General features: G+C 35.3%; 2 protein-coding genes across 5 annotated transcripts in view; one reads left to right on the top strand and one right to left on the bottom strand.

The window, feature by feature from the left end:
• The first annotated feature begins 52,432 nt into the window (after nt 1-52,432).
• LOC131947147 (uncharacterized) lies at nt 52,433-115,800 on the top strand. The gene is made up of 64 exons (XM_059308255.1): nt 52,433-52,524; nt 53,677-53,746; nt 54,127-54,153; nt 54,880-54,903; nt 56,995-57,558; nt 62,253-62,303; nt 62,593-62,771; nt 63,236-63,346; nt 63,697-63,837; nt 64,003-64,153; nt 64,483-64,533; nt 66,120-66,149; nt 66,846-67,023; nt 67,263-67,461; nt 67,908-68,088; nt 68,300-68,314; nt 70,591-70,626; nt 70,758-70,802; nt 71,275-71,835; nt 72,144-72,212; nt 73,070-73,630; nt 73,936-74,004; nt 75,376-75,936; nt 76,244-76,333; nt 77,438-77,998; nt 78,303-78,392; nt 80,172-80,732; nt 80,866-80,937; nt 83,247-83,807; nt 85,350-85,385; nt 86,096-86,656; nt 87,850-87,876; nt 88,125-88,691; nt 90,555-90,581; nt 90,833-90,862; nt 91,204-91,280; nt 91,407-91,680; nt 92,894-93,109; nt 93,544-93,567; nt 94,594-94,650; nt 96,803-97,006; nt 97,410-97,593; nt 97,719-97,885; nt 98,232-98,447; nt 99,404-99,466; nt 99,656-99,812; nt 100,610-100,773; nt 101,097-101,342; nt 101,622-101,735; nt 102,507-102,816; nt 104,577-104,824; nt 106,627-106,740; nt 107,282-107,513; nt 107,899-108,086; nt 108,294-108,431; nt 108,771-108,884; nt 109,471-109,664; nt 109,923-110,061; nt 110,468-110,698; nt 111,953-112,066; nt 112,930-113,226; nt 113,267-113,299; nt 113,738-113,934; nt 115,019-115,800. The coding sequence occupies exons 1-64, from the start codon at nt 52,513-52,515 to the stop codon at nt 115,091-115,093; spliced, it is 11,856 nt and encodes a 3,951-aa protein (XP_059164238.1). The 5' UTR covers nt 52,433-52,512; the 3' UTR covers nt 115,094-115,800.
• A 10,003-nt stretch (nt 115,801-125,803) lies between these two features.
• LOC131947154 (innexin unc-9) overlaps nt 125,804-135,000 on the bottom strand; it is a 187,132-nt gene continuing 177,935 nt past the window's right edge. For all 4 annotated transcript variants that reach the window (XM_059308263.1, XM_059308265.1, XM_059308267.1 and 1 more), the window contains 2 exons: nt 130,798-130,956; nt 125,804-127,953 (listed from right to left, as the gene is read on the bottom strand). In XM_059308263.1, the coding sequence (XP_059164246.1) occupies nt 126,888-127,953; nt 130,798-130,956 (1,225 nt within the window). In that variant the 3' untranslated portion in view covers nt 125,804-126,887. The remainder of the gene's footprint in view (nt 127,954-130,797; nt 130,957-135,000) is intronic.

Here is a 135,000-nt window from a genome sequence, read left to right as displayed (position 1 = left end):
ATTTAATTACAGCTAACATACAACTAACATTTAATTACAACTAACATACAACTAACATTTACCCACAACTAACATACAACTAACATTTAATTACAACAAACATACAACTAACATTAGATTACAACAAACATACAACTAACATTTAATTACAACTAACATACAACTAACATTTACCCACAACTAACATACAACTAACATTTAATTACAACAAACATACAACTAACATTAGATTACAACAAACATACAACTAACATTAGATTACAACTAACATACAACTAACATTTAATTACAAATAATATACAACTAACATTTAGTTACAACTAACATACAACTAACATTTACCCACAACTAACATACAACTAACATTTAATTACAACTAACATACAACTAACATTAGATTACAACAAACATACAACTAACATTTAATTACAACTAACATACAACTAACATTTAATTACAACTAACATACAACTAACATTTACCCACAACTAACATACAACTAACATTTAATTACAACAAACATACAACTAACATTAGATTACAACAAACATACAACTAACATTTAATTACAACTAACATACAACTAACATTTACCCACAACTAACATACAACTAACATTTAATTACAACAAACATACAACTAACATTAGATTACAACAAACATACAACTAACATTAGATTACAACTAACATACAACTAACATTTAATTACAAATAATATACAACTAACATTTAGTTACAACTAACATACAACTAACATTTACCCACAACTAACATACAACTAACATTTAATTACAACTAACATACAACTAACATTAGATTACAACAAACATACAACTAACATTTAATTACAACTAACATACAACTAACATTTACCCACAACTAACATACAACTAACATTTAATTACAACTAACATACAACTAACATTAGATTACAACAAACATACAACTAACATTTAATTACAACTAACATACAACTAACATTTAATTACAACTAACATACAACTAACATTTAATTACAACTAACATACAACTAACATACAACTAACATTTTATTACAACTAACATACAACTAACATTTAATTACAACTAACATACAACTAACATTTTATTACAACTAACATACAACTAAGATACAACTAACATTTTATTACATTTTATTACAACTAACATACAACTAACATTTACCTACAACTAACATTTAATTATAACTAACGTACAACTAACACTTACCCACAACTAACATTTAATTACAACTAACATTTAGTTACAACTAACATTTAGTTACAACTAACATACAACTAACATTTAGTTACAACTAACATACAACTAACATTTAATTACAACTAACATACCACTAACATTTAGTTACAACTAATAGTTACAACTAACATACAACTAACATTTAGTTACAACTAACATACAACTAACATTTAGTTACAACTAACATACAACTAACATTTAATTACAACTAACATACCACTAACATTTACCCACAACTAACATACAACTAGCATCCAATCACCACAAACGCCGTGTATCAAGTTCAACCAGTACACAAGGAACATTCTAGAAGACAATAATTTTAAAGCTAGCTAATTGGAACATCTTCCGAAATTTTTTGCCTTTACCTCTCGCCTGGAGTATCTATCTATCTATATATATATATAATTCTCTTCTGGGAGCCGTTAGAAAACAAGCTGCAAGCGCCTCCTTGCAGTCCCCTCTCTTTCTCTCTATCACTATCACTACCACCTCCACCCCACTCCCACATTGTCTGGTGAGCTGTGGTCACGCTGTTTACATTTTACAATAATAGAGACGGGTTTGGTGACGGCTATTAGGGGCAGATAATTTAGTTTGAAACGATTTTAAACTTAGAGGAGGTAACTAAGAGGAGTGTTTTTAAGCAAATATTTTCAGTGGCAGCATTGGTACTGTCGAATTCACAAATTATAAATTACTGAAAAGTAGAAAAGACAACAACTAAATAGCGGCGTACGATACGCAGCGGGTCGGCTCGTATTCTTTTAAAGCGATAAATATATCACCCCCCCCCCGACCCCTGTCCTAACCCCAACACCCTCCCCAAAAAATAATTCACTCCCTTCATAAAATAAACTGTAAATAGTGTACACATGCCAACTTATGGAATAAAAATTGCCAACTTTCAAATTACATACATTTTTTTTCATAAAAAACGTTTTAATATCAAGCTTTTATGTACTAATGCACTAAAAAGTAGAAAATAAATTATAGACTACTATTTAAATAACTATAAAGAAAAGCTTGGGTCACTTTAGTATCTATTGGATACCTTTACTAATGTAAAGGAAGACACCGATTGCGCGACGATTGAAACGTGATGACGCGCTATTGAACGTGATGACGCGTGTGGTGCGGTTCGATAGAAATGCCTACTAATTCGGTCCAAATTTGAATTGATTCATAAAAAATTAATTAGGCATCCAAGTTAAATTTAATTTCAGATTGCATTGTCTTCATGTCTTGACCCATGTGTCAACTGTGAACTTTATCAGTCTGACGACAGACTGACGACAGAGGAAGTGAGTTAAATAAAAGATCAAAGTGTAGTATCTGTTATGGATCTACATAAATCTTGGTCATTTGGTCGGCTAGCCCTTTTAGGGCTGGCTGCCGGGGTTGAGAAGTTGGTCATCGAGGCATCGAATGCAAAAGATCGTGTGGTGTTGCGCCCACGCATCCCTTGAATGCACAAAGCTCTCGAGAAGAGTCACCTAGTACTTGTACTATGGTGGCTTCACTGTACGAGTGGCTAATAATCAATTCTTTTCAGCTAGACGACGCCTACCTAGGAGCAATCTTAGGTAGGATGTTCCGTCACGACACCATTGAACCTATACTCAAAGCTCTATAGGAATCAATAAAAGAAACGATAAATTAAAAGAGAAAATTAAGAAGCAAAATTAAAATAGAAAATAAAGAAGCAAAAACATTGAAAATACTGAAAGGCAAGAAAAGACAAAAGGAAGGAAAGTAAAGACATTTTGAAAACAGGAAGAAACAAGAATAAAAACGGAAAAGCGGATTCAAGAAAAGAAACTGAAGTCCAAAGGCAAGAAAGTAAAGACATTTTGAAAATCAGGAAGAGACAAGAATCAATACGTGAAACTGATGTACATTGTATGCTAATTCATGTAACTTTCATGTAATAAAAAAAGATTGTAATAAAAGAAATCTATCTACACAGATTTTGCAAATATTAAAATGGTTAAAATATTTTAAAATTATGTATCCCAAAACCTTTCAACAAAAACAAAGTGTTTACCGTAAAATTTTTCTAAAGAAACAAACTCACATCTAATATAACACATCTATAGAAAAAAGGATTGAACTTACCAAAAAATTTAGATCTCAAACTGTACATTATACGTTCTAGTTTTCTGATCTGTTTTTATTTGTACAAGATATTCCTCTTTACCTGATGTTATTGATGTTATCTCCCCTCTACCAAATACTTGATGTTCAAATGTTAGATTAAAAATAATTTTTTTGGGTTGTTGACGTAGGGGATTTATGTATTTTTAAATTTAATTTTATCTCTGATATCTAATAGTGTGCTTTGACCAAAAATGTAACCGTTTGAAAATGTAAAAGAAATTTAGTCTTAGTATCGGATAAAAAATGAGGTAATTTTTATTTTTCGTTTCGTAACGGTGATTCAAAAACTAAAGTGTGAATCTATTTAAGGCGAACTCTAGAGGTTAGTTGGTGCAAAGTCGGTTATTTGTTGGGAGTCATAGACTGTGGGAGTCAGAAGCTGCAGACAGTTGGAGTCGGAAGCTGGAGACTGTGGGAGTCGGAAGCTGGAGACTGTGGTAGTCGGAAGCTGGAGACTGTGTGAGTGGGAGTCAGAAGCTGGAGACTGTAGGAGTGGGAGTCGAAAGCTGGAGACTGTGGGAGTCGAAAGCTGGAGACTGTGGGAGTCGGAAGCTGGAGACTGTGGGAGTCAGAAGCTGGAGACTGTGGGAGTCGGAAGCTGGAGACTGAAGAAGTAGGAGTCAGAAGCTGGAGACTGTAGGAGTCGGAAGCTGGAGACTGGGAGTCAGAAGCTGGAGACTGTGGGAGTCAGAAGCTGGAGACTGAAGAAGTAGGAGTCAGAAGCTGGAGACTGTAGGAGTCGGAAGCTGGAGACTGGGAGTCAGAAGCTGGAGACTGTGGGAGTCGGAAGCTGGAGACTGTGGGAGTCGGAAGCTGGAGACTGTGGGAGTCAGAAGCTGGAGACTGAAGAAATAGGAGTCGGAAGCTGGAGACTGTGGGAGTCGAAAGCTGGAGACTGTGGGAGTCGGAAGCTGGAGACTGGGAGTCAGAAGCTGGAGACTGTGGGAGTCAGAAGCTGGAGACTGTAGGAGTCGGAAGCTGGAGACTGTAGGAGTCGGAAGCTGGAGACTGGGAGTCAGAAGCTGGAGACTGTGGGAGTCAGAAGCTGGAGACTGTAGGAGTCGAAAGCTGGAGACTGAAGGAGTGGGAGTCGAAAGCTGGAGACTGTGGGAGTCAGAAGCTGGAGACTGAAGGAGTGGGAGTCGAAAGCTGGAGACTGTGGGAGTCGGAAGCTGGAGACTGTAGGAGTCGGAAGCTGGAGACTGTGGGAGTAGGAATCGGAAGCTGGAGACTGTCGGAGTTAGAGTCGGGAGCTGGAGATCGATGGAGTGGGAGTCGGAAGCTGGAGTGTGGGAGTCAGAAGCTGGAGACCGACGAATTGGGAGTCGGAAGCTGGAGACTGTGCTATTTTACACTCTATTTGTTTATACAAATAAAATTAAAGTACAAATTAAGGTAATTAAGGCTTTGAATAACATAGCATATCTAATAATATAACTTCAAGTGCGATAATAGGAGAAAAGTAAAAACAAGTTAATTAAAAAAGTCTAGTGACATTTGTGCGCAATTTCCTTATGTTATCTAAAAATAGCTCTGACGTATAATGCTGGGGTGCGTTCAAGCTAGAAGAACAATTGGTTTGTAGGTGTTTATGTAATTTTAAAATTTGTGACCGAACGAGAGAATATTTTTGAAAACTTTCTTAGGCAATATTGTTCTAAATTATGACAGGAATCGATTGGTACATGTTTCAAGTCGCTAAGTGGTCTGGTTGCCGAGATATGGGCCAAAAACTGCTTTTTTTCGAGATTTTTTGGCTTTTCTGGGAAATCCATGAAAGAAACCCGGAATTTTTATGGCCTATGTTCATCCTCGTAACTTGCTTAACATAATTGCTTTTGGAACTAGTCATCGATATTGCTTCGTTGAGGAGGAGATACGACTTAAAGCTGCGGACACACATTCATCCATCCATCCATCCATCCATCCAGAAATGACGGGTTAATAAACGCAATTCTCCAGAATGGAAATTGCGCTAAAAAAATTAAAACTACAACACAAAAACATTTTACTAAGAGCATGAAATTTTCCACCCACTCTAGAGAACAGTCAGCACGTATAGCAGGTGACGTAGTCAACGTTCTTAATGGGCTCTGAGAAGTTCAAGGACGGAAATCAAAATGCAAATTTGCGTTACTGCCAATGTCAAGGTCAGTGGAATATTTGTGACCGCATGTTTTGTAAGGTGATTCAGAAATAGAAGTGCTTGCACTTATAGTCGTGTTCTAGTAGGGGTTTATTTACTCGCTCGCGTGAGTGTGGAGTGGAACAGGAATCGTCCAGTCCTCGCCGTATTTGATGCACAGCAGCGCCCCCCCCCCCTCCATTTACACCTAGTCTAAGTGCCCTTCAACTTCCATGAATACACTGGCAGTATGCTTCTCTATGTACACATAATAAAATTACCTCACCTCCAGACTTTTTTCTCCGGGGGGGGGGGGGGGCACTTGAAGTTGTCGGGAGGGGGGGGGGGGACTAAAATTTCCGGGGGAGCGGACACGTATATAAAAGTATATATTTTCTATGTAAATTCCATTCCGTCCCCCAAAGATATAGATGCCCGGAAGAAACACTGTCAATAAATAGACAATCAATGTTCCCTTCCCCTACATGTATAAATTATTGTTCTGACCAACCCTCATATTTACCATATCAATGTTCTATCATGGGCACGCCGGCCAGCTCTCCGTTTTTCCTCAACAATTTACATTTACAGGCTGTTCTTTAAGTTTGAGCATAAACTGACCCTAACAAGCTCCTAACCTTGTCATATGATGTATAAGTCAAAGAACGGCCATATGGTTTGCTACGTAATCTACTGCCATATGATGTATAGATCAAAGAACGGCCGTATGGTTTGCTACATAATTTACTGCCATATGATGTATAGATCAAAGAACGGCCGTATGGTTTGCTACATAATTTACTGCCATATGATGTATAGATCAAAGAACGGCCATATGGTTTGCTACATAATCTACTGCCATATGATGTATAGGTAAAAAAAAAACACCCTTTGAATTGCTACATAATGAACCAAAAAGCTGTTGTTTACGTTCACTCCCACCATCACCCACACTTATGTGTACTTTTTCCAGCACTTTTAACACACATTCTTCCTGTTTATTCAGTTTGTGTTCTATCCTTCCCAAGTGTTTTAAATATCGCAACAACTATTTCAATATTTATGCCAATATCTTCCATTTAAACTTACACATTTGGCGTACATGTGGAGGGGGATTGTTGTTCTGCGTGAAGTAAAACTGTATATCTAAGTTCCACCATCATCCCTCTTTACAGACACGTAATATGCGTAACCCATGACAACAGATACTACGGTTAGCCTATGCTCCAGTGGTTATCACCCTTGTTTTTACCACTCTCTAGTATGTAAAGGCGAACATATTGCAGCGCTTAAAAAAACCCAATGAGTTAATTAAAATACCTAACCGTAGTCACTCCACACACCAACTCCACACCCCGTGTTGTCCAGTTTGGCGGTTCTCAAATAGACAGAAGCGACTCTTAACTAACTGGCTAGGGATAATCAATAAATGACGTCACGCTTTTTTGGACGATTTTTACCTTCCCCCCCCCCCTCCGTCACACGTCGTCACAAAAAGCCAGCCCCCCCCCCCCCCTTAAAATGACGTCACATCTCAGTCTACAACCCCCCTCAAAATTGCAGTTGAATTTTTTTTAAACATCAATATTTTTCTAAAATCTTGTCTGAACTCTGTCAAAATAGAGTATTTTAATCAATTCCTATTACAATTTATTAAAACAGTTTTCTAAAACGTGAAATAACGGCTAAAATTCGTTTTCTAACATTGCTTTTTTATAATGCAAAAGTGTGTCGTCGCACCATCTGAACCCCCCCCCCCCCATCACACACCGTCACAAAATTACGGACCCCCCTCCCCCCTACGAGTGTGACGTTATTTATGGACGACCCCCTAGAAATATTTTAGTTATGAGCATTCAATTTTTATGTTTAAAATTTCCTTTAGTTTTCTATTATGTACGTTACCAGATAGATACACTTATTTGCAAATAATCTCATTCCATTTTATTTTTCGAAATACGGCGTTAATTTTTTTTTTTAATATTAAATTTAAACGCTTGTTAACAAATAGCGTTTAACCATTGTCATATTCATTCCGTACATCCCGTACATTTGTATTGTGTTAAAAGTAGATGTTACCATACGAGTAAAGCAGATACGTCGTTTGTAAAAATGTGTTTGACCATGTTAGAAATGAAGATAAATGTATAGATCTACTTGTATTTTTGAGTCTTTATTTAGGGTTAGATTGGTGGAATCTAAAAGGCTAGACACAACGACATACATTTTTAAAATTGGGTTTCCAGGAAAATTTGCAGCGCAATACGCCAGCAAAAATAAATTACAATTGATAAAAAAATGCACATGTGAATTTTGTGCACAAGGAAAATGGGTGCATTCTTCTCTGTCTGCAAATTTCTGATTGCGCTATTTTATGTGTGCGCAGACTTGTGTTTGCGCATTATTCAACTTTCGGTTGTACATTGTTTAGTGCGCATATTTCCGTTGCGCTTTTTTTTTCAAATGTTCAACAATTGAACAAACGTACGGAGATGAACATGTAGCAGCTCGATACAAAAGCAATGAGTTTTTTTACAGTACCAAATAATAGTCACTCCCCAACTTCGAACTCTACACTCTACACTCTCACCCCCCCACTCCACACTCCCTCCCCACTCTCACTTTACACTTCCACTATACACACACTACCTCTCCTCACTCCGCACTCCACTCCATACTCCAACCTTCCAAATTACCTTACACAACCTCAGTCCCCACTCCATACTCCACCCTTCCAAATTACCTTACACAATATCAGTCCCCACTCCATACTCCACCCTTCCAAATTACCTTACACAACCTCAGTCCCCACTCCATACTCCACCCTTCCAAATTACCTTACACAACCTCAGTCCCCACTCCATACTCCACCCTTCCAAATTACCTTACACAACCTCAGTCCCCACTCCATACTCCACCCTTCCAAATTACCTTACACAACCTCAGTCCCCACTCCATACTCCACCCTTCCAAATTACCTTACACAATATCAGTCCCCACTCCATACTCCACCCTTACAAATTACCTTACACAATCTCAGTCCCCACTCTACACTCTCATTTCCACTCTCAATCCACTTTCTACACTCTAAACTCCACACTCCACATCCCCACTTACACTCCGCACTCCCACTCCACGCATATTTCCGTTGCGCATTTTCTAATCGTCTTTCAAATATGCAACAAGTTAACAAATCAGATATTCAAAACGTGACAACATGAAACAGACTGAGAACCGCTGATAATTCAAACCGGCGAACCTTTTACTTCGCGGAGCTCCGTGTTTTACTTCGCGGAGCTCCGTGTTTTTCATTCTTGCTCAAATAAACATCCGATTATGACGCTACGACTCGAGAGTAAGAAGGAGTTTTTCCTTTTTTAAACTAACATTTGTGTTCGAGATTACTGAGCACTTCATCTAACGCAGGAAGGGGCTGGATGTTATTAACACACTGATGGGGAAAAAAATTAGCCAGGGAAGGAAAGTACTCGTAAGTTTTAGGTAGGAAGGTGGAGTACTCACCTAATGAACTAAAGGTGCGCGTGGGTTGTAAAATCTGTTTGCTCACACGTGCATCGTAGAACATAACGTGTACACAAATATTAGTGCTCATCCTGTTATGAAACTGGGTGTTGCAGGCAGCCACTACTAAAGATACAGCAGGAGAAGGGATTAAGTGGTGTGCACATGGTTGCTTTTAAAAATAAAACTTTAAAATTGAAACAAAACACACAAAAAAACGTTTCTATGTAGGATATTCCAGAACTTATAAATAAATATTTGACATATGCATACGCTTCGGGAGCAGAACATTACCCCGATTCCCCCCCCCCCCTTGTTAATTCCCCAGTGACATTGCCCCCTCCCCCCTATGTCAACTAAGGCTATGGCTATGGCTGTGGCTATGGCTGTGGCTGTGGCTGTGTCTATGGCTATGGCTTTAACGATGGCTATGGTTGTGACTGTGGCTGTGTCTAAGGCTACGCGTTCAATAGAATGAATAGTTTTACACCACCATTAAAAAGTATAACTTGTATTTTTGATGTAATGAAAACTGTCTCAGATGTGAAAACAGCTTATGTTAGATCCGATGAAACGTGTGTCAGATGTGAAGACAGCTTATGTTAGATCCGATGAAACGTGTGTCAGATGTGAAGACAGCTTATGTTAGATCCGATGAAACGTATATCAGATGTGAAGACAGCTTATGTTAGATCCGATGAAACGTGTGTCAGATGTGAAGACAGCTTATGTTAGATCCGATGAAAAATGTATCAGATGTGAAGACAGCTTATGTTGGATCCGATGAAGCGTGTGTCTGATGTGAAGACAGCTTATGTTAGATCCGATGAAACGTATATCAGATGTGAAGACAGCTTATGTTAGATCCGATGAAACGTATATCAGATGTGAAGACAGCTTATGTTAGATCCGATGAAACGTGTGTCAGATGTGAAGACAGCTTATGCTGGATCCGATGAAAAATGTATCAGATGTGAAGACAGCTTACCGTATAACATGACCACACAGATGACCCGATATAGACCTCAGCTGATAACGACGAGCTTTGATAACAAGAGTTATGGTTGTCTCGACTAATGACCCCATTAACGGCCGCAGGGTGACAGTAAACCCTAAAGCTACAAGAACGACTACTCTAAAGTTCTTGTAAAATAACAATCAGCAACCTTAAAATTTGTACATTGATGAACACTATACATTGGGTTGCTAAGCCAATACGTTGATGAACATTGTGAAATAAATTACTCTCTTTTTAATTGAACCATATAGCATTCATTTAGAATTTAGACCTAACTAATTTCTAGTCAATGTTTACCTTTCCCCCTCCCACCTACCAATTGTTATACATCGAATATAAATTACTCACTATAGTGATCATTAACTGCAATTTTTCATCACCCTCTGTTATATTTTGTATTACACGATCTAGGATTACATGGAGTTGGGGGGGGGGGGGTGGGTGGTAGTGTAGGTGTGGAGGTCTTGATAGAAGAGATATCTATCTAGATATTGAAATATAGCCTAGTTATTGGTCTAATGAGAATTAAGTAATTTTCATCATGAAAAAAATGTTAATGAACTAGTGCGAATTATTTAATTACCACGCTGTATGCATATAGTGTAAGCAATCAATTTGATTAATCAATTAGAACAAAAGCCAGTAAAGTATTTTCTTCATAGGAATAAACGTGGTTTCTTTTTAAAATGTTGGTTAACTTTATAATTGAAAAAAATAATGAACCAAACAACGATTTGACTATAAGCAGTGTTTCTTCCAGACTTTTTTCTCCGGGAGGGGGGGGGGGGCGGAGCCCCCTCGAAGAGATGCCTGGAAGAAACTCTGGACTATTAGCAGAGTTAATTATTTGAAAAAAAAAGATGTGCATAAATATGTATGGGACGTTACCTTTCTCAACCCCCCCCCCACTCTCCCACCCCCACTCTCCCCCCCCCCACTCTCCCTCCCCCACTCTCCCTCCCCCACTCTCCCACCCCCACTCTCCCTCCCCCACTCTCCCACCCCCACTCTCCCTCCCCCACTCTCCCTCCCCCACTCTCCCTCCCCCACTCTCCCTCCCCCACTCTCCCTCCCCCACTCTCCCACCCCCACTCTCCCACCCCCACTCTCCCTCCCCCACTCTCCCACCCCCACTCTCCCTCCCCCACTCTCCCTCCCCCACTCTCCCACCCCCACTCTCCCTCCCCCACTCTCCCTCCCCCACTCTCCCTCCCCCACTCTCCCACCCCCACTCTCCCTCCCCCACTCTCCCTCCCCCACTCTCCCACCCCCACTCTCCCTCCCCCACTCTCCCTCCCCCACTCTCCCTCCCCCACTCTCCCTCCCCCACTCTCCCTCCCCCACTCTCCCTCCCCCACTCTCCCACCCCCACTCTCCCACCCCCACTCTCCCTCCCCCACTCTCCCACCCCCACTCTCCCTCCCCCACTCTCCCTCCCCCACTCTCCCACCCCCACTCTCCCAACTCTCAAGCCACAAATTACCACAACAACAAACCCATCAACCTTCAACACGCGTGACGTCATTTAAGGATTCCCCCCCCCCCCCCACCTCCTGTTATTTAATATTCCGTAGTCTACAAGCCTCACCAAAGTACCGTTTTAAAAGATTTAGTTTAGTCGACCTTTTTACTGCACACGTAAGCAGAAGTAGTTTAAAAAGATCCGACTCTTTATAAAACATCTGGTTTATTGACTGGTTGACTGATTCTATCATAGGATATCTGCCGGTTAAACAACGGATGCTCTCCCCTTTAACAGCAAGAAATGTGGATGGTTGCCCTTGCTGCCTGTATTGCCGTAAGGTAGCTGATGTGGATGAAAGAGGGTCTAGGGGAGTGGTTGGGTGGTAGGGGGTTGTGGGGTGGGAGGCGGTGGATGGTGGGAAGGGGTGGGATGAGGTGAATGGGTAGAGGGGTTGTGGGGTGGGAAGGGGTGTGGTGAATGGGTAGAGGGGTTGTGGGGTGGGAAGGGGTGTGGTGAATGGGTAGAGGGGTTGTAGGGTTGGAATAAGGTGGATGGGTGAGGAGAGGTGGACTGGTGATATGCAGGTGGATGTTGGGAAGGAGGTACGGGTGTGGAGAGGTGGGGAGGGAGGGGTGGGGAGGGGTGAATGGGCAGAAGGGTTGTAGGGTGGAATAAGGTGGACGGGTGGGGAGGGCTGGACGGGTGGGTAGGGGTGGCAGATGAAAAGGCAAATAATTTTTGAAAACATCTCCATCCATGCCCGGCAGCAACCCCCCCCCCCCCCACCATCCCTACCCCCCCCCCCCCCCCCACCCCTGCTCAGCCAGGCGCGCACGTAGCACCGTGTGAGCACGAAATGACGGGTGCGCACGAACGAAAGTGACACTTGGTGCCGCGCATACACAAATAAAAAAAAAACATCCCACAGCGGAACGGGAAAATTTTCCTCCTAGACGTTCTTCTCTCTTGTGACTGTAAGCACGGTTAGACCGTGCCACGTTTAGAGGGTTAACGTTTAGATTAGGCTCAAGTCACGTGGACAGAGTTGTTTTTGTTCACGTTACGTGGTAGACTGAAGAGACATTGTGACTGTTTGTGTGTGTGACGGTGTGTTCGCTTGTCTGGTTTACTTGGGGAAATACGGTAAGAATTTCATTTGCTTGCTTCGAACTTTTCTCCTAACATTTCTGTATTTCTAATTATAAAATCTCTGTTTTGTTTATCTTTTTTAATCGATATAAAATTAGAACTGTTAAGTATACGAAACTATTTATTTCCATCTAACATTTTGAAAGTATTAATAACAATATTATAGTGATATTAAGTTTTAATTAAATTCCTTTATGATGAAAATGTAACAAACTAATATTAGTTTTATATTCAAAATAAAACATGCTATTCTAGATACTATCTTCTGAAATGTTAGAAAGGAGAAATTAATTTTTGTTTGTTCTATCTTCAAAATTAATACATATAATTTTGTTTATGTGACAAATTCTAAAATAACATACTGAAAACATCTATCTTGATTTTAAGCTCCCCATACGTTCTCATATTTTGGCGGATTTGCTAACGCAAACCTAGAATTGTAGAAGTCAAATTTGCTAACTCTGCAAATTACTGAAAATGTCGCTAAAAAAATAAAAAGATTTTTTTGCTTGTGGAAAAAAAAAACATCCTTAAAATAAAATGTAATAATTATTAACGCCTTATATATTCCTTCATCATCCAACTGCAAAAAAAAAACAAAAAAAACTTTGAATGGCTAACATATTAAAAAATCTAATTAGTACCGGCACAAGTATAAAATGTACTGGGGTACTTGGTTGAGCCGGCCGTCAAGAATGTTTGTAGTTTATTATTGCAACAACCGTTATCTCACTCCTAGTCGCCCCCGGCTCACTTATCTCATGGTATCCTCCACGTTAACAGTTTTATCTATTCCGTTGGCTACATCGTCATATGTATGTATCGGTTGGGCTGAAACAGCAGGGGGTGGGGATGGGATGCGAGGAGGGGGGATTCTGGGAGTGGGACATTGCGATAAGGTTTGGTTTAAATCTTGTATAAATTAGAGGGAAGATTGAGTTCATGTAAGGGATGTAAGAGAAGTGTTTATATGGGAAGATTAGTTCATGTAAGGGATGTAAGAGAAGTGTTTATATGGGAAGATTAGTTCATGTAAGGGATGTAAGAGAAGTGTTTATATGGGAAGATTTAGTTCATGTAAGAGAAGTGTTTATATGGGAAGATTTAGTTCATGTAAGGGATGTAAGAGAAGTGCTGCGCTGTTTATTTTTACAAGGTCTTACAAGCTTCAACACGAAATGGTCTAAAACAAGTAATTAAAAAAGTCTAGTGACAATTTTAGCGCAATTTCCTTGTGTTATCTAAAAATAGCTCTGTCGTAGCGTAAATCAAGAGCAGGGTTAGTAAAACCATTGGTTAGTTATTAAAACGTTTTTTATTAATTTTTTTTTCAGTATTTTACATGTTTTATTTACAATAGAGTAACATGACTAAAAACCATTGCGCGCCCAGCTACCGAACGTGACGTCGCAGCCATTGAACGTGATGGCGCAGCTATTGAACGTGATGACGCGTGTGGTGTGGTTGCATAAAATGCCTACTAATTCGGTCCAAATTTTAATTAATTCAAAAAACTTTTTGTGACCAAACGAAAGGATATTTTTGAAAACTTTCTTCGGCAATATTGTTCTAAATTATGGCAGAAATCGATTGGTACATGTTTCAAGTCGCTAAGTGGTCTGGTTGCCGAGATATGGGCCAAAAACTGCATTTTTTCGAGTTTTTTTGGCTTTTCCGGGAAATCCATGAAAGAAACCCGTAATTTTTATGGCCTATGTTCATCCTCGTAACTTGCTTAACATAATTGCTTTTGGAACTAGTCCTCGATATTGCTTCGTTGAGGAGGAGATACGACTTAAAGCTGCGGACACACATCCATCCATCCATTCATCCATCCATTCCCAGAAAAGACGAGTTAAGAAACGCAATTCTCCAGAATGGAAATTGCGCTAAAAACTAGAAAAGAAAAACACGACCACCCATTACTCAAAGACCAGCTGACTAGAGTAGGTGGGGTACTTGTTCAATTAAAATTTGATAGTTTCCATTTGAAAGTGTGTAGAGTGGAGTAGATGGATTATAATTCAAGACAGAGCTTTGGAATATTGTTGAGCACATCATACATTTAAACAAACGATATTACCAAATATATAAAATTTGAATTACAACCATAAACTTAAAAGGATTAACATAGTTAAACATAATTAATACGTCATGCTTTTCGCATTCTTTCAGACCGCTGCAATACACACAACTATCTCTATCTTTGGCTATGTTGATATACCGTTTTGCTAGTCACAATATGTTAAGAATTGTTTCACCTCTCAGACGACCCACAAGAATGAATAGGTATCCCTTGCTACAAACTCATACCACCAGACCCTGGCCATAAAGCACCTAGACATACGCCTGTTGCCACCACCCACTCTACTTTGGCTACAATTAAGATAGGGGGTCGGGATGGTACAGTCGTAGACTTCGTAGAAGTGCCTCCTAGGTAGTAGAATTGTAAAGTAAATGTAGAACGACTTTTTCTGAAAGTAAATTTACTAAGTTCAACTTAGTATATTTTAAATATTTTAAGCACCCACTATAAAAATACAATACAGTATATATATATATATATATATATATATATATATATATATATATACAAGGTTTTTTCTTATCATTAAGCCGAATACACCCGATGCTTAAAGTGTCACTATCAGCAGTTGTTACAAAAGACAATAGACATAATAATAAAGAATTTATTTTCTCTCAGTTTCAATGAGCATTTAGCTCTTGGAAAAAATAACTAATTGGGTAAAGTGTAATGTTTGATTCATGAAGAGTAGTGGGTGGTGTTGAAACAGCCACACTGTCTCTTTAATAGTAAAAATTCTAGGCCTATTGGAAATTTGGAATCTTATTTCTTAATTAATTAGTTAATTAAGTGGGCTATCACTAATGAAAATATATTTAAATTATTCAGTTTATTTTTGTTGCGGCACAAAAGATGCATGCGCTGTATGTGGTCTGACCTATTTAAATTACATTGTTTGTATACTTGTTTTGAGTTTATATTTTTATATACTCAATGCAACAATCCCGCTGGTTAGTTGAGGCCACGCTAGGTGTTTGTTCTTCAAAGGATGCTGAGGGTCAACTGAAAATATTGACCCATTAACTGTTTTTAACACCATAACTGCTTTATTGAATCTAGATCATTCTATATGTCAAGACAGTAATCTAGCTACTGGGTAGCCTGACTCGTAATCTAAATTAAATTATTTACTACATGGGAGGAGTTTTGATAAAACATAATAAATTTAGAACGGTTAAAAAAAAGACAATTGTTTTCGTTGATTCAAAATTTACTAACAAAGCTAATTTGTAGATTTATATTGAACACTGAGAAGGGGGTGGTACCGTTTCTTTAATATAAGTATATTTTTAAAGTAATTTACTAAGACAATAGACCGATTTCAAAATCTTATATTACTGATTATTACTGATAACACAGATATATATATATATATATATATATATATATATATATATAAATATATATATATATATATATACATATATATATAGGTATGTACATTATATATATATATATATATATATATATATATATATATATATATATATATATATATATATATATATATATATATATATATACATATACATTTATATACATATGTTTATTTATATATATGTATATATATATATATATATATATATATATATATATATATATATATATATATATATATATATATATATATATATATATATATATATACATATACATTTATATACATATGTTTATATATATATATATATATATATATATATATATATATATATATATATATATATATATATATATATATATATATATATATATATATACAGACAGACAGACAGTATATGGCACGTAGAGACAGACATGACAGAAACGTAAATATAACAGCAATGAAACGATTCTTACGACCCACATCTGTGTTGAGTTTACTCCATAGGTCTTGTTCTATTTTTATCCAGCGGTATGCAGTACTCACCTCGGTCGTGTGGTTTGTGTTGTTGTGTCTGGGAGTCCAGGAAATGGACCCCAGTGCGGGCAGGTGGAGGAGAATCCACCTTGGCCTTCGTGTTTGTTTACGTCAGGGGGGTGGGGGTGCTGGTCTGGGGGTGGTGGAGGAGTGTTGAAATGGGCGTGATGGGGGTCTATGTTGTAAAGCTGAAAAACAGACGAGTTACGAAATGCTTAATGTGGGTGCTAGATATTCTAAAAGAAACCGGACAAGATTTAGAAAAACGCTTGGTCTGCAACTCTAAAATCTAGTGTGGAGAGGTCATATAAAGTGGGCGACATGAAGTAGCGAACTCAGCATACACGCTAACCTCCTAGAGGTTTTTTTAAAGATGGTAATTTTTAGATTCTTTTCACACTCGTGAAAAGCTTAGTTGCGCGCTGTTTTTTTCTTCTTTACCGCAAAGTACCGGGAATTCCCATAACTTGTAGTGCAATGCGTCGCGTTGCTTGCGGTGTAAAAATGTAATGTTTCTTATAGTCGATTTTCTCGTGAAGCAAGGAAACTTTTTTTTCGGGGGTGGTGGGTGGATAAGTGTAAGGGAGGGTGTGTTTGGTGGTGGGTGGATGGGTGTATGGGAGGAGGTGTGTGGTGGTGGGTGGATGGGTATATGGAAGAGTAGTGGTGGATGGTGGATGTGTGTAAGGGAGGGGTGGTGGTGGGTGTGTGGGTGTTTGGGAGGGGGGTGTGGTGATGGTTGGAAGTGTGTACGGGAGTGGGTGATGGGTGGATGGTTGGATGGGTGTAAGGGAAGGTGATGGTGGGTGGATGAGTGTATGGGATGTGGGTGGATATGTATGGGTGGGAGTGGATGTGTATGAGTGGGGAGTGGTGGTGGGTGGATATGTATGGGTGGGGGTGGAGGAGGATGGATGCGTGTATGGGAGGGGGTGGTGGGTGGATGTGTATGGGAAGGGGTGATGTTTTGAAAAGAAACACACCATTGTAGTTGGAGGTTGTAATAGTAATTGAGTTAAAAACTCGACACAAATTTAGACGGTTGTCAAAAAGCTCTGTGAGAACTTGAACATTTGTTTAAGTTTTTAGTGTTGTAGAATTATTTTGTTTCACGTCTGCTAATATGATGCCATACCCCACTTGCTAACATAGTTGTTGGGGGATGAGGGTGGGGGTGGAAGGAGGGGTGGGGCGAAGTGGAATTGACATGTAACTAAGACCTGTAATTTATTTATAAATAAATAGTTAAATCTTTATTTTGTAAGAAATATAATCTTTTCCCGTTCGTGTCAGCAATCTAGTTCTCAACCGCTAGGCTAAGCCGTCCCGAAAAATCTCATTCTATCCTGTAAACAATTTTATTACAATAGGATTTGTCTCCAGGGAAAATTTCGAATTTCCGCTCCCTTTCTGTTTTTTAACGTGCACTTTAATGTGGCATCACGTCAACAACAACGTGATGAACAGCGGCCATGAGAGGGCAGAGATTATTCTCGCATCTTCTCGTGAAATCAGCGAACCGTGACGAGAAAGAAAAGTTACATCGCTGCTGAGGTCGACGCACTTAGAAAAAAACTTGAAAACACAAAGCGGCCCCGCCCTTTTTCCATAACGTCACTTGTCATGTCGGCTCTACAGATACATCATCCCCCCACCTCAATATATCATCCCCCCCCCCAACCCAATATATCATGTCTTATCCCCCTCCCAATGTATCATACCTTATCCACCACCCCAATATATCGTCCCTCATCCCCCCACCCAAATATATCATTCCTCATCCCCCCCAATATATTATCCCTTCTCCCCCCACCCTAATATATCATCCCTCATCCCCCACCCCAATATATCTAGTCTCATTCCCCCTTTCCCAATTTATCAGCCCAACCTTCCCCTCCCACATGTAACATCACTATCTACCCCCCCCCCCCCTTTCCCTTTCTGTGCTCGAACCAATTTAGCATTTCTAAATCTCCCACCTCATCTGGTATAATCTATTTTCTCGCTTATTAACGTGTTTGCACTATTTATTTATTTTTATAAAGACCAACATCTCCTTTTAGATAAACGCCCACTACCCACCCACCAAGACCCTGATTCATCATTTTCAATAGACATGTTCCCATCCGACACAACTTTCTGCGTGTATTTATTTAACTCTCGACATTTTTTCTGTTCTTATAAAGTCAACACCAGTTTACAGGCGAATGCCCTCACCCCCTACCACACCCTTCTCCCCCCCCTCCCATATCTTCTGCTCTAATCTCTACTAGAGCCACCAATTCCAGCTCCTTGAAAACAAGCCGTCACGTCACCGCGGACTGTTATGTCCGTGGCGGTGTTAAGATTCCACGCTCCACAGGCCCTGGGAATACCCGGTGGCCCAGTTTCTCAGCGACCCCTACAGGCTAATAGAGAAGAGAACCTGGAGCAGACGACGGAACTTGCCGAGACTTGCATAAGATGGGAGCTCTTTGGCGGGAGGAGAAGGAAATGTTAACTAATCTTTAGGGATACAAAGACGACTAAGTTAAAAAAAAAAGTTTCAAGTATAGCTAAGCTCTTATTTATTCTCAATCAGATTTTCTTTCAGAAAGGGGGGGGGGGGGGGGGACTTCTTAGACTTCGGGGCAGGGGGGGGGGCGCGGACACTGGCTGAAGTATTTATTTTGTATATAATTGTTTTAGTTATTTGGGGGGGGGGGTGGGGGGTGGGGGGTGGATGCAGTAGTTCACCCCCGAACAACAAAAGAAAGGTATACACAAAAAATATACTTCAACCAGTGTCTGCCCCGCCCCAAGTCCGGAACACTCGGAGAAAAAGGTTTGAAAGAAACAGTTCTCAATGCTAGAACTATTTTACTAGACTGGTTTACTACTCTTCTTAAGCTTTTGTCGCTATGTTTTTATGTGTGTTTACACTTTCTCGAGTCGTGTGAACCGTCTCCTAACATTAGCGATGTTTTAAGGTTTAAACACATTGTCATGGTTTAGCTAGCGTAGTGGAAAATGTTTTTTTTTCTGCGGTTTTAGAAATATTTCTGCTAAGTTTGCAGATTTTCTACAGCTTGCTTAATTAGCTTTGGTAGTTTTTTTTTTCAATTTTGTTTTTAATTTAAAAAAAAAAAGTTTGAGACGTGTCACATTCTTTCTCCATTTCGATGTAGATGTAGATTTCTTTTTAAAAATGCGGACATGCTAAATATAATTTGGAGTAGATGTGCTTTAAATGATGAGCTTTCTAAAAAAACCTTCATAAGCTTTAAGATCCGGGAGTAGTTCTTTTAAACGGTAAGCTTCTGGTAAAATCCAAAAGTTATTTATAAATGCTACAATTGCTGCCATTGTCTAGGCCTTGACCTTATTAGTCAACATATCCTTAAGCCTAATCATCCTAACGCTAACCCTAATCCCCACACAGCCGTAAACCAAAGCGCAACTATCACACCAACAATAAAACTGGAGTGAGAATTGTTTTTTACTTTGTTAAAAAAAAAAAATCAACAAAAAAAAATAACCCCCCCCCCCCCCAAAAAAAAAAAATCAACAAACAAACAAAAAACAAAACAACAAAAACAAGCAAGTTATTTGTTGTTTATTAACCCCATGTTCATATGAACCAGATTTGAATATATTATCAAATTAAATACAAAACATAAACCCTTATGGCTTTGATCGTCCTGATACAACATATCGAGTCAATGATCAGACAACTAACAGGGCATGCAAGTCTGCGTGGAATGGATTGAGAACGAAACAATTAATACATTATTAAGGGAAGTAATGGGTTACAGCAAATTTAACGCGTTGATTCAAGTATTTGATACAGAATTAAAACTAACGGCCTTTATTAGACGCATTTTGACGTAACCGGGTCTGCAGGCAAAAAACCTCAGCACATTTGGTTGATAAAGTTGCTCTACTTTAATGTATCAGTGTTGTTGTTATAGTAGCGAGCACTGAAGGGAGACAACTTCACGCCCATACAAAGATTTTATCGTTCCTTGTAACGAGGATCTTATCTCTTCGCAAAAAAAAAAAAAAAAAGTTTATTTTTCTTTCGCGTTAGGTCAACAAGCAGCCCGGCACCACCCACCTCACACCCACCCCTATATACCACCTCCCACCACACCCCTATGTTCCATCCACCTCCAAGACTCACCCCGCCCCGCCCTTCAAAAACGTAAAAACTATGCCATCAAGTTTGTGTTGTGAACAGTTTAAATCTCAACTACATAACCACCACCCTGCAGTCTTTACCCTATTTTCTTTTTTCTTATTTACAACCCCTAACCCTCAGCTCCACCCCCCCCCCCCCCCCCCCGTCAGCTTAGAATGGACGTAAAAAAATGTATCAAATAACTCATAAACTAGCAAGAGTATAAAAAAAAGTAGAATGTTTTACTACAAAATGTATTCCTTACAGCAGCGAGCTTTTTTCGGTCTCAATAAACTCCCTCTATCGGTGTTTTAAATATATGATCCTACTGGAAATATTGCTCTATGTCCCAATTTTAAATCAAATAAATGGAGATTTTTAAATTCAATATGGGTTTTCCCATCGTGGATATATTAGTGTGATCAAAAGTATTTTAATCATTTTTATACAAATAAGTTTATGATAAAGTAGTTTTTATAAAACTGCGTTTAAAAAAATGGATGTCAGCAGATAAACCTATCGAAACAGGTTTTGCCATATTTCTCAGTAGACAGACTTATAGACTATTGTTTATGACTTTCCTTCTAGATTATATTACAGGATTGGGATAAGGGGAGGGAGAGTGGGTGGTGTGAAATATTTAGTGATTAGATACAGAGATGTTATAGTGTACAAATAATTATTGTGGTCTTGGATATTCGTAATTCCTATTGGTCATATGGGAAATATCACAATTATATATGCGAATGTTCACATAGTACAGTGATTATATTAGCAGAAAGCTTATTCTTTTAATAATATAACGAATGAAACTAAATCTTGAACGAATTAATTGCCCCAGTCATTGGTTTGAGAACCACCAATCTGTGGACCATGACCAATGTGACAAGGTATATACGAGTGTCCGAACCAGTATAACTAGTCTACAGTGTCCCCAAGCCATCAGTTTTAGAACCACTGGTCAACAGGATACATAGATGGTTGTTACAGTATAACTAAAGAGTGTCCAAGGAATCAGTTTTAGAACCCCTGATGAACACGAAACAAGAACCTACGTAATATGAGAAGAACCTGACTGCATAGCGTAGATAACGTCCTAGCTACACTAACTACGTGTAGTTTTGTTATTTCGTTTGTTTGTGTGTGCGTGCATTTCTGCTTTTTATTTCATTCATTCAGGACACAAGACGTGGCTAAATCAACGAAAAAAAAAACATTAAAAAAATATAAAAATTATACTTTGTACACTGACAGCGAGTGCTTTATGAGCGTCAATTAAATCAGAACTAGGTCATGTTATTACTATGACCCCGGCAGGTCATTGTGACCCGAGAAACCAAGCCTGACATGGCTACATAAAAAACGAATAAGTTTTCCTTTGATAAAAAATAATCTAAAATTAACAAGGATTATAAAAATAAGATAATTTAGTTATAAATGAGAGGCGTTTAATTTATTTACGTAATAAAAATTATTAGAATCGGCACTACGGATAAAAATGAAGTGTTCTACACAGTGGCGTAGCGAGGTCGGGTGTCACCCGGTGCGGCACTTAATGGTGTCACCCCCCCACCCAGAGGCGTATAGCGACCCTTCCCAGGGACAAACTTTCAAATTTTCGATTCGCACCCCCCCCCCCCCAAACTTTCGATTTGCACACACCCCCCCCCCCCCTCAAGTTTTTCTCTATATATTTTGCTATTTTTTGCCTTGGTGTCACCCCCCTAAATGGAGTCACTCGGTGCGGTCCGCCCCCCCCCCCCTCGCTACGCCTCTGGTTCTACATAAAAATCCTTTTCGGAGTCTAAGTGTATCCTATTCTACTCTACTTATAAAAAAAAACAAATAAAATGTTGTAAAAACTCTGATGAACTTGCGTGTGGAAAAAAAATGATGACATTTGACAGATATTTGTCTGTCGACCTGTTTAGATGGTAGGTTTAATATTGCACCTGAGGCCATCACAAAACTTGAACAAGAAAACTTTTTGTTTTCCAAGCTACACAGCAGACAAAATCCCTTAATGTAGTTGTCCATTATGTGTGTAGTTAGTTCGCTTTTTGCGCGCTACATAAAGTTTGTATATTATAACGTAGGTCTCCCGGTGCGGTCCACCTACGCTAGACACTAGTCGCCCGTTTTGAGAGGAAGCAGAAAGGTATCTCTTGTTTGTGTTTTGCTTCAAATATACGAGATATGACCCTGGCCCCTGTTTGACGCACCCCCCCCGCCACCCCACGGGGTCTGTAGATGGTCTGAGTCACATGACCTTGGCATAGTTTATAACCGAGTGTATCATAAATAAGACAAAAACAAACTTTTCAACGACGTTTACCCAAGGTTAAAAGCGCCATGTTGGTGTTCATCTTTTTTTTTTTTGAAGTTTTTATGTTTTGTTTATTTAAAATAAATAGCTAAACACAGACTCAAATGTTGGTTGGTTTTAAACCCATTATGCTATTAATAAAACGAATTCACTGAGATATTTCTAAAACACTGGCTTAGCGTATTAAGACTTAATTTTTGGGTACTAGTATCGCAAACCAAACAGTAACCCTAATCGTAACCCGAAAATCTACGCCGACTCTATGCTGACCTTAACTCGCACTTAAGATACTATCGTATCTATAACCCTAAGCCTGAGACTACAGGTGATACTGGTAGTTTAAAAACACGAAACTCAAAAGCACAACCAACATTTACAGACGAATCAAATATTGTTTTATAAACTAAAACCCTTAAAACATCTAACAGATTTAAAGGTATTAATTTTTGTGGTTTGGATATGTAAAAGTTTAAAGAAACCAGACATTGAAGCAAAAACAATGAAAATTAAAATCAAACATTGAAGAAAAAATAATAAAGGTTAAGATTTTAAAACTTAATCCGGTTAATTCCCCAAGGGTATTTATTTGGCTTTTGAGCGTTTATATTGCAACATCTTGCAACTTGCTGGTAGCACTTGCACCTTGATGCCCAAGGCACAATCGTGCAATCAGCAATCATACAATGTATGGTGAGTATATCGACACTATTAAAATAAACATTTATTATTTATAGATAGGTCATGACATTTTGAACGAATCTTCCCGCATGACAAATGAAAAAAAAAACCCGCTAAAAACATTCGTGTGAGGTAGAATTCAATTTCCGCACCTAAAGATAGTGCGTAATTGCGCACGCAAATGTTTTAATACGGCTGAAGGGTGTATGTTTTGGCCTGGACTCCTGTCGAGGCTAGCTAAATACTGTGTTTATATACGCTCTTAAGGAAGTTTGTGTTGGACGATGGGTAGGGGGGATGGTGGGGGTTGGAGTTGGGTGGGGGCTGGAGGTGGGTGGGGGCTGGAGGTGGGTGGGGGCTGGAGGTGGGTGGGGGCTGGAGGTGGGTGGGGGCTGGAGGTGGGTGGGGGCTGGAGGTGGGTGGGGGCTGGAGGTGGGTGGGGGCTGGAGGTGGGTGGGGGCTGGAGTTGGGTGGGGGCTGGAGTTGTGTGGGGGCTGGAGTTGTGTGGGGGTTGGAGTTGTCTGGGGGGTGGAGTTGTGTGGGGGTTGGAGTTGGGTGGGGGGTGGAGTTGTGTGGGGGCTGGAGTTGTGTGGGGGCTAGAGTTGTGTGGGGGCTGGAGTTGTGTGGGGGCTGGAGTTGTGTGGGGGGTGGAGTTGTGTGGGGGCTAGAGTTGTGTGGGGGCTGGAGTTGGGTGGGGGCTGGAGTTGTGTGGGGGCTGGAGTTGTGTGGGGGGTGGAGTTGTGTGGGGGGTGGAGTTGTGTGGGGGGTGGAGTTGTGTGGGGGCTGGAGTTGTGTGGGGGCTGGAGTTGTGTGGGGGCTAGAGTTGTGTGGGGGCTGGAGTTGTGTGGGGGCTGGAGTTGTGTGGGGGCTGGAGTTGTGTGGGGGCTGGAGTTGTGTGGGGGCTGGAGTTGTGTGGGGGCTGGAGTTGTGTGGGGGCTGGAGTTGTGTGGGGGCTAGAGTTGTGTGGGGGCTGGAGTTGTGTGGGGGCTGGAGTTGGGTGGGGGCTGGAGTTGTGTGGGGGCTGGAGTTGTGTGGGGGCTGGAGTTGTGTGGGGGGTGGAGTTGTGTGGGGGGTGGAGTTGTGTGGGGGCTGGAGTTGGGTGGGGGCTGGAGTTGGGTGGGGGCTGGAGTTGTGTGGGGGCTGGAGTTGTGTGGGGGCTAGAGTTGTGTGGGGGTTGGAGTTGGGTGGGGGCTGGAGTTGTGTGGGGGCTGGAGTTGGGTGGGGGCTGGAGTTGGGTGGGGGCTGGAGTTGTGTGGGGGCTGGAGTTGTGTGGGGGGTGGAGTTGTGTGGGGGCTGGAGTTGGGTGGGGGCTGGAGTTGTGTGGGGGCTGGAGTTGTGTGGGGGGTGGAGTTGTGTGGGGGCTGGAGTTGGGTGGGGGCTGGAGTTGGGTGGGGGCTGGAGTTGTGTGGGGGCTGGAGTTGTGTGGGGGGTGGAGTTGTGTGGGGGCTGGAGTTGGGTGGGGGCTGGAGTTGGGTGGGGGCTGGAGTTGTGTGGGGGCTGGAGTTGTGTGGGGGTGGAGTTGTGTGGGGGCTGGAGTTGTGTGGGGGGTGGAGTTGTGTGGGGGCTGGAGTTGGGTGGGGGCTGGAGTTGTGTGGGGGCTGGAGTTGTGTGGGGGGTGGAGTTGTGTGGGGGCTGGAGTTGGGTGGGGGCTGGAGTTGGGTGGGGGCTGGAGTTGTGTGGGGGCTGGAGTTGTGTGGGGGGTGGAGTTGTGTGGGGGCTGGAGTTGGGTGGGGGCTGGAGTTGGGTGGGGGCTGGAGTTGTGTGGGGGCTGGAGTTGTGTGGGGGTGGAGTTGTGTGGGGGCTGGAGTTGGGTGGGGGCTGGAGTTGGGTGGGGGCTGGAGTTGTGTGGGGGCTGGAGTTGTGTGGGGGGTGGAGTTGTGTGGGGGCTGGAGTTGGAGGTGGTAGAATTTAAGGAAACAACGGACACATTACACAAGGGGTGACGTGGACCTGGTAATGGTTTGTTTAAAACAAATTTGTATCAGGTATTAAAGATAAGACAATCCCTTACCTTCAAAGATAGGCTGTGATATTTTTTCGTTAGGGCGATACAGATTTGTATCGCTTATTTTAATGGTATTGATGTTAAGATTAGTATTATGACAATGATTAACCATACACGTATTAGATTCGACCATTCAGGTATAATTTTAATAAGTCTATGACAAGATTAGGCCATACAGTTATAGTTTTAATAAGCCCTGTGACAAGATTAGACCAAACAGGTATAGTTTTTAATACATCATGTGACTAGATCACTCAGGTCTAGTTTTACCTGTTTTCACCTTGTTTACAAGCGACTGAGCTGTATATTTATGTTGACATGACCCCATATTGCTGGGAAAACCCGAACATACACAGATATACAACAAAAAAATATCTTGCGAAAAACGCAAATCTACACTTTCAACCTTTTACCTACATGAACTGAATATTTAGATGAACTACTCTTATTCATCTAAATGCGTCGAATATACGAAATTTATGTACATAATAAACCGTGATATTTTTTTACGTAACGACGAAAAACAACGGAATTGTTGGTTTTTCCAAGTAGGGCCTACTTTGATCTGAGTCCAATAAATACATGCCATTGACTTAATCTTTGAACTGTGGTCTTATTGTGTCTATTCCTCCCCGCGTATTTTTATCGATAAAAATACAAATCAAAGACACAATGAGGTGTATTTTTAACGCAAATGTGCCAACTGTATCGGAAAAAGCTGAAGGTGTATTCGGCCAGGTATGTTTGTTATGCTACCTGCCTTGTCTTGCTAACGTCTCCTATGTCAGGTCGACCTGACCTAGGTGGCGCTATTGTTGGCGGTTCCAGTTCCGGTATAATGCGTCTTATCGTTTCATCTGTCTTCAGAACAGTGGCGGTTTGACTAATGGGTAGGCTTGACAATTAGGTAGGGCCAATAGAGGAATAACTTGGAAATGTGAAAGATGGGTTATTTTAATAACATGCAAAACATACTTTAACCAAAAGGAGGTGGATATAATTATTTTGGTTAAAAGCTCACCATAAAATAAAATACATGACACGTGCTTTTCATAAGGGGGCATTTATTTATAAATAATCTTCAAGCTTATTTCCTCCACGTGTTTTAATCTAAATATGAATACATGATTGTGAAACATTATAATTACATGGTAATATGCGTTTAGACTAGCCATCTCACACTGTCCTCCTTTTTACCACTTGAAAAACCTTTCCACTCTAGATAAACATAAATTTCCAGAAAATTCTCCCGGATATGCATTGGGCACACGTGACGTTGAGAAATTTTAACCAATCCGTGAGCTTATCGTCTGCTTGTTGTGTTTACCCTATCGATGTTTATTACAGAGGTGTGTGAATCACCTGTTATTGTCTGAACAAATACAGATATCCAGGGTGGCAGATGTATGAAAAAGTAAATTCTCGGTGGTGAAATAATTAGAAGAAAAATTGTAGCTTTAGATTTGCCTGTCCTGTAAATTTGTGTGACGTCAGAACCTAAATAAATTTATTGTTTAATGGTGGGTTCATGGTATGTGTAGCTAGGTATTACAATGGTAATCTAACCCTAGATAACGTCATACAGTCTGTTCTGTAGCTCACCACGTGATAGCCTACATATTAGGCAGGACGGCGTCATATATAGTTTGATGCTTAACTGTCGGAGGTCAAATAGGTTGGATCTTAGACAGGTAGACGTCACCCAAGGTCTATGGCTCAGACCTCAGACTATTAGACGTCATACAGTTTTATCAAGCGTACAGGAAGTGGAGAGTTTTTTTGCTGAAGTTTTGAAGAGATGGGCGTGATTGAGCAGAAAAACGAGAGCCGGTCCAAGTTTCGAGGTGGATTAGAGAATCTTTGATGTCAAGTACACGTTTAAAGATTGAGCCAAAAGTTATTAATGTTAACAGAGTGATAAATGGTTCCAAAATCATTAAAAGCTAACGAGTTCGGACAATTAAATGAAAAACTTAAGAAGTTAAATTTATCTTTAGTTCGTTTACCTTTAAGCGAAACCCGTAAAATAAACATAAGTAATGAAGTTACGACTTGAGATTTTTGTCCGTCTTGCAGCTTATTATCCTATTCTCGGCAATCTTGGATATATGATGTTGGTGATATGCGTTTACATGTTTATGTTTATATGCCATAACTAGAGTGATGCTGATGTGTGTGTGTGTTGGGGTTGGGGGTGTTGCTGAAAGGGGTTGTCTACCAAAATGTTATTTTTTAATAATAAAACAAATATTAGTTGAGTCAGGAGTGTGTGTCTATGTAAAAAAGCGTGACGTCATTTATGACGTCTAATTATCTCTTATTCGGCTTCAGGTATCACCTTATCGTTTAATACCCCACCCTCCACCATCTCATCACCACCTGTATCCTGACTTTTTTGTTGAGTTTACGAGCAAGATAAGCCAACCAACTGATCTAAGTGAACCAACTGATCTAGGTCGGCCTAGTGAATGACGTAACAACAAGTAAATACATTTGTAAAACTAAACTTATGCACAACATGTGAACGAAATGTGAGTTCCGGTCTAAATTTTTTATATTCCCAACCACGTCACTGCACGTAACCCTACGCCAGGAAACTACCAGTATCGGCATGCTAATCTCGCTTCCATTACGGCGACGCCACGTCTTGCTGCTTCACATCGTGCACGTGAGTGTGCACTCAGTACTCATAAATCACAACAACAAAAATACAGTCGTAAACAAAGTACTAAATCTTACGCGCTGTGTGCCTGTCGTTAATTGTAGGCCTTCTGTGTCCGCACTTGTTTGTCTTCTTGTTTAGTGCACAAAGAAGATGAGGGTTAAAATATTACAAGTTTAGGGGGATTAGAATTTGTAAGTTTTTTCTGTGAAGGTGTACTAGCCAGATGTTGCAAGATGTTGGTAGCGTCATGATATGTGTGTTGAGAGTTATGATAGTTGGAAGCTGAGCTGTTGGAGCTTGAGCTAAGGTTAGGTTAGGGCTGTAGCTTGGGTTATGGTTAGGGCTAAAACTTGGGTTATAGTTAGGGCTAAAACTTGGGTTATAGTTAGGGCTAAAACTTGGGTTATAGTTAGGGCTAAAACTTGGGTTATAGTTAGGGCTATAAATTGGGTTATAGTTAGGGCTATAAATTGGGTTATAGTTAGGGCTATAAATTGGGTTATAGTTAGGGCTAAAACTTGGGTTATAGTTAGGGCTAAAACTTGGGTTATAGTTAGGACTACAATGGCTATTGTTAGGGCTACGACTTTGGTTTAGTTAGGGCTATAACTGGGGCTCTAATTAGGGCTACAACTTGGACAATAGTTAGGGGTAAATCTGAGGCTTTAGTTAAGGCTACAGATTGGGTAATAGTTAGGGCTACGATTAACTTGATGATAGAGATGGAGGATTAAGAACGTCTTTCACTCTGATTGTAAAGTAGCTTACTTTGTTAGCTGAATTTGTTAGCCTGTTCTAATTATTCGGCATTTTTGTTCTCTGAAAACATCTTTCTATTAAAAACCATCGCGTTTATACAGCAACTTTACATTTGTGTGATCAAGACAGTTGCGCGTCATCATACACAACAGCACAACATCATATTGCTGTCACAATTGCCAACTGTTTCTGAAAGATCGCTGGCTTATGAACGCCAAGCCAAAGATTTAGGGTTCAAATACTTCCAAGGTCGACGTCGTCTTCCCCGAACATCCTTGACTCCAAAATGTACGTGACTTTGGTTAAGAAAATGTACATGGAATCGGCATTATGCCAGAGGAAACAATGTTTGTTGATTCACATAAACAGCTGCACTCTGCTTCAACCACAGTACACACGGCTCCCAAAAATGGGCTCGGTGAAAGGGGGGGGGGTCTCTGTTATTGAAAAAAATTTTAATTGAAAATAAAATTCATAATTAATTATACATTATATTTTATTATTAATATGAGTGTTTATGTCGTTAATAACATAACCGATTACCCGAGTAAGTTTTGATTTACCTCGTGAGTAACAAAAAAAAAACATACACATCAACAAATGGCGCGGGCGTCTATAAATATTGATTAAAATCAGAAATTGTATACATACCAACAACCCGGAAGTATCGCTCTCAGAAATAATTAAAGTAAAAGAATTTGGAATATACTCGTCCGAGAAATAATGAAGCAAGCTGAAAAACTAATGATAGGTTTATGGGAATACCTGTGACGTCGTTTTCTGTTAATTTTCGTGTATCAAACAAGTAGTGTTAAATATCTTAATCTGCCGCATAACAAATACTAAAAGCAACATGGACATACATATTAACGGGATAACCAATACTATTTACATCCGCCCCCCACCCCACATCCTGCAAAATCCTGGAACTCCTGGGTTTTCCCAAGAGCTCTTAAAATATTTTTAATGTTGACAACTTTTAATCATCTAGGTTGTCTGGTTCTTTCTTGAAAATACAAATCTTATCTTCATCTTTGTATAGAGGAGAAGTTGGTTTAGAGAAGAATAAAAACCGTCCCCACTAATCAGGTATTAGCAGAGTGAGGTAACCAACTCACCACTAGTCAGGTATGAGCAGAGTGAGGTAACCGACTCACCACTAGTCAGGTATGAGCAGAGTGAGGTAACCGACTCACCACTAGTCAGGTATGAGCAGAGTGAGGTAACCGACTCACCACTAATCAGGTATGAGCAGAGTGAGGTAACCGACTCACCACTAGTCAGGTATGAGCAGAGTGGGGTAACCGACTCACCACTAGTCAGGTATGAGCAGAGTGAGGTAACCGACTCACCACTAGTCAGGTATGAGCAGAGTTGGTAACCGACTCACCACTAGTCAGGTATGAGCAGAGTGGGGTAACCGACTCACCACTAGTCAGGTATGAGCAGAGTGAGGTAACCGACTTGTAAACTTGGATAACATTTGTCATAACAATCAAACGCATCCCAGAGGAGAGCAGCAAAAGTTATTTGTGCCGACAGCCAGATAAACGTTACAATTTATTTTTTTACCTGCTTGCTCAGTGCTACCTTCACAATAATGGAAAGGTATTTCCAGGTGTGAGTCATGGTCACGTGGTAACGGGGTAATGAGTATGGGTATCTTTGACGGCAATAGAGAATGTTTAGCTGATAAATCAGTGATCAAGGTAACTTGTTCTATAGCAGGGGATCTCAAACTGATATGGGTCTCTTTGACGGCAATAGAGAATGTTTAGCTGATAAATCAGTGATCAAGGTAACTTATTCTATAGCAGGGGATCTCAAACTGATGAAATATTGGTCTTTTTGATGGCAGACGGAGAATGTTAAGTTGATAAATGCGTGATATAGGTAATTTGTTATATAGCGGGGGATCTCAAACTGATGAAATATTGGTCTCTTTGATGGCAGACGGAGAATGTTAAGTTGATAAATGAGTGATAAAGGTAATTTGTTCTATAGCAGGGGATCTCAAACCGATACAATATGGGTCTCTTTGACGCGATGGAAAATGTTCAGCTGATAAATGAGTGGTCAAGATAATTTGTTTTATAGCAATGTATCTCAATCCGATACAAAACAGGTTTCTTTTATGATGTTGGAGACGGTGGACTGAGTTATGGAACAACTTACCATAGAAATGGATCTCAGTCTGGTAAAATACGGGTCTCTCTGACGGCGATGGAATGGAATGGTGAAGTGAAGAATTAGTGACGAAGCTAACTTTTTCCATGGCAGGGGATCTCAAACTGATACAATATGAGTTTATTTGATGATGTTGGAGACGGTGGACAAAGTTATGAAACAACTTGCCAGTACAAATGGTGCAATAAGATTCTCTTTGATGATCAGGGAGAGGTAGCGCTGAGTGATAAAGCAACTTCTATAGCAAGGGATCTCAACCTGATTCAATAAAGATAACCTTGAAGGCGATGTGAGTGATGAGACTTTTTTTTTGAGAATTTTTCTTTAGGAAGCAATCTTAAACAGATTCAACTTTGATGGTGGGAGATAAAAAGCCATGGGCATGCTTTAGCAAAACATGCAGATTACGGATAATGAATTTGATCAATACAATTTTAAAAATATATTCCAACAGTCCTCGTGATTCTCATAGACTGATCTATTGGTTTAACGTCCTTGGGCTTACCCAGCTCTAATAGGTACCCGACTCGAGTCGGGAAAGTAAATGCAGATGGCTATAGAGCTGACGACACACTCGTTAAAATTCATCTACTTTAAAGAGAGTACTTTACATAATGAAGCTGAAGAAGCCGGAATGTTGTGGGCCCAACTTGGAGAAATCGCCTAAAAACACCCCTAGTTCTATGGAGTGGTATGGTTGCATTCCTTATGGTCCACAAGGGGTCCACACAGTGTTTCTTCCAGACATTTTTCTCCGGGGGGGGGGGGGGGCACTTGATAATTTCGGGGGGGGGGGGGGGCGGACACTAGTAAAAGTGTATGTTTACTATATAAATTCCATCTCGTTCAGGGGGCTGTAGACTTTCTTCGGGGGGGGGGGGGGGGGGGGTGAAGAGATGCCTGGAAGAAACTCTGGGTCTACAGGAATAATGATCATGACTTTATACAATCTCACTGAGTCCATTGGGGTCCGTGTGACACTGGATGGGACCCCCTGATCCATATCCGTGTTTATTTATTTATAATAAATAAAGCTATAAATTCCTAATCAGCCATAATCGCCAGGAACGTGATGAAACAGTGACGTTTACACAAAGAAATTTGAGAGAGAAATGCGAGCCTCGTGAAGGATGAAAACGTTTGGCATTATTCTTGTCCAAACACCTGTGGAAGATAAAGAAGAATTCTCTCCCCTGAGTCCCGCAGTGATGGCTATAGATAAGGCAATTGTGTTTTTTTGTGTGTTTGTATTAGCCGGTAAATACAGCTAATGACGTGTGATTTTTTCACATCAGGTAAAACAATTTTTTACCTGGTTGTTTGGTGATATTTCAGTCCGGGTGGATCGAGTGAACTCTTAACGTAGAAAGGCCAATAGAGACTTTTTTTTTAGATCTCGGAAATAAACTATGTCCTGGGAAAACAAATATGTGTTTTTAGATATCATCAGAAATAATAAGTAAAAGAAAAATTGCATGTATGTTTTAGTAATAAAGATTTAGTTTTTTTAAATTTTATTTTTATAGAATCCAAATATTCTGTAGTGAACACACTTTATATATGATAAATCGTGGTTTACATTTTGAATATTTGGTTTTTCTTGAGGCAAATCCTGGTGTCAAGAGGTCTAAATCTACACAATACTTCTATACAGTTATCTGCCCCTGTACATCTCTCATAAAAATAGCTGAACACTTTAAAATGAAAATTCTCGAACCTGATTTGAAAACCAGTTTCATTTCAGCTTTTTTACTTTACTTATAAAAAAAGAAAAGAAACTATGTGAAATGTTTAAAAAGTAATAATGCTACACGTGTATTTTAAGTGCTATAATCTTATATATCTAAAGCTTTCTTTCGCCTAAAGAGGTCAGTACAGTGAAACCATTGTTTTGTTATTGATAGATCTGAAATATGCATAGATAACTTAAACAATGCAGTCTGTGTTTGGTCGTGGAATGAAACCAATGACAAGGTGTTGGCCAAAATTTCTTTTTGGGGCAGGATGTACATTTATTTCTTGGCCAAATGTACAGGCTTGCATATATAGCTTGGCCGAACGTATAAACGTATAGCTTGGCCGAACGTATAAATGTATAGCTCGGCTGAATGTATAAATGTATAGCTTGGCCAAATGTATAAATGTATAGCTTGACCGAATGTATAAATGTATAGCTCAGACGAATGTATAAATGTATAACTGGGCCAAATGTATAAATGTATAGCTTGGCCAAATGTATAAATGTATAGCTCAGACGAATGTATAAATGTATAACTGGGCCAAATGTATAAATGTATAGCTTGACCGAATGTATAAATGTATAGCTCAGACGAATGTATAAATGTATAACTGGGCCAAATGTATAAATGTATAGCTTGACCGAATGTATAAATGTATAGCTCAGACGAATGTATAAATGTATAACTGGGCCAAATGTATAAATGTATAGCTTGACCGAATGTATAAATGTATAGCTTGTATAGCTGAATTCGGCTGAATGTATATATGTATAGCTCGGCTGAATGTATAAAGGCTCAAGGCACAAAAGGAATTTGTTTTTTATCTCAAGAAAAGTATTTTTTTATACAAGTTATGGCGACAAAAACAAAAACATAGACAAAATATAAACACAATTTGTGAATATCTGCGGTTGATAAAAAAGAATAACCATGATTACGCTAAAGGCTTCCGTCAAAAACAACAACAACATTTAGAAGCAAAAAGAGAAAAAAAAAAGTGTAAAACAGCTGTAAACCGAGTTAGATGAATTTCAATTGAAGGAAGAAAAAGAGAAGGGGTAGAGTTTTACAAGTTGAAACAAAACCTAGAAGTTGAGCTTGTTGGAAGCGATTGGGGACCCGCCCTGATAACGCCCATTATGTCTTAGATAAGTGTGGGAAATGGGAGGATACAAGCAGGATACAAGGATACATGGATAGAAGGATACCTCTTGTTGGCTGAGAAGTCTGTCGGTGGAGACCTATGCCACAGATGTGAGGTTTGGTTTTAAACCAACTGGACGGGGGAGGGCGAGGTTTGTTTAGTGCGGGGTCAGGTTCCAGGTGAACTGTTTGTGTTTGTTGGAATCTAGGTCATGACCTTGATTTGTTGGGAGAATTTCATCTGCTGGGAGGAGCAATATTTTTTTTTCATATCAGTGTGAAACTTAGTGATATGTTTAGATTTTATTAAATCCTAACCAAGAACTACTAGAGGTTGTACAACATGGGCACTAAGGGACATAATGGTCATGTATATGCCAATATGCAAACATAAGCACATATTGCCAGTTACTTATCGACAAGGATGATTGTAAGGATAAATTATATTTTATTTATACAAGCCTGCTCTTTCATAGGCCACCAGTATGGTAGATACTTATCTAGACTTGCTTGATTGAAGTCCCAGGCATATATTTCTATGTAAAGTTCACAACCTATTTACCTGCCTGATTTAAAGTCGGCCCAGGTGTGAAATATTTCCACAAAGTCATCTTTTTGTGTGTAGGTAAACACATTACATTAATTACAACAGTTTTCGTTGTACCAGAGTTGAAGGGTGATTTATTAAAGAATTTGTAAAACGTATATTGGGCGTTGAGTTTCTTCCAGGCATCTCTCCCCCCCCCCCCCTGGAGAAAGAAGTCTGGAAGAAACACTGGTTGAATCAGGTTGAATTCAAGATTTGATTAAACATGGTTAAGCTTGTGATTTAAAGCAACGTTACATTGTCGTGTATGTTGTGTTTAATGATAGTTGTAGAGTTAGACGTATATTAGATCGTATGCTACTATTAAGAATAGGTTTAAGTTGGAAGTAGATTAAATAAAGATATCAAGCGATATGTTATGTTTTGGTTTAGCGAACCTAGAAGTATCCCCATTGTATCAGGGTGTAACGTGGCAAGGGTGGGGTCAGGTTGGAGATTGACACCAAGATTACTTGACAAAAGGGGGGGGGGGGGTTGAGCCGGGTCTTTAAGGACTTGATAGCGATGTTTAACACTTGAGGAAACTATTGCTACGGTCACCGTTTTTTAAAGGCTCGTGTAACAGATGGTATCAGTGGTGGGGCTGATGGACTGTATTTGATAGGGCGGAGGTCGGATCTTCTAAGCTTCTGAGGCGTTTGTTGTCTAGTCAGTTGTTGGCGTTTGTTGTCTTGTATGTTGTTGGTGTTTGTTGTCTTGTCTGTTGTTGGCGTTTGTTGTCTTTTATGTTGCTGGTGTTTGTTGTCTTGTATGTTGTTGGTGTTTGTTGTCTTGTCTGTTGTTGGTTTTTGTTGTCTTATCTGTTATTGGCGTTTGTTGTCTTGTCAGTTGTTGGCGTTTGTTGTCTTGTCTGTTGTTGGTTTTTGTTGTCTTATCTGTTATTGGCGTTTGTTGTCTTGACAGTTGTTGGCGTTTGTTGTCTTGTATGTTGTTGGCGTTTGTTGTCTAGTCAGTTGTTGGCGTTTGTTGTCTTGTCTGTTGTTGGTTTTTGTTGTCTTATCTGTTATTGGCGTTTGTTGTCTTGACAGTTGTTGGCGTTTGTTGTCTTGTATGTTGTTGGTGTTTGTTGTCTTGTCTGTTGTTGGATTTTGTTGTCTTGTCAGTTGTTGGCGTTTGTTGTCTTGTCAGTTGTTTTGTTAGCGTTTGTTGTCTAGACGTTTGTTTCGTTAGCGTTTGTTATCTAGTCAGTTGTTGTCTTCTCGTTTGTTGTCCAGTCAATTTTTTGTTAGTGTTTGTTGTCTTGTCAGTTGTAAGCGTTTGTTGTCTTATGGACAAGGCTTGGTTGGGTCTCGCTAAGTGGTGACAGATGAAGCCCCTGGGAGGGGGCTGACACTCAGGCTAAGATTCCAATTCTCTCCTGTGATCTTCTCATGTAGCAAGTTGACTGACAGATGGGCGGGGCTAACAAACGGGAGATAAACAAAAAGAATGAGAAAAGACGTGAACTGTTTGTTAGCTTAAACGAACACGGAAGTTCTTATATAAATACCCGGAAATTCTTATACAAAAACACCAACTCATTTACCGACTTTTCTCTTTGAACACGATGAAAAACAATAAATGCCTTTAAATGGTCTTTGGTACTCTATGACGGAAAAGAACCAGATAACCTCTCATCAACAACCCCATGAGCTCAACGTAGTTTCTGTATTTTATAATTTAAAATTCAAACATTTTGAATCTATCTTACGACATGCAATACTTCTGCATTTTCGTTGTCATTAAAATGAAATACAAATTAATGAGTGTGTTATCTAATCTCCCGTCCATGAAAGCTATTTATATCACACCCCTATCTAGCATGGCTCCCGCATCGCCCCTATCCGAAATTTACTCGTTAATTTAGCCATTTAGAATGATTAAACAGGTAATATATAACCTGTAGACACGTAAGCTGGTAACAGGCTGTTTGAGCATATCCTGTCTCTACCTGCAACCTGCAGGTGTCAGGATCACGTGGTATTCCCGTGGGTGTTCGTAGCACGTGAGGCACCTGTTGATGGGGTGGGGGTCGGCAGGTGGTTTTTATGTAACGCCGGACTAATTAGCATCACGTGATCTGGTAGGATACACAGGCAGTGAGTACCTGTTGACTTAAGTCTGCTGGGGTAGATATAGAAGATCCGTCGTTAGGATACTGAAACCTACGTCATAGTGAATCTGTAAACATCAAGTCAGGGTGGGAGAGAGAGTGATAGTGAGATATTGTGAACAGTGTTTCTTCCAGGCATTTCTTCCGTGGGGCTCTCCCCGATGAGAGTCTTCCGCCCCCCCCCCCCCCCCCCCCGAAAGAAATGGAATTTATATAGAAAAAAATATTTTAACAGTGTCCGTCCGTCTTCCCCCCCCCCCCCCCCCCCCCACCGGAAAAAAAAGTCTGGAAGAAACACTGATTGTGATAGAATGAGATAGAGGGAGAGAGAATGAGATAGAGAATGACATGGGAGAGAGTGGAGGGGATGAAGAGAGTAGATTGGTGTTGATTAACATAGAGAATGAGATAGAGAGAGAATGAGATAGAGAGAGAATGAGATAGAGAGAATGAGATAGAGAGAGAATGAGATAGAGAGAATGAGATAGAGAGAGAATGAGATAGAGAATGATATGGGAGAGAAATGAGAGAAGGAAGAGGGGAGATTTGCGTTGATTAACTCATCACTATGCAGCAGCTTTGGCCGATCTGCAATCTCCCTATAATGAGCACTTGAATTAATTACAATTTTAAAAAAAAACTATATTTAATTTAACTCTACCAATTTGAAGAAGTTCGGTTTTGGTAGAGAAACTCTACTTCATCTGTACGTCACCATCTTCATTGAAAACCCGCACCATTAGAAAACCTTACTTTCTTTTTTTTTTAAATCAAATCAATATAAAAGTTTTTTGCTAAAATTTTAAAATTGTAGATTCTGGAACAGCCATTATCTTAGACGTAAGTACGGAATTAAAATTTGCGCAACCCCCACACCCACCCAACCCCCTCACCCCCTACCAGGTGGGCACGCCCCACACACTCAAAACATAAATACACACATTAGAAATGCCGTCAGTAAATACTCTGTTACATGATTTGTATTTAATTTCAATGGATCTGAGATTTGTGAAATATTCGGTGAGTGAGAAAGTAGGCATACAGACAGAGATAAAAACTATATATATATATATATATATATATATATATATATATATATATATATATATATATATATATATATATATATATAATTATAATGTTTTGTATGCTGGATGTCGCAACCCTGCATGTGCGGCGCTAGTTAAGTTGACCACTTGGTTCAAGAGCACGTAATTATCACTTGCTTGAGGGCGAGTGGTTTCCCTTGCAAGGCTGCCATTTATTTGAAGAGATTGCAAAATACGTAGCAACAGAAGTGACGTCAAGGAGTGGACTTATTTATAAATCACTCCAACTTCGTAAACAATAATAACATTGGCTGTTTAAATGCTAATTGTTTATTAGGCGTTGTCAGGGTTAATGACCTAGCTCCACTTTGAACTCTTAGAAAACTAAACTCCGTAACTTAACTTTTAACCCCCCAAACCTAATCATAACAGTGATAGTGGTTAAAAACTGTCTCGATTTATACTGTATTTTTCGTATACGAAACTAGAAGCATCATTTATGGTTAATGTTGTATTCTGAACACGAGGAGTAGTGTTAAAATATCGTAACAGAGATTCTAGAAGCATCGTTTAAAACTGTACTGGTAAGGAGAAAAATAAACTATTTATTAGGCTAGAAAGAGCTAAACAGCTGCAACTCATTAAACTGTTCTGATTGGTTGAAGCGCTATGAGTGGCTGAGAGCTCATGGGATTTTCCCGATTCGTTGCGCATACTTGGACTCGTCATTATTATTTTTTGTTGAAGAGGGAAAAGTCGGCCATGTTTTAATTCCCTCAGGAGTAAATACTGGGTGTTACCTAACCGTTTTTTTTTTGTCCATCTCTACGTCATCGTGTTTACCGAAAGTGTGTCATGAAAACAAACGGGCTGGAAGCTTCTAGAACACGTGCACTGTATTAAAAATAACTTACGTAAGCCATGTGGAAAACAGATCGTTTTATTTTGAGGGAATAGAAGTTTCTGTCAAAGGCGTATCGAGGGTATAGTAGAACGGGAGGGGGGCGGGAGGGGGGTGGGGGTCTCCAAGGGGGGGGGGGGGCTTCATATAGTGTAGAAAAGGGGGGGGGTCTACGTAGGTTGTGGAAGAAAGGGGGTGTCTTCATAGTGTAGAGGAAAGGGTGTGTGTGTTTACGTGTGGTGTGGTAGAAGTGGGGAGGGGACTTCATAGAGTGTAGAAAAAAGGGGGGGGGTCTACGTAGGGAGTGGTAGAAGGGTGAGGGGTTCGTAGAGTTGTACTTTTAAAATGTAAGAATTGGCTGGAAGGCTCATGTTGTAGGTTATTTTTTTCTTAATGCTGTCTATAATGGCATTGCTGACAACCTTTAAGACCGCCCCAGTTGGTTACAATAACGACTACTTACCTGAAAATAAGCCTTCGCAAATTTTGTTTTAAAATTATAATTAAAACATCCACCGTTCAACATAAAATAAATGTTCATTTAGCAAAGCTACCTTAGTTGACTGTATTTTACCTTCGATAGGCAAAGAATAGCATTTATATAGTTTAAGAAGAATTAGATTTTAGAGCATTTTAATTATTTGATAATACGAGATTAAACAATTAGGCTTAGGCAAGCGAAATACGTTTTAGGAAGTAAAAACAATGTTTTAAATATAATATTGTTTACCTTAAGCTTATGTTACATTAAAGCGAATAGTAAGACTGTCAAGTAGATTGCAAGGTTGTATAAAATACAATTAAATTAATTTAAATCTGTTATTGTTTCTTGTTCCTTTTTTTAAATGATTGCATTTTTAAATTTTGTAGACCTATAACCTGACAAAGTACTATGGACGAACCAGAAACTGTTGAGTTTTATTCATAAGTTCACCTTCTAAATAAGCCACGTAACCGATATTATAAATATAAAAAAACGTCACTAATAAAAAAAACGTACGCTATTATGATGTTAAAAGAAAACAACTGAACTTATTCTAGCGTTTCTCTCTCATCTTATTTCGATAGCTCTTTAAAAATGTATGCTATTTTCTAGATATTTCGTTATGGAACAGTAGTTTTTATTTAAATGGATTAAAACTGGAAATTGATTTCAAAGATCGCATCTCGAACACATGTATCTATTTTAGCAAACACCAAACAGTACTGCAAGTTCAGGTGTAAATGACATCATGACAACAAAGGAAGTCTACGATAGAATCGTCGTCTTTCCTTGTATCAGACTAACTGTGCGGATAGAACTATCCAGAGGCGTAGCGACCCTTCACGGCGCCCGGGGACAAACTTTTAATTTGGCACCCCCCCCCCCCCCTCGGGATCAACCTTTCAATTTTCGATTTGCACCATCCTCCTCTTAAACTTTCGATTTGCACCCCCCTCATATATTTATTATATATATAAAGCAAAAATACAGCTAAAATGAGATTTTAATTTGTTTTTCCAACCCATTATGGCGCCCCCTAAGGTCGGCGCCAGGGGACATGTGTACCCCCCTGTACCCCCTTCGCTACGCCTCTGGAATTATCTAATCTTTTGGAATCGCCACTCACTGTTTTTGTGATAAGGTCAATATCTATGAGTAACCAGCAGAATAGTCGGAATACTCGATTTTTAATAATATAACAAGGTTAACAAAAAACTTGACAAGGTTGACACATGAATGAAATACAGATGAAAACAAAGGGGCTGTTTGTTTTTGGAGTGTTGGTTAATTGCGTGACGCGGATATGTCGTGACGTCAGAGCGTATAAAAAACTTTTAAGAGGCGTCAACAAGGACGATATTGTGTGAGGCCCTGGGGTTTTACACTGAGACGGTTGTGTGGAAGGGGGGGGGATAGGAGCTAGAGTACACAATGTTTAATGAAATTAAAGCTAGTAGGCATGTGTCTAGTATTTGGGGTCAAATCGTCAGGGATCTAGAAATAGGGGGTCTATATCAGATTCTAGTTGCAGAGGTCTGGTATTCAGGGGTTAAATCGTCAGGGATCTAGAAATAGGGGGTCTATATCAGATTCTAGTTGTAGGGGTCTAGTAATCAGGGTTCTTGTAGTCATGGTTGTAATATCAGGGGTCTAATTGTCAGGAACGTAGTTATGATGTAGCTAGGTGCACTAGTAGAGTGGGGGGGGGGGGGGGGTCGTGAATTACCATTGGTATTGAATAACCGATGCCACCCCTTTCAATTACTGCGGTCAAGAACATAAACTCTGTTTCATCTGTCCAATGGATCTATAGGTTGAAAGAGGATTCTGTACTGACTAAACCCCACTAAAAGTGAACGTAATTAGGTTATTTGATAAAGGTTATTAAACACGTATCTAAACTGCTACTGTCATTCTCTTGATATAACCAGTTTCTGTGGGCAATGGGTATACCTAAATTTTATCAAAACATTCCTTTCACTGTGTCATTTGTGTGTACTTATTTTGTATGTATAGTTATATATATATATATATATATATATATATATATATATATATATATATATATATATATATATATATATATATAGCCACAATATAAACAAATTTTAGTAATGAATCCTGATCTTAAAATACAGAACATTAATTTGGTTAACATATTTGCGTCTTAATGTCACCGTGACCCTTATTGGCTTCCAAGTGGTTTTTTCAGTGTTTATGTAAATATAGTTTTAAATGATGTAATTGTAAAGTAACTGTAAGTTGCGTGGTTAAAAAATAGTTTTTAAAAAAGCTGAGAATTATATTTTTAAGAGGTGAAATTAAAAATGTTTTCTTTAACATCAGCTTAAGCATCTGCTAGTTCGCTTAACGCGACATGCACAAAAACTGCAGGTAGAAAGTATACAAACAGACAACGAAACAATTTAAAAATGAGCTTTTAATTGAGGCTTGCCGGCTCATGCATATCTCACCTCATGCCAAACACCAGCCTGGCTAATTAGGAGAGGGTAATTAAAAATAAGTCAGCTCGTTTTTATTCAACAGTCCTAATTTATTTTCAAAGCCAATTTTTTGTTTATTTTAAGGAAAAAGGCGGAGTATTTTCAAGCATTTTTTAAATTTTGTTTTTGCAGTTACCTGTAGCTTTTATAAACCTGACATTATTGAAGAATTCTGAGAGTAAAATCGGCTCATTAAATTTTTATGCTTTATTATAGCTTTTTAAAAGTTAAAGTACAAGTCGTTAACCAACTGGTATTTTTTTTTATCTAGAAAAAAAGTTTGAAAAAATAAACGTCGCAGCTTCCTTCCATGAGGCTAGAAAACAAAACACGGTGGGTAAAATGACAATAATACCACAAAAAATACACATATAATACTTGACAAACTCAGTGTAAATGTTGTAGATAAGATACAACTCAGTTCTGTAGTGCGATGCAATAGTTAAATTGAGTCAAGTAAACTCCAGTGTTTCCTCCAGACTTTTTTCTTCGGGGGGGGGGGGGGGGGGGGAGTGGGGGTGCTGATACCACTTCCCGAGAGGCGGACAACATTTTCCGGGGGGGGGGGGGGGGGGCGACACGACACTGGTAAAAGTATATGTTTTGTATATAAATTCCATTTCGTTCGGGTTGGGCGGTAGACTTTCTTCAGGGGGGGGGGCGACATATTTCTCCTCCAAAATAGGAGAGCATTTTTTAAAGTAATTGCTTGTTATCATGTCTAATTTGACTCATTTTTTTACCTGCGTAAGTTTTTACCTGATATGATCTAATCTTTACCTGTTGTATCTGCCTGTATCGTGTACCTGCCTGTATCGTGTACCTGTCTGTATCGCTTACCTGCCTGTATCGTGTACCTGTCTGTATCGCTTACCTGCCTGTATCGTGTACCTGCCTGTATCGTGTACCTGTCTGTATCGCTTACCTGCCTGTATCGTGTACCTGCCTGTATCGTGTACCTGCCTGTATCGTGTACCTGTCTGTATCGCTTACCTGCCTGTATCGTGTACCTGCCTGTATCGTTTACCTGCCTGTATCGTTTACCTGCCTGTATCGTGTACCTGCCTGTATCGTTTACCTGCCTGTCTCGCTGTGAGACGGTTCACGTTGATTGTTTTCAACAATTCTTTCAACGTTGGTTCATCACGGTCTGTCACTGACCTAGCGAGGTCTTTCGGGGCTGTTTGTTACAATGTCAGGTTGGGTTCAAGGGCGTACGCAGGGGGAAGGGGGAGGGATATCACCCCCCCCCCCCCCCACCACATTGTTCTATAAAGAGAGAACTGTGTACATTAATTTATTACAACTATGATTTTGTAGTATAAATTTGTGCAATTATGTAAGCACAATTCAAATTTTACATCATTGTGAAGAATGGCTGTGCCCATCCAGTTAAAATGAATGACTGGCATAGATTATATAATATGCAGTGTAGCTGCTCCGTGTCGTGAAGACGAATTATGTCTGATGACGATGTTTTACTAATTGAACCATTGTATTGAACCATTGAAACATTTTAAAAAAAAATCGAATTTATGGGAAATAATTCTGAATTTAAATTTCATTGATGAAGCCTTTATGTTTATGCAACCATGATCTTTTAGGTGAAAACTTAATTGAAACACCGACCTAAAAAAATATGCAGAAAATAAAAATAGTAGGAGTTTTAAGCTTAACCAAGGCGCATTACAGTTTATAAGGGAAAAAAAGTGGGGGGGGGGGGGGAGGTGGAGGAGGAGGGGGGGGGGGGTTATGAGCGGAGGTGAAGTGTTGATTTAAATATCAAATTCGGTTATTTATAGTTATGTCATAAATTTTTTTGCATCGTTGGTTCATGGAGTTAATTAATGCTGATTTTAAAAATCCCGAAGAGGCAGCTTGATATAGTAACACAAACAGACAGCTCACCCTGATGGGGAATTTTAAGTTCCACTTAACTTTTTAGTGAGTAACTATTTGCGTCATCAGTCTAGTTGAGTTTAACGTAACAGACAGACATTCTGTCATTAGCTAGTTTAAAGCGACAGACAGGCATTCTGAATCGGTAATTTGATACTAAATGTATTTCGCTGTGAATGGTTGAAACTGCCGAGTGACTTTAGATCGCACATATTTAACATTTAGAAATAAACTGATCTAGTAGAAGAGATAAGCTTAAGACCTCTAGATCACATGTTTGCAACATTTAAAGATAAACTAAAGTAACAGTAAGTTACGGGAAGAAAAATTCGATTTTAATGGCATTGTAGGATACAATTTATCAACAAGGCGTGGTACATATGCTGAGGCGTATGGTGCTATACAAATTGGCAATACATACAGAGCTAAACAGGTGAAACACAGAACATAAAACTATGCAACCCATGAAACAGATGGGACGCTGATTATCAGACAGGTAAGACAAATATTGAACACGGGAAAACGGAAACGGTCCAGACAGGTAAAAGGCTGATATCGGTGCCAGAGATATGGAACTGGCATCAAACAGGTAAAAAATACTCTCCAAATACAGTGAGGCGTAGTAAAAAAAAAGTAAAAATAAAATGAGGTGAAAAAACCCAAATACAGTTAAAAAAACACAAATAAAGTGAGGTGAAAAAACCTCCACACACACGGTGAGGTAAAAAAAACACCGTCACACAGTAAAATTGCCACCCACTCAGGTAGAAAAAACACCCCACATTCAGTGAAGTAAAAAGACACACCACATACAAGTGAGGTAAAAAGACCAACCCTCATCAGTGGCGTAGCGAGGTCGGGTGTCACCCGGTGCGGCACTTAATGGTGTCACCCCACAGAGGCGTAGCAACCCTTCCCGGGGACAAACTTTGAATTTTCGATTTGCACCCCCCCCCCCTCCCCTCAAACTTTCGATTCGAACCTCTTAAAAGACTATTTAACACTCGAATTAATCACTGAATTAAGTTGAATTATCATTTTTCTCTATATATCTTGCTATATTTTTGCCTTGGTGTCACCCCCCTAAATGGTGCCACCCGGTGCGGTCCTCACCCTGCACCCCCCCCCTATACAGTGAGGTAAAAAAACGTTCCCATACAGTGAGATAATAAACACCCCTACATTCAGTGAAGTAAAAAAACAACCGCCCCATATACAGTAAGATAAAAAAAAACCATCCCACATACAGTGAGGTAAAAAAGCACCCCATATACAGGAAGATAAAAAAAACCCATCCCACATACACTAAAGTAGAAAATACCCCACATACATTGAGATGAAAATTTTTTTTACACAAGCGGGTTTGGCTGTGCGCCGCGAAAATCACTTATCCGCTCCTTTTGTGTTAATTGTTGTGTATTAATTATCCGCTGTTTTTGGACCAATTAATTACTGTATTGGGTGGATAAGAAGATACACTACAGTTTTATATGATGGATTATGAGATTAACGATAGCTCCACCTGGTGGATTATTTGGTGCAGGGGTTCTTGGCAAAAGAGGCGAGGCGCTGTTTATCTCACCTTTGTGGTTGCATTGGGGATACTGTATAGATCTAGATGGTATGGCCCCACGAGCAGTTTCCTAATTAGCCAGCCTCTTTACACTATGGTGTGGGTGCGGGGAGGGAGTATATATATATATATATATATATATATATATATATATATATATAATATATATATATAATAACAGAGGTTATGGTAATTGAAGGTATGCAAGTAACTCGCGCCAATCTAAAAAAAAGTTGTTGACATAGCGATTACACTTTCGCTGATGTCTGGATTTTTGCATGCCAATAACAAAATACTTAGCGTTTTTTTTCCCTCTTTAGTTCTGCTGATTGCGCCTGCGCAATAAATAAATTTGGGGGCGAATGACTTGCAGTTTTATTTTAGACCATCTCTAGGGAGAGCCCTGCGAGCTTACTGACTGACCCGTGAGGGCGGGGGAGGGGGGGGGGGGGGCGGAGAGGGGGAGTAAGGAAAGTGGGAAATAAAACTCCTGAATGTAGTAAAAATTCTTTTAATAAGTTTTGACTGGGAAAGTTTACAGCTTTAATTCTTTTAATAAGTTTTGACTGGGAAAGTTTACAGTTTTTGACGTAGTAGAAAAAAAATGTGGTGTGGTAGAAAGATAGGAGTTGGGGGGGGGGGGGGAGAAGCTTGATTCAGACAAAATATTGAGTCGATGTTTTTCTTTCTGTTTATTTGTCTATTTAATTACCGCAATAAAAACTAGTTCAGTTGATAACGGCAACATTTATCTTAGCCTTATCTTAGCAAGGGATCAGGATTAAGGTTACGATTAGATTTACACCTTTGATTAGGGAGGGTGTCAACAACATGTTTGAGAGAAGAGCTGTTTCATAAAGATGAAACGAAAAAATATTTCTAATAGGATACAACGAATTGTATGAACTACATTAAACTAAACGATATATGCACATACCCCATGCACTTAAACCCGATAAACTTAACTATCCGCATATCTACATATATATATATATATATATATATATATATATATATATATATATATATATATATATATATATATATATATATATATATATATATATGTATATATATATATATATATATATATATATATATATATATATATATATATATATATATATATATATATATATATATATATATATGCACACACACGCATATATATTATGTGTCTGCGTGCCTATATATATATATATATATATATATATATATATATATATATAACATGTGTATGTAGTGATGGTATAAAATCACACATGTATAGCCTCACCTGTCTGTTCTATCTTGAAAGAAATTGTCATTAGCTTTTTTTCTATCCAAACATTTCCTAATTATGTCGTAGTATTTTAAGTGTTCTCCGGGCTATCAACATCAGAACTACACGTCAACGATAATTTAATTTAAATCCTAGCTGTGGTCTTCTTTACATTCTCTTTTTATCTTTGATGGTTTTTTAAAATATGTTAGCAACTGCAGAATGAAGTTTTTAAATTACTCATTTACCAGTGACGAAGCGACAAGGTAATTTTCTTTAACTGAATTTTTCATTTCAAAGTGAAAAACCTCAAGCTTATTTTCTTAAACATCTAAATAAACTAGCTTTTTTTATGTATTTCTTATATTTTAAATTACCTATTTTAAGTGCATGTACAGGCTTTTTCATTTAAGTAAGAAAATCAAGCACTTTGTTTCATATAATGTACTAATTTCAAAATGCACGAAGTCAAGTTTTTAAACGAGTTTAGTTTATTTTTAAAATACATGTAATCCCCCCATATCTTTCGAGGGGAGTTGTAGGCTGAGGTGTGACGTCATTTTACGGGGGGGGGGGGGGTATGGCTTTTTGTGACGATGTGTGACGGAGGGGAGAAGGTGAGGTAAAAATAGTCAAAAAGCTTAAAGTCATTTATGGATGGCCCCTCATTACAAAGACAGGCGTTTAACAATAAACAACTTTATAGTCTTTAAACTGTTGAGTAGTATAGAGGCGGATACACTTTTTAAACCATACAAGCCTATTGTTTCTTGGTATTCTTTCGTATGACGCTACATTTTGCAAACACATGCACCGTATCCTTGTGTGAGTAATTGTGTTAGGAGCAGAGGCATAGCGACCCTTCCAGGCGCCCGGGGACAAACTTTTCCATTTGCACCCCCCCCCCTCAAACTTTCGATTTACACCACCCTCAACCTTTCAATTTATCTTTCCAACCTATTTTGGCGCCCCCTAAGGTCGGCGCCCGGGGACATATGTCCCCCCCCCCCTCGCTACGCTACTGGTTAGGAGTTAGCCTCTAGGTATATGTTAGTGTTTATTTTTTTTTTCAAATGCCAGTAGATCAAAATACCAACAACCTTCAAGAGGTCCGCTACCAAAACACGTCTTGGGGAGGTGTACACGATTATGGTGTCTGCAGCAACAAATACGGGGTGGGGGGGGGGGGGAATCAAAAGGGGACCGAGTGTACGTGTGGTGGTTTGTGTGGGCCTATGGATCGCTAATGATACGCCACGCCCTGTCTGTTTATTGTTACACCCGCGGTGGGGTCTGTGATAATTGGGGTGGGGATGGGCGGCTGGTGGCTGGGTGCTGATCATGGCTTGAGGGGAGGGGGGGTGATGGCTGGGGGCCTATGATGACCCCGGGGGGCATTTAATGGCCTCGGTATCTATAATAGGGAATGTTTTGCAGTCTTTGTTTTGGAAACGATGTATCGCAATAGCGAGGCTACGAAAATTTCTAGTTCCCACACTATAATTTTAAACAAACTTTCTCACTCCTAAAATCACCCCACCCTCCGAGATTGATGTAAAGAAAAATATGACAACCTGTTTTTAAACCATGTTTGCTTAACTCAAAAACTAATAAATTAGCTATGTTTACAGGAATATGCGCAATTATACGTATATTAAATCAATTCTAAAAAAAAATGGAATTAATCATGTCTTAAAAATATACTTGTTAAATAATGTCCAGACCCAATGCCTTCGTCAGAATTAACACATACTCATATATATATGTGTGTGCTGATATGTAATGATGTCCACCTGGTTATAAAAAGCTTTAGTTTAGAATCTGTAGCCTCCAGCTTAATTAATTACCACTTAATCTGGGGCATCGTTAATTAATTTCACGTGAATGCAAACACCAGCCCCACCACCTGCCTATATGCAGCCATTAGCCTAGTTTCATGTCCCAGGTCTCCGTGACCCCCAGGCTTTGAACAAATACTTGAGTGACTTTGACCCACAGCTGCTTGAAGGGGAAGGGGGGGGGGATCACACCAAAACGGCGAGAATGGGATGTTACGCGCGCTAATTAATTAGCCAAAGTGGAGGCGGTGCCATCGGCGATGTCTCCTGATCGGTGAGAGACACTTGGGGCGCGTGCCGGTGCCAAAGTGAGGTTTTGATTGTGTTGAGGAATATTTATTTACATTTTTATCTCAGTGGCGTTGACGTGGAGGTGTTTGTGTTTGTGTGTGTGGGGGGGGGGGGGGGGTTAGAACCGCTCCCGATGACAAAATAAATGGGGTTATGGCTTGTGTTGAGGAATATTTATTTACATTTTTATCAGAGTAGTCAGTGGCGTTGACGTGGAGGTGGGGGGGGGGGGGGTAGAGCCGCCCCGATGACAAAATAAGTGGGGTTTTTTTGTTTTGAGGAATATTTATTTACATTTTGATCTCAGTAGTGAGTGGCGTTGACATGGAGTTAAAGGGGGGGGGGGGGGGGCTTGAATCATGTTGTATGACAAAATGGGGTTATGGCTTGTGGTGGTGGATATTTATTTACATTTTATCTCAGTAGTCAGTGGCGTTAACATGGTGTATTGGGGGGGGGGGGGGGGGGAGAGAAACCCTGCCTGCTCCACTGTCAAAACTTACAGCTTTCTTGATTTCTTGTGAATTCTTTTGTAGACTAGACTTTTCAAGTTTTACAATAAATTCCAACGTTTGCAATACAAGTATGTATAATAGTAAAAAAATAATATGAGTTTTTCTACATGGTGATCAAGGTGGTATGGGTCACTGTTAGGGTTAGAGTTCATGATTAGGGGATGGCTACGTGGACATAAATATAGAGAGATGCCCAAAACTGGGTCCGGTGGAGAGGTGTGGCCAATGTTTCTTTCAGACTTTAAGCACTTGATATTTTCGGGGGGGGGGGGGGGGTCGAACTAAATTTTTCGGAGGCGGGTGGGGGCGTAGGCCTACACTGGTAAAAGGATATATTTTGTATATAAATTATATTTCTTTCATGGGGGCGGTGTGGCTGCAACCCTTAGCTCCACAGAGACCACAGAGCGATAAAGAAGAAGAGCTAGGGTTGTAGTAATAGTTAGGGTCGGGGCTAACAACCATTCTGGCAACACGCATGCATAAGACTCTGCAGGATGACACAAGATTAGCATCAAATTATTGAACCGGTTCCTTGTTTAGAAAGAGATGGGGATTTCAAGACCAGATGTAGTAGAGTTTATCTTTTCATGACCGCGAGTATAAGCTAGAAATTTTGGATTAAGACAAGGCTAAGCTTTATTTTACGTTGTTCATAAAACAAGTGGATGGATCCGTTGGACGGATTCGATCCTCGAGGTCGTACTTCTGGAATGTAATCGTACGCACGGTTGCTTGACCACGCCGCCCAATATCAGATGGCTTAAAATAGTTTCCTAATTATCATGGACTTTTATAATAAGGTCAATGAGATATTACGATTTCGTTGTTTGAATTTTTTCTTCCAGGCCATCTGTTCTTTATCATTCAATGGGACACATGGCCATCTATTCGTGGCCATCCAGTGGGGCATATACGGCCATCTGTTCGTGGCCATCCAGTGGGGGATATACGGCCATCTGTTTGTAGCTCTACCTACTTGCAACTTAATGAGGGAGGGGGTGGAGTCGCAGCGCGTATCCGGTTTATGCCTGTACACTAGTATGAAAACATGCTTAAGTTAAGTAAAAGCTGTTGAAGTGCTCACCAACAAGTACACAAAAACAACAACAATGTGCTGTTGTTGTGTTTCACAACTCACCCATCATTGTGATGACGTATTGCCGTTTGTATACGTCACGAGACCAAATATATTTAGACAAATGGGAACATAAAAAAAGCATGATGTCAAAATGCGCAACCAATTAGAATGGTGTGGATGAAGATTGTAGGCCTAAGTGCTTTGTAAACCTGCGCGCAACTCGCGTGAAAAAATAAAAAAACACAACGCGGTTAATTAGCGGAATAAATAAGCAAAATAAATACTTGAGGAGAACTATGCTTTTGAAGTTATTAAACATTTTCTGTATTGGCCTATTGTGTACTTTACGAAATGAAGGTCAAGGTTTGTTTGATTTGAGAGCAGCGGTTCTTTATGTTTTTTACTTTTGGCATATGAAGATCTTTTGTTAACACAATCGTCTTTACCTGCACTCAGAATCGAGCGATTTACGCTTAAGATCTGGGTCGACTAAAAGCAGCTAGTAAAAGATGTAGTCGTACAACCCAAATCAGGCAGTTGATGTGAATAATGTCATTCTTTTCTTGTCCTATTTTTTACCCCCTGCAACTCTATCGTCACATTTACGCACATATACTTAGCCCCCTTCCGCCCCCCCCCCCCACCCACACACACATTAACCATACATTTATTTATTGAATATTGCGTTTAATAAAAAAAATTGGAATAAAAGAGGACATAATTATTCTAGCTATATTGATTACACAGTTATGCAGATTTAATCGTCTGTCACAGTCAATGTTAGCAAATCCATGTCGAAATTAGGTAGACCTTTATTGATCAGTCTGTTTTGACAATTTAAAATTTTTAAAATTTAAAATGCGAGAGAAAGTTTAAATTTAGTTTTAAATTTGAACTTCCGGTACGGTATACTTCCGGGTTGCAAAGCACGTGACTCATTTATTCTAAAATATTTCAGTTATTAACTGCAGACTTACATGTATTGATGAGACGCAATTTATTATAATTTAGTACTTGAACTTGGCGACAGTTTTAATGCGTTTGATGGCCTGATTAGTGTTCTCATTTTAAATAAATCAATATGAGGAAGTTTAAAACTTTAAAAAAACATTAACTGACGTCCACTTTTGGCTCAAATTTTTTTTCCAAATCACGTACAAAGCAGGAAGAGCGACAACGCTATATATTCATTTACTTTTTAAAGTATTGTGGTTATTGGGTGGTCACCTAACTAACATACACTGTAACAAAACATTTCGGAGATTTTATGTGAAGTCTAAATTCCATTTCAAATATAATAAGTGGAACAATTAAGTTAGGTTGCGGAACTGGAATTTGTAAGTTCTTCTTCTTTCTTCTTCTTAGTTCTTAATTCTAGAGTTGGAAGGGATTCCCTCTAATACAATTAAGTATTGTGTCAGCGTGTTATGAGCCATATAGACCGTTGACTCCGAGTTTAGCCAGCTTTTCTTTTTGGTTTTGCTTTCATAGCCTTTGTCCAACCAAGAACACACCACAATGCAGCAGTTGTTTGACTTTGGTATTTTCTCTCTAAGAAGAGTTGATGTCCCAAGATATCGAGTCTCATCTGCCCGAGGGTTCGAGGCTTTTCGGTTTAGCAACCATGAGCTTTACCGACTTGACCACGCCGAAAATATAACAAATCTACTGACAACATTTCCATGAACTTAAGATGTTAGGGTCTAATCTAGTTGTTGATTATATTTTATCAAACATTGCGTAAGCTTGTTTTTCGGGTCACACAAAGTATCTACTAAATATGTATGCAAAAATTAGGGCGAGGCCATGCATCCACTTACCAGAATAACATTTCACAATAGCCAGAACGTATGGAAAAATACATCCTAAATATAGAATACAATACCACCCAATCGGTTAACGCAGAATATAGTACAATGCTACAACGCTCATACCATGCTACGTCTAAATTTAGCCCACGGTCAAGATGGTGTTTCCGAATGACTGGTATAAATTGATGTTGCAAGCCGTGCATTTTCTCTTCACTTGGTGGTGGTTGTGTCTTTTGTTTCTTGGATTTATTTGATAAAGTCTATGATGAGCAAAGTAAGATTTATTTAAAGTAAAGTAAAGTAAAGTAAAGTAAAGTAAAGTAAAGTAAAGTAAAGTAAAGTAAAGTAAAGTAAAGTAAAGTAAAGTAAAGTAAAGTAAAGTAAAGTAAAGTAAAGTAAAGTAAAGTAAAGTAAAGTAAAGTAAAGTAAAGTAAAGTAAAGTAAAGTAAAGTAAAGTAAAGTAAAGTAAAGTAAAGTAAAGTAAAGTAAAGTAAAGTAAAGTAAAGTAAAGTAAAGTAAAGTAAAGTAAAGTAAAGTAAAGTAAAGTAAAGTAAAGTAAAGTAAAGTAAAGTAAAGTAAAGTAAAGTAAAGTAAAGTAAAGTAAAGTAAAGTAAAGCAAAGCAAAGTAAAGTAAAGTAAAGTAAAGTAAGTAAAGACACGTGTACATACTTGCGTATGCAGTGTTTGTTCCAATGACTCTAACATTATGTAAAGTCGCTGCACTTTTCCCTTATCTAGGTCAGGTGACCGTTTGATTTCGTAGCACTCCGTTAGTTTACTGTACATAGGCCTAATTAAGTTTCCGAAGGTATATTTAAAAAAAATTTCTATAATATGAAGATTAACTTTAGCAGGTAAAAAGTTCATCTTCCGTGAACTGGTATGGACTGACGTGGTATCGGTCTCGGTTACGGGTCGATGTTTTAGCTTATTAAAGATTTCTTCAAAAATGTGTTATTTGTTTGTGAATTAACAATTTTTTAAAGGGAAGTAATTTAAAATTGATGAGTAGCCTAACTTTTTGTCATTATTATTGAGGAGTCAGGTCTACAACATGTATTTTAAGCATTTTGATCACAATTATTTGGAAAATATTTAAATATATATTTTGTCTGTAATGTGAGAATAAAAGTAAAATCAAATTTGGTCTAATCTTTCACTTTTATTTGTAGCAAGTTCTCTATATTATATATTCCATTGTAAATTCATTTAGTATGATAATCATTTGAAACATGAGTGTTTTTATTATTCTCTCGTATTTTTGTATTTGTATCCTATATTTCAGTTCTCTAATATTTTGTTTTGTTTCCTATATTTCATTTCTCTAATATTTTGTTTTGTTTCCTATATTTCAGTTGTCTAATATTTTGTTTTGTTTCCTATAATTCAGTTTTTCTAATATTTTGTTTTGTTTCCTATATTTCAGACAAAAATGGACACAAGCGGCCTTTTAAGGGCAGCGCTTGTCCTAGTTTGTCTGCTCTCTATTGGCACAGGTAGGTTGAGAAAATAATTGAACATATTTTACTACAAATAATTTTTTTTTTTAGAAATTTTAAAATATTTCTTTACAATCGGTGGCGTTACTAGGTCCCCCCCCCCACCAACCCAACCCCATATCTCTATCATTTTTTAAAAATCGTAAATCGATAAATACATTGTTTTGACGGCAAATTTTATGATTAAGAAAAAAATGGTGTCATCTCCCCTCCCCCCTCTTAATGTTATCACCCGCTGCGGACCGTATCCCCCGCTACGGAACACAAACAATAAGTTCTAAATCACTTTGTGTTCTTATATTATTGTTTAATTACCAACGTAAAATAACGTAAAATACTAATTAATTTATAATTTATTGAAATTACTTTTTTTGCAGCTGAAGATCTTATGATGGACGAGGAATGTAAGTACCTTTACAAACATAATCACAAATAGGTCTAAATGTTTCCATTTTTTCATTATACCGGTTGGGAAAGTTCGATATTTCTTGCTGATATATAATCTCAAGTTAAATTGTCATTACCACCAGTGGCGTAGCGAGGTCGGGTGTCACCCGGTGCGGCACTTAATGGTGTCACCCCCCAGAGGCGTAGCGACCCTTCCCGGGGACAAACTTTCAAATTTTCGATTTGCATCCCCCCTCAAACTTTTGATTTGCACCCCCCCTCAAGTTTTTCTCTATACATTTTGCTATTTTGTGCCTTGGTGTCACCCCCCTAAATGGTGTCGCCCGGTGCGGTCCGCACCCCCCGCAACCCCCCCCCCCCCCCTCGCTACGCCTCTGATTACCACTCAACGTAGCGCAAAATGTCATTCTTAAATTCATATAAAACAACAAATAAAATTAAAAAATAAATAATTTAAAACACATTACAATGAGCCCAGAGTTTTTTTCAGGCATCTCTTCGGAGTGGGGGGTCCCCCCCCCCCCCCCCCTCGAAGAACGTCTATCGCCCCAACCCGAACAAAGTATAATTTATAAAGAAAATATACTTCTAACAGTTTCCCCAACCCCCTCGAAAATTTCAAGGGTCAGCTCCCCCCCCCCCCCCGGAGAAAAAAAGCCTGAAAGAAACACTAAACGAACATTATAACAATTGTTTACACGTGTTTTGTTTTAAACCCACAGCACAAATGATGGCTGATACACCAGGTTAGTCGATGTTTTTACTGTTGTATTTATTTCACCATAGCATCTAGGTTGTGGCCAAAACATCGACTTTTGTGTGAATGTGTGTGACTGTTGGTTATTACAAACATCTGCTTCTTTAATTAACTTGTTTGTGTAATTATATTTTTCTTCAAATAATTTAAAATCATAGGGTATATATAATTATATAAAGTCATAGAATTAAAACACCCCGTTGTATAAGTTTTTTTGTTTCATTGTTACTATAGAATAAATAGGTTTATAGCTTATTAAAACATGCTTCTAGAATAAGTTAGCCTAGACGTGCAAGCCTAACCAGCGAGGTAGGTGTTTAAAATTGTACAAATGAACAGGTAATGTATGCAAAGCCAGGGGTTAAAAACCTTATTTAATGACTTTAGATTCCTTCGCCGTGTGAGTGACGCTGAATGTTTCCAATTAGTTTTGTAAAACAACGTATCATTATTAGGCTGTATAGATTTACTTTCTTTTTAAAACACATTTCACAGTCACTATTTTTTACCTGATGCTTATAAAAGGGTCGTCCTTAAAAAAACGTGACTATTTTAGGATTTTCATCATCCCATAATCACACGCAATTGCAAAAACCAAAGAAAAAGTCCCTGGATAATAAAATGATGTTACGTTCTACTCCGCACAGCCAACTAAAAATAAACAGAATTCTTCCGAAAAGAGGATTTTTTTCGTCATTTTATTCTTAATTGTTACATATGGACCCCTTGCAAATGACGTCACTGATCAGTCGCTATGTAAACATCCGCCATTAGGGTGTACTAGATCTACGTTCAAAATGTTGATCTGCCACGTCACACTTTTTAAACACCCCCCCCCCCCATGTAGCACAATGTGGTAAATGTGAACTCTAACCCAGGTGAGTGCCTTCATATAAGGATGACCCCTCCCCCCCCTATTCCTAAGCCTACTGCAGCATTTATACATGCGGCTCTGGAATCCAATGGTTATGACCCCTGGTTTAAGCGATTGAGTGTTAAAAATCACTACCAAACTGGGTCGCCTGTTGACGTGAACTCTTTTGTGTTGTCGTTTAGTATTGGTCAAAACTGTTGTCACGTGTTTGTATTTGTCTCGTGCACAGTTGTTTCACTAGTGAATTAACATTATTGTCTTACTTTCCTAAGTCCTACCTTACATCTACTTAACCAATACGCGTTGTTTAGTTCGCGACAAGATAAAAGCATATTTCCTTCCTTATATTTTGATGATATTTTCATCCCAATGTTAGATTAGCTAGTGAATACAGACTTTGTAAATTTCACCATCTAGTAAGGCCAAGCAAAGGCAGAAATGACTGATAGAATTGCTATTGTCAGAAGCTGGTTTTTGTTTGTTTAAATATAGCCAAATAGTCTCAAAAAGAGCACCTGTTCGGTAAAGTTATTGTAAACATCTTTAGACCAGGTTTTCGTTTAAATTGGTTAGATGGTGAACAATTTACACAGTTATGTTCTGCTTATCTCCCCTTCCTCTGTATGATTGCCCTTTTATCTCCCTACCCCTAATCTTCCTTTAACTGAGTTAATGCTACGGTATGCGAGATGTAGGATTTAACATTGCCGGAGTGCCGTCATTGCAAAAAGATGTTTCGTTAGTGTAATCTTGAGTATGCACATAGTCTTTTCTAAGTAAAAAACGTATTTTAAAACATAGATCAATTAAAAAGTAAAAATAAAAACAACCCTGAAGCGGTTAGTTCTTTTAATGATTACAACTGTTTATTTTCCGTTGGAAAAAGATATTAAAGTAATATCCTATATGTTCAAGCTTTGATTTTTTTTGGTCTGTAACTGTATTTCGTTTATTTTGCCGAACATAAACGAATGTATATAAAAGCTAAGGTTCCCCTCCAATTTGTATAGCCTACATCTTTGTCCGAAGGTTTAAATTAATCTAAGAAATAACGGATCAGTTTTATCCTCTTACCGTAATCCTACATCTAGCATACGCCTAATACTGCACGTATTCTATCTAGACTATGTTTCCCTTTGTCATCCATAACTACATTAATAAAACAAGTCTTACCCCTTCCCCCACAACAATTAACCATATTTTCAGCCTCCAAGAGTCTAGACATCGCTTTTCTCTTTCATGCTTCGACCAACGTCAAACACAATAAGCACTTGCAGGCTTTTAAGAATTTCATGCGTGGTATAGTCGAAAAAATCGACTTCAGTTCTAAAAACGTCAGGGTCAGCGTCATAATGTATAGAATGAAGCCTAAAATCGTGTTCAATTTGGAGAAATTCAAGAAGAAGGAAGACATTTTGAAAGCTATAAATACTTTGAAAGTGAAAAAATTTAAAGCAGGGCATTTGATTAATGCGTTGAAAGACATAGGCGTGAAGGTTTTCAAGGAGAAAGAGAAGGCATCCGTACCGAAAACGGCCAGGGCGTTGGTTATTCTAACGGACGGGGACACTCCCGGGGATACTAAAAACATAGCGAAGCTGGCCAGGACGATGAAGGAGAAAGGGACGCAAATCTTCACCGTGGGGGTAGGCCTCGCGGACAATGCTAAGTTGCACACCGCAGCTAGTTCTAGGGAGGACACGTACAAGCCAGCAACGGCCGACGAGCTGGCAACGGTCGAGACAGAAGTGTACAAGAAGCTGGCAGCACGTAAGCCGTAGGCATGATGGCACCGTATTGCAGCAACCATTCACTATACCAATATGCATTTCATATGCACTTTGCTCGATTCAATAAGACGGAGTTTGAATCATTGAAAAAGACACTGTGTGCATATATATATATATATATATATATATATATATATATATATATATATATATATGTGTGTGTGTGTATAGAAAAATTATAAGCTGGCCGTATGAATGACTAAGCTAACATCTTTATAATCGCATGGTCTTGCCCCACACAGCATGAGAACAATTTTGATATTATTTTTTACTTTATATTTTCTAACTTTGGAAATCTTAATAAGCTTTTTTTAAAAAATTGTCTGAACACTGAACTAACAGCATCATAAAATAAAACTATTTCTCTGGTATTTTTTTTTTAAATTTCGTATTGATATAGCCTGCTGAAGGGAAAGATTGTATTTTGCATTTACGCATTACTTTGGCCTAATACAGTTAAATCACTAGTGGGAGCATAAAATTCCCTCCTATCCCACGCCCCAAATCATTACCCCCCTGGGTAATGACCCCTATCCCCCCCACTGCTAAATTATTATACATATGTACAACAAAATGCAACAAAATGAACACCATAAAATATACATTTCTAGTATGATAGTACAAGTAATATGGTAGGACATGAATAGTCTACTATTTTTGGACATGGGCAGTCTACTGTGGTAGGACATGGACAGTATACTGTGGTAGGACATGGACAGTCTACTGTGGTAGGACATGGACAGTCTACTATGGTAGGACATGGACAGTCTACTGTGGTAGGACATGGACAGTCTACTGTGGTAGGACATGGACAGTCTACTGTGGTAGGACATGGACAGTCTACTGTGGTAGGACATGGACAGTCTACTGTGGTAGGACATGGACAGTCTACTGTGGTAGGACATGGACAGTCTACTGTGGTAGGACATGGACAGTCTACTGTGGTAGGACATGGACAGTCTACTGTGGTAGGACATGACAAGTATATTGTGGTAGGACATAGACAGTCTACAGTGGTCGGACATGGACAGTCTACTGTGGTAGGACATGGACAGTCTACTATGGTAGGACATGGACAGTCTACTGTGGTAGGACATGGACAGTCTACTGTGGTAGGACATGACAAGTATATTGTGGTAGGACATAGACAGTCTACAGTGGTAGGACATGGACAGTCTACTGTGGTAGGACATGGACAGTCTACTGTGGTAGGACATGACAAGTCTACTGTGGTAGGACATGGACAGTCTACTGTGGTAGGACATGACAAGTATACTGTGGTAGGACATGGACAGTCTACTGTGGTAGGACATGGACAGTCTACTGTGGTAGGACATGGACAGTCTACTATGGTAGGACATGGACAGTCTACTGTGGTAGGACATGACAAGTCTACTGTGGTAGGACATGGACAGTCTACTATGATAGGACATGACAAGTATATTGTGGTAGGACATAGACAGCCTACTACTAGCCTAGTACCCCTTTGTTGGTCTAAATCAGGGGTCTCCAAACTTTTCAGTCCGAGGGCCGCATTAACTATCAATTTTCAGTTCGGGGGCCAGTTTCTTCCAGGCATGTCATTGGTTTTTCTGGGCAAAGTTCCTCAGCCATCACCAACAAACGTTTTTTCCGTGGACAAAAAGATCTCCGCGGGCCGGATGAGAGGACCTCGCGGGCCGCATCCGGCCCGCGGGCCGTAGTTTGGAGACCCCTGGTCTAAATTGAAAACAAAATAAGTAAATCTTACAAACTGTCTTTACTTAGATCTAGAGATAATTTATATTGAAATAATTTTATTTTTATAAACATAAAATAGCATCTATCTAGATCTATAGTCTCTATAGTTAGATCTAGATCTAAATTTAGATTTAGCCTATAGACTCTAGAATCTAGACTAGATCTATATTCTAGAATCTAGATCTACATTGTTAGGCCAATAACCCAGATAACTTTAATCGAAGCATAGCCTATCCTAATATATAAAAGCCCAATGTGCGCACATCTCTCTCTCTCTCTCTCTCTCTTTCTCTGTCCGCAAAAAATTTTCGCCGGACATCACGTCAGAATCGGCAGCGATATATCGAGAATTTTTTACGGACTTTTGTTGAAAATAATATGTTAGATGTTTTAAATGTATAACCACAATTTTATTTAAAGAAGAAAAAAAAAATTAAAGGCGTATTCGAATGTAGAGAAACAGTATTATTTATGCAACCGGAAAAGCATTAATATATGTGAAAAAGAACGCATAAAACTGTGACGTCACTATTGCTTATACATTAACTAATGACGTCATCTGCCGTGTTTAGAATGAAAAGAAATGAACTATTTCATTCAAATTTGATTTAGATCTACGTACACTATGAAATGTATACAATACAATTTTTCCGGCCTAAACTCATAAAATTTATTTTATGTATTTGGATTCTAGATCTAGACTAAATCTAAATCTACGCAATAACTAGATCTAGCTAGACGTAGACGGCCGCTAAGATCTAGATTTAGACTCTAACTTCTCTAAAATCAATTCCAAAAATAAATTTCTATATTAGGACTAAACTATTTCAAGACTTATTTATTTTATACAAAATCTTAGTTTGGAACTGGCTAATTTGGGATAAAAAATTAATTTGAAAGAATAGGCATATTCGCGTAAGTTAAGATTTTAAAATACGTGTTTCATTCACCGTATTTTATAAGGTGCCTAAATAGCGGAGATGTTAGTGTACATTAAACCACGCAGGTGGTGCGGGTTCAAGACACAGCAAGTCAACTTGGTTAATGTATTCTTTTTTATTATGCTCGGGCTAAACTTTAAAAAAAAATTCTTTGTCGGGTGTCCGATAGGGCACTTCCCGGCGCCGCAGGCGCTTCAAATTTGGCATGATCTTGCCTTGGTGCGACAGAACACGGGGGCCGGTTGGCCGAAAAGTCTACGATGTGGGGGTCAAAACTGACCTCGACTGACCGGTACCTTATATGAGCTATAAATCGAAAAAAAATGTCCACGGAGGAACCTCTTCATAACTCTTGAGGTCGTAGACCGACCTTCGGGCGAATTAATTAAGCATTCAAATTCTCAATGTTTTCGAAAGCCTAAGCGAAGCTGGGCAGCATGCCTAGTGTACAATATTCAATAAGAAAAACGTCAAAATAATTCATGAACATAATTTTATAGACTGTAAATCTAGAATCGAGGTCTAGATCTAGGCTAGATAGGTAAATCTAGATCTAACTAGATCTAGATCTAGCTACTTTATTTGATATCTAGAGTCTAGATTCTAGATCAAGCAGATTTGAAATGTCGCGTTTCGAAACTGGAGATAGCATATTTTGACTCGTTTCTTAAAGAGCTTTCATTTAGCCCCCTTCTCAAGAAAATCTCCGGTAGTTCTAGAGATCTATTCTAGATTCTAGATCTAGAATCTAGACTCTAGATATCTAGATCTAGTCTAAATCTAAAATTAAATTTAGTTGTTATAATAAACAGTCCAGATTTAGATCTAGATTCTCTCTAAATCTAGATGTAAAATCTAGATCTAGATTTAGATATAGAATCTACATTTAATATTTAATTTGGATGATTTGGAGAAAGGAAACGAATTTTACTTTTTTAGTTCTCATTTGTCAGTCGTCTGCTAGCCTAGCTAGACTCTAGTCTAGCCTACTACTCTAAGCCTACTAGATCTAGACTTAGATCTAGAATCTATTGATCTCTATAGATCTAGTTATAGATCTATTTAAACTTTAAACTAGATCTAGACTCTAGGTCTAGATTTAGTTTTCTACAGATCTAGATTAGATCTCTAGATTCTAGATCTAGCTAGATTTCTACAAGTCAGCAACGGCCGAGAGAAGTGTACAAGAAGACCAGCCCATTAAAAAAAAAAAAAACAACAACTTCTCACTGATTTAAGCCTACTCTATTGCAAGATCTAGAGTAGAGTATTCTAGAGATCTAAATCTAGATCTAGATTCTAGATCTAGTGAATTCTAGTGCTTTATTAAAATTAGAATATCATTAGGCCCTAATATTAAATTATTCGATGTTTTTGCTTTTTTTTTACTGCAAAAACATGTGAGTTTAATAATTATTAATTAATTTAATAGGCCTCATTTCTTGAAATATTATGTTTTCTCAATGATACAATAAAATTAGATCTAAGTAAAGATTAAGCACAGGTCAATTTAATGTGGTTCCTAGATCTATGCCTACTCTGCAATTTTGCTAAACATTTTATCTAATAGCAATAAACACACATATAATAATGGCTGATAGATCAATGTAGCTAAAAGCGTCAATTGTCTTAAGCACAAATCTACACTTTTTACATAAATTTAGCACTTGCATGAGTTTTTTTAATAAAATAACTTAAATATGAGAATTAAGAAATCAAATTCAACTGTTAGTTAAAGTTAAAGGCAAACCTTTGTTTTTCATAATTATAATGACTACATTAAACTGTTAAAGTAATCCAAGTCCATTTTAGGATAAATATAAATCTAGATCTAGATCTAATTTTAAATTAGTAATTTAAAAAATTGATTGCTGCTTCTAAACATTAAACATAGGTCTAGTAAATAAAAAATGGCAAAACAATCATATCTTTTTAATGAAAAACAATACAGTAAATGTGACTAACCTTACTGATTATATGCATTTATCTCCAGTACAATTAGCAGAAGCTAGGGATGAAAAAATTAACATGGTCCGTTCTGCTGGTATGTGGTGTTATATGTTGAATTTTTGTTTTTTGTTGTCTTTTGTATCAGCATTGATGGTCTAATTTGATGGTCTAATAATCAATCCAGTGCTTATTTTTCAGGAGTTTATGTTTAGAGTTAGGCTATGTACACAATGCAAATATTTTGGCTTGTAGAACTATAAATCTTCTTTAAAAGATTTTGAACTGTATTCAAAAGTATCATGCTTTTACGCCTGCTAAAACTGCTTTTTGTTTTGAAATCTTAAATGAAATTGAATCTTAATGATATATGTTTATAATTTCAGCCAGTGGACAGGCAGATATTGCCATTATCTATCATTTCTCCCCTAAGACAAAACCAGAGAGTATTACAAAATACTTTATACCATTTTTGAGCACCATAATAACTGAGGCTAGTGCAAAGATTATCAACGGGGATATCAGGCTTGCTATTGCTAATTATGCTAAAAGAACTCGCAATCAGGTATGTCAGTGGGGTTAAATTAAATAGTTAATTAACTGTTAAAAATAGTAATAAAGATATTTATCTTCTCCTGACACTTCAGCTATAGTATGGGCTGCTAACTACTGCTCAGAGTTCTCTGTCCTTGGCCATTCTCACCTAGTGTCTTTAAGACAGCTGCCTTTCTCTCTGCATTTAGGGTTCCATATTGAGTCTGCATGATTTTCTTGTCAAAAGTTTTGTCTATTCAACCCAATCTCTTAATTTCCTTAGCAGGTCCTGATCCAAAAATTGATATTACTTATGGCATTTGGACAGCACTAGGGAGAACTCTTCTCATTCAGTTGTTAATGGCTTTTTATATTTTCATCTTGGTCATCCTCCAGTTCTTTGTTACACAGAATTTGACATATTTCACAAATGAACACATTTTAATATACACATGTTTAAAAAGTTGCTGTCACAAATTTATTTTTTCTCAACAGTTGTTTACTTTGAATGAATTAAAGACAGCTGATGATATGATAAAGAAACTTAAAGGTATTACAGATAAACATAGATCTAAAGATGCTGATGGTGAGCTGGTGCTCAAAGATGTAAGTATTTTATTTAATAGCAAAAGTTAAAATTTTATAATTAGTACTAATAATTTTGCTGGATTGATGTGTCATTTGTTATAAGCTTGTTAGTATACCGCCTTTGTTCAACAATAATCTAATTTTTGTAATGACAGTTAACACAGCTTAATATATCTACAATATATTGCTTGGTAACAATAAATGATTTGTATAATCTGTAGTTTCTATTTTACCAAATATATTGCTTGATAACAATAAATGATTTGTATAATCTGTAGTTTCTATTTTACCAAATCACTGATACAATGTTGACAAAATTCCACTTCAATATGTGTAGGTTGTAACAGCTATAGTATTGTACTTTCTAGGTACCTGGTAAACTATTTGCTAAAGCAGTGGATCGAGCTGGGGTCCAGAATATCATTGTTATGATCACAGATGAAAAGCATACAGAGGATGAAAAGAAATTTTTTGCAGAAGCACAAAAATTGAAGTCTAGTGGCTATAAAGTAATGGACTATTTCCATATAATTCCAAATAAGTAAATTGAAAAAGCAGTTACATAAGTAGTTAAAATTGTAGTGGAGAAAGACAACCTTTGTTTGCCTAACTTAATTAGTCTTCATATTTCATTTAAAAAAAATGACACTCTATTTTGATTTCTAAATTTACAGCTAATCACAATCGGATTAGAAAATGCAAATGCTGCAGAACTTAGGAGTGTAGCAAGTGACCCAGCGGACAAATCTTCTATAATTTTGAAGTCTTATGCAGAAATTGCTAGTCCAAATGCTATTGAGAATATTAAAAATGCAATTGGAGTTTGTGAGTAAATTGCTTGAGCATAATTGCTATAATTCCTTTGGTTGAACAGTGGTGTTAAAAATGCAATATTATTGGCTCATATAGTATGTTGATGGATATCTGTGTAATATTAAAAAAAAAATTTCTAGGATTCTATTCTGCATGCTCTTTTATTGATAATTTTTCATTGGTAATTATCACAAAGGACAAATTAATGGATTTTGAAATTTACTTCAATTGAAAAACTAAACACATCTCAACTTAAGTAGGAGATTTTGGCTTGTAAGATATCATGGTGTACGGCAGAAACATTGCAGTATGATTTTTATTTTAGAATTTTCTGTCCTCAGTCAAAGGGGGTGCACCAGCAACTAAACCTCCTATGCCTACAAAGACAACAGGTTCTTATTAGCTATTTATATTCTACATTGCATTGCATCTTTTTCTAATACAAGTCAGATTTATTTTATGCATGTTAAAGTTTTTCAATAAACTCAATTTTTTCCCCTTATAATTCTATTAAAATCAATTAATTAGTAACATTTAATTCATGAAGAGTAAAAAAACTGATAATAACATTGATGAAAATTGCATGCTATTTATAACTCTGAGAGATGATGTGCATGATTAAGTTTCCCTGATACAAACACACTGTAGAAAAATATATATCAATTTTCACTTTTTAATTTTTATTTTGTCTTGTTTTGATTAAAATTAGGATACAGAGTGGATCTGCTGCAGATTATTTACTTTTCAACATTTAATAAAAATATTTGCTTTTTTTACCATTTTGCATTTGATTTAGCACAGCACAGTGAAATTAATTTTTTTTTCAGTTCCCCACAGCACTGCATGAAAACTGCATTCACTTTTAGGGTAAATTATTTTAGGCTTAGAATTTTAGAATATTGATGAAAGCAGAAGAACAAATTATTGTTTAGGAAATTGGTGGGGTGCTTTATTAAATATAAACAATATTTTACAGATACATTTGAAAATGTATGATAAATTATTTAATTACATAATTTTGACCTTCTGTGACAAAATGAGTTTTTTTTGCACTTAAGCTATTTTGAACAAGAGCCAAAAATAAAATATCAGAAAACATTTTAGAATATTGATTTTGGGATAATAATTGTTTATTTTTTTATGATGTAATTTCATGATGCTAAAAACAGTTGACTTAAAAGTATTTAAATTGTCTTTGAAAAGTAGCAGATAGTAAATTCAGCATTTCTCTGAATCAAATTTTGGATAAAAAAACATTTACTACCCAGATATTAAAAATTTGGTTCTTAATTGTTCTATGGCATTAAAATAATGCAGAGTTTAAATTGGTGTAAAACTGTCCGAAAACAAAGTCAGCCATTCATGCAAGTCAACTCTAACGTTACATGATTTACTGAATCAAGGGGAAATAATGTTTTTTAAAAAAAATTTGATTTTCTGCTTTCTAAATGCCAATTGCTTTGACTCATTTTAGTTATATTTTTTTTCAGCACATTTACTATAGTTTTCACTAGTTTTTATTTAGCAGCACAAATTTCTTGCATAGTTATTTTGCAATGTTTTAGGTCCACACAATTTATTATTGAAACAATCTAATATTGTTTGGGCCAGTTCAGGTATTGATTAAACTAGTTTCTTTAAGTTTGTTTCTGATATTTTTCAGAATTTGAACAATCAAAAGTTGAATATTATCAAAGACTTAATTTTTAAATAGATGCAATTAAAAACAAGTTTTTAAAATTATATAATAATACATTATATAAAGAATTTACACACAATTTCAATTTAATTTAATGCATAATAATAAAAAAAAAAATTATTAGTAATACAATACACAAAAAATGTATAATATACAAAATTTAACTATAATATAATAAGGTTGATTTTTGCGTAGAACTCGAGATTATAATAATGATATCTGAAATTTTTATGCTGCTTAATTGTATATTGGACTAATCTAGATAATGGTTGATTTCAGAAGTAGTTACTGGCAAGTTTGATCTAAGAGGTGAGTTGTTTATTGTTATAGTTTTTTTAATTATGGTGTTTTTGTTTTAAGAATTCAGTTTGAGCTGCTTGTTTTGTTTTTTTTTACAATAAGAGACTTATTATGTAGCCATCAAATCACTTTAAACAGTGGAACAATTTCATTGTTACTGACATGGGAAAAAACAATTTTTTTTTTCAATAACATCAAAAGTAACCTAATCACTGAAATATTTTTTTTTGAGACTATACATTTCTGTTTACACATTTAAAGTTGTAATGTGTCTTTAAGCTTCATGAAAATGTCTAATTTTACAACTTAAATTGGCCACTGAATCAATACCACATCTGTTTGAGTGCTTTACTCTTCTCATAAATTTAATTGTGCCTTTTGAAAAAGATTAATGTTTAAAAGCTTCAGGCTTTTCTATATTCTAATGGAAATTGCATTTTAATAACATTGCAAATAATTCTTAAAGTTTTTCAAACCCTCTTTGAATGTCCAAATGGTTTGATGCAATCAAACAACCAATGTCAGTATTGTTAATCTCTATCTGTAGTACTTGAACAAGCATTTGCTTGTTATTGTTAAAAATGTAGTAGCCCACCCTTTGAAACTTTGTGGTCCGTCGAAAAATAATGTAGTTAATGGTTAGACATACTAGTTTTATAAATTGCAATTTGAGAACCGTCTTATGGGCCTTCATTAATTTTTTAGGACAAAGTGCTGTTGATATTGTGTTCATCGTCCATTTTAATCCTCAACGAACTGACAATGAATTTAAACAGCTGATTGATTATATACAGTCAATGTTGAATACTGCTGATATTGATGGAGGAAAAGTTAGGGCATCTGTAATTTTGTCCCCAACTTACAAAGTTTATGATTTACAAGGGTATGTATAAAAATTATTGCTTAGCTTATAATTATGTTACATAAGTATAATGTCAAACTGTCTATTCATGCTCTTGCAGTATATGGTAAAAATACTTTATATAGGGTGTATATATTTGAAATAATAACTTCAACTTTAGTATTTGGACTTAGCTCTCTGACTTGAGCCTTTTTAGACCAAAAATAAACATTGTTCAATTGTGCTATATTTATAATTTATTGTTAAAAATATTTTTACAGGCGAACTTCTAATGAAGGTGCTGTTGAAGCTCTGGATGGCATTTCAAAGAATTTCATGAGAAGTCCAAGGTTTAATCTCATAGCTTCATTGAGATTGCTAGAAAGTGATATTTTAAAAGAAGAAAAAGGTGACAGGAAGAATGTTCCAAATGCTGTTGTCATCATTACTGATACAAACTCTCAGCAAAAGATGTCAGAAGTGAGTTATTTTATCTAATAATAGATTTATCGTTTTAAAATCGCTCCTTGTTTTAGAATTATGACATCAATTTTTAATTTAAATATTTCACTATTATTGAGATTATATTAATTATTCTTCTGTAATTGTTTACTATGCTATCCACTTTTTAAGTCTTGTTAAAACATAATTTTACCAAAAAAATATAAATGTTTATAATCAAATCTGTCCATGTAGTAAGATCTTTGTGTAGTTTTAAATTTTTGCCTATTTCATGTTAATAAACTTTTTTGAACTACTGCCAGGCTTTAAAATTCTATAGTTAGTTTGCAAATCTTTAAGACAAAATGTTTTTTTGAATCAATTTAAAAACAGTTGTTTCTTGTACAGCTTAGGTCTAATCATTGTTTAAAAGTTATTTTACATAATTTATTAATAGTGAAAAATAAAATAAAAATATTTTACAGATTGAAGCGTTGACAAAATCAATTGAAAGTAAGAATGGAGTTTTATATACAATTGGAATTGGTCTGGTTGATAAAAAAGAAATGGAAAGCGTGGCATCATCCACTGAAAATGTGTTTACCTTTTCTGATTATGGAGAGCTGGAACGATATGGAGCAATACTGAGAAAGCAAATAAGTGCATGTAGGTGATAATTTTTTTTTATAGACAAAACTATTATATTTTTGCAGATTGAACATAAATCAATTTATGGAAATTTAGATAAGGGCATATAATCAAGTTTCATAGTTTATGTTTGATTAATCAATTAATCACTTGTTTGATTATGTTTGATTAAAAAATTTTTTAAAAAACTTTGATAGTTTACAATATTTTTTCTTTTAAATTTCAACAGTGGACACAAGAAAACGTAAGCATAAATTATGTTAAATATAGTAGTTTTTTAGTTGTTTTTAATTTTTTTTAATATTAGTTCAATAGTCGGTGCATCTTTTAGGTACTTTTTAATCTGACAATAGAGGTAACTTTTTAATATATGATTATTCTAATAATTCTAATAATATTTAAAATTGTACCAGTTAGTTGTGTTATGTATGTTACATATTATTCAAACCTATATACATTTAATGCAAATGTCAATTTAATTTTAATTCTTTCCTTTGTTTAGATATATTTCTAATAATTCTAGTAATTAGATAGTTTAACTTAAAAGCTAACACTATTAATTCAAAAACATTAATTTATTTTAGCATCATTGCTTATTTTATTAATAAATTTATTTTGCAGGAATTTCTTTTAATTCATGTTTTAATACTTTATTTTATGCCATATTTTACAAATTTAAATTCTGGGAGTATTTATATTAAATAAGTCACCCTTTGTATTTGATATTTTAAAAAATTCTCATTTATTATCTAACTATATCTTATGTATTTATACCTATTTTGAGAAAAAAAAAATTACCTAGCTAAATGATTTACGATAGTTTTGTACATAGATCAACTCTGAATGTGTCTGATTCAAATTCCTAAAAGTTAAATTCAGAATTCTGTGGTTAGAGCGGTTATCAAAGTTATTTTTTGGTCTTTTTGGCTATAGTGGATAAAAATTGTAACAAAAATCCTCTTTTTGGAATATGCTTAAAACTATCAAATACAAATTGTGTGCATTATTTAATGTAAAATTGCCTCCGATGTAACAAGTTAATTTTATTTTGGGGCCCTGACATTTAGATAGTTTTTGATTAATCACCTCTTCTAATTAAGCTTGTCTGCATTATTTTATTCTAGGTCCAGAGGATCCTGTTGTTTTTATTTTATAATTTTCTTCTGTTGCTTTATTGAATAGATTTATTTTTTTCTTTTGATTTTTTGTATAGAAAAAACTTTAAAAAAAAAAATCTATCTGTACAGCTTTATTTAAACGTTTTACCTTTTGAAATGATTTTTTCTTCTTATTAATGCCAAAATCGACTAACATTGGAGAACAGACTTAGTTTTTTGCCATATACATTTTTTTGTTGTTCTTCAAATTATTCTTCATGACAAAATGAATAAGTTATAACCAAGTGAAAGTATCAGGGTAACTTTTAGTACTAACCAATTCATCAAGTGATGTCATCAAGAAACTAACCCAGTAACAGACTAAACACACCCAAGCCACCTGAAAAGGTATTTTCCTTTTGCATGTAATGCCAGCATGGTTTTGAATGATCATACAGATTTAAATTCCAAACACCTTCATTGCTACTAATATATTGACTATAAATTATAATTGGTGAGAGTTGTGTTCAAAACAATACAAGAAAGTGTTGTTTTATTTAGTTGTGTTCACTTCTCTATTTTACACACATCATTGATAAAGTAGCTTGGAAAAATGCACACATAAGCACTTTATAATGCACCTTAGATTTTCACATATTCCTGTTCTAGAAATATTTAAAAAATTAGTAGAAGTAATGCTCACATTTAACTTTTCTAATTCTATGCACTCAGAAATTATAGCACCAAATATATTTTCTAGGTGCTGCCAGTGATGCAAATAATACTTTAAAAAATTGTTGGCACTGCTATGCAAAAATGATAGTTGAATATAGTTGCTTAAAATACTATAGGACCTGTTTTTCTTTTAAGACATAAAGATTGATTGGTAGTCTTAAGCATTTGTGCAATGAAAATATGTTTAGCATTGATATGATAAAAATTAATGCAAATCAATGATTAAAATATTTTACATATACAGTCATTTTCTATACTTAATCGTAGAATATTTAGTAAAACAACTCCTTGAAATCTAAATAAAATCTTTTCTTTTTTTAAAATAGTAGTCCTTATAATTCTGATATCTTACAGTTTTAAGAAAAAATCTAAAACTTTACTAACTTCTTAAGTAACATGTATTAATAAAATTAGCTAACATTTTTATTCATCTTTAACACTGGAACACTTTTTATGGTTTGCAGAATGGCATGAGTTTCTAATTAAATAGTTTATTAGCGACTTAAATCAGAATATCAGATTTACTTTAACCCAAAACACAAAAATATTATAAATTTCTGCATTTGTTCATTCAATTTTAGAACCTCAATTTAAAGAAAGTTCATTAAATTTTTAAATTTGGAAAAATCATTTAATTTATAGGTCTTTTATTGTATTAAAAATTACAAATTTTGAACTTGTGTTGCAGCAGCTACAAGAACCACAACAAAAAAGACAGCATCAGGTGAGTTAATTGCTGTATCTGAAGCCTACATATTAATGATGAGTTATAATGTAACTTTAAAAAAAGGTGGTTAAGATTAAAATTTAGAAAAAAAAATAATTTTAAAAAATATATATAATTTTATTCCACAGCTACAACAAAAGCTCCAGTGACTGCTCCTCCAAAAACTGTAGTCAGTAAGTGAATTATTTTTTAACATAAAATTTGCCTAGGTTAGATACTATAATTACTGATTTAAATTTTTAACCCAAACTTTATACTACAACATGATATAAAGCAAAATATTGAATTGAATAAAATTTACTAGTTCACTTTAAATATTTTGTATACATTTCAATCATTTTGTGTTACATCTTGGCCAAGATTTTTATTAAAAAAAATTAAGAATAAACTCTTAAAGCTGTATGTATTATCAATTTTAATGAAACAGTTAGATTAATGCGAGTATTGTAACCTGTGCAGAATTCTCAAAATATGCTTTGTGAATAATTTTTCACACAAAGAATATTCAATCTTACTTTAAAGAGAGCATAATGCCTCAATAGAAAATGTGTTTTTTAAACAGAACAAATGAAGTAATTTATGTTTCAATTTACCAACTTGCATTCAAACAAACATTTTCTTCATGATTTCTGTTTTAATTTTCAGGCTGTAATGATGCTAAAATAGATCTTGTGTTTGTTCTTGATGCCTCAACCAGTGTAACTGCACCAAACTTTGAGTTGATGAAAGACTTTATGAAAGATTTCCTCTTTGGAGCTGATATTGACAATGGCAATGTGAGGGTAGGTGTTATCATCTACAGCACAGGGGATTATGTCCAGTTCCAGTTGAAAGATTTTTCAAAGAAAGAAGATGTATACAATGCTATTGATATTATTCCGTATCGCTATGGCAACACCAACACTGCAGATGGTTTGAAAACAATGAGGACAGTAATGTTTACAACAGAGAATGGAGATCGTCCAGGTGTTGACAACATTGCTATTGTGGTGACTGATGGTGTCTCCAACATCAACAACAAAAGAACCATACCAGAAGCTGAAGAAGCCAGAGCACAAGGTATTCACATCTATGCTATTGGTATTGGTCTGACAGAGACCAAAGAGTTGGATGGTATTGCCAGCAAGCCAGTAGAAGAAAACAGATTCGCTGTACAAGACTTTTCAGAACTCAGAGAACTTAGAGACAAAGTTTTCTCTGCCTTGTGTAAGTTTTTAAATTTTATTACCTATTCAAAAATATATAAACATCTGGAATTAATTTTTTTTTTCAAAAGGATGCAATTATAAAAGATTTAATTGTATTATCTCCTATTGATTAATGTTTATATTGGTCATTTTAATTTTTATTATTTTTAGCAGTAGGTCTAAATAAGAAATATACTTTTAAAATAATAGTATATATTATTAAAATTCTATGTACATGACTTACATTTAAGAGAAAGTTTTCTTCTCTAATTTTGGTCTACATCATTTAAAAAGGAAATTAAAGTTTATTCACATTTGTTTTTACAGGCTCAACATCTGCTCCAGTTGTTACCCAGCCACCACCACCCCCACCAACAACAGTAAAAGCTTTGGCTAGTAAGTTTATTATTTAAGCTTTTATTATGTCTTGTTCAGTCTAGATTTTTATAAACAATGTAAAAGTAGGCAATCTCTTCTGTAGCTTGCAAAGAGCCTGTTTTTACTTTCTCGTATGTGGAGTATATAAGAAGTATTGTAGTCATTGAAAAAATCAAAAATTGAGAATTTAACAAATCCAGCTTTTTTTTACCTCCCTGAGTTGGACAACTTAAATTAGCAGTTTTGTCTGCATGTCTCTGTGTGTGTGTCTGTCTGTGAATATGATAACATGAGTTTTGTTACAACTAGGTTGACAGATTTCATATACAAGTATTATATCAAATTTGTAGTTCTGTATCAACTTTTCAGCACTATCTGCTAACTGGAAGTGGAACTTATTCTACTTTCAGTTTTTAAAAAGTCTATAGCTTAAGTTCTGTTTGAGTTAAATACAAGAAATTTCACATACAAGTAGAACACCGGAAGTAGTACTTTACCCTATTTTTCAATTTCTCAGAAAAACTCATATGAATTTACTTTTATCTTGATTCATCAGCCTTTCTTTATAAAGTACTAATGTTCCGCACTATTATACACAGATTATTCGCTGTCCATTATGTGTGCTAATTTTTCAATTCTATTTAAAAAATTTAAATATTTGATAATTGATTTTTAAAAAATGTCTATATCCCAACTGCAATGGAGTTGTCACCCCCATTAGTGTTATCTAAGAATATTTCAGAAAGTTTAGGGGAGATCACTTCGCTTTATTTAAAAATAATATACAGATAGAAAATAGTAGTACCAATAAAAAAATATTTTATCTTTTTCTCATTGAGACCAATTGAAATTGTTTTGCTTGCATATTTCCTCAGGCTGTGCTGATGCTAGGTTAGATCTTGTGTTTGTTCTTGATGCCTCAACCAGTGTAACAGCACCAAACTTTGAGTTGATGAAAGACTTTATGAAAGATTTCCTCTTTGAGGCTGATATTGACAATGGCAATGTTAGGGTAGGTGTTATCATCTACAGCACAGGGGATTATGTCCAGTTCCAGCTGAAGGATTTTTCAAAGAAAGAAGATGTATACAATGCTATTGATATTATTCCGTATCGCTATGGCAACACCAACACTGCAGATGGTTTGAAAACAATGAGGACAGTAATGTTTACTGCAGAGAATGGAGATCGTCCAGGTGTTGACAACATTGCTATTGTGGTGACTGATGGTGTCTCCAACATCAACAACAAAAGAACCATACCAGAAGCTGAAGAAGCCAGAGCACAGGGTATTCACATCTATGCTATTGGTATTGGTCTGACAGAGACCAAAGAGTTGGATGGTATTGCCAGCAAGCCAGTAGAAGAAAACAGATTTGCAGTACAAGACTTTTCAGAACTCAGAGAACTCAGGCATAAAGTTTTCTCTGCTTTGTGTAAGTTTTCAAATTTTATAACCTATGCAAGAATATAAAAATCTGGAATTGAAAAATATTTTTTTTTTATAAAAGGATGCAATTATAAAAGATTTCATTTTATTCCCTACGTATTATTGCTTATATTTGTCCTTTTTAAATTTCTATTTTAGCCTTAGGCCTAAATATGAATTATATTTTAAAATAATGGTATAAACATTGAAATTCATTGCACATGACTTAAATTGTAGAGCAACTTTTCTTCTGTTATGTTGGTCTATATCGTTTGAAAGAAAATTAACCTTTATATACATTTGTTTTTACAGGCTCAACATCTGCTCCAGTTGTTACCCAGCCACCACCACCCCCACCAACAACAGTAAAAGCTTTGGCTAGTAAGTTTATTATTTAACTTAATTTAAGCTTTTATTATGTCTTGTTCAGTCTAGTTCTTTATAAACAATGTAAAAGTAGGCAATCTCTTCTGTAGCTTGCAAAGAGCCTGTTTTTACTTCCTCGTATGTGGAGTATATAAGAAATATTGTAGTCATTGAAAAAATCAAAATTGAGAATTTAACCAATCTAGACTTTTTTTTAAATCCCTGAGTCGGAAAACTTAATTTAGCTGTTTTGTCAGCATGTTTTTGTGTGTGTGTATCTGTGTATCTGTCCATGAATATGATAACATAAGTACAGTTATAACTAGGTTGACAAATTTCATATATAAGTATTATATCAAATTTGTAGTTCTATATTGTTTCAGCCATTTCCGCTAACTGGAAGTGGAACTTATTCTACTTTCAGTTTTTAAAAAGTCTATAGCTTAAGTTCTGTTTGAGTTAAATACAAGAAATTTGACATACAAGTAGATCACCGGAAGTAGTACTTTACCCTATTTTTCAATTTCTAAAAAAAAAACTCATATGAATTTATTTTTATCTTGGTTCATCTGCCTTTCTTTATAAAGTACTAATGTTCCGCACTATTATACACAGATTTTTTGCTGTCCTTTATGTGTGCTATTCTTTATTCTACCAAATTCAATTCTATTTAAAAAATTTAAATATTTGATAATTGATTTTTAAAAAATGTCTATATCCAAACTGCACTGGAGTTGCCATCCACATTAGTGTTATCTAAGAATATTTCAGAAAGTTTAGGGGAGATCACTTCACTTTATTTAAAAATAATATACATGTAACACATATGGTTACCAGCCAAGGGGGATAAATAATGAAGTTTTAATTCATTGGGTTGCGGACCCTGTGGGACCGCAACTGAACTGTTGAAGTTGATATAGTTTTTTTTTCATGCTCTTGTGAGCGATGATACCTGTGTCCCATGTCATGTGACATGGGACTGTGGGTAGTTTCATGCCTAGCCGTGTCAGTCACACGCAAGGCTGCTGTCTGTGGACAAGGTGACCAAGATGTAGACCTAATGAAGGGCTACAGTTGGTTTCTTTGGTTTCTTTGTTGCTTGTGTCTTCAGTATTTTCTCTCTGTTTTGAAATCGTCGTACTACTCTGTTATGCATCGCCGTCATGGCTCGATGCCGTGAATAAAGCGAGTACTTGACAACTGTCAGTGTTAGTGTGTTCTAAATCTCAGGGTCAGCCCGTCTTAACCACAACACCTCAGTGGGTAAAAGCATCCCCACTGAGTGAGGATTACAAACAGATAGAAAATTGTAGTACCAATAAATAAATATTTTATCTTTCTCCCATTGAGACCAATTGAAATTGTTTTGCTTGTATATTTTCTCAGGCTGTGCTGACGCTAGGTTAGATCTTGTGTTTGTTCTTGATGCCTCAACCAGTGTAACAGCACCAAACTTTGAGTTGATGAAAGACTTTATGAAAGATTTCCTCTTTGAAGCTGATATTGACAATGGCAATGTTAGGGTAGGTGTTATCATCTACAGCACAGGGGATTATGTCCAGTTCCAGCTGAAAGATTTTTCAAAGAAAGAAGATGTATACAATGCTATTGATATTATTCCGTATCGCTATGGCAACACCAACACTGCAGATGGTTTGAAAACAATGAGGACAGTAATGTTTACAGCAGAGAATGGAGATCGTCCAGGTGTTGACAACATTGCTATTGTGGTGACTGATGGTGTCTCCAACATCAACAACAAAAGAACCATACCAGAAGCTGAAGAAGCCAGAGCACAGGGTATTCACATCTATGCTATTGGTATTGGTCTGACAGAGACCAAGGAGTTGGATGGTATTGCCAGCAAACCAGTGGAAGAAAACAGATTTGCAGTACAAGACTTTTCAGAACTCAGAGAACTCAGGCATAAAGTTTTCTCTGCTTTGTGTAAGTTTTTAAATTTTATACCTAGTAAAGAATATAAACATCTGAATTTTTTAAAAATATTTTTTTTAAAAAGATGCAAATATAAAATATGTAATTTTATTTTCTCCTATGGATTATTGCTTATATTTATCCTTTTTAATTTCTATTTTAGCTGTAGGCCTTAATAAGAAATATACTTTAAAGTAATAGTGTCAATCGTTAAAATTCTTTGAACATGACTTAAATTGTAGAGCTAGTTTTCTTCTGTAAAATTGGCCTACATTTTTTTAAAAAGAAAATTAACCTTTATATACATTTGTTTTTACAGGCTCAACATCTGCTCCAGTTGTTACCCAGCCGCCGCCACCCCCACCAACAACAACAACTCCAAAACCAACAACAGTAAAAGTTTTGGCTAGTAAGTTTATTATTTAAGCTTTTATTATGTCTTGTTCAGTCTATCCTAAAATATAAAAGCCCATGTACGTACTTCTCTCTCTCTTTCTGCAAGTTTTTTATAGGCTATTGTGATCAGTATGTACAGTGATATATGGAGAACTTAAAGATACAGACTTTTGTTGAAAATAATATAGTGGATGTTATAAATGTAAAAAACTAAATTTTATTTAAAGAAGAAAAATAAAGGCATATTCAAATATCGAAACACAGCTTTAATTATGCAACCGGAAAAGCATTTATTCTTGTTTAAAGAACGCAATAAACAATGACATCACATGCTACATGTTTAAGGAAAGAACACAAAACTTATGGCGTCACCTTCCAATTTTAGAATATAAAAAAATGCACTATTTCAATCAAATTTGATTTAGATCTATAGAACAACTTATTGGGACGTGCACTATGAAATGTATACAATTTTCTCGGCCAAAAGTAATACAAATTACTGTAAAAAACAATAGAAATATCATTGAACAGCTGGGTTTTTAAAGGAACCAATCAATTCTCTTAATCAGTGTGTTTATTTAATATTTTATTGTGTTGACTAATAATATTTATAATTTTGTTTTTCTAATAGGTCTTGGTAGCCTATGTTAATTTAAATGTGCCGGAATTTTAGTGATTTAGTTATTTCTTTGCTTTTTCAGTAATATCTTTCAAGGTGTAGTAAAGAACATTGAGTTTTGACCAATAACTATTTTATAAAATATTTTTCTCAAACATTAAAAATATATAGACCTATAATTCACGTGTAATAGGTACCGATGGCTAGTTTCTTTATAAACAGTGTAAAAGTAGGCATCTCTACTGTAGCTTGCAAAAAGCCTGTTTTTACTTTCTAGTATGCAAAGTATTTAGAAAGTATTGTAGTTCTGGAAAAAGTTAAAATCGAGAATTTAACAAATTTCAACGTTTTATAACTGCCTGAGTTGGAAAAACTTAATTTAGTAGGTAGTGTTTTTAAAAGAATATTCTTATAGAAAATACTAGTACCAAAAAATAAATATTTTATCTTTCTCCTATTGAGACCAATTGAAATTGTTTTGCTTGCATATTTCCTCAGGCTGTGCTGACGCTAGGTTAGATCTTGTGTTTGTTCTTGATGCCTCAACCAGTGTAACAGCACCAAACTTTGAGTTGATGAAAGACTTTATGAAAGATTTCCTCTTTGAAGCTGATATTGACAATGGCAATGTTAGGGTAGGCGTTATCATCTACAGCACAGGGGATTATGTCCAGTTCCAGCTGAAAGATTTTTCAAAGAAAGAAGATGTATACAATGCTATTGATATTATCCCGTATCGTTATGGCAACACCAACACTGCAGATGGTTTGAAAACAATGAGGACAGTAATGTTTACAGCAGAGAATGGAGATCGTCCAGGTGTTGACAACATTGCTATTGTGGTGACTGATGGTGTCTCCAACATCAACAACAAAAGAACCATACCAGAAGCTGAAGAAGCCAGAGCACAGGGTATTCACATCTATGCTATTGGTATTGGTCTGACAGAGACCAAGGAGTTGGATGGTATTGCCAGCAAGCCAGTGGAAGAAAACAGATTTGCAGTACAAGACTTTTCAGAACTCAGAGAACTCAGGCATAAAGTTTTCTCTGCTTTGTGTAAGTTTTCAAATTTTATAACCTATGCAATAATATAAACATCTGGAATTGAAAAATAATTTTTTTATAAAAGGATGCAATTATAAAAGATTTCATTGTATTCCATACATATTATTGCTTATATTTGTCCTTTTTAAAATTTCTATTTTAGCCTTAGGCCTAAAACAGAAATATACTTTAAAATAATGGTATTAACATTGAAATTCATTGCATATGACTTATATTTTAGAGCAAGTTTTCTTCTGTTATGTTGGTCTATATCGTTTAAAAGAAAATTAACCTTTATATACATTTGTTTTTACAGGCTCAACATCTGCTCCAGTTGTTACCCAGCCGCCACCACCTCCACCAACAACAACAACTCCAAAGCCAACAACAGTAAAAGCTTTGGCTAGTAAGTTTATTATTTAAGCTTCTATTATGTCTTGTTCAGTCTAGTTCTTTATAAACAATGTTAAAGTAGGCAATCTCTTCTATAGCTTGCAAAGAGCCTGCTTTTACTTTGTTGTATATAAAGTGTTTAGAAAGTATTGTAATTGTGGAAAAAATTGAAATCAAGAAATTAACAAATCTTGACATTTTATAACTCCATGAGTTGGAATTGCTTAATTTAGTAGATAGTCTGTATTTTCCCACGTTTTCTTTAACTTGCTTTCGCGTCTGTTTGTTTGTTTGTTTGTTTGTTTGGTTCTCCAATCAAATCTTGCGATCGAAATTTCGGTCACTTCCCAGTTAGCTAGCGCGCTGAAATTTTCAGGGAAGCTTTGTTTCCAATGACAATAGAATATTCAATTGTTATTATTACTAAATTGATCCATGGAAACATTTTATTGATCATTTTAGACCGTTATGTATTTGTACAAAAAACGTGGAAAAAAGGGACATAACCCAGTAATTGTAATTTGATGAAAACAAGGTTCGGTACTCTCCCTCTTTTGGCTTACTGAGTAGTGGTCACGCGGTGTTTGTGTACAAACAACCGGAACGTAACAACTGGTGGGCAGTATGGGGGAGATGATATGGTCGAGTGGTTGGGCACACGATTGCTAACCCACTCGTCACGGGTTCAAGGCACATGTTTTTTACGAGTTGTCTTCGTTTACCCAAAACAAGATAATTAAAAAGTCTAATGACATTTATGCGCAATTTCCTTACGTTATCTAAAAATAGCTCTGACGTATAATGCTGGGGTGCGTTCAAGCTAGGAGAGCGATTGGTTTGTAGGTGTTTATGTAATTTTAAAATTTGTGACCGAACAAAAGGATATTTTTGAAAACTTTCTTCGGCAATATTGTTCTAAATTACGGCAGGAATCGATTGGTAAATATTTCAAGTCGCTAAGTGGTCTGGTTGCTGAGATATGGGCCAAAAACTGCATTTTTTTAAAGGTTTTTTGGCTTTTCCGTGAAATCCAGGAAGGAATTCCGGAATTTTTTTGGCCCACTATCATCCTCGTAACTTGCTTAACAAATTTGCTTTTGGAACTAGTCCTCAATATTGCTTCGTTGAGGAGGAGATACGACTTAAAGCTGCGAACACACATCCATACATTCATACATCCAGAAATGACGGGTTAATAAACGCAATTCTCCAGAATGGAAATTGCGCTAAAAAAAAGTGAATGCGAAAAGATAAAATCGATAGCAAGATTTTAATGCAAACAAACAGACAAAGACTAAAAAGTAGAAAATAATTATCATTAAAAAGTTAAAAAAAAACCCCACGTTTTCTGATTGAACTAAAAAGTAGAAAATAAATGCTATACATCACAATAATGCAAGCGATCACTCTACTATAAGCGATGAAAAACTTGGGGTGTCGTGATTTTCTTACAGTTTCTAATACTGTTGACTCTCGACAAGCTCCCTAATAAAAGTCAATAGTATTATCTAATCAATAGTAATATAACTTTTACATCTTATATTAACAATGACCGATAAAAAACTTTTACTTCGGCGCCCCATGTTTTTCATCGCTTATAGTAGAGTGATCGCTTTTATTTTCTACTTTTTAGTTCAATCAGAAAACGTGGGTTTTTTTAAACTTTTTTAATGATAATTATTTAAAAGAATATTCTTATAGAAAATACTATTTTTTTAGTACCAATAAATACATATTTTATCTTTCTCCCATTGAGACCAATTGAAATTGTTTTGCTTGCATATTTCCTCAGGCTGTGCTGACGCTAGGTTAGATCTTGTGTTTGTTCTTGATGCCTCAACCAGTGTAACAGCACCAAACTTTGAGTTGATGAAAGACTTTATGAAAGATTTCCTCTTTGAAGCTGATATTGACAATGGCAATGTTAGGGTAGGCGTTATCATCTACAGCACAGGGGATTATGTCCAGTTCCAGCTGAAAGATTTTTCAAAGAAAGAAGATGTATACAATGCTATTGATATTATCCCGTATCGCTATGGCAACACCAACACTGCAGATGGTTTGAAAACAATGAGGACAGTAATGTTTACTGCAGAGAATGGAGATCGTCCAGGTGTTGACAACATTGCTATTGTGGTGACTGATGGTGTCTCCAACATCAACAACAAAAGAACCATACCAGAAGCTGAAGAAGCCAGAGCACAGGGTATTCACATCTATGCTATTGGTATTGGTCTGACAGAGACCAAGGAGTTGGATGGTATTGCCAGCAAGCCAGTGGAAGAAAACAGATTTGCTGTACAAGACTTTTCAGAACTCAGAGAACTCAGGCATAAAGTATTCTCTGCTTTGTGTAAGTTTTCAAATTATAATAATTTTTAGGACAAAAAAAATTAATTGTTAACAGCAATATAAAAATAATGTGTATTCTAGAGACTATTTTAATTAATTTTCTCTTTGTTAATAATTTACTTTATTAATTCCAGGTTCAACATCTGCACCTATTCGAACTGAACCACCACCACCACCCCCAATATCTACAGTAAAAGCTGTTGTTAGTAAGTATTTGGTAAACATTTTATGTAACCATTTTTTTAATGTTCTTCAATGTGTCACTAGAAAGAAAATTGTGTTCAACAATGTTTTTATTATTATTTCAAGAGTTTGTTTGATCTATATTATACTAAAATTCAAGTTGTTTACAAGTTTGTATATTTTTTTTTGTGTTTGTGTGTTTCTATGAGAGCATCTCCACTATGTGTCAAACTGTAAAATAAGTATTTAGAGAATAATGTTCTATTTTCCCCAAAATGTTATACACAAACTTATGTAACGATGTTAATTGATTAATTGATGTATTCATTTGTAAAAACGCCCCGTTAATTATTAAAGTTCAGAACCAATGCATTATTTTCACAAAAAATTAGAAACTTTCACAGGCTTAGTAATGTCACTTGATGTTAATGCGAAACCAAAAATAGTTTTACAGAAAAAAATACTGGGACTTATAGTTATGTCACTTGAAATGTATAGGAATTTATCCAAGTAAAAGGCAACTTATACCAAAAAATAAACTTTAAGGCCCAACTAAAAATAATTAGTTAATAAGAAAAACAGTAAGTGATACAAAATAAATAATTGACTCTCTTTTTAAAACTATTTTAATTCTTAAATATTTCATATGTCTTTGCTTTTTAGCTTCTCAGTTCATCTAATTTGAGAAAACAAGGAATTTACCTAGATCTAGGTCTGTCTAGAATCTTGGCGAATGATGAGTTTCTTTACTAAACTATTTCAGGCCTTAATCATTTTATAAAAATCTTTGTTTCGCAATGGAATTGGCTAAATTAGGATATAATTTTAATTTTAAAAAAATTCCTGTAACTTAAATTTTTTACGCTGGCTCTAAGTTAACTCTAAGTAAAATATAACCCAATAATTTTCACCCAATGGTATGTGTCCAGCTGGCCTAGATGATAGTTTAATAGTTACCACATGGGTGGTATGGGCTCAAAACACATCATGTCAACGTTAATTTTTAATTTTTTAAAAATTTTCCCTCACAGAAAATGCACAGTGGGAAATCACAATACGTGCAATTGGTTCTAATTCATTATTATTAATTTGATGTTAGCTTTAATACTTTATTTATTTATTATTCATTTGTAGTTCGAGCTCAGAAAATATTATAGAAAGAAATCAATGCTTTTAAAAGACAAAAATATTTCAGGTGGGGTGTGACTTCTTTTTAGAAGTGAATAATAAAATTGCCTTTTGGGAATTGGCTGTACATGTGGCAGGTGTAGGAGAGTTCACTTGTTTCGGTTACCTCAGCATATGAAGGGATAGTGTGGTCAGACCCATACTCAGCCAAATTCTGTATTTTTAAAAGACAAAAACATATTCTTTAGGTGTGAAGTCTTTTTGAATGTCAGGTCTGACTTTTTGTGATGATGTTTGACAGTGGGGAGGGGGAGGAGAAAGATAAAAATTGTCAAACAAATATGATGTCATTTATGGATACCCCCGAAACCCACAGTTATCCAAGCGGGTAGTCTAGTAGATGCTTTAAAGATATTTCAGAACTGATTATTCTTTCAGATTTCTTGGGATCAAATTGCGTATGAGATTAATATAACCTGTTTTTTTTTTATCTCATCATTAAGCGTTGTGTAGCCATCACAATACCCACCCACCTTTACTCTTCTTGACTCCTGGAACCCATCAAAGATGGGTGGAGTCAGAGAAATCTTAGGGATCAGAGTCCTGGAAATGATCTTGAGTCTGGATTAGAAATTATAGTCATCATCCCTTGGATTTCAATGACTTTTTCTCCTTAAGATTTGCTCTTACTTTATTTTAAAAATAAAACTCTCATAATCATCTTTTGTCTGTTCTAATAATAATATTATGTATCTTTGAGTGTCATCTCTCTCACACCATACACAATTAGGCACATAGTTATCTTTAAATCTAATAATCTACTGATGAGTATGAATTTAAACTTAAATCATTGGAAAGAAATGCATAAGAATTTAAATATCAGCAATCGTTGCTTATGATGCAAGAAAATCAATGTCAGTGTTTACTAATACTATAAAAATATAAGCCCTCAAGCTTTTACTTCATTTCGGTTCCCAAAATACAAAAAATATTGAAACTTGTTTATTGTGTGATGTCTAAGCATTGAATTTGACAACAATGTTGATAAAATAATTATGTATCATATATTTTAACCTGAAATACATTTTACTTAATATATGTGCACAGTTTGTTTGAAATTCGCTGCTGCTTTTAGAAAAAAGATTACTTAATCAGACTTTATGTGTAGTTAACAATTACTTTAAAATAAATATTTATTTTTCAGGCTGCGCTGATGCTAAAATAGATCTTGTGTTTGTTCTTGATGCTTCAACCAGTGTAACAGCACCAAACTTTGAGTTGATGAAAGACTTTATGAAAGATTTCCTTTTTGAGGCTGATATTGACAATGGCAATGTTAGGGTAGGTGTTGTCATCTACAGCACAGGGGATTATATCCAGTTCCAGCTGAAAGATTTTTCAAAGAAAGAAGATGTATACAATGCTATTGATATTATTCCGTATCGCTATGGCAACACCAACACAGCAGATGGTTTGAAAACAATGAGGACAGTAATGTTTACTGCAGAGAATGGAGATCGTCCAGGTGTTGATAACATTGCTATTGTGGTGACTGATGGTGTCTCCAATATTAACAACCGCAGAACCATTCCTGAAGCTGAACAAGCTAGAGCAGAGGGTATTCACATCTATGCTATTGGTATTGGTCTGACAGAGACCAAAGAGTTGGATGGTATTGCCAGCAAGCCAGTAGATGAAAACAGATTTGCAGTACAAGACTTTTCAGAACTCAGAGAACTCAGGCATAAAGTTTTCTCTGCTTTGTGTAAGTTTTCAAATTTTTAAACATATTTATATACAATTTTTTCTAATTTTAAATTCTTTTTTTTGCTGGACCTACTTTTTATTTTTAAGAGCTTACCCGCGATATAACATATGCCTCTATCTAGTTGTTTTATTTTCTACTTATCAACAATTCATAATTTGTGAATTCAACACTACTCCACCCCCACCCGTGCCTCCTCCCACCACCCACCCCACCCCGCCCAGTGATAGCAGCCGTTTACAGACGACAATGAAAATATAAAGCAGAACTTATTATCTCCCCTCCGTTTCAAATCGTTTCAAAACTAAATTATCTGCCCCTAATAGCCGTCACTTATTTGAACCGGCTCTACTATTGTAAACATTCTGGGTGAACCATAGCTCACATGACAGTGGTAGTGATATCCCTAGAAAGCAGGGGTAGGGACGGCTAAGCTGTGTGTTGAATTATATATATAGATGATCATTAAATGTTCACTTGTGTTAAAATGTCTGACACAATGGGCCAGGCTTTGTTTATTTACTACAGCTTTTTATCATTTCTACTGTGGACAACTCTTATACATGCTAGTATGATGTATGTATGGTAGTTTTCCAATAATACTACAAAACACATATTATTTGTTTTGTTTATGCCCTTCTCCATATTTTTCTCTATAAAAATCTACACAGCCGGATTACAATCATGTAATATCATGCTGGTAAATCACATTCTGTGAAGGTTAAACTAAGATCATGTTATCAAATCTGTAGCAAAGAACTAATAAATTGTTAAATTGTTACTTGAACATGATGGTAGCTGATTTAGCCATCCCTCTTTCACTTTGAAATGTAGCAGACATTAAGTCTGAGCTATAGTTTCATGTAGGCCTATTTTCAAACAGAGAGAGAGAGAGAGAGAGATAGAGAGGCTAGCACAACATTAAGTAGCTTGAACGCCATTGTGTGCAGTAAAATGTAAAGTAATAAAAAATACTAAACTTCATTCTTGCTATGTAGGAATGGGGTTTCAGAATAAAAAAATATTGCAAAACAGTATTCGTAATTGAATTTGTTTTTTGGAAAATAATTCAGTGAAATGTGTGTACGAAAATGTACACCCTTTCAGAAGTGGTTACACAAACGTTTTTTAAACAAAAAAACATTTTCTAAGCTACCTATATATGTTGATAATTGAACTAGATATCAATCAAAAGAAAAAAAAAGTTTAAATTTTTTTTAGTCATATTGAAGAGTACCAACCATATCATGAGACACGCAAAATAAAAAATGTAATTACTCTTTGACTTTACCAGCTATTTGCCATCAAGCTTTAGGATAGTTAACTAATTTATTTGAATCACTTAACGTAAGTGCCACAAGGTTAATGAATTACAGTTAAAAGGAAAATATTTCATTTTACTAACCTAAGGTTACAATTACTGTGTTAATATATTAAATGTTATATGTATGCCTATGTTTATAAACTCTTATTTATGTCTTTATTGTTACAATATAAAAAAAAATTCTGATTTGTATCTTCTTTTTAAAAATCAATAAACAGGTGGAACTGAGGCACCTTCAAGAGCACCAGTTACGAGTAAGATTTTTTTTTTATGTGTCAGGACCTAACTCCTGCCCTTTTTATTCTTTATGCAAGAATCACATGTGATTTGTCCCTGCACGCAGTAAACATTTGACCCAGACTTCTCATGTAAAACAGTTTTCTTTCACAAATCCTGAGTTTGTTGTATCATATTTAGACTATCATGTGCATTTAAAAAGTTAAGAACATCAGTGCAACAAGAATTTCTACAAGAGAAAATCATAGATTAATCTTTAGGATTTTTAGAATACAATCCAACTAGATTTCAAAATAAAAAAATTAAGAAAGATAAAATAAAAAGAAGTATAATAAACCTCATTCAAAAAAATGTTGTTTTGACTATAAATTGTCCTCTGAAAAGTAATGACACTTTAAACTTAAAAATAATAACAAAGCAAAAAGTTTATAATTATGGCATTATAACAAACATACTTCTTCAAAAATGTCATAATGTTAGTTTTATTTTTTTTCAAATAGAAAGGGTTTTCCATTTCCAAGTAGCTACATTTTAATTGATCCAATGAAAAAAGAAAATTGAAATGTGGTTTTAAAAAAAATGAAAGATCAAATTTTCTTTGCTTTAGTTTTTAACATATTGTAGGCTGTATAGTGTGATTTATCATATTGAGAAGGGAAAGTTATAAAAATGTATTAGCTGAAATAGATGTTAAGAAATCTAAGTTAATTTAATTAAACATTTCTAGGCTGTGCTGATGCTAGATTAGATCTTGTGTTTGTTCTTGATGCCTCAACCAGTGTAACAGCACCAAACTTTGAGTTGATGAAAGACTTTATGAAAGATTTCCTTTTTCAATCTGATATTGACAATGGCAATGTTAGGGTAGGTGTTATCATCTACAGCACAGAGGATTATGTTCAATTCCAGCTTAACACACACAAATCTAAAGCAGCTGTGTTTAGTGCCATTGAAGCTATTCCATATAGATTTGGAAGCACCAACACTGCAGATGGTTTGAAAACAATGAGGGCAGTAATGTTTACTGCAGAGAATGGAGATCGTCCAGGTGTTGACAACATTGCTATTGTGGTGACTGATGGTGTCTCCAACATCAACAACAAAAGAACCATACCAGAAGCTGAAGAAGCCAGAGCACAGGGTATTCACATCTATGCTATTGGTATTGGTCTGACAGAGATTGAAGAATTGGATGGTATTGCAAACAAACCTGTGGGAGAAAACAGATTTCTCATTCAAGATTTTACTGAGCTGAAATCTCTCCACCATAAAATCTTTACTCAGCTATGTAAGTACCATCATAGGAGTCTGTAGCGGCTCTAACTTGGGATCAATACTCCCTACTATAAAATCCTCAGCTATCTCAGAGTAGGAGTCTATGACTGCTCCACCTAGTGATCAATGTTCCCCACGATAAAATCCTTTCCTAGCTAACTAAGTACCATCGCAGGAGTCTCTAGCTTCTCTAGCTTGGGATTAATATTCCGGACTCTTGAAGGTTTTGTTTTATAGCTCTCAGGATTGACAACACTCAAGTTTAAAACGTCACACTGCTTTAGTGAACTGATACTACCACAACCTCCCACTCAACATTTCTGGTTTTATTGTTACTCAGAAACTCATGCTTTCTTCATCTGTAAATATTGAAAAATGTGGCATTATAAAGACAATGAGTCACAAGAAAATATATTTTAAAATGAGAAGTGTTTTGGTTGAAAGCAATTAGAACATGTTAGATACAATGTTCAGTCTTAAAGAAATAAATAAGGGGTTAATTTAAAGCAATATTACTGGTGCCATTTGTAAATTTAAAAAATAGACTTAAATAGTTTATAAATGTGTTTATTTCAGCGTCGTTAAATTACTGAACTCAATTTATCTCAAATATTCTGTGTTATTCTATTCTTTCAACAATATTCTTTTACAATAACATGGATCAAATAAAGTTTTTTTTTTGTTAGATTAATGAAACCTTACTGATACGTAATATTGAATCTAGAGATTTTGTACTTAATTAATAAACAACTACTGTTTGTTAGACATGCTAAAACACAGGAAACATTGTGGTCTTAGATCCAAGTCAATACTTTTGGGTTAGCAGTTGTAAGCAACTGATCACAACATCCCATAACATGTCTATTGGTTCTATTACAAAGAAATGTTATAATGTTAATTAAGCATTATGATTTTTTAATGTTAAAAACAATATATTTTAAAAAAAAATTAATAAAAATATTAAAAAAGAATAAATAAAAATATATTTCTATTTAATTTTTTAAAATTGTTTTATTTCTAGTTATTTAATCCATGCTTTAAAGATTTGTGTTTGTGTTAATGTGAAAAGTTTTCATCTTAAATGGAATTTAACATCAGATGATTAAAAACTGGGTAAAAAAAATACAGCAGTATAACTAACTATTGATGAGCTATATTTTATATTTTCTTTGTCAACTTGTAATAATTTTATTTTTCATATTTAAGGTGCAGCCCCTATACCTGCAGGTCCAAGTAAGTTATTTTGTTTACTTTTTAGAGTTACCACACTATTTCTAACTTCTCTGGTCTAGAAAATGCATGGAGACAATATTTGTTTTGTTGTAGTTTAGAAGAATTTAAATTAGACTATTTAGTAGGAGCACTAACAGTTCTTTTGTTTAGTTTTATGAAAATATGAAAACACCTATTTATTTTGTGCTTAAAACCAGAAAACTTAGACAAATGTAAAATGCTGTGAAATATTTTGATGTTTATTATAGGCTGTGCTGGAGCTAGACTGGATCTTATTTTTGTTGTTGATGCTTCAACCAGTGTCACAGAGCCCAACTTTGTTCTTATCAAACAATTCATGAAAGACTTCCTTGTGGATGCAGACATTGATAAAGGCAGTGTTAGAGTGGGTGTTATCATATACAGTACAGAAGACTATGTCCAGTTCCAGCTTAACACACACAAAACTAAAGCAGCTGTATACAATGCTATTGATAATATCCCTTATCGATTTGGAAGTACAAACACTGCAGATGGTTTGAAAACAATGAGGACAGTAATGTTTACTTCAGAGAATGGAGATCGTCCAGGTGTTGACAACATTGCAGTTGTAATTACTGATGGTATATCAAACATAAACAACCTGAGAACCATTCCAGAGGCTGATGAAGCACGTGCACAAGGGATCCATATCTATGCTATTGGTATTAGTCTGACAGACACTAAAGAGTTGGATGGCATTGCCAATAAACCATTAAGTCAGAACAGGTTTTCTGTGCAGAACTTCACAGAATTGTCTCCCCTAAGATACCGGGTATTTTCTGCGCTTTGTGGGGGTAAGTATACATGTGTAAGATAATAAACAAAACTTCTTTATGTTTAGTTTAGTTAGCTGTCCTTGCTCCGACATTTGTTGTATAGTGTCTGAATCTCTGTGCCACAAAAACTACATTTAATGTAGTCAAAAAGGTACATGAGGTTCACAAGGTATCATCCTATGTTACATTGTTGTTGTTTTTTTCATTTATTGGGAACATGATTATGCATAAACTTTTAAAAATTGAACTGCAGCATGGGTTATTTAAAAAATGTATTGACCTACTAAAATTCAAACAATAGGGTTTAATTTATTTTTTACTTATATTGTGTCAGCCTACTCTTTTTTAAACAATGTAAATAAAACAAAGTATTAAGTATAGTTCTAAAAAGCTAACATTATTGTGTTGTGGTGCCAGTATCTAACTAATGTAAGCCCAAACAAGGTGGGTGTGTCTGGGGGGGGGGGGGTGGATCTACCTGCAAGGTCTTTAATCTACCAGATGCCAGTGCAACTATGTTTAAACCCAGAGTGGTTAAATTCTAACCTTAAACTAAATTTTTAATAAAAGCATAAGACAATCAAAATAATCATAACTTTATTAAATGTAAAACAAAAAAAATGGAACAGAATCTTTAACTAAATAAAACAGCCTAATCACTACTCTAAACTAAACAACACTACTCTACTCTGAACTAAACAACACTACTTTAAACTAACACTACTCTAAACTAAACAACAATACTCTAAACTAACACAACTCTAAACTAAACAACACTACTTTAACTAAACAACACTATTCTTACTAAACTTAAAACACAAAATTACTAAAAAAGCAAATTATAACACCCAGTCAAGTACTACAAGTAAACTTCACAGCATCAAGTGTCTCCTCATAAAAATCCTCTCCTAGTCACCCACATTTAAAAAAAATAAATAATCCTACCACTTTTACAACCTAAGTATACCCTTCATTTCACACTACACCCAAATACACTACAGACCAAAAAATGTTAAAAGAAATTACCTTAATATTTGTAATAGTAAAAAAAAACATGCATAAAACATTACCTTATTTTGAACTACTGAAAATTTTGGCCCAGTAATACTAAAGGACAATTTTTAAAAAAATCCCACTATTCACCATAAACTAACTCTAAAGTGCTATATTTACTACAGGCTACAGCTTAACCTTTTAGTTAGGAGGCTCAGTCTTTAGATTATTTTTCCTTTTAACAAATAAGGAATGTTATTGAGAATTGACGTTTGTTTATTTTATTTATGAACTATGTCTAAATAAAAGAGGCTTTAACTTTATTGTAGATACACCATCTGTAACCAGCTTTGCTTGCCTTGCAGAAATTGCCTTTATTTTACATGTAAATAAACCATACCTCATTTATTTTTTAACCTCATTTTTACCTTGCATTTTAAATTATTCTTTGTTTTGATTTTTGTTTAAAACCCTAATATTTCATCTTTTACAGTAATAAAATTTTCCAGCATGCTTGTTTTAATGTTTCATCCCCAGGTAATAATAGTAGACAAGTGTTTTTATATTTTCAGTAATCAATGTCATATTAACTTCTAATCCATTTATCTTTTTAATTCTAGCATTAGGAATTTAAATCGTTGGGAGCTTGTAAGTGTATCTGTGATTTTATTAGTTCTTTGTTTACATGATCATTGCAGTTGGACCATGAAGGTCTAATTGGTTTGACTTGATTAATGTTTTGTGATTGCTAGAGCTGACACTTATTATATTTAGCTTAATGTATAGGCCTTCTAGTGTAGTCATAGATGCACCGACATTTTAAAGATTGTTCTGTCTGTTTTTGACACTTATTAACTCGTTCTTTTTTATTCTTAATTTCCCTAACAGAACCAGAGCCAGTAACTTCCAGAGCAGGTAAATTATTAATTTTTTTAGGATTAAATGTGTAAATAATCAGTTGAAAAATTACTGAAGCTGTTATCATTGAGATTCTTTAATAAATGTATGGTAGATTGTGTAGATCATATTATGCAAAATTTAGACAATGGCATACACAGCTAGTGTAAAACCCCACATCAAGGTGGAAAATATAACAGATATATATATTCTTTTATTGGTTTTTACTTTTAATAAAAACCTAAAATGTATGTTTTTTTTTGTCACAGAACCAATCACTCTGCCACCACCTAAATCAGGTAATCATTTTATTTTGGTTCCTCATGAGCAATGTGAAAATGATAAACGCTTTTGGATATGTATGAATAATTTAAAATAGGACCGTAAACTGTAAAGAAAAATGATTTTATATTTGTGTAATAAAAAGATAAATATAATGCACTAAAGATTTTAGGATGTTAACATCAGTACACATTTGTGCATAATGCAATTAATTGTACACAGGGGTACATAGCTTCTGAAATTTATAAATAACCTTTCCCTGCAATAACATGTAAAAGGAAAGACATTTTTTATATGGTTTTTTTTTTTTTCTTGTATAGCAGTTTGTCTAATGTAAAATGTATTTCTGATTATCAAGATTGTGCACTGGGCAGGGCTGATCTTGTTATTGTTGTTGATTCATCCACAAGTGTTTCTGAAAATAACTTTAAGAAGGTTTGTATCTCTCTTTCCATAGTTTTGCTGTTAGTACTAGTCAAAACAATGTGCATGTTCCTTTGTACATATTGTTACATAGATTCTACCTCTTATTATATTATTTTGTGTTTATTTAATTTCCAGATTATAAGTTTTCTCAAAGACTTTGTTTCCAAGGCTGATATTGATTCTGGAAATGTTCGTGTGGGTCTGATAATGTACAGCACTGAAGTCTATCCAATATTTGACCTGAATACCTACACCAGAGTAGCAGATATTATTAAAAAATTGGATACAGTTGACTATAACTTTGGATCAACAAATACAGCAGAGGCACTGGAAGTGATGAGGACAGAGTTGTTTACTCCAGACAAAGGAGACAGGGCTGATATCCCCAACCTTGCTCTAGTTCTCACTGGTAGGTCTTTACAAGGGTCCTGGTCTCACATTGCTACTAGATCTAATATATGGATTCTTAAAAAAATACTTCCAGGCTGCCTTTCCAAACCCAAAATTATCTAGCTGTTTCCTCTATAAGTACCATAAATTTAAAAGTTTTAGCTACTTTTGTATCTTTTTTTTTCATGTTTTATTGGGAATTAAGAGGGCCCTACTAGAAATTAATAAAAAAACGACCAATAGTCTTATGCTTGGAAATACTGAATTACACTTAATTGAGAATTATTTGCAATTAAAAGTTAATTTAAAGTTTACTGTATACAGAATATTTTAAAATTTCTAAAGGGAGTTAGGTTTCAATATTTTTATTCACAAATCTTTTAGATGAGTTGGTCTAAATACATGAACAAAATATTATATTTTCAATGTATCAATTATTGCAATGGCCTACTCTTTTCCTGTTATATCTAAATCTATTTTTGTATGTTACACAAATCATAGTGCCTAGTGGCAATAATCAGAACCTGATTTGATTGCTGGGCCTCTGGGTACATTTTTTATCTTTTGTGAGTGATTTTTACAAGTTTTTTCCAAGTCATGTGGCCTCTGGAAGAGTTGGGTTGTGTAGTTTTGACTTCCATGATGACAGTAAAACCAGGCTTTGAGTGATCATGTGACATTGTGCTGACATAGTTGTTGTCTGTGAAATAGTATAGAGCTAATGTTGCTTCTAGGCCATTGTGTCCTCTAAATAGTAAAAAGTTCCCTTTTCAAACCTGACGGTCTATAGGGCAAGTGAAGTAGAGTTCACTTGTTTCTGTGACCTCGGCATATGAAGGGATAGTGTGGTCAGCACTATGCCCAGCCGCCTTTACTTTCCCTAAGGTGAGTTAGGTACCCATCAGAGTTGGGTGGACTCAGGGACGGTCTACTGACTTGAACCCGGATTTGAACACAAACCTTACGGGTTAGCAGTCCAGCTCTCTACCACTCCGTCCCCTATTGTGTCCTCTACATTATAGTAATTGCAACGCTAACAAGTGGATATGCTTGGCTGAGACAAATAAAGTTTGGCCCTGTTACACTACAAGTGTATGTGTTTTGTCTCTCAGGGTCAGCCTTAAAGCACTAAACCTCAGTGGGTGACCATCACATCCTATCCCCACGAACGCATTGCTACATGCATTTTTAATGCATTTAAAAGCTTGTAATACTTTTTATTATTTTTGCAGATGGTGTATCTACAGTAAATCCAGAGCAAACTGTACCCAATGCTAGACTAGCTCACAATGATGGAATTCACATCTACACTGTTGGTATTGGCCTTTCTGACTATCGTGAATTAGAAGGCATTGCAAGCCCTCCTGCAAAAGACAACAGTTTCAGAGTTGCTTCCTTTGATGATCTTGTGCATGTTGATGACATGATTTTTGCTGCTGCATGTCCAAGTAAGAAATTTATACATTAGATTATACCAGGGGTCGGCAACCTTTTGAAGCAGAAGAGCCAAAAGTTACAATTTTCAAAATTTCCCTGTTTTTAAAGAACCACTAACATTTGTTTTATTTCAAATATTTTATTTTTTTATTAAGATTATTAGTATTTGTTCAAGGAGCTAGAGAGCCGCATCTTGATATCAAAAGAGCCGCATGCGGCTCGCGAGCCGCAGGTTGCCGACCCCTGGGTTATACCAACCTTCTTAAAATACAATTATTTATATAATGTTCAGTACTTAATACACAGCTGACCTAACAATAGGAAATTCATTCTGGCTATGAAATATTTTAGTATGAAATTTCCTAAAATAGCTTTTTACAATGTATGCATCACAATGTAAGCAAGCTTACATAATTAATTGAACTTTAATTTTTTTTGCTTACAGAGGAGTTTACCTTCACAAAACCACGTAAGAAATTTAAGTGTTATGCATGTCAGTTGCATTTAGGATAAAAAGGCTAATTTTACCTTTCTCACCACATGCAGGCCGTTTTACTGTTCTTAACGGTTTTTCTTTAATGGATTTATTTTAAAAATGTTGAATTTTACTATTTAATTCTGAATAATAATAAGTAGGCAGGAAGATAACAAACAAATCACCATGGTAACATTGCCAAGTGATTGATTTTTGCAAAATGATAGTTAATCAACTATTAGGCTTGCTTGAGATTTTATCCTTGATATCAGTAATTTTAGCACCTATAAATTCAATTAGACTTAGATGTGAAAATTAATTCATGTTCTCAGGAATACCTTTAACCACTGAGCTAGACAGGATACCTATAGGTTAGAAGTTCAGTTTAAATTTTTTAAAATTTAGATATTTAACCTTGCGATAGTGCACTTTTTTTACTTTTCAGTTTTTGAATTTATTTGAAAAGCAGAAATATTTTTATAATCCTTACTTGGTTGCGTGAATGTATAGTGTTCTAAAGATTTTAAATTTTCAAGTAGAAATAGAATTTTTTGTAAATTTAATGTACCTTTTATCATAATGTGAGGTTAAGGTTATTTTCCCTTGTCTCTTTACAACACCAGTTTTTATCGTTTCAAAAGCATCTCAAACAGTTCATAATTTTAAAGTCATGAGTGTTTATTTTTGTTCATTCACTTCCATTTTTTAAATTTTTATTGAGTGTAGCTTGATAAATTAAAGTAACTTTTCAAATTTATAAAAATACTACTGTAGTAAGTGTGTAATATTATTAAATTTTGCTATTATAATATAGCATGTAGGTATTGTCTGTCTCTATATAACTACTAAAAAGTGAATCAGTTAATTATGTTATCTGTCTTTTTAAAGTGTTAGTTCATTATACCAAGGATGTTTATGTTTGTTCGTTTGTATGATTTTTAAGATGTAATTAAATTATTTTCTTAGTAATTCGTTACGTTTGTAATTAAACATAATGATACTAATTTGATGAAATTGTAGCAACAACTACAACGACTACTCGTCCTACAACTACTACGAGAACTACCACCACCACAAGTATGAAAGACAAAAAATATCAATCACATTTAGTTAACTTATTAACATACCACATGCACTGTTTTATAGAAATTTTATTTTTAGTCACTTGCAAGGCTTAATTTGGTTACCTAGAGAGCACTGAACTGAAGGGCACATTAACTCACCTCCTGTTGCATTACAAAATAAACACATTGTTTTTTTTATTACAATTAGTTTGCTTGGGCTTAGTAAAGTTAGATCTAAATTTATGAATTCACATTTATTTGGTTTGAATTATCTTGTGAATGTTTTTAGAGCTTTGTTGATTTTAATTTTTTTAAATTATTTTTTAACCTGCCATAAATTAATTATTATATTGGTTCACTAATATAATCACATCTAAAACATATTTTTTTAAGCCAAATAAACTTGAGCAAAGTTTTGTGGCTTCACTGCCTACTAATTTTTAGTTGCATTTGTTTTAGTGGTCTGTGTTGAAGAATTTATCATAGAATTTTAAGTATGAAAAATGGAAGCTGTATAAATCTTTTTAAAATAATTCGTAGTTCCTACAGAAGTTGAGTTCTACATTCGAAACGTTAGGCTTACTTTAGTTTAGTGATTTAAATGATATTTCAGTAAACATGGTTTTAATATTTTATTTGAAAGAGCTGATTCAGCAATTTTAATAAATTTATTTTGCTGTGATATCTGTAAACCATCACCCTCATTTTTTCTGTTCTTGCTCAAGAAACGTGGGGCAGATATAGTAGAGTTAATCTGTTTCAATGAATAGGAAAATACAGTGGGATAGTTTGGTTAGCACTTTGCCCAACTGCCTTAGTTTCCCTCATGTGAGTCATATACCCATCAAAGCTGGGCGAAGTCTGGGACATCTCTTAGACTTAAGTCCAGGATCAAAACTTGAGACTATCAAGTTATCAATCTTTGTCCTATTTCACTAAACTATAATTTAAAAGTATAAATGTTTTTGCAATTTTTTTTATTTCACTTTTATGCATGCCTGGCACTCACTTTTAATTTTTAAAAATACTGTATATTCTTTTTTTTTTTTTACATAGTTTCTGAATATATAAATAAAATTTTTTATCGTAAATGCATGATGTGTTGGTTAAAATAATTATACTAACTGCTCCACTTGCCACATCTGCATGTAATTGAATGTCTCATTAAATTTTTTTTTTTTTTTCTCTTTTAATTGTATGTATAAAAGGCTTACGTTATTGTTAAACTTATTTCATTTCAAATTAATATGTTTTCAGATTTTTAAAAAAATGTATTTAATATTTATATAGTCAATTCTGGTTAATTAGATTACATATGGGCATGATCATTTTGATCTTAATACTTGATTTCATGAACATACACTATGTTAAAGATGTTACAAGCAATAGGCTGACATAATTGTCATTTTATACATAAACTAATATTGCATCTTAACTTTGTAAACTGGAAATAACATCAAAGTTTATTTATTAAATTATTAGCTGAAACTGTTGTTTGGCTTTCATCATGAGGAGACAGAAAGAGAGACACAGTGCTCTGTGATGCAAAACTTTGCCACTTAAAGCATCTAAAAAATATTCAGTTGACTTTCTTTGAAGCATAACAGTGGTGATATGTTTTATAATTTGATAACTGTGGAAGCAATAAGCTTGTTAATATTACAGTAGTGACCATTAAAATAACACAATTTCTCTGTTTTTTGTGATTCATATAATTACACTTGAGAAATAAAAGATTATTTTAAAGGTTTTACATCACTCATATTGCTTTCTGCTCTTCCTATTTTCTCTCACATTCATTGGTTTCTTCTTCTTCTTCTTCTTTGTTCTTAAGTGAGAATATGGTGGAGGATTTAGACAACAAGCCCAACTTTGTGAATGAACCGGACTGGTTTGATTAAACACGATTTAGGTTCAAATACATGAATAGTTACATATTTATGTAACCATATATCTTTAGATTAATTTGTTGGTCTATTCTACCAGAATAATCAGCCTGTCCAATCAAATGTTCTCTAATTAACCAGATTTGACTATTTTATCTTTTTTTTTTAAAAGAAATAATATACATAAATTAGTTGTGAAAAACTTTTGCAATGTAAATCTTACTTTGTTTAAATTTATTAAATTTGAATTGTAATATAAAACTTGAAATTTTGTTTTAGCAACAACAACCACAAGGCCAACGACTACAACTACAAGGAGAACAACTACCACTACACGACCAACCACCACAACTAGGACAACCACTACAACCACCAGAAGGACAACCACACCCAGAACAACAACCACAACCACTAGAAGGACAACCACACCCAGGACAACAACTACAACAACAACTACGACAACTAAACCACCAAGGATAAGAAGTTAGTCGTTTTTTTTAATCAAGTATCTTTTTTTGTTTTGTTATGTAAATGCAATGAAAGAAACAGTAACAGAAGTTATGTCAGTATCAGCTATAGGGGTTCTTGTACTAATAGCAAATTAGTGTTGACACACTTTATTGACATGGCCTTAATGAAACTATAAAAATCTCATCTATTGATGATCAGGTTTTGAAAGAATACTTTAATTTGACTGAAAAGTAAAATTTTAACAGTAAATAATAGAAAAAAGTATTCTTTTAGCCTAAAGTATAAAAAGCATACCTAATATAGCTTTGTACTAATATTTATGTCCATAAATAACATGCTTTATTTTAATTGAGATATCTGTAATATTTCTTTCTTGTTTATTAAAGAATAATAATGATTAAATTAAAATTTACAGAGACCAAAGATACTGGCATAGATGTTGTGTTTATGATGGATGCTACAGTTAATAACCAAATATTTGGTTGGATGAAGAAATTTGTCCGTGATTTTATTAGAGAAGCTGATGTTGAATCAGGAGAATGGAGAGTTGGTGGTATGACATTTGGCCAGAGAACAAAGACTGAATTCAACCTAAACAGGTAATGACATTTTTGGGCTGATATTTATAACCCATCATTCTCAATCATGTGAGTATCTTTGTACTATCTAAAAATATGTAACATTCTTGTTGACCAAAATAAAACTTTTAATTTTAATAAATCAGATATGGATTCAATGATGAAGTCTTTGCTGGGTTAGATGGTATTTCAAACTCCCCAAGTAACCGTGACCCAGATGTTGGTGGTGCCTTTGACTATGCTAGAAGGTCAATGTTCACAGTACCTAATGGAGACAGGCCTAGGGCCAGAAACTTTGTGATTTTACTTACAGGTAACTTATTCTACTTATTATACACCTTTATATTTGACATTTTTTATGACTGACAATATTCAGTTTTGGTTTTACATTACTCTAATCCTGTTGTAGTATTGTTAATTTCACTATTAGAATTTACAATCAAGTCTTAGATTAATGAGTTAATATAGAAAAAAACTAGACTGTTAAAAGTTTATAATTTAAAAAAAATCCTGTTACATTCTTGTTTAATTTAATTTTATTACATGTGCTTAGCATTTTTTTGTTGGAAAAAGTTGCTAAAAATATAAATTATTACTTTTCCAAGAACTTTTTTATTTAGGTAAAGAATTTTTGCTTAAATTATAATTTCCTTGTGTAGGTAAAGAAAAGAGTTTGAAAACAGAAGATAGCTATGCTGCAGCATATCGGCTGAGGGGAATAGGAACAGATATTTTTACAGTTGGTCTTAACTTCAGAAACAGTGAAGAGATTGATGAGATTAGCTCAAAGCCTCTTGAAGATTTCAGAACATTGATATTTAATGAGGATTCAATGCTGGAGCTACCTGGTCTTTACAAATATAGGATGGAAAATGGTATGTATAACCTTACAGAAGAATACAGTTATGTATTAGCATTAGTAGGCCCTGCTTCTCATACTAAGCATAAAAACTATAATCATTTCTGACATTTAAGTGATTTTTTCTATTATTACATTAACGATATTTTGTATGTAATCACTCTGTACGCCACCTATTGCAATATAAGGTGGCAAGATTCGCTATTGTATTTTGTCTACTACTTCCTACTTTCCTAGTTCACCTCTTTTTTTCTGAGATGATTTTATGTTAGGTAGTTGCTTGAGCAACATTTTTTACCTTAGTTATAGTCTGTTGAAAAAAGACCAAATATTTGAATTTATTGTACAATGTTTTATGATTATGAGTCTGTAATGATGACAGTGGGTGCTTAGTGTTTGCTGCAATTTTTTTTGTCCAATACATTGGATAAATTAGAGCAGATGATAAGTAACACATGTTAAATGATATGAAAAAAATTGTTTTATGTTCTACCTCAAGAGTGTTAAGGTAATAGAAAATTAAATGCCCCCTGGTGTTAAAATAGTTTTCTTATAAATGAATAACAGAGCTTGAAGTAAAATTTCAGAGAATAATAACTTGAACTAGACTATGGCTAAGCTTTTTTCCCTCTATTCTTAATTGTAATATTGGATGTGGATTCCCTCCAACATATTTATGTGTCAACTTACTTTGTGCCATACTGACTCTAATTTCAACCAGCTCTCAAACTATAAGGAAGCAGTTGTTTAATTTTGGAATCAACTGTTCTAAATGGGTTTTTGTTACCAGCTGTATAGCATCATCTGTCTGATCGAATGATGTTAAAACCTACAATCTTCTGCGACACCCTAATTTATATTGTGCCTATACTGGTTTCTTTCTGGTTTCTTGTCTTATCCTTCATCCTTTAATTATGCTATAGTTTAATAATAATAATTATTATGTATTATTAATTACAATTTATAATTTAGCCCCACCACCTGTTTTGGCAACAACCACCACACAAGCACCATATGTTCACGTACCATATACCGGTATGTAAAATCTTTTTAACATAGCCATATTTCTTTTTTAAAAAAAAAGAATTTTTTTTTTAAATAAGGAATTTAAATACTTGTAAAGTTTATAAGGTTTGCAAGAAAGATATTTAAAAATTAACTCCTCTATAGCATACCGTGAGGTAGTTTACCTATGTATATCAACATTTATAAATATCATTCTAGGCACCTGCAATTCTAAAGGAGATGTGATATTCCTGCTTGACACCTCTGGCAGTGTGGGAGAAGATAACTTCTACAGAATGAAAAACTTTACCTACGCCACCATAAGTGATCTGCCCATTGATAATGGATTTTTCAGGATTGGCATGATGACCTTTAGGTTAGTTGCTTTGATTACTTCTTAGCTTGGGTTTTAATTTTTTTTATTATTAATATAAAGATAATGATTTAGCATTAGACCCTATTCATCTTTTATAAAATACTTTGTTTTATACAGAATTATACAATGAATTTTAGAAGGTAGAAGATAATACAAGTAGGCTTACAAGAGTATTATTTTATATATCACTTGCATTGCTTTATCTGATATTTCTTTTAAGTAATACTTGAATTCATTAAGATTTTTTTAAACAAAGCAAGCCCTATAATAGTTTGACTGTAGAAAAAATAAACTACATTAATTATATTTTTGCTGTACAAGATGCTTATTACCATAAGACACTTATTATTCTTAGAAAAGTTAAATGAAAAAAAAAAATCTGTTTGTCAAGTGACACTACTTAGTTTACTTTAGCAAAGACATGATTGTTAGATTAAAAAGTGAAACAAAAATTAACTATTGAAGAATATTTTAGCAAATGTAGTAATTAGTAGCAGATAACAACTTAAATATAACGATAAAACAAGTATGATACCTACTGAATTACCTAGTTCTGTTCCCCTACATTTTAATATAATATGATGCAAACATATGGTACAATATGATCAAAATAGCTGTAACATTTCTCTTTTTTTCAACTAAAACATTCAATGGGTTTGAATGGCCTGTTCAGTTTTCTTTAACTTCTTGGGCAAATAAAAAATCTGGCATGATATGTTTTATATACCACAACCGCACCTTGATTTGTGCTTAGGTACTTTCTTAACTTCATATTTAAAAATAAATTACGTTTTCAGTGACTCTTCACGTCTGGAGTTCCATTTGAAGGAGTATGATAAAAAGCAGGACATATATGAAGCCATTCAAAAAATGTCCTATGTGTATGGATACACCCATACTGCTGAAGCTCTGAGGAGGGTCAGGACTGAGATGTTTACTGCAGCTGGTGGAGACAGACCTGGTACCTAGTATTTTAAATCTTTCCAAAACATCACAGTCAGTAGAACTTAGAAAATAAAAGGCCAAAGTGCCAACTACTGTAGCAGTACAAAATATATGCTCAAGTTTCATTTCAGTATATTTGAATGAGCAAAACATTTTAGCATGTGCAAACCAAAATATGTGGTTGCAGCCCTTTGCTCCCCATGGGCCACAAAGGAATGATGATGATGATGAAACCAAAATATATGTTTCATTCATTTAATAAGAAAAAAAATAAAGTTCCCCTTTCAGACCTAATGACTATGCTGTCCCTAATTTAAACCTATTTAATTTCTCTTCCAGGGTATCCCAATCTGCTGGTTGTTATCACTGACGGACACTCCAATGTTAACCATTTGGAAACAATCCCAGAGGCCAAAAGGATCAGAGCTTCAGGCACCACAATTATAACAGTAGCTATTGGTGTAACAAGCAACTATGAATTAAGAGAAATTACCTCCCCTCCATTGGCTCAAAATTTGATTGAAGTCATGGACTACGAAGCTTTGTACAAATTATCACATGTTATTGTGTCACCATTATGCTCAGGTAAATAGTATAGCAGTTAAGAATTTTTTAAAGACTTGGTAGGTATTAAACATGCAACATTTATTCATTTTATATTGTTAAAACATCAATATTCAAGATTACATTTTCAAGATAGTTATTTTTAGATTGTCTGAAATTCCAGAATAATCAGCTTTATTGTCAAACTTCAAGTAAAAAAAACTACAATATTTTTTTTTTAATTTAAAGTTTGTATGACAGGAAACTACCTTGATAAATCAGTTTATTAAACATAGCAGAAACATTTGTTTATTTTTCTAGATCCTGATGCATGTTCAAGGAATCCATGCCAAAATAATGGAGACTGTGTTGAAGGACTGCAGTCTTACATGTGCATCTGCCCACCTGGATTTTATGGACAAAACTGTGAAAAAGGTAAACATCTTTACAGTAGCTTCTATAAATATTAGCTGTGTATGGTTATTCCATCTAAGTTTTAATTATTATTAATAGCAATCATGTTGCTTTGATGCTTACTTCAGAACATCATATAAAAACAGCATCTTTTGTTCTGATCATCATTTCCCGTTCATGCCCAAGACACATGGGGCAGATGAAATAGAGTTCATCTGCTTCAGAAACCTCAGCATATGAAGGGATAACATAGTCAGCACTATGCCCAGCTGCCTTTGTTTCCCTAATGTGAGTTAGGTACCCATCAGACCTGGGTGCTGAGGGATGCTCCACTGATTTGAACCCAGATTCGAACTCGAGACTCTCGAGTTGGCAGTCTAGCTCTTGACCACTAGGCCACACCCTCCCCTTTTGTTATCTTTCTTCCTCTTCGTTCTTAATTTTAGTGTTGGAAGGGATCCCCCTCCAACACAATTAAGTACATGTGTCAACTGGTTATGCGCCATTGAGGCCATTGACTCCTATTTCAGCCTGCTTTCCTTTTTGGATTTGCTTCCATAGCCTTTGTCCAACCAAGAACAAACTACAAGGAAGCAGATGTTTGATTTTGAAGTTGTCTCTCCTAGAAGAGTAACTGTCCCTAGATAACGAGCCTCATCTGCCCGGGGATTCGAACTCAAGACTTTTCGGATTAGCAACCATGAGCTTTACCAACTCGACCATGCCGACCCCTCCCTTTTGTTATAATTTTTTATTTTATTTAGCCATTAAACTCTGGCTTGTTTATTGTAGAATGTGGACCAACTTCTGATGTTGTCATCATATTGGATTCCTCTTCATCTGTTGGACCTGGCATTTTCCAGACACTTAAGACCTATGCCCAAAGAATGATTGATGATATGCATATTGAAGACTGCGCCATTAACATTGGTGTCATTAAGTACAGTTCAGCTGCCATGATTCAGTTCAATCTTGGAACCCGTTCAGAGGAGGAAGTGGTTCGAAGAATAGGGGAGATAAGCTACACACCTGGTAGTTCAAACATGGCTGAGGCCTTTAGAGTTGTCAACACACAGATGTTCAACTCTAGAAATGGTGACAGGTAAGGAATTTACTCACATTACAAACTCATAAGATTAGATTTCTGTTCTTCTTCTTCTTCGTTCTTAATTTTTAGTGTTGGGAGGGATCGGGCCTTATCTGCAAGAGGGTTTGAACTTGAGACTTTTTCGAATTTACCAACCATGAGCTTTAGTCGACTCGACCACGCCTCCATCACAATTAAGGATACATGTCAACTACTTATGTGCCATTGAGGCCATTGACTCCGATTTCAGCCTGCTTTTCTTTTTGGATTTGCTTCCATAGCCTTTGTCCAACCAAGAACAAACTACAAGGCAGCAGTTGTTTGATTTTGGAGTTTCTATTCTAATTTATCACATATCTTAACCTGTTTAGATTGAGCTTGAATTTACTTCCAGTTTAACTAAATTAAGACATTGCAATTACAGCTGAAGTGTTTACACCTACTTCAGCACTGGGTGGGTTATTATTGAGTTGCAGATTTCTGTTTAATGTAAGTTTTTGTTACAAGAAAGTTCAACCACAGTCTGACATGGGTTTGGCTCCTTTTTGCCTTAGGAGACACTAGATCAGTGTTTCTTAACCTGGGGTTGATTGGACTCCAAGGGTTCAGTGAGTCAGTCTCAGGATTCACGATCAGATTTTACCAGTGCAGAAGATGTAACTATTAAGGATTCAGTGAATGCGCATGTAAAACGGGTGACGTTGTCTACCTCCAATAAGTTTAAGAACCACTGCACCAGGTGCTCAAAGAGTAGTGAAAGCCTCAGGATGTGTAGTACCAGAGTGTTACATAAAGAGACCATGAGTTACCTTGCATTGAGATTCCTCTCTCGACCTTTGTTGGTATAATCTTAAGTTTTCCAACTTTGGATTTTAGGGGATAAAAATCTTCAAGCTTACAGCTAGGACACTGACTTACTAAAACACATAACTGTTTGTGTCTTGTTTAAAGGTATCTGATGCAGGTTTCAAAGAATGAAAGTGTAAACAAACAGAATAAAACTATAAGTCAAGAAAAAAAAGCAGCTCAATATATTTGAATGACATCATTGAAGCATTTAATTCTCTAGCTTCTGTCTAAAATTTTGCACCAAATACAGTAGAGTGTTGAAATAATCTTTACACTGAGGCTTGCAACATTCTACTATCTAGCTGTCTAAAATTTTGCACCAAATACAGTAGAGTGTTGAAATAATCTTTACACTGAGGCTTGCAACATTCTACTATCTAGCTGTCTAAAATTTTGCACCAAATACAGTAGAGTGTTGAAATAATCTTTACACTGAGGCTTGCAACATTCTACTATCTAGCTGTCTAAAATTTTGCACCAAATACAGTAGTGTTGAAATAATCTTTACACTGAGGCTTGCAACATTCTACTATCTAGCTGTCTAAAATTTTGCACCAAATACAGTAGAGTGTTGAAATAATCTTAACACAGGCCTGATGCTATCAACATTCTACTATCTAGCTTCAGTCTAAAATTTTGCACCAAATACAGTAGTGTTGAAATAATCTTTACACTGAGGCTTGCAACATTCTACTATCTAGCTGTCTAAAATTTTGCACCAAATACAGTAGAGTGTTGAAATAATCTTTACACAGGCCTGATGCTATCAACATTCTACTATCTAGCTGTCTAAAATTTTGCACCAAATACAGTAGAGTGTTGAAATAATCTTAACACAGGCCTGAGGCTCGCAACATTCTACTATCTAGCTTCAGTCTAAAATTTTGCACCAAATATAGTAGAGTGTTGAAATAATCTTTATACAGGCCTGAGGCCCGCAACATTGCATACCTGCTGACTGACGGCACTGTGGAGATCAATCGTGACATCACCCCAGCTGAAATAGAGCTGACCATTGATGCTGGTGTTCGTATCATCCCCCTGGCTGTGGCAGTACGAGACAAGACAGAGATTGAGTTTATTGCTCAGTCACAGAAAATCTCATACATTGAGATTGAAGATGAAGAGAACTTGAAATTGCAAATGGACCAGGTTTTGGAGGCAGTTACTGACCGTAAGTTGTTGATGTTTTTACTAACAATTGCTGTCATATTAATTTAAAATATTTACATTGACCAAATCGCTGACATATGAATTTAAAATATTGACATTGACCAAATTGTTGTCATATTAATTTAAAATATTGACATTGACCAAAATACTGTCTAACTTATTTAAAATATTGACATTGACCAAATTAATATCTTGTTGATAATAAATAATAATAGTTATAAGAAAATATTTTTTTAAAAATGTTAGTATCTAATATAAACAAATTTCATCAGCTCCAATTTAATAATATAAATTTGAACATACACTATTTCACAACTTAATGAAGTAAATTGCTTATTCCTTACAACTTGTATATATAACAAATATGTAACAAATCATTGTATTATTTTCATCTTTCCTTTACTTGTGTATATACATTGGTGAGTTCATCAAGTGAACAATAACAAATGTTTACAAGTTGGAAAATTGTTTTTCTTACTTTCACTATTTGTCCATCATAATCATCATACATTTTGTATCTCATTATCTCCAGGTAGAACAGGTATACATTTTTCATTCCATTAGCATTATGTGCTGGCAGTTTCTAATTGATTGGGTCAGTTTCACACGTGTGTTAGACATGAAATTTTTTTTTAACTATTAACACATTGGCAACTGACTTATTTAATTAAGAAACTGTCAACTACATTCATGTAAGAGAAAATTCACTACTTCACCCTTTTTCTGCACTACATTCTATTAAATGCTTTTATATTAACAACTTTGGTAATCTTAATTTTTTTAAGTAACTTACATAAATATATTGATTTTTAAAAAATTATTTTGGTGAAATTATTATTTTGACCTTATGACTGTAACTGCATCTATACCCGTTTGAATTTTCATTCCCTGAAATCTCCATATACCTCCCAACAGTTCCCTTACATTACATAAATATTTTAAAACTCATCCAATTTAATTTTTTTCCCATCACACATAATTTTATCACTAATTTTCACAAAGTGATATTTGGAAAAGTTACTAGTTCATATTGTCATTTGAATTGAACCAATGCACATATTAAACTCTATGTTTGTAGTGCCTTGTAGATTTTTAGTTTTCTAAGATAATACTAGTCTAACCCAATGAAATAATAATAATACTGCTTGATATATTAAAAACATAACAACCTGTTCAAACAAAAATAACATACTTACAAGAGCTTGTGAAAGAAACTAATTTCTAAACTAAAATTGTGTGCTATAACATTTATGTAGGCCTAGGTGGTTATATTTTTATATATTTCAACAAAAATTTTAATGCAAAAACTACTACATGTTTGATTTAACATTGCTTTTATTAACCATACATTGATAATTTTAATGAAGATAGTTATACTTAATGACTAATATAGTTCTGCAAAAATTATATCTATTTAAGTAGGCCAACTAACTTTAACAATAAATATTGATTTGATTGATACCTTTTGTTGTTTTTGTGTTGAGATAGTGATAATTTCATTCTAGAAAAAGAATTATATTCTTGCCATTGAAACTTACTTGATATAGTAAATTATTAATATTGTGCATGAATATTAAATAATTAATAACACCATGAAAGGAAATAACAGTTGTAAAATAAAATCTATATCCAACATATATACTCCTTGTGACCATTTAATGTTTTATCATCATTCATGTCATAAAATTAACATAATCTCAAGGAAATCAATTAAAAAAGAATAGTATTTCTTTCTTTTTAAAAATTTCTTTTAAAAAATTGTTTTAGCAGTGAAGTCAATTTTTAGATTACCAATTATTACAGGTGATGACAGGTGTAAACCCAATCCATGCCAGAATGGAGGCGACTGCAATAATGAGCCACTTGGCTATGTCTGTAAATGCAAGCCTGGATTTTCTGGCGTTAACTGTGAGAAAGGTATGTTATACAGTTGAGAAGGAATGTTTGAAGCATTCAAAGACAAACTGATGTACAGCTTTATTTAATACTTCACATTTTGATATATTAAAAAGTAATGAAATTAATTTAATATGGAGAAAAGTAAAGTAATTAAAGCTCCCTTTTTGAACCTGATGGGCCATAGGGTAAATGAAGTAGAGTTTACCTGTTTCTGTGACCTTGGCATAAGAAGGGATAATATGGTCAGCACTATGCCCAGCCGCCTTTACTTTCACTAAGTGAGCTGAGTGAACTCAGGGACATTCTACTGACTTGAACCTTGATTCAAACTTGTCGGGTTAGCTTGGCCACGTTGTCCCACAATATGGAAAATACAGTAATATAATAATTCACATTTTTAATATAATAATATAATTTTTTTTAGCTGTTTTGCAAGAATTTTGCTTGAGTTTTATTTCTGTACATTTGAAATACTAGAAGTAAACACCTTGTCTGTACGATTTGCTATTTGTGTTCTTTTTCATCACCATAATAACAACTACCTTTTATCACCCTTCAGAGTGCAATACAAAGGCAGATATTGTGTTCCTTGTGGATGCCTCCCGCTACAACTCTGGTCCAGAATTTAGAGCCATCAAACGTTTCTTGAAAGATACAGCCAACAGGCTGACCTTCAGGAATGATAACTATAGAGTTGGTATTGTAGAGTATGGTTCATATCCCAGAATGCGACTTGATCTATTAGAAGGAGACAACAGAAGGGTGGTTAAAGCTGTGTTTGGCTCTCTCAGGTAGCTACATTTTCACCTGCTGAATTTTTGTTCAGATTTGATTGCAATGGTCTTTTACATATTTTGTTTTTTTTAATATTCATTCCTTATAGGCTTTTGATTAGAGTCTGTTACTGACTTGAGAAAGTGATTGAGAAAATTCCCAGCTCTTATATGATTATTAATGGATATGAAACTTTAAGCAGATGAATCTATAAAGAATGAAATTTTTAAAAAAATTTCTTAAATGATCTGTTTTAATATGAGTGTTATTTTATTTAAACAAGGTTGCAACATTATTACAAAAAGCAATAAATCTACTGGAATGAAATTAGCATAGCATTGTTTGTAGTATATTTTCCAATTAAATGTGTATACAGTGCTGGCTACTATATTATGTTTACAGGAGAACTGAAGGAGATCCTAAGCCTGCCCATGCTATTAGGATGGCATCATCTAGTCTCTTTGGAAAGTTTGGTGACAGATCTGAAGTGCCAAACTATTTGGTTCTAGTGTCACGAGGTTTTGAGGACGAGTCATCCATTCAAGCAATCAACGACCTGAAATCTAAGGGCACTAAGGTTATTGGTGTTGGTATGTTGGATTTGCTATTAAACTTTTTTTAAGTGTGTTTAAAATAATCGCATTAGTAAAATGCATTAGTTTACAATGTAGATTATTATTTTAATAATTGTGGCAAAAATGTAACATGATATATAAAATTACAAAAACATTGTAATTGATTTAAGAATAAAAAAAGTCTTGTTTTGGAATTGAACAAGATGATTTATTTTGTTGTAGGTGTTGGTCTCAGCAAGAGTGACAGGCAGATGATGGAGTCCGCGGTGTCCTCTCCAGCTAGCGACAACGCCTACTTGACAGATAAGGCTGAAACCCTGGATACACTTGCTGAAAACTTTTTAAATTTCTTCTGTGAAGGTACAATCTAATTTAAAACTTTCAATAAGCCAGCAGATAGATTAAATTAAGTCTTAATCTTCTTTGACTTTAATTATTCTCAAATAATAAAGATTAGTTAATGTCTGAAATTTTTTTCCAGCAAATAAGCTACTGGGCCCTATTATATTGATGATTATAGCCAATGATATTGTCACTTTAAAAAAACCCACAAAATTTTATTGTACAGGCCTATGTATTTTTTAAGCCAAACTTTTCTATCTCAATATCTAAGTATATTTATTATTAGTTTGCATAAGAGATTACAATTTGTAATAAAACCTGTCATTGGCTAAAATTATTTTGTTTTCAATTTTACAGCAAAAGATGCTTGTAAAGCTAATCCATGTGAGAATGGAGGTGTTTGTGAAAATGGACAGAAATCCTATGTATGCCAATGTAAACCTGGCTATGCTGGCAAGAATTGTGAAAACGGTGAGTTACTTCCCTTAGCTGTGATTTCATGTTAGGTGAGGAACAGAAACTAATTTTCTAAAAATAGTTTAAATAGTTTAATATTGCTTTGCATTAGATACTTTTTTCATAACTAAAAAGACTAAACGATCTTGAAATTTTTTGTTCTTAATTGAGATTTTTTAAATACATCAACACGTAATAATGATTAAATTAGATATATGTTCGAAAAAATGTAGTGACATAAAGCAGTTAATAAAACCCATCTTTGATTTATTTAATCTCTTTGTTGGAATCAATTTCTATGTTGTTAACATCTACTTTTCATTAGATTGATAATGTTCCAACCAAAATTTCAGTGTTTGATCTACTCTTCTTTAAATTGATAATGTTCCAACCCCAATTTCAGCCTGTGATCTACTCTTCTTTAAATTGATAATGTTCCAACCCAAATTTCAGCCTGTGATCTACTCTTCATTGAATTGATAATGTTCCAACCCAAATTTCAGCATGTGATCTACTCTTCATTGAATTGATAATGTTCAAACCCAAATTTCAGTGTGATCTACTCTTCATTAAATTGATAATGTTCAAACACTAATTTCAGCGTGTAACGACCAAGCTGATGTGGTCTTCCTCATTGACTCCAGTGGTAGTGTTGGTGCAGAAAATTTCCGTCGCATCAAGGATTACATCCACGACATTGTTGACAATTTCAACATTGGCCCCTTTAGCACTCAAGTGGGTGTGGCTACATTCAGTCAACACAGCAGGGCTGAAATCTACCTCAACTCATTCCAGGTTGGTTGGTTCTTTTTTTTTCTTGATATCTTACTTAACTGATGAAAGAAATAATAAAAGGCTAAAATTTATTAAAGTCCCCCGGATTTATAGCTGAAAGATGTAAATTATTTGTTCTGTTTTTGCTGTAAACCCACATTTTTTACTTTTGACTTTGTACGGTTTAGATCTATATATTCTGAATTGTGTATGCCACTATTAACCTAAACAAAATGTTAATCTAAAAATCTGGCTATTGCTTTACCTTGTGTCTGTCAGGACAAGAGAAAACTTCAAGCTGCTATCAGTGGCATCTCCTATGAGTATGGCAACACAAACACTGCATCTGGTATCAAACTAGTAAGGTCCAGCTTGTTTTCTATCAATAAAGGAAACAGACCAAATGTCCCAGATTTCTGTGAGTTATCTTTCTTATGTCAAAATTATATATTGTTGTTTTGCTTATAAAGAAAAATAATTAGATAAATTAATTATTTTAAAGATTAATTACAACAATCTAAAATTGTTTGTAAAAGTTTTATGGATAGTTAAATTGTATTTTGTCCTACAACTAAATTTTTTTTAACTCATTAAGAAGATTGTTGATCTTTTGAAAAGGAAGTTTTTTTTTAAGGGAGAATTAAACAAAAATAAAATTTCTTACACTATTCAAAATAGTAAAAACTACTTTATTTTTAATATAATTAAAAAATAAACAAACTGGGTTTTTTAAACTTGCGTTACAGTTTTCTATTCAACTATGCAGTTTTCAGAATTAAAAGAGATTTCCAGTGTTTATTTATGTTCAAACTTTCTTCTCTCAGTGATTGTGATCACAGATGGCATGTCCAATGTGAATCATGAAGCCACTTTACCTGAAGCAGAACTGGCCCGCAAGCAGGGAATTCACGTATTTGCTATTGGTGTTGACATTGCTGATGACTGGGAGCTGAAAGGAATTGCCAGTTCACCACCTGAAAATAACGTTTTCAGGTTGAAAAATTGGGAAAATTTGTGGGATATTTCTGATAAACTCATTAAGGGTACTTGCAGAGGTAGGTTCACAGTTAGCAACTTTTGGCCTTGTTACTTCTTAAACTACACATTTCTCCCACCTCTAACCCACCCTCCCATTTTTCTAAAATTATTAAAATCATAATAGATGTTATTTCTCTTGTAACATATTGATATGATTATCTTATCATGGCTGTCATTTTTTTAATATAAGGTCTTATTGACATAATTATCTTAATATTGCTATGGTAATTTAATTTACAGAAATAATTTTATGTTTAGCATAATATTAGTGTTATTTAATTTAAGAACATATTTTTGTGTTTAGCTTAATATTGCTCTTGTTATTTAAGAACATAGTTATATGTTAGCTTAATATTGATAATGTTATTAAATTTAAGAACATATTGGTGTTTAGCTTAACATTGCTATTGTTGTTTTATTCAAGAAAGTATTGATAAGTTATTAAAGTTAAGAACATATTTAACTTAATATTACTATGGCTTACACTTAAAATATTTGCTTTATTTTTAAAATGACAATGTTTGTATATGACTAAAATGTTTGTTTATTTTTAAAATGACAATGTTTGTTTATGACTAAAATATTGCTTTTTATTTTAAGATGACGATGTTTGTTTATGACTAAAATATTGCTTTTTACTTTAAGATGACGATGTTTATGACTAAAATATTGCTTTCTATTTTAAGATGACGATGTTTGTTTATGACTAAAATACTGCTTTCTATTTTAAGATGACGATGTTTGTTTATGACTAAAATACTGCTTTCTATTTTAAGATGACGATGTTTGATTATGACTAAAATACTGCTTTCTATTTTAAGATGACGATGTTTGTTTATGACTAAAATATTGCTTTTTATTTTAAGATGACGATGTTTGTTTATGACTAAAATATTGCTTTCTATTTTAAGATGACGATGTTTGTTTATGACTAAAATACTGCTTTCTATTTTAAGATGACGATGTTTGATTATGACTAAAATACTGCTTTCTATTTTAAGATGACAATGTTAGTTTATGACTAAAATATTGCTTTTTATTTTAAGATGACGATGTTTGTTTATGACTAAAATATTGCTTTCTATTTTAAGATGACGATGTTTGTTTATGACTAAAATACTGCTTTCTATTTTAAGATGACGATGTTTGTTTATGACTAAAATACTGCTTTCTATTTTAAGATGACAATGTTAGTTTATGACTAAAATATTGCTTTTTATTTTAAGATGACGATGTTTGTTTATGACTAAAATACTGCTTTCTATTTTAAGATGACGATGTTTGTTTGGAAAGTCCCTGCCAGAATGGAGGAACATGTGTGGCTGGAGTGGGTGAATTTTCATGTGAATGTTTACCTGGTTATGTTGGAGAGCTCTGTCAATTCAGTAAGTCTTTCATTTTTTTACGTCAGTTTAATGTGGCAGGCTCTGAGAGGTGGGCCTTGTCTGTTAGAGGGAAGTTCACAACATAATAATTACTGTTGATTAATTGTATTTTGTTTTACATGTGTGTTAAAATTATGTTGTGACTTGTGACTATGCTTATTAGATTGCCCATGAGCAGTAATCTATTTTATCATATTGTTCTGAATTAAAATGGTTTTGAAACTCTCCTTTAGATTACCATTGAGCATTAATCTATTTTATCATATTGTTCTGTGTTAAAATGGTTTTGAAACTCTCCTTTAGATTACCATTGAGCATTAATCTATTTTAACTTATTGTTCTGAATTAAAATGGTTTTGAAACTCTCCTTTAGATTACCATTGAGCATTAATCTATTTTATCATATTGTTCTGAGTTAAAATGGTTTTGAAACTCTCCTTTAGACTGCCCATGAGCATTAATCTATTTTATCCTATTGTTCTGAATTAAAATGGTTTTGAAACTCTCCTTTAGATTGCCCATGAGCATTAATCTATTTTATCCTATTGTTCTGAATTAAAATGGTTTTGAAACTCTCCTTTAGATTGCCCATGAGCATTAATCTATTTTATCATATTGTTCTGTGCTAAAATGGTTTTGAAACTCTCCTTTAGATAGCCCATGAGCATTAATCTATTTTATCCTATTGTTCTGAGTTAAAATGGTTTTGAAACTCTCCTTTAGATTGCCATTGAGCATTTATCTATTTTATCTTACCATCATGTGTTCAAATGGTTTTGAAACTCTCCTTTAGATTGCCATTGAGCATTTATCTATTTTATCTTACCATCATGTGTTCAAATGGTTTTGAAACTCTCCCTTAGACTGCCAGGAAAACAAGGACATCATCTTCATACTGGACTCCTCCTCCAGTGTAGGACCCAGGAACTTTGCTTTGATGCTCAAGTTTGTCTCAGCGCTGGTGACTGACCTGACTGTTGGCGGAACTGAACACAGGTTTGCCCTGGTTACCTACAGTACAGAGGTGAAGACAGCCTTCAGCTTGAGCAGATACGGCACCCATAAGGATGTAATCAACGCTGTAGAGACCACAGTCTACACCGCAGGATCCACCAACACAGCTGGGGGTCTGAGACAAGCTATTAACTTGTATCAGTCTGGTGAGTTTTGCTGGGGTGGGGGGGGGGGGGGGGGGGGGGGGGCTGAGACAAGCTATTAATCTGTACCAGTCTGGTGAGTTTTGCTGGGGTGGGGAGGGGGGGGGGGGCTGTGACAGGCTGTTTCTTGACCAGCCTTGTAACAAGGTTACTAGGATACCCAAACTTTCAATTTGTTTTATCAATTACAGTAACTTCTTATTTCTGGTACAAAAAATTCTTGGAAGCCGGGCAGTCTTAGAACAGGCCTACTGTAAAATAAAAAATAAAATCATTTAGATAATGATATTAGTTTTATGTGTAAATTGCATATTGACATTCATGTTTTGAACTTTTTGTTTGTTATTAATGTTAATACATTTTTGTTGCTTTGATTTAACTTCTAATTGTTTTGTATTATAATGATGCCAATTAATATTTGTATAAATTCCTGGCTGTACACAGTTCTAATAAAATTTCTAAACTTTTGTTTTAGTAAAAATTTTGACAAGTGCAATTTCTTTAATTTGTCTAGACCTAGGGGATCGTGTAACAGCTGGAAACATTGCCATCCTATTGACCGATGGCCAGAGTAATCTCAACTACATGGACACTATCCCTGCAGCAGAAGATCTGAAGGGAAAAGATGCCAAAGTAATCACCATTGGTATTGGGCTGAAAGATTATGCTGAAATTAAGGCTATTGCATCTTCTGCAGGGGATGTCTACACTGTAAGTTGTATTTTCTAATTGAAAAAATTGAATTGAATTTACAGAAATAAGTAGCGCCATACTGTGTGTGGGGGGTACGGAGTGGTCTAGCGGTAGAGAGCTGGACTGCTAACCTGTCCGTCTCGAGTTCAAATCTGGGTTCAAGTCAGTAGACCGTCCCTGAGTCCACCCAACTCTGATGGGTACCTAACTCACGTAAGGGAAAGTAAAGGCGACTGGGCATAGTGCTGACCACTATCTCTTCATATGCCGAGGTCACAGAAACAAGTGAACTCTACTTCACTTGCCCTATAGGCCGTCAGGTTTGAAAAGGGAACTTTACTTTTTACTTTGTCCTACAGATGATGTCTTGACTATGGCTGTGTTAGATTGTGTTGTAATGATGCTTCTTGCATTGTATACTATAACCATTATATAAGACGGTGTGGTCTAGCGGTAGAGAGCTAAACTACTAACCCGAAAGCCTTGAGTCTGAGTCCAGGTTCAAGTCAGTAGAAAGTCCCTGAGTCCGCCCAGCGCTGATGGGTACTTAACTCACATTAGGGAAAACTAAGGTGGCTGGCTACACTATCCCTCATATGCCAAGGTCTACGAAACAGATAAACTCTACGTCATCTGCCCCATGTGTCTTGGGCATGAACAGGAAAAGATGATGATAAACATTATAATTATTTTTAAAGTTCACCTTGAAATTACAGAAAATTTAAAATTATTGAATAGCTTTTTCATTGATGGTAGTTTTAATTAAGTGTTTTGTTATTGACAAAAATAAAGACCGAACAAGTATTGGAGAAATAATGGTCGTGAAAATAGATGTCTTATTAGTGGGTTAATGCAAGGTGTTCTAGAAATAAACTGTAGTTGAATAAATAAAGCCAGTTGGGAAGCTAATAAATGCCAGAAGCTAGCATCCAATGAGAACACTCATCTGGTATGGGCTACTGAAAATATATAGGTCTATTTGATGACTAATTTATGTGTTAGCTCTGTTATTTAAGTCTAGTACTTTTTAATAATTATTCCAGTTTTTTTTCTGTATATCATTTTGTACTTCCTCTTACAAATGGTTGTCCAAATGTTTCAGGCAAATGACTTCACTGATCTGGAGAATATCAAACAAGAGATTGTTGAAGGAGCCTGTAAGAAGATGCTAGATTAAACAGCATCACAGCTGTACCTTTGTGTCCTTAATTTCCTATGGAAATCTGCTTAAGCCTTGAGAGTGTGAAATGAATATGCTCAGATTCAGTGTGTGAATGGGGATGTCAGTCTTGTCTATCATTTGTAAAATAAAAGCTAAAGTATTTCATTTTTAAATATTTCAGTTTCTAGTCAATTCAGAGTACATAATCATTATTTCACTCAAATAATTTGACTCTTAATTAATAATATAATAATCTAAATTTCTAGCTTCATACTTTTGCACTAATTCTGGATATAAAATTTTGTAAAAAATAAGTCGTGTTTTAAAAAAAAGATATTTAATTGAAAATATATGCCTTTTAACAATTATTATTTTTTTAAAATGTGACTGCTGAAGAAGTTTGCTCAAAAGGAAGAGATCTTTTATATTATAGTCTATAGAGTTTAAAAAAAGCTACTCTTCATGTTTCAATAATGATTAATTAGTTATAATTAAAGTTTTGTTGTTCATAAATTTTGTATATAAAATGTATGTAACTCAAAGTTCATTAGTGTAGTACGAACCAAATTTGTTTATTTCTTAACAAAAACTTTCTTTTAACCAAATGAATTGAAACAAATAATGCTACAGAAGATTGAACACATCGACTGATCACGCATCAGCTGAACACTCTTTCTCATAGCTGTGGTTTAGTCTATGCAATAAATTTTGTTGGAATCTTATGTCTTTGAGTTGTCATTTGTATTTCACAATAGTAGCCTTTAATTAATAGGTAATCTTTTAAAAACTTATTCTTTGTAATCAGTGAGACTTATTATACAAGTATTCAGGGACACAGCTTTCAGTATAATGATTCAAACACTGCTATAGAGTATTGCATACACCATACTATATTTAACAGTTTCTTATCACAACCAGTGTGAGTTAATATTGTATATAATAATGATATAAAGACATGGTTGATCAAGATGACAATAATAAAGAGCTATTTCAGAGAACTAATATTAAACACCAGCCTTTACAGATGGAGCCACAGCACCATCACAACCCACATCATATCAACACCCTCATCAACTCTTTCATCACACATAAAAACAACAAAAAATCCATTAATACTGCAATTTAAATTTTATTATGTTTATTATTTTTTTCATTCAATCTCATCCACCTCTTCATGCAATTGGATTCACACTTCTATTCCAGTAACATTTTCTATGTAATTATAAATACCATTAATAATCCATTCCTTACAAAAAAAAATTAATCAGGAACAAAACCTGCATAATAAGTGTTATTATAGTGTGGGGGACATTCTTTACATTTGGAAATTGAGAAAAAAAAAGCTAAAATTGGCACTATACAAAAAAGCAATCCATGACATGACAATTTCTAGTTCTCGGTCATATGTTCCAGTCATACAGCTGTTACATTAGTTCAAGTTTAATGAGTCAGCATTTTGTTTTTACAAAGCAATCTTTTTTTCTTAGTTTTGAGTAAACTTGACCACAAAAAAAAATGCAAATTAGAATAAATTAATAAACTAATACAACAGCTGAATCTAACTTGCCTTTGATTCAATAAACTTTGAACTGAACATTTTCACACAAAGATCGTGTTCAAGAAAAATAAATGCTCATTGTAACATTCAAAACTTTATTCAACCAGACTATCATAAGGCCCAAACACGCCTCACTTATAAAACAAGATTTTAATCTCTATATACAAGGCTAAACTGTGGTGATGGCTGGTTAAAAAATTGATATGTTAGTCATTTTACCTCAAAACCTAACAGATTTTCACACCATCAGATTGCCTAGACCACTTTAAAAAAAAAAAAATTTAAAATCACTCAACTGACTACTGGATTATTGAATGGATTAAATTACAAGAATGATTAAATATCCTTTTAAAAATATAAATACATAATTCAAATGGAGTATATATGGGGAATATATTTCATAGTTTATATTATTCTTATAAAAATTATACTAACTAGCTGTTTGCATTAACATTTTGTCTTTAGTAGCTTCCCCTTTTTATAAAAGAATCAAACACTAGATTTTGATCCTTAAAAGCTAAATCAGAGACCTAATGCATTTTATATACTGGAATTTGTGCTGGGTACCATACATTCTAAATACTGGAGTTTACAAGAACATTAGAAAATATTATAAATATACTTAAAAAACACTCTTTCGGAAGAAAACATAATGACCATATAAACACATTTAAAACATAACTAGTTTTATCCACTTAAAAAGAAAACCTTTCATATATTTTGCTGAAAACAGTAAGGCTTTTTTCTATCACTTTTAAATATTTGAAAAATAATTACTTCAGCCTTCAACAAATAAATTACATAATATAAAATTTACGATAATTTACAAAAAAGCTAATCAACAGATTTCTTTTAAATACCATTCACTTAGCAGGCTTCATCACAAATGTCAGATCACAAAAAATGGTCTAAATATATTTACAGATATAATTTTTTAAATACATCAGTTATGTTATTTTAAAAAAAATCAACCATCTAATTAGTGATTTAAATAATTAAAAAATAGATAATGATTGCACATCAAACAGCTGTAAAGGAAAAGTTTTAATAAAATTTAAAAAGCAATGTTAAAGCAAAAATTAAATAAAACGTTTAAAATGTTTTAATTAATTGAAAGCAAATCTCCTTTATCATAAGTGTAATACTAATGTATGAATAATTACTAATATTGCACACATATAAATAAAAAAAACATAATTTACCCAGATTACTTCAAACAGCCTTTAGAAAATTTATTTCAATCTATAAATAAGAAAATAACAATTTTAAACAATGTAACAAATAAATGACTAAACTTTTAGACATTATCACTAATAAAGGATTTCCAGCAACTGTTATCATTACTAGAAATATTAACAACAATGATGGTGACATTTGTCTTTAAAATTTTGAAACCTTTTATGAAAAAAATTTTTTGTTTGCAATATCTATAAGTGTTGGTGTAAAAAAATATAATAATAAAAACTGTTATAGTTCATATTTTTCTCATCAATTTTTTATTTATCTTTTGAAAAAAATTATAAAATGTGGATCTTGGTCCCATATTCTGTGATCCTACTCTATCACCACAAGTTGTCATTAGTAGAATTTTGTGTTGTCATTTATTCAAACAATAATGGTAGTTAAAAATATAGTTTTAAACAATGAAAATTAGCTTTGTAAAAACAAACCTCTAATAAATAAGTAACAAAACGCAAATTACAAGAGTGATGCCATGCTATCTCATCTACAAAAAAAATAGTTAACGACTTAAAGGTTACTACTAGGTTGCAGGACATAGTAACATTTATATATTGTGGGATACAAATAATTAAATTGTATTATGTAAAAAAAATTCATTAATTAAACATACAAATTTGATTTTAAATGGAAACCACTACATCCATTAACATCTTATAGAAAATAACTTCTATACCATTAACATCCATTTATTTTATCAGCAATCTATATTTAGGTTAAGCCAAATTATTTTCTATTGAAATATTAGAAGTCTTTACACTCAACTATGAGAATTAAAAAAAAAATTATTTGCTTCCCTAATGAGAAAAAAGATGCTGATTAAATTTTATTTTTAAAATATTTTTTAAAATAATTGAGTATTTTAACTATGCATGGAAACATCATGAAATATATTTAAGAAGTATCTCTATTCATGAAAAGACTCAGGAAGAATTATGTGAAGAAGGCAAGTTTTCATGTTACCAGTGGTTTACATTACCATTCATTTTTATTTAATTTATTAATATAATAATGATCAATTATTATTTTTAATGGCAGTTGTCTCTTTGTCCTTTTTTAAACAATATCTGTAGACATGAATAACATGTTGGACATTTGACATTTTAGCAAGGGGAATCACTCAATCACAGTCAGGTGTGAACTACCATTGAAAAGTCAAAATGACAGTCACAAGACAAACTAAAACCTTTGAAATCAAGAAACTCGTGTGAACTAACAGTATCACTTTGCTGCCAGTTAAGAAACATGAGTTCAAGCTTTCTGTTGGAAAGAGATTTTTTAATAGCTGAATTGTTTATTAAAAATTTGGATTTGGATGAATTAGCAAAAGAAAACAATCTAAATATTGAAAGTACCATTTTTTTCACAATTAATTTTTTTTCTTAAATTTATTACCTTTACAAACAAAACTAGATATTAGGTAACTTTAATTTTCAAATAATCAGGTTTTCAAATTGTCATAATCTCAATTAAAATGAAAATTCATTTTCATTTTTTTAACGAATTTCATATAAATTTAAGCTGTGTTATGATTCCTAGACATTTTTAATTAAAAAGCTAATTAAAGTTCAACTATTAAAAAAAGTTGTCAATAAAATATTACATAAATTTGGCCACATTTATTTTGACTATTTGGCACACAATCACTCTATATTATACAAGCTTGCTTTCCCCATTCTCATCTGAAATTAAATTTATTTTAAATTGGTGTTTCCATATCACGGAAATAGATAACAGTTGTTCAACTAAGACACAAGAACAACACCTATCTATTTGTACACATAACAACCCCTTACACTGATTAAAAACAAAAACCTAATAATATTCGAATAAAAATCCCAGCTAAAGATTATAACAGTCATATATCCAAGACAGTGCAGTTATCATGTGCATAGAATAACAACACTCTGAGAATGCATTTAAGGAAAACAAAACAAAGTCATGTGACATAATGCAAGAAAGAAAATAACCACAGTTTTCACATAAAAACAGTTCGTAACAAGGCACTCATTGATAGGTTACATTCAATTAATACAAATAGTTGAATTGATTGATAAATTATGATCTCAATCAAATGGAAAATAATGGTAGCAGAGTCTTTCTTGTGTGTAAAAACAAGTGTAATTAAGAGAAAAAAAAATGCAATAGTGTACCTACTATCCTAATGTTTTATCCATATATATATATATATATATATATATATATATATATATATATATATATATATATATATATATATATATATATATATATATATATATATATATATATATATATATTCATACAATCACATGCACACAAAATTTGACAATTATTTTTAAAGTATATGTGTACATTTTGTACACAAATTATATAACACTATCATCTAGGATGCTCTGCAGATATGTACATAGTGCTATAAAGTGGCAAGTACAGCTAATAGATCATCTCTTTTGACATTGATAGTTTGCTAAATAAGTGCACATTCAGTTGAGAATAAATACACTTGTAGGTTGGTATGATTTGCCAGAAGCATGTCCCAGGAATTTGTAATTGTTGGGCATATAAAAAAAAGTCCATTTAGATATAGACTATATATATATATATATGTATATATATATATATATATATATATATATATATATATATATATATATATATATACATATATATATATATATATATATATATATATGTATATATATATATATATATATATATATATATATACATATATATATATATATATATATATTTATATAGCCAATATGGTATTAATGGAAAAATTGTATATGGGCAATGATTCTCCGAATGTAAGTGGTTGTTTTTTTTAAGCATATAGCGACATGACTGTACCATTGCTAAAAGCTAACTTATTTAGAAGTGTTCTAGATCCCTTGCTCCCGTTGTCTAGGCCTCTGATATTTTCTAATTGTTTAAAATATAAACAAGACATTTTTCGCTCGAATCGAGCTAATAATTTTTTACTTTTTAACTGGCAAGTCAAAGCGAGTGTAAAAATAAATGTTGGGCAGATTTTAGTATTTGGCCTTTAAAACCGTGGATTAGCTTTAACTACTGTTGGCCAGTTTTGTAGCATGGTTGGTAGAAAAAAAAAATGCCATAAGCTCTTGTTTAGGGATATTGCTATAGGCCTACCACGTGATATTTTGTATACATGTGACAACTAAAAGCAGTATATGCCCCCCCCCCACCCCCAATTTTTCCTGAAAGGTCGAACAACATTTAAAATTGACGCCACAAAGCTCAATCCTTCTCCAAAATAGACACAACGGCATATGTCTAAAATAAACGAAAATCTATAACATCGTCACAGTCCCCGTCCCTCTCCAGGTACGTGACGTCTATAATGGACGATCCTCAAAGGTTATTCGTTTTATTAAAAACTCCTCCTTCCCCCTCCTACAAAGTATTCTTTTACACGAACATCAAAATGGCCACTACTACCCACCAAATTGACACTAATTTCTAACAACAAAAAAATTCAATTTTATCAAGGCCGTTCTTCTTTTTAAAAATCTTTTTAGTTTTCGGTATCTACTAGTCTATAGAACAACACTGAGCTTTAGTTGAAGCTGGTCAGGCTTAACGGTAATCCACACACTTTTTTTTGTCCCGTACCCCCAGAGTTTCTTCCAGGCATCTCTTCAGCTCCCCCCCCCCCCCCGAACAATTTCTACCGCCCCCCCCCCCCCCCCCCGAACGAAATTTATATAATTTATATAGAAAATATATAGTTTTAACAGTGTCCGCCGTCCGCCCCCCCCCCCCCCCCGAAGAAAGTTTACCGCCCCACCCCCCCCCCCCCGAAAATTTCAAGTGCCCCCCCCCCCCGAGAAAAAAGTCTGGAAGAAACACTGCGTACCCCACGCCTCCACACACTGAAAGGTGTGTTCGTTGACTAAAATGATTTCGTTTTAAAATCTAACTCTAGCCGAATGTTGTGTTGCGTAATACTTGTGATAAAAAAAAACAAACTTCCATGTTCTGATATTACCTCTTACGTTATTTCACATGCGCAACGTAAAGTCTTTATTTACCAAATAGTGATGTGGAAATATGACTAGGTCACTAAGGCCCTAAGGTGTAGCTTAAGCACAACTGTGTCTTATAAACACGCAAGTGTTGTGTGTAATTAGGATTTTGATGTGTAATAAAGGAATTGTAAAGTACAGTCCCCGGTGTGTTGTATAACCCACAAATGTATGTAGTGTAAACACAGTTGTGTAACTTAGATTCAGATGTGTAGTTTAGATTCAGATGTGTAGTTTAGATTCAGATGTGTAGTTTAGATTCAGGTGTGTTGTATAGATTCAGGTGTGTAGTTTAGATTTAGATGTGTAGTTTAGATTCAGGTGTGTTGTATAGATTCAGATGTGTAGTTTAGATTCAGATGTGTAGTTTTAGTTTAGATTCAGATGTGTAGTTTAGATTCAGATGTGTAGTTTAGATTCAGATGTATAGTTTAGATTCAGGTGTGTAGTTTAGATTTAGATGTGTAGTTTAGATTCAGGTGTGTTGTATAGATTCAGATGTGTAGTTTAGATTCAGATGTCACTTAGATTAAGATGTGTAGTTTAGATTCAGATGTGTAGTTTAGATTCATATGTGTAGTTTAGATTCAGATGTGTAGTTTAGACATGTGTAAAGTTTAGTCATGAATATGTAGTGTGGACACAAGTGTGTTGCGTAGACACACAGGTGTACATGCACAGACCAGCAGGGAACACACGCACATTGTTTGACTGCAGCCGAAGTTTAAAAAACACCAGACTCCCATCTGCCCTGCGTGAACCTCGCGTGCCATGACGTCAGTCACAGAAGTGAGTTCTTCATCTGACACGTGCTGTTTGCTAATCAGCTGTGATGGCCTTACTGTTGCTAAGTCTAAGGTCGAAGCTAACCATCGCACACTGGGATGGTAGGTAGAACACGCACAACACATCACCATACGATCAATTATAAATACCAACCCAGAGGTCCTTTATTCACACGATTTGACGTCATCAGTTTGTGTGTATTGATAGGCTTTTTAAATTTAAAAAAATATTATAACTAACATTAGGCCTACAAAACAAAACCTGATTTTTAAAAATTCTTTAACTCAAAAGAAATAACACGTTTGAAAGAGGAATATACTGCAGTTAACTGGGTAAAAGAAACGAAAAAATAAACTCATTACAATTAAACGAAACAATTTTTTTTTGTAAGAAGCACGCGGAAAACGAAAGTTTAAGTTTTCCCCTCCTGTGCTTGATAATTAATTAAACCCCTATACAAACTAGACTACCTCCTTCAAAACGATACCCTCCCCCCTTCAACACCCCACACTTCATGTTGAAAAATGGAAGGTTTCTCCCCGCGTTATGAAACCCCCTCCCACCTCTTCCTCCCCTCCTTTTGTAAGAAAACATATTTTTGTCAGGTCCAACATTAGCCAGACGTTCGCTTGACTGGGGATAAACAATAATTCTGTTGTGTTTCTCACCTCACCGCCGTTCGCCTTTTCATCCAAGAAACATCTAATGAGAGAAGCTTTCAACAGCAGTATAGATTTAGGCGCGATGTTTCTTTAGAAGATTACGTTATAGAGCAAACAAGCGATTAGAGATACTTTAGAGGATTAGTGGTTATATAGCAAACAAGAGATTATAGATTAGAAGATTACTTTATATATAGCAAACACAAGATTATCCAGACTTTGAATAGCTGGGTTAGAATTAGAAACTGGTGAATCCTCGTCCGATTTCGTATCCTCATAGCAAAACCTATTGTGTGCTCTTGTCGTATTTACTTGGGAAATAGCTATATCACTTTTATAAACATCGAAATGTTTATTTTTTATTTAAAAGTAGGAAAACTACATCGGAGGTGGGTGTCGTTCATATCTGACCTCACATACGTGAAGAGGGGCTTTTTTTTAAACGAAATTTTAGTAGTTTTTTCGCTTTTAAAATATTGTTTTTGTAGATTAAAAAAGATTGATCGATATATTTCATTTTGGCCGGACTTAGATCTACATATTTTAGAATGAGATTTTTGTTTTTAAAATTAAAAGTTCCAATTTAGGGATGGAAGCGACTCACCGAAGAATGAATTCCCGACATGGTTGGAGGGGGTCTGTCGCTTTGATAGTTTTGAAAATAAATTGAAACATAAATTAATTTAAACTAAATAATCTTAACTTACAGAACATAAAATGAAAGCAAAAAACAGTTTTATGCACGTGTTAAACCTATATCCTGCGTTAACGGAAAAAAAAAATATTTTAACTTTTTTGCTCCTCTTATTTAGCGTACGGCTTAATTGACAGATTTTCATTGTGCGTTAGGCCAAATTTAAATTAACCGAACCAAAATTGAATTAAAAAACAACAATTTTATAAGAACGTAGGCCGCATGCAGTAAACTAAACAACCCAACGTAAAGGTTTGTTTTTAAACCTTTAACATCAGATAAAAGTCTTTGTTGTCGTGTGCCCACATACAGGTAAATTTAGACAGGTAACCCAAGACAGGTAACTTTAGACAGGTAACCCAAGACAGGTAACTTTAGACAGGTAACCCAAGACACACAAGCACATGCACGCCAGCTGTGGCGCGTCTTCCAGAGGTAAAGGTCAGTGCCACAATACGGCCGTGTTCTTCTACTACAGACTGGCAGGCTAGTTCTCAAAATGTTCTAGCTCCGACACGGCTACGGGACGGAGAAGCCTAGAATCGCGTCTGTAAGGAGCGAATGAGTAAACAGCACGAAATATTTCTCCGTCTAGCACTCCTTTCGAAAAAGTGGATTGTGGAATACGTCACCGAAAGATGCGTGATAGTCCGAAATAGAAACGGAAATATCCGAAAATTTAAGAAGTCTTTTTATGTTGTAGACATAAGTCACATATTCTAATTCTAAGCACAGATTATAATGGGAAAATGAGATGGATTACCGTTTAAATAAAAAGCGAAAAAAAAATTTACTTATTTTTTTTTAACCAATATAGGCTTTTTCATAGGACGCATACTGCCATATTACGAAATTAAGGCGTGTTTCTGATACAAAAAAATGTCTGAGTTTTTAAATAAAAAAAAATAGCATTGAAAACCCTTTAGCCAAAAGGTGTGGGCGATTTAAAAAAGAATAGGGCCGGGCATTAGTAATAAAAAAAATTAGCAAAATTTAGCCGCGAAATTAGGTTTTCTAAAAATTGGAATCAAGGACACTAGTAAAGCTGATTAAATTTTTTTTTTCTCGATACAGAATTCGTCCGAGTTGGTCTGTGCTTTGTTGACTTAATGTCTGGTTGTTGATACCTCTCACAACTTGTGTGGAAATCTATCAACTGTTTGTGATTGCTTTGTGTGTTTCGGGCATTAGAAATCTGTTTAAACGATCGCTCCCACCAGAGTTATCCGACTTGTTTGCGTCAATCGGAAGTTTAGACCTACGCGCTGAGGCTAAAAAAGTTTTTTTTCTGGAGCCTCGAATAAAAAACCACGAACCAGGTCTCTGGTTCTATTGCCCTTACTGCCGTGTTACGTCACACTGACAAGTGACAGTTGTCTGACATAATCTGACAGTGGCATGCGTGCTATGTTAACATGGCGCTGAAACTATTTTATCTTTCGTTAACGGAAGCGCTGATAATTTCAACCAGTTTATTTTCGTATTCAAGTAAAACTCTCTCTGTGTTTAAATTAAAGTAGGACGTCTGAAAGAGTATAATGACAGCTAGATAAAAATACTAAAATATGTTAAAATTTATTGTGCGAAATGAACGGATTTAAGAGAGGGGTAGGCAATGAAGTTAATTTTCCTCACATGACAAAAGTATCCACTTCAAAATTAGATTTCTTTCTATCCATAAATAATATTCTAGACTTACTTGCACTAGATCTATAAGTCTAGGTATTTAACAAAGCGAACTTTTTCAGTGCACAATATATTGTCCATCTCTTATTTGCTATTGTAGGTAAACAATGTAGGCTCTATAAAGCTAGGTACAAGTAAGTAAAAAAGACGTGGATTCAGCGAACAACAAAAGACAAAAGGACAGGTTCTTGACGTCGGCGTGAGACTGGAGAAAGTTTGGCTTGAAATTCTTCCAGAAAATGTTGACTGGCATTAAGATTAGATACTGATTTGAGGTTGTTGGGGTGGTGTGTGGTAGCATGTGTTGGTGTGTGGAGGCGTTTGGTGGCGTGAGGTAACATGAGTGGCCGTAACCCAGAAGCCGTAGGTTTGAATTCATTCCAGTCCAAAATTAGGACTTGTTTATTGGGATGTTAATGAACCCAGCCAGATTTAGCCTGATGTGCACCAGATTTAGCCTGATGTGCACCTGAATTACAACAACAGCGCCTAACCACCCACTAGCATAGAATTCCCACAGAAGCAGACATACTCTACCTCCCCTGCTCTAAAGACCAACACATCCTAGAGAGGAACATCGTTTACACGTTTTTGTCTTGACATATTTCCTCAATCGATTTAACTCGAGAACTGTTGTCATAAACACATCATGTAGGCCTATTCAATACGTTTGCAAAAGATGCTATTAAATACAGAACCTCTATCAAAATTACAATTAAACTCATGTTAAAATCTCTTTCCACAAAAATTGTATAAAAATTACTTTCTGTCTTGATTTTCAAGCGTATGGTTGGGTCACGCTAATCAAAATACCACAAGTAACTGTGACGACTTTACGACATAGTGTTGTCGTAAAAAAAGCGTGCTACCTAGTGCATGTTATAGGAAGTAGGACACAGGAAGCGGATAGTAAGGCATTCCTAACCTAGCCTTACCTGTATACATTGTACCTGAACATTTTTTTTTTGTCAAATCTAATGCTGAATAACGACCTTTTCGGGTCAGCGTGTTAGAATGATAGTGGTATCAATGTGTCGTCATTTCTCTTGACGTGTTGGTAATGTTTGACAGATTGATGTAATGAATAAATTAATTTAAGACAACCTAGATTGGAGACGAGCACTGGGAGGACGCACGCGCCTGATGACGACTATACGTCCTCCCCGTCACTCTCGTGGCCGTTTGAAGGCAGCGTTGATGTGTTGCGGATCTGGATAGACTTTTTGCTGCGGTACACGTCCCACAAACCAGAAACGATCTCGGCCACGACGATATCACTCGAGTTTTTACCCACAAGTCTTAGCGTGAACACGCCGTCGTGACGTAGGTACTCCATGGTGAAACGTGTTGCCAATTTCTTGTCCGGTCCGGAGCCGATCCGGTCCATGATTTTGAGGAACTTCCTGACGTAATGAATCCTTGAGGACGGAAAAACCATCTGCCATAGCCACGACATCAGACTGTAGCTGGTGAGTACTGAGACGAACACCAACCAGAACCATAGAAAGATGTAGATTTTCTCGTTGAATAGGTTGATGGGCAGGACGCACTGGACACTGTAGTGGTGGCTGTTGGTCATCTGGCGTATGCTGAAGTCGCACATGGTGACACGGGGGAACCTCTTGGACGCGGTCCACTCGGAGCCTTTTATCAAATCATCCAGCACCTGGAAACCGTACAGGTTGTATTCCGTGGCTAAGAAAGCGTTAAGCATGAACAGCTGACCGATGGCGTTTGATATATACAGCACCTTCATAACCAGGTAGGTGGCGATGAGGTAGTTCCCGTACCTGCGTCCGCAGAGCAAGGAGAGTTTAGCGGAGAGGATGTGGCGGAGAGTCACACAGCACCGGTGCCGACTCTCTCGCTGGTTATCCAAACACCGGTCTATATGCCGGACGACGTATTTTATAGTGCGCATGCGTACTTCCGGCGCTTCGTACTGCGCGTCGCTAGCCAGCGAAACGATGCGGTCGACGTTGATGCCAGAGTGGCCGTTGAGGAGCCTCCAGACGATGCAGGGGAGGTAGAACATGAGGGCCTGGATGAGGAGCATGACCGGCACCCATTGGTAGTAGGTCAGTTCGTTCTCCACGCGCTTGGCGTGGCTTTCAGGCACGGCGTACTCCATAGGGATGTAGTAGGTGTTGGAGATCCAGCAGATGTTGTTGGTGTAGTCCACGTGGGCACCAGTGAACTGGGCGGGGCACCAGCACCTGGGGGTGGGGAATACAAGAGTTAACATCGGCTTTTTGTATGTGTGTGTGTGGGGGGGGGGGGGAGATAAAATAGTTAACGTCAGCATTTGGTGTGTGTTTGTGTGTGGGGGAGGGGGAGATAAAATAGTTACCGTCAGCATTTTTGGGAGTGTGTATGTGTGTGTGTGGATAGGTGGGGGTGGGGGGTATACAATAGTTGACGTCAACATTTGGTGGGAGGGGGGTGTAGGGGAATAAAGTATTTAACATCAGCAGCTGCTGAGGGGGGGGGGGGGGAATCGGTAATGAAAAAGTAAACAGCAGCATTTGGTGGGGGTGGGGGGGGGGGGGTACAATAGTTGACATCAGCATTTGGTGGGTGGGGGGATGGGTAATGAAAAAGTAAACAGAAGCATTTGGTGGGTGGGGAATAAAATAGTTTATTCTGCGTCTAAAATATATTTTTTTTTGTCAACACGGGGCGTGCTAGTATTTGTAACGAGTGAGTAAGAATTGCGTAAGTCATTCCCTTTTAACTGGACGCTAAATTTATGTCAGTAAAATTCGACAACGTACGTATCTGTTTAGATAAGGTGAATAATTGTGTAATTTTATTTAGGGGGGGGGGGAGAGAAAGGTTGATCTGGGAGGATAATTGATTGGCGGATTCCGGGGGGGGTGGTTGAGGCAATGTCATAGACTCCTTTAATTTATTTAGCTGGTCTTTAGCAATATGTGCGTTCATGAGCAGCCAGAATAATGTGTTGTATGTTATTATATTTGAATGTTTAAAATCCAGTTATTGTGCACGTGTAAATAGGGTCATCCATAAATCACGACCTATTATCTGACCCCCCCCCCCCCACCCGCTATCCCTCTTCTCATCACTTATCTTTACTAAATTACAACCCCCCCCCCCCCCCTATCTTTCTACGAGGTGACGTCATTTATGGACGACCCCATAGCTTGTGATACATCATATGAAATACTATTCATTCATTCGCACGGCAGAGATTGTTTAGGGTAGACTCTCTATATCACTCTATAAGATTTAGTTCCGCGCAAACTTGGTCAACGCCTTTTCCGCAAACAGTCTGAAGGAAACACATTTTTTTTAAAACTTCTGGTATTTTCATTTGGATTAGTGGTAATGTTTGTGTTTGTTTTTGTGTGCATACTTTTCTGTTTTATTTTAAATGTTTGTCAGATTCATGTCTGAAAAGTTTGAACACAAAAAAAAAAATGCGCGTGAGCAGTATGTGCACGTGAGTGCCTGGTCGTGCATCTACAGGTGTTTTGACAAGCTTCAAGCTCACACTTAAGCCTAGAGCCGGACGAAAAAATGTGTGTACCCGTTTAATTTTTTTTTTTTTTTTAAAAAAGATGATTGAGTTAAGAAAAAAAAATCTTATCTTTATTTGACGGATATTTTGTCTAGGCGGTTCTCGAACCTGGAGCCAGAACGTTTCGGTTTTGTGTATCTGAGCTCTTGCCTGCTGTCTTGTGTGTATGGATAACATTAAAATATATTTTTCTTTACCGTTGTAAAGAATTTACTTAGGCGTATTGTCCCCCCCCCCCAACCTTCTTGCCTTTTCACGTTCATAAATAATTAAGTAAATAGAAGAGTTGTGTTGAGGCGACCGGCTTAGAAATGTCAACACACAGACACGTGTTGGTTACCATGGCGACGAACTCGATGTTTACACGGCGTGTAGCGGTGTTTATACAAGGGTTTCTATGGCAACGATCTTTGTTTATGTTGAGAATGAGACGCTACTTAAACTTGTCGATACATTTCAAGAACAGCGGTGTTAATTAAATTTGTTGTGCTATGTTAATTATATTTGTTGTGCTTTGTGAAATGTATTTGTTGTGCTATGTTAATTATATTTGTTGTGCTATGTTAATTATATTTGTTGTGCTATGTTAATTATATTTGTTGTGCTATGTTAATTATATTTGCTGTGCGCTATGTTAATTATATTTGTTGTGCTATGCTAATTATATATTTTGTGCTATGTTAATTATATTTGTTGTGCTATGCTAATTATATATTTTGTGCTATGTTAATTACATTTGTTATGGTATGTACTTCTATAGCTCTGCATCCGGTAACGTTTAAAGTTTCGTTATGTCAAAGTTATGTTTGAGTTCAGGCTTAATATGATGGGTATTTACGTATATATATATATATATATATATATATATATATATATATATATATATATATATATATATATATATATATATATATATATATATATATATATATATATATATATATATATATAACGTGACAACAGATGTGACAAAAAACGTGTCAATAGACGTGACAAAAATGTGACAAAAGACGTAACAAATGATTTGCCGAAAGACATAATAAACGACGTGACAATAGACACATGACGTGATAAAAAAGTGACAAAAAAGGTGACAATAGACCTAACAATAGACGTGACAATATACGTGACAATAGACATGACAATAGACTTAACAAAAAGGTGACAATAGACGTGACAAAAATGTGACAAAAGACGTTACAAATAATATGCCAAAGGACATGACGTGATAAAGACGTGACAAAACGTGATACAATAGAAGTGACAATAGAAGTGACAATAGACGTGACAATAGACGTGACAAAAACGTGACAATAGACGTGACAATAAACCTGACAATAGCCGTGACAAAAATTTAACAAAAGACATAACAAATGACGTGACAAAGACGTGACAAAAACGTGACAGTAGAAGTGACTATAGAAGTGACAATAGACGTGACAATAGACATGACACATGATGTGATAAAGACGTGACGAAAATTTGACAATAGACGTGACAACGTGACGTGCTGGTTTACCTGATGGGGTCACCGACATACTGCCTGGCACTGACCACCACGGTGAAGATGATGAGGATGCCGGTGGTGTACAGATGGTTCACGCGGTCATTTAGGTCGTCGTCATTGCGAACTTTGACGTTTGCCACTCTCCCCACCGACCCGATAATACTGTCCATCCTGGGAGAGAGAGGGTTAACGTTAGTCGAGAGATCAGTTTAAAGGGTTAACGTTAGTGGTGAGGTCAGTTGAAAAGGTTAACGTTAATGGAGAGATCAGTTTAAAGGGTTAACGTTAGCGGTGAGGTCAGTTTAAAGGGTTAATGTTAGTGGAGACGTCAGTTGAAAGGGTTAACTGTCCATCCTGGGAGAGAAAGGGTTAACGTTAGCGGTGAGGTCAGTTTAAAGGGTTAACTGTCCATCCTGGGAGAGAAAGGGTTAACGTTAGCGGTGAGGTCAGTTTAAAGGGTTAACTGTCCATCCTGGGAGAGAAAGGGTTAACGTTAGTGGAGAGGTCAGTTTAAAGGGTTAACTGTCCATCCTGGGAGAGAAAGGGTTAACGTTAGTGGAGAGGTCAGTTTAAAGGGTTAACTGTCCATCCTGGGAGAGAAAGGGGTTAACGATAGTGGAGAGGTCAGTTTAAAGGGTTAACTGTCCATCCTGGGAGAGAAAGGGTTAACGTTAGTGGAGAGGTCAGTTTAAAGGGTTAACTGTCCATCCTGGGAGAGAAAGGGTTAACGATAGTGGAGAGGTCAGTTTAAAGGGTTAACTGTCCATCCTGGGAGAGAAAGGGTTAACGTTAGTGGAGAGGTCAGTTTAAACGGTTAACTGTCCATCCTGGGAGAGAAAGGGTTAACGTTAGTGGAGAGGTCAGTTTAAAGGGTTAATGTTATTGAAGAGATCATTATATTAGTGGAGATTTTTAAGGGTTAACGTTAGTGGAGAGATCAAATTATAGGGTTAATGTTTGCTAAGAGATAAATATAAAGGGTTAACATTATTAGAGAGATCAGCTTAAAAGGTTAACGTTAGTGGAGAGATCAGTTTAAAAATTGAGGGTAGCAGAAATTCGAAAGGTTAGGTTTAGAGGATATTAGAAATTTAAAGGGTTGAGTTTAGAGGATATTAGAAATTTAAAGGGTTGAGTTTAGAGGATATTAGAAATTTAAAGGGTTGAGTTAAGGAGAGAGAAAATTATTTAAAGGTTTCAGGTTAGCAGATACAGGGCTATAAAAAGGTGGAAGTAAGTGGATAGTTAATAATTGTAGAGTTCTGGTTAGAAAATAGAAATCTATGAAATGTTGATGGTAGGAGATAGAAAACTATTATCTTTAGTAAAGTTTACTTAACTCACAAGTGATAGACGTTAAAAGAAAAAAAAACTCAATTTGAGAAATGTTTATAAAATATGTCTTGCATGGAGAGACTTTGAACCTGTGTACTGTTCAATGTAAGGTAACGCATTAAACACGTCTCGAATTGAAAACTAGGGGCTGAAAGTTTGCAGAAATGGAAAATATCGCAGGTTTGTTTGTCTTTTTTTGTGTAGGTTGATGATTGTACGCTAGTCAGCATGAGATTTTGTGGTTGAGTATGTTATTGATTTATGCTATTTTTTTGCCTATTATGCAAAGCTAAAAAGAAGCTAGTACTAAGCCTATAAAGGTTCTTTTTATGGACTTTTATACAAATGATTTTAAAACTAAAATTGCTAACATTTTATACAAATACACAATAACGAGAACAATCAGTATGGAACTAGGATTTAACAATAAAAAAATATCAGATTTTGTAATGGAGACGAAAAAAAAAAAGTTTAAACTGGTATTTCAGACAAAATAACACCAAATAAAATATGTTCTGAGAAATTAAATCTCTGGGGGTTTTCGGAAGTTGGGATTTGGTATAGATTTAGGGACATGGATGGTACCTGTTTTAAAATTGTGTGATTTATGTGGGATCATAAACCTTACACCAGGTGTGGCTGCAAAGTGTTTAGATTATCCTAATTTATTTTAGTGACTGAGTGAGGTGTTCTGTTTATAAACATAGGATAAGCATTTATAACGTGTCAAGCCAACACAGAAAATTATTGCTATAAACTCTAGCTGCGAAACAAGCGAAGTTTTTAAACTTTTAAAACTTTTGCTATAAACTTTTTTAAAAAACCCATGGAGTTCATAAATAGACAGGGCATGTATTGGTCAAATTCGGACCTAGTACACACTTTAACACAAATGCATATGCGATGTACATACTTTCAAAGAAATCCACATACGAGGTATCACCCATAACGAGTACATACTTTCGCGAAATAGATACTTACATGGCATATTCAGGATACTTTTACAAAGCAGGACAAATTTGACATAAATTATCTAAATGAGCATATTGTTTATTAAACTTGTATATCGAGGCATACAATGCTGTTGTATGCCAATCATCAAGGCCATATGGTGCTTTTATATGGCACACATTAAGGCATATGGTGCCAATGGATGTCGGAGATCAGGGATTATGATGCTGTTGTATAGTAGATATCAAGACATATGATGTTGTATGCCATGCATTACATCAACAGTTTAAACTTTGACAAATGAAAGTTAGAAAAAAGTGTGTTTGTACATGAGGGGGGGGGGGGCTAAAGATTAGCGAGGGCATCTAATTTGATGGTTGATTTAATTGTCCAGCCGTAGATTAAGTGGGGAAATGTTGAGAGCATAATATGAATCTAAAGTGGTGTAGTCATTCACTAGCGTTAATGTGTAAGCTGAGCTGAAAATAAAAGCTTAAAAAATTATTTTCGCGAAAACTTACAATGTTATTTATTTTCGCGAAAACTTACAATGTTATTGAAATTATTTATTTTGTCTTTCGTGGTTAAATACATTAAGTTGAGTTATCTACCTTCAACAGACAAAAATAGAAACGGTGACCTACGGTTAAAAGGTCATGGGGTATGAAGGTGAAAGATGGGAAGTATTTGATGTGAAAATCTTTGGTTTAGGAGGAATTGTTTGGTGTGAAATGTTCAATATAAAAAGGTTACATGTGAAAATAATTGATATGAAAATATTTGTTGTTGAAATATCATTTGTTAAAAATGATTTTTAATGTGTATTAGAAGTCGAGTTTATGATAATAATTGATGTGAAATATTTGTAGTGAAAATTTTAATTATGAAAGTAATTGATGTGAAATATCTAGGATACAAAGAGGTCAGACAGAAAATATAAAAAAAAAAATTTTCAAGGCATTTTCGTTTATAAACCCAGCAAGGTCAAGGAGTCGGCCTTGACCTTTGGGACGATGATTTCTGTATACAAAGGATGCAAGTTTGAACATGCTAACATGTTAAGTGATCTCTACCACCTGTTAACCAGATCTGCAGTGCTAAGCAGTCCGTGGTGGGGGTAGGTGAATGGAGCTGAAGTCTGCAACAGTAGCAGAGGTCTGTCGTGGTAATAGGAGTCGGTAGTGCTATTAGGAGTTTGTAATGCTGTCCGGAGTCAGTAGTTCTGTCAAGAGTCGGTATTACTATCAAGAGTCTGTAATGGTACCAAGAGTCTGTAATGCTGTCAAAAGTCTGTAATGCTGTCAAAAGTCTGTAATGCTGTCAAAAGTCTGTAATGCTGTCAAAAGTCTGTAATGCTGTCAAAAGTCTGTAATGCTGTCAAAAGTCTGTAATGCTGTCAAAAGTCTGTAATGCTGTCAAAAGTATGTACTGCTGTCAAAAGTATGTAATGCTGTCAAAAGTCTGTAATGCTGTCAAAAGTCTGTAATGCTGTCAAAAGTCTGTAATGCTGTCAAAAGTCTGTAATGCTGTCAAAGTGTGTAATGATGTAAGGATTCTATACTGCCTTCTTGAGTCTGTAATACTTTCAAAACTCAAACATAGAACAGCTCTGTAATTTAAACTCTTGCTTTGGGCAATAACTTTTAAAGTTGGCTTTAGTTTAGGTTTAGATATCAGGTAGGCTTTAGGTTAGGTTTAGATATCAGGTATGCTTTAGTTTAGGTTTAGATATCAAGTAGGCTTTAGGTTAGGTTTAGATATCAGGTAGGCTTTAGGTTAGGTTTAGATATCAAGTAGGCTTTAGGTTAGGTTTAGATATCAGGTTGGCTTTAGGTTAGGTTTAGATATCAGGTTGGCTTTAGGTTAGGTTTAGATATCAAGTAGGCTTTAGGTTAGGTTTAGATATCAGGTAGGCCCATCTTGCTCCGT

Source organism: Physella acuta, unplaced genomic scaffold (assembly GCF_028476545.2).
Source record: "Physella acuta isolate Inbredline_101_S28 unplaced genomic scaffold, ASM2847654v3 ptg000585l, whole genome shotgun sequence".
NCBI lineage: Eukaryota > Metazoa > Mollusca > Gastropoda > Physidae > Physella > Physella acuta.
Note: the sequence above shows the minus strand (reverse complement) of the source record. Positions and strands in the feature narration are given on the sequence as shown.

What these genes read in the sequence shown, in the direction of transcription:
- LOC131947147 (XM_059308255.1), top strand. An exon ending in TAAAAATGCAATTGGAGTTT is followed by an intron (nt 64,154 to 64,482) that starts GTGAGTAAATTG and finishes TTCTGTCCTCAG; the next exon opens with TCAAAGGGGGTGCACCAGCA. An exon ending in CCCTATACCTGCAGGTCCAA is followed by an intron (nt 87,877 to 88,124) that starts GTAAGTTATTTT and finishes TGTTTATTATAG; the next exon opens with GCTGTGCTGGAGCTAGACTG.